Below are 121,901 nucleotides of genomic sequence, written 5' to 3' on the forward strand. Positions count from 1 at the left end.
TGTACAAGGTGGGAGAGAAGAATCAATGTCTGCTTGCCACAAATATTTTGATATGATTATGCCAACTCTTTGTACAGTATCATGTGTGATAGACATGTGTGCTGGTGAGTATTCGAACCAAATTTCGGGGGTGGGGGGGGAGAAAAAAGGTAGATCACTAATGGCTTGGGATGTTGCCAGATCAAATAACTAAGCACCTCAGAATCCAGGAGAAACACAGATGGAGACAACCGTGTAAGCATTTTTAATGTAAATAATAATTATCCTCAGCAGCTCAGAAAAAGCTGCCCCCATGGACCGTAACGCTCTGCTGATCCATTATAAATTGCTACAGCACAGACCCTTGTGTAAGTAGTTCCCAAGATAACCACCACTCCTTTCTGAAGGGGGGAAAAAAAAGCACTCCTAGGCAAAAAGTTCAACAGCCAGCTGCGGTACAGATGTGGAAATATCTGTAGCACTTCGTCTTAAGGGTGCCAGGGGACTCAAACTTTGTCCTGTTGCATCAGACCGACATGGCTACCCACCTGAATCTATTGTGATTTATGTGTGTTTTACAGTTCAGACAGGATATTTCAGTTTTCAAGCAAGTCGGTTTATCAAAGCATCTCACTTTAAGCTACTAACCCATCTGACAATAACTTATAAAGGTCAATTTAACCTAGAGTGCTATAAACATACACATTGTAGTTTATACAACTCCTGTAATTTTCACAGATGTACACATGAGGGTAGTGTTGCGTTATCTTTCTTATTTCAAATTATGCTCAGAATCAGCAGCCAAGTTTCTTTACTGGGAATAGCCAAAGCATCAGAAAGCTGTACGCACCCATGGCTCAATGTACAGTGGTGGGGCTCCAACCAACCTTGAAAGAAACCTCCTTCAACTTTCTGCGATGGAAGAAACACTTAAGTTTAAGGAAGACACCGTAAGTTTGAGGGAAGCTTCCCATTTTGCTCCGTGGAGAAGTAGGATAAGGGTATGATCCAAACCAGTTGAGGTTTCGTCTCCCTTCCCAATAGTTTAATATTAGTTTTAATAGTTTAATACCTTAGTGCTTCTGGAGGGGCTAGAACTAGGTCTGTATGAATTTCAACAGTAAAACAGATTGAAAGCACTATTGATTCCAGATGTACAGCCACCCAGTCCACAGGGGCCCCAAACATTTTTAACTGACATCAGTCATCTTTACACGCAACAGTCCTAACACCTTATCCAATCCACTCTGCCTAGCCCAAGCTCTAAGCTGACCAACACCCCCTTCCAAGAGCCTAACATTCTTTGCTCTCTCTTAGCCTAACCTGAATCACAGGGTTGTTATGAGAAGAAAATGAAGGTTCAGGAAGCCCACATGTCATCCCGAGCTCCATGGAGGAAGGGCAGGCTACAAATACACTAAATAAATCTTCAAAACCAATATTAGCCATCCCAGTCCAAAATGATACTTACTTATCTACTATTAGCTTAGGTTTTTTTTTTTTTTTAACAACTTCTTGTTTTCATTTCCCTCCCACCCTCAGATATTATCCTTGTCGACATCTACTGTTCATTCCTTGCGCCTGGGATAGTTTCACTTCCTTAGTAGTTAACTATATAATTGAAGCAGATGAAGCAATCCTTGGGGATTTTGAAATATAATAGTTATAAAATTGTCTGGATAGTTCTCGATTTAAGTGAAATAATCTTGTCATGAGGAAATTCCCTACTGCATACTATCTACTGAATGCCTATAAAACTGTTTTCTGGGTAATCATCACACTGAAGGGAGTGCATATTCATTAGAAGGCCCACTGAAGTCTGTCCCAATAGGCCTGGCAGGTTTGCCATATGCTGGGAAACAATTGCCTAGAAGATATATATGAATTTGAAAAATAACATTCAGATTTCCAGGGACACAACTAAAACTTTTCCTCCAGTGACCACAATTGTCACATCTCAGAATGGTTTTAGACTCTTCCTTAGGATCTTCAAGTCAAGAAACGATGGGTACAATCCTAAGAATACTTTCCTAGGAGTAAACCCCATTGAATAATATTGGATTTACTTATAAGTTGATCTCCTTAGGGTTGCTCTTTACGTCTGACAATGAGAAGACAGAAGTAAAAGGATAAACAATTTCCCACAAGTCTTATCTAGGGTTTCTAACTCTAGGATAGGGAATTCATGGAGTTTTAGGGGTAGATCCTAGGGATGGCGGCACTTGAGACGGATAGGGACCTCCGCAAGTAATGATGCCATAGAATCCATCTTTCAAAGCAGTCATTTTCTCCAGGGGAACTGCTCTCTGGAGAGCAGCTGCAATCCTGGGGGATCTTCAAACTCTGCCTGGAGGTAGGCAATCCTAGGTCCATCTGTGCTTTCCCCCCATTCCAAAGATTAAACCATGCCTTGTCCCAGAAGAAGAAGATGAAGAAGATATTGGATTTATATCCCGCCCTCCACTCTGAAGAGTCTCAGAGCGGCTCACAATCTCCTTTACCTTCCTCCCCACAACAGACACCCTGTGAGGTAGATGAAGACATTGGATTTATATCCCGCCCTCCACTCCAAAGAGTCTCAGAGCGGCTCACAATCTCTTTTACCTTCCCCCCCCCCACAACAGACACCCTGTGAGGTAGATGAAGATATTGGATTTATATCCCGCCCTCCACTCCGAAGAGTCTCAGAGCGGCTCACAATCTCCTTTACCTTCCCCCCCCACAACAGACATCCTGTGAGGTAGATGAAGATATTGGATTTATATCCCGCCCTCCACTCCGAAGAGTCTCAGAGCGGCTCACAATCTCCTTTACCTTCCCCCCCCACAACAGACACCCTGTGAGGTAGATGAAGATATTGGATTTATATCCCGCCCTCCACTCCAAAGAGTCTCAGAGCGGCTCACAATCTCCTTTACCTTCCCCCCCCCCCACAACAGACATCCTGTGAGGTAGATGAAGATATTGGATTTATATCCCGCCCTCCACTCCGAAGAGTCTCAGAGCGGCTCACAATCTCCTTTACCTTCCCCCCCCCCCACACACAACAGACACCCTGTGAGGTAGATGAAGATATTGGATTTATATCCCGCCCTCCACTCCGAAGAGTCTCAGAGCGGCTCACAATCTCCTTTACCTTCCTCCCCCACAACAGACACCCTGTGAGGTGGGTGGGGCTGGAGAGGGCTCTCACAGCAGCTGCCCTTTCAAGGACAGAGTCTCAGAATGGCCTACAATCTCCTTTACCTTCCTCCCCCACAACAGACACCCTGTGAGGTAGATGAAGATATTGGATTTATATCCCACCCTCCACTCCGAAGAGTCTCAGAGCGGCTCACAATCTCCTTCACCTTCCTCCCCCACAACAGACACCCTGTGAGGTAGATGAAGATATTGGATTTATATCCCGCCCTCCACTTCGAAGAGTCTCAGAGCAGCTCACAATCTCCTTTACCTTCCTCCCCCACAACAGACACCCTGTGAGGTAGATGAAGATATTGGATTTATATCCCGCCCTCCGCTCCAAAGAGTCTCAGAGCGGCTCACAATCTCCTTCACCTTCCTCCCCCACAACAGACACCCTGTGAGGTAGATGAAGATATTGGATTTATATCCCGCCCTCCACTCCGAAGAGTCTCAGAGCGGCTCACAATCTCCTTTACCTTCCTCCCCCACAACAGACACCCTGTGAGGTGGGTGGGGCTGGAGAGGGCTCTCACAGCAGCTGCCCTTTCAAGGACAACCTCTGCCAGAGCTATGGCTGACCCAAGGCCATGCCAGCAGGTGCAAGTGGAGGAGTGGGGAATCAAACCCGGTTCTCCCAGATAAGAGTCCGCACACTTAACCACTATACCAAACTTGCTCTCCAGGATATTCCCAGGATATTCTTCCAGTGTTAGTATTCTCAAGTGTGTGTGTGTGAGGGGGAGGGCTTGTGTGTGTGATAGAGAGTACTGTGGCTTTCTTCAGATGTATCATGAAATGTTGATTTATTGAAATCTGTTCCTGAAATCAGTGCCTGGAAAAGGGAGGGGGGAATAACACTTTCATGCTTCTTTAAGCAATGTTCTTTAAGCATATGTGTGTATAAAGTGCCATATGACAACCCCGGCAAGGGACTTTCAAGGCAAGTGAGAAGCAGCGGAGATTTCCCATTGCCTTTATCTGCAGAGCCTTTCCTTGGTGGTTGCCCTTCCAAGTATCACTCCTGCTTAGCTTCTGAGATCTGACAAGATTGGCTAGCTACAATGCCATCTTCCTTCACCTTAAGCCATGTTAAGTAAAGGTAAAGGTAGTCCCCTGTGCAAGCACCAGTTGTTTCCAACTCTGAGGTGACATCATATTGCGATGTTTTCATAACAGATTTTTTAATGGGGTGGTTTGCCATTGCCTTCCCCAGTCATCTACACTTCCCCCCTCCCCCAAGCTAGGTACTCATTTTACCGACCTTGGAAGGATGAGTCAATCTTTAGCCTCCCATCCCACTCTCATACTCATCCCATCACCCAGCATCTCTGAGGTGGCTCAAAAATCCTTCTGCCATACGCCATCCACCTTCCTGGGCACACAGGAGCGTGCAAGCAAGGTGGATTGGTGGTGCGCACCCACCAGGCAGCTTTTAAAAACAGAGCCACCAAGCACATAAGCGCATATGTGGCCGGGGTGGGGGGGAAGAAACCCAAGGGGATAGTGCACAACAGTTGTCTGACCACACCAAAGTGCCCCACTGGTGGGATACGGGCAACTCATGTGGGAGCATCTGACCGGAATAATCCACTCCATTTTGAACTGGCCTGATTTGTGATGCACCCAAACGGGGCTGGTGTGTGGGAGTAGGTGAACTAGGTGACCGCCTAGGCCACCATCTTGCAGCAGGGCCAGGCATCCCATCCCCACCCCTGCTCACACCATCCCTGAGCCTTTCTCAGCTCCGAGGGGTTGGATGAGAAAGAACAGGGCTTCCCCTGCCCAGCACGCTCTGAACTCAGTGTGCTGGGCAGTGGACTCGTGGAGAGCCAGTTTGGTGTAGTGGTGAAGTGTGCGGACTCTTATCTGGGAGAACCGGGTTTGATTCCCCACTCCTCCACTTGCACCTGCTAGCATGGCCTTGGGTCAGCCATAGCTCTGGCAGAGGTTGTCCTTGAAAGGGCAGCTGCAGTGAGAGCCCTCTCCAGCCCCACCCACCTCACAGGGTGTCTGTTGTGGGGGAGGAAGGGAAAGGAGATTGTGAGCCGCTCTGAGACTCTTCGGAGTGGAGGGCGGGATATAAATCCAATATCTTCATCTACCTCACAGGGTGTCTGTTGTGGGGGAGGAAGGTAAAGGAGATTGTGAGCCGCTCTGAGACTCTTCGGAGTGGAGGGCAGGATATAAATCCAATATCTTCTTCTTCTTCTTCTTCTTCTTCTTCTTCTTCTTCTTCTTCTTCCTTGACTTTAAGGGATTGGAGGAGCTCCCCCGATCCCTCAAAGCCAAGAAAGAACCAGGCTTCCCCAGCCCAGCATGCTCCAAACTCAGAGTGCACTGGGCAGGGCACACGCCAAGTGTTCTTTCTCGGCTTTGAGGGATCAGAGGAGCTCACCCAATCCCTCAAAGACAAGAGAGAACTTGGCTTCCCCTGCCCAGAGTGCTCCAAACTTGCAATGCGCCGGGCAGGGGACGTGCCGCGTACCTGGTGCAACGATGATGTCATCCTACCACGTGCATGCTTTGCGCGTTCACACACACAATAAGTTTTCTTCTGGGGGTGGGGAGGTGGGCGCACATTGGGGTTCTGCCTCAGGTGCCAGAACCCCACGCAATGGAGCTGCGCCCAAAGCTGCCGGTCTGGATCCAGCCGAAAAAACCTGCTTTTTCCACCAAGAGGGTATGTGAGTGTGTATACATGCGTTAGAGAGCAACCTGATTAGTACAAGGATACAAGAGGCTTTTTTAGATGGCCCATGCTAGCCTGATCTCATCAGAACTCAAAAACTGAGCAGCGTTGGCCTTGTTGAGTACATGTAAGGGAGACAACCAAGGAAATCAAGGTTTGTTACATGGAACCAGGCAATGGCTGCAACATTCACTTGCTGCAACATTCCACCTTTCTAAGAGGGTTCTGCCATGGGCCCATCAAAGCCTGGTCTGCCTTATATAAATATAGATTTCTGTTGTTATATTGTACATAGGTCAGGAAATAACGTAAATTGTGTTACTATTATATACTCTTCCTATGAACCTGGCACACAGAAACGAAACTAGGGTTGCCAATCCCCAAGTGGGGGCAGGGGATCCCCTGGTTTGGAGACCCTCCCCCCACTTCAGGGTCGTCAGAAAGCGGGGGGAGGGGAGGGAGATGTCTGCTGGGCACTCCGTTATTCCCTATGAAGATTTATTCCCATAGAAAATCATGGAGAATTGATCTGCGGGTATCTGGGGCTCTGGGGGGGCTGTTTGTTGGGGTAGATGCACCAAATTTTCAGTATAGCATCTAGTGCCCCTCCCCAAAATACCCCCCAAGTTTCAAAAAGATTGGACCAGGGGGTCCAATTCTATGAGCCTCAAAAGAAGGTGCCCCATCCTTCATTATTTCCTATGGAAGGAAGGTATTGAAAAGGTGGGCCGTCCCTTTAAATGTGATGGCCAGAACTCCCTTCAGAGTTCAATGATGCTTGTCACAGCCTTGATCTTGGCTCCATCCCTAATGTCTCCTGGCTCCAACCCCAAAGTCTCCCGGCTCCACCCCCAAAGTCCCCAGATATTTCTTGAATTGGACTTGGCAACCCTAAACGAAACAAGTGAAATGCTCTTTAACGTGGAATAATGAGTCAAAAAGGCCTAATCTGCAAAGTTACTGAATGTCATTCAGGGCAACTGCTGTTAAGGGACACAAGCGGGGTAACTGCTCAAGAGGGAAAATGCTGCGGGAGAACAAAGTATCTCCTGGGAGTGCAAGCAGAGAACTGAAACCATGAACACATGCAGTGACTTTCCAATATATGCTGGATGACATAGCCAGAAACAAAACAAAAAACCCACCAACTGCATTTCTTCAGATGGCATCAGATATTTACAACCTCACCTAGAGAAAATGGCTGCTTTGGAAGTAGGGTTGCCAAGTCCAATTTAAGAAATATCTGGGGACTTTGGGGGTGGAGCCAGGAGACTTCGGGGGTGGAGCCAGGAGACATTAGGGGTGGAGCCAAGAGCAAGGCTGTGGCAAGCATCATTGAACTCCAAAGGGAGTTCTGGCCATCACATTGAAAGGGACACCTCTTCAATGCCTTCCTTCCATAGGAAATAATGAAGGACAGGGGCACCTTCTTTTGGGGCTCATAGAATTGGACCCCCTGGTCCAATCGTTTTGAAACTTGGGGGGTATTTTGGGGAGAGGCACTAGATGCTGTACTGAAAATTTGGTGCCTCAAAAAACAGCCCCCCAGAGCCCCAGATACCCGCAGATCAAATCTCCATGATTTTCTATGGGAATAAATCTCCATAGGGAATAACAGAGTTCCCAGCAGACATTTCCCTCCCCTCCCCCCGCTTTATGATGACCCTGAAGCGGAAGGAGGGCCTCCAAACCGGGGGATCCCCTGCCCTCACCTGGGGATTGGCAACCCTATTTGGAAGGTGGATTCTCCCCTCCCCAGATCTCCAGGTATTTCTCAACTTGGGCCTAGCAACTCTAGTATCCACCTAAGATAAGAGATAATATTACTAGTATATCTGCTTCAACACATCTGAAACTGGAGAGAGAACAGGAGACATCTATGTTATATAAGTCTCCTGGCAGACAGTAGGCCCTGCATTTAGTGCTGAGTTATAAAAATAGAAGGGGGTAAGTGCAAGCAGGTGGTTTCCCCTGGGAGGGGGGCTTTCCCAGCTGTTAAGACGCTGAGTATTTGCATCTGTTTATGAAAATTTTGCAACCTGAAATGCATAAATTAAGCAGGCAATAGAAGGTGGGGCAGAAGAGACTTTTAACCGTTTCAGCTCTGTATTCAGCTGCTGGTATGGGGAATGGTGCGTGGACCGCAAAAGGAACGGCAACCTGAATTAGAATCAAACATCAGTTTTCATTCATTTACATTATTATTCATATGATTTATAGTCTGCCTTACTCACCAACACTCAGAGAGCAGTGTAGGATTGCCAGCTTCCAGGTGGGGCTTGGCGATCTCCTGCTTTTACAGCTGATCTCCAACTGGCAGAGATCAGCTCCCCTGGAGAAAATGGCTGCTTTGAAAGGTGGAGTCTATGACATTGTACCATGCTGAGGCTCCTCTCCTCCCCAAACTCCACCCTCTCCAGGATCCATCCTCAAAGTCTCCAGGTATTTTCCAACAGAGATCTGGCAACCCTATTGTAGCAAGAAAGATGCAATCATGTGCTAGGATGGAGGGCCTAATTATTAGCATTTTTAATTAAGTAGGCCCATGTTCAATGCAACTTTTTGACATAAACCTGGCATTCCCTCTGCCCCCCCCCCACACACGGTGCCTGTTACCACATGCTATGTTAGGAAGAAACAAACGGCTGCCTTCTATTAAGCTTTCTTGACATATTTGTGTTTCGGTGTTATACTATTCAGGGCTTCCAAATGTCAAAAGAAGAAAGAACCCCAGAGCAAAAATACCCTTAATTGTCAGTATGCCTTATAGCTCCCGGATGTGCTGAAATCAGCAGGCAAAGCTTTTTGCATTGAGAAGATTAGCATTATAAACCTGCTAATGTCTGCACGTCACCCATCTGTGAAAAGTGTGGTTACATAACTAGGCTTCCCAAATCCCCCGCCTAGCCGGGGGATCCCCGATTTGGAGCCTTCTCCCCCCGCTCGCCAAAAATCTGGAAAGCAGGGGGGGGAATGGCGGCCCTTCCCATCCAGCCCCGATCCCATCAGCTTCTCCTTGCCCTTCTCTTCCCACCCAGCCCCGATCGCAGCAGCCTTTCTTCAGTTTTCCCAGGCTGCTTCCCGCCCCCAATCAGCTGGCTGGCAGAGGGGGGGAGAGGGAGCCCCTCCCGCAAAGGACCATGTGCCTTTGCACCTCCAGAGGCTTGACTTGAAAGGCTTCAATTTAGGATGGTGTGTCTGTATTTCTGTGAAGAAGCTGGCAGCAAATGGTGGGTAGAGAAGCCGATCCGCTGCTTCAGACTCACCAGAAAGGGTGGGGGGGAGGGAAACGTCTTCATTAAGGAACCCTATACATAACCCAGTTGGAAACTGACAGTCCTAAAATGGGGTGGTTTTTCAGTCTTCCATGTTGATTAATGCACAACAAACCTTCTGGGTTCGTATAGGACTACAAGGACAGATACGACACCATTTTCCAGCTTGGCTCTTGTGCTTTCACCAGATAGAGAAACCTTTTTTCAAATATTGCAGTCATTCATATTGGGAGCTACCAAATGTGCAGAGTGGGACCGCATGCTATCTGATACAAGCAACTATTACGTTGTGTGAACAGGTACAACACATGTATTTAAAATGAGTGAATATTAAACCTGAAAACTCCAGTTGTGAGTTTGTTGTATACATACGATAAACACATGTTGAGGTCACCTGAGTGGCCCCATGTAGCCTGGGAATTTTCTGAGTTTTCCTGGCAACCCAGCCATACAGTACGCTTGGGTGCCGGTGGGAGGGCAGGGCTTGCTTCAGCCAATCATGGCTTCCAAAAATGTCTGTGGCCCAAGAGAAAGAGGCCACCTGTGGACAAGGTGGTGAGTTAGTTGCAGAAGGGTGAGAGGGGAGGATGCCGGACTAGAGGAAGACTGTAGGGAGAGCCAGTTTGGTGTAGTGGTTAAGTGCGCGGACTCTTATCTGGGAGAACCGGGTTTGATTCCCCACTCCTCCACTTGCACCTGCTAGCATGGCCTTGGGTCAGCCATAGCTCTGGCAGAGGTTGTCCTTGAAAGGGCAGCTGCTGTGAGAGCCCTCTCCAGCCCCACCCACCTCACAGGGTGTCTGTTGTGGGGGAGGAAGGTAAAGGAGATTGTGAGCCGCTCTGAGACTCTTCGGAGTGGAGGGCGGGATATAAATCCAATATCTTCATCTACCTCACAGGGTGTCTGTTGTGGGGGAGGAAGGTAAAGGAGATTGTGAGCCGCTCTGAGACTCTTCGGAGTGGAGGGCGGGATATAAATCCAATATCTTCATCTACCTCACAGGGTGTCTGTTGTGGGGGAGGAAGGTAAAGGAGATTGTGAGCCTCTCTGAGACTCTTCAGAGTGGAGGGCGGGATATAAATCCAATATCTTCATCTACCTCACAGGGTGTCTGTTGTGGGGGAGGAAGGGAAAGGAGATTGTGAGCCGCTCTGAGACTCTTCGGAGTGGAGGGCGGGATATAAATCCAATATCTTCCTCTACCTCACAGGGTGTCTGTTGTGGGGGAGGAAGGTAAAGGAGATTGTGAGCCGCTCTGAGACTCTTCGGAGTGGAGGGCGGGATATAAATCCAATATCTTCTTCTTCTTCTTCTGTATCAGGCAAGGCAGGGGAAGCATGGCTGGCCAAACCCCCATTGATGGGTTGTGGGCTCAGAGAAGGCCACAGGAGCTGAAAAAGTTTGGGAAGCACTGTGAAGTAGCGCTGAGGCGATCTAAGAAGAAAGCAGGACTGGAGCACTCACTGAGAGAAAGCCAGATGGCAGAGCTCAGTCACAGATAAGGAGGCAGGACAGGGAAAGGCCTGAAGGCAGCCCATTGGCTGATAGTAATAGGGGCAGGATGGAGAAGCAGTGAGCACAGAGGTGTGAGGCGAGCACCAGTGGGAAGGCAGTTCTGGGTGGAATGGCAGCATCATGTTAGTATTGCACCCAGAGGCCGAGGAGGATCCCCAGAGGGACTTACAGCGAAGCGGCCAGGCATCCAGTCTGAAGACACAGGTGAGGGTGACATGCATTGCCACTTTCCACATACCACGTGGCAACTGTATCTATCGCGACACTTGCAGGTATCTTCCACCCTCCTGTTGAGCACGGTTGATATCTGAAAATTACTAGATTAAAAAAAAAAAAATCCCCGCGCCATGCAGCAGTTAGGGTTCAGCTGAATGCTGTCCAGCACCAAGACAACATTCTGTCTACCTCTGCCGCCTGGCTGTACTGTTCACGTGGCTGGCTGTAGAAGGTTCCATTTGCATTTGTGGAAGGCCTCTCCGCTAGAGACCTATTGCCAGAATAGACAAGATTGACTGTGAAAGATCAATGGTCTGAGTCAGTGTCAGGCAGGAATCCAGAGATGCACAAGCCCCCTGGAAATGATTGCCTCTGGGGACCCCCTCATATCACTCAAATGCCATTCAAAAGAGCACCTAAAGCAAAGTTCATATTTCTTACCAGGGCCCCTGGAATTTTGACCCTCCCCCATCATGCCAGCTTTGTGGGAACCTAGCCACCAATTTGAGCATAGGGCCATACAGTACTACGGCAGAGAGGAAATGTACACTTTTACCCTTTGGTTGCATTAAAAAGGGGGATAGTAAATTAAAAGCTAGCAAAAATACTTTTAATGATATAAAGGGTAGGGAGCAGTTTGTACGGTGACGGTAACGTTAATTGCACGTAAATAAGTGATTGCAATTCAATTAGCTAAGTAAACTACCTTTGAGGATTGAGATTAGTGATTCTTCGTTATGAGCTATAGGTTAGTATTCCCCCCAGTGCTTCAACTGTTGTAAAAATGGGAGGAGTTTGCTTTTAATAATTTATTCATGTTCAAAAGTAGCAATACAACAGCAAAAATCGGGGATTTTTCCTTCCAGCAAGATAAACAAAGAAAAATTCAAGGCAGGTACAAGTGGAGGTCTTTGGAAAGGAATTTCCTGTTCTATTAAAGGGTGTAAACGACTTTAAGTTTTTTAAAACAAACTTTTTTATTTCTCTAGATTAGGGAGTTTCCTGATGAAACTACAGGTATACCTTGTGTAGATGGGGGATTTTTTTTCCTACTAAAAAGTGTCCGACTTTTTTTTTAAGTGGAAATTTCTCTTCAACTCTTGCGGGAAAAATCTGGGAAATCACATGTGGGCACAGTGAATGATCTGATCTGAACATTGATTCCACATTTGATTTGCAATTTTTTTTATTGAGAAAACACTACTAGGGAAATATGACAGCAGATTATATTCACTTAAGAAGAAGAAGAATCTTAACCAATTTGGAGAAGCCACCATAATCAAGCAGCTGGCCACAGTAAAAGGAAGGAAGGAAGGATGAGCAAGGCAGCAGGGACTGAAGAAATAGGCAGTCTTGGGGAGGGTGTTCTTGCAGAGATGTACCTCTCAAGAGCAGTTTCTGTCAGAGCTCTTTCAGCTCCACCTACCTCACAGGGTGTCCGTTGTGGAGAAGGGAAAAGAGATTGTAAACTCTGAGACTCCTTTGCGTAGTGAAGGGTGGGGTATATAGCCAATCTCTTCTCTTCTTCTTCTTTTAAAAGTCCCTTACCCACTTTTTTGTTGTTGTTGTTCAGTCGCACAGTCGAGTCCGACTCTTTGCAACCCCATGGACAAAGTCACGCCAGGCCCTCCTTTCTTCCACCATCCTCCAAAGTCTGCTCAAATTCGTGTTAGTTACATCAATAACACTGTCCAGCCATCTTATCTTTTGCATCCCCTTCTTCTTTTGCCTTCTGTCTTTCCCAGCATCAGGATCTTTTCCAATGAGTGCTCCCTTCTCAGTATTTGAGCTTCAGCTTCAGCATCTGACTCCTTTTAATCTCCCCCATAAACTTGGGGTTTCCTCCAACTTCGTAGAAAGTGTTCCCTTTTCTCTATGTGGATCTAATCTTCAGATCTATTGACACATATTGAAGGACTGTGTTGAGAATTAGACATAACAAATGGGGAACTCACAAGGAATTGCAGAAATAACTTCATTTCTACCTGTATCCACTTTCCCACACCATTTCCTCTTTGTCTACTCCTGGCAGCCCCCCTAGCATCTCTACTCTCTGCTTCCTTTTCTCCCCCTCTTCCACCACCCACCCACTTTCTTTTATCTGTCCACCCATTCTTCAGCTTAATTTATTTAGACCGTTTTTGCACACAGCTTACCTCGCAGTCACAATCCTGTTCCCTCCGCAGCGTCTGGTTGGATTTCCCACCATCTGCGCCGAAGTTACAGGAAGTGCCGCAGCTTTTGCGTAGCAAACGTAAACTGCTAAAACCCAGTTTACATTTGCTACGCAAAAGCCGTGACACTTCCTGTAACTCCGGCGCAGATGGTGGGAAATCCGACAGACGCTGCGGAGGGAACAGGATTGTGACTGCGAGGTAAGCTGTGTGCGAAAACGGTATTACTTAATGTTTACCCTGCTTTTCTCTCCAATGGAAACCCAAAACAGTTTACATCATTTTCTCCAGCTCTGTTATATTCTCACAAGAACCCTGTAAGGTGGATTAGGCTGAAGTATGTGACTGGCCTAAGGTCACCCAGTAAACTTCCACGGTGCAGAGGGCAAGAGGGTTTGAACCTGAGTCTGAGTCCAACTACTGCACCATACTAGCTCAGCTTTCCATTCTTCCTTTCCCCTGGCAGCCTGTCCCTTGGAAAAAGTCTGGTTAAGTTGCAAAATTCATGCAACAGGACATTTCTTAGGTGAACTGTATGATAGCCAATGCTGGACCTGGCCAAACTGTGCAAATTGTGTGTAGGCTGCTGGTGAGCCTAGGCAAGTTGTGTGACATAAAGTCATTTGGTAAACACCCAGGGCTGGACCTAGGGTACATGGCACCCCAGGCAGTCTTGCTGCTTGCCGTCCCCACCCGCACCACGCCCGCTCTGGTAAAGCCACGAGGCTTTTTTTTTCCCCCATGAAACTTCAGCCCAAAACAAAAAAAAATCACATTTAACCATTCAGTTTGAGGGGGGAAGGGGTGAAAATTAGAAACATGCATCTATCTACTAGAGCTTTAGAATGCAGCTCCCAAACATAAGGCAAAAAGAATCCCCTGAGATGTACATCTCCATCCTTGAAACCTGACCATCAGATTAATCATTTGATGTGTTATTTCCAGGTGTCCAGAATAATTGCTCATTAGAATCTCCCAGTATCTCAGCTCTTACAATAAGTAGCCAAAATCTGTTGTTAAAATTAATGATTGTTCGTAAATGATTTGGAGTTGGGAGTAAGCAGTGATGTGGCCAAGTTTGCAGATGACACTAAATTGTTCAGGGTGGTGAGAACCAGAGAGGATTGTGAGGCACTCCAAAGGGATCTGTTGAGGCTGGGTGAGTGGGTGTCAACGTGGCAGATGAGGTTCAATGTGGCCAAGTGCAAAGTAATGCACATTGGGGCCAAAAATCCCAGCTACAAATACAAGTTGATGGGGTGTGAACTGGCAGAGACTGACCAAGAGAGAGATCTTGGGGGTCATGGTAGATAACTCACTGAAAATGTCAAGACAGTGTGCGATTGCAATAAAAAAGGCCAACGCCATGCTGGGAATTATTAGGAAAAAAATTGAAAACAAATCAGCCAGTATCATAATGCCCCTGTATAAATCGATGGTGCGGTCTCATTTGGAATACTGTGTACAATTCTGGTCACCGCACCTCAAAAAGGTTATTATAGCATTGGGTAAAGTCCAGAAAGGGGGCAACTAGAATTATTAAAGGGTTGGAACACTTTCCCTATGAAGAAAGATTGAAACGCTTGGGGCTCTTTAGCTTGGAGAAACGTTGACTGCGGAGTGACATGATAGAGGTTTACAAGATTATGCTTGGGATGGAAAAAGTAGAGAAAGAAGTACTTTTCTCCCTTTCTCACACTACAAGAACTCGTGGGCATTCGATGAAATTGCTGAGCAGTCAGGTTAAAATAGATAAAAGGAAGTACTTCTTCACCCAAAGGGTGATTAACATGTGGAATTCACTGCCACAGGAGGTGGTGGCGGCTACAAGCATAGTCAGCTTCAAGAGGGGGTTAGATAAAAATATGGAGCAGAGGTCCATCAGTGGCTATTACCTTTCCCCCTGTAAATCCAGTCCTGGAGGTTGGCAGAGTACCTTTTCGCCTGACAGTCCAGTCCTGGAGGTTGGCAAAGTACATTTTCCCCTGTCAATCCAGTCCTGGAGATTGGTAGAGTACATTTTCCCCTGTCAATCCAGTCCTGGAGGTTGGCAAAGTACATTTTCCCCTGTCAATCCAGAACTGGAGTGTGACAAAGTACATTTTCACCTGTCAATCCAGTCCTGGAGGTTGGCAGACCAGCTTTCCTCCTGTTAATCCAATCCTGGTCGTTGGCAAAGTACATTTTCGCCTGTCAAGCCAGTCGTGGAGGTTGACAGAGTACCTTTTCCCCTGTCAATCCAGTCCTGGAGGTTGGCAGACTACCTTTTCGCCTGTCAATCCAGTCCTGGAGGTTGGCAAAGTACATTTTCACCTGCCAATCCAGTCCTGGAAGATGGCAGACTACCTTTTCACCTGTCAATCCAGTCCTGGAGGTTGGCAAAGTACATTTTCACCTGCCAATCCAGTCCTGGAAGTTGACAAACTACCTTTTCTCCTGTAAATCCAGTCCTGGAGGTTGGCAAGGAACATTTTCCCCTGTCAATCCAGTCCTGGCAGACTTTTTTTTCCCCCGTCTATCCAGTCCTGGAGGTTGGCAAAGCACATTTTTGTCTGTCAATCCAGTCCTGGAGGTTGGCAAAGTACATTTTCCCCTGTCAATTCGGTCCTGGAGGTTGGCAGATGATTGTCCATAGGAAACAATAGCAGAGCTTGGATGGGAGCCTGCATGGTCCATAGGATATAATGGGAGAGAAGATTGTCCATTCCAGGTTTTTTTTTTTGCAGCCGTTTCTGTACTTCAATGTATTTCAATGAAGCCCATGCAAGTCAATGGACCATATTCTCTCCCATTATATCCTATGGACCATCCAGGATCTGCTATTGTTTCCTATGGACCATCTTGTTATTCGTTTTAGTACGTCCCCAAAAATGTAACGGGGGTTGGGAGCGAGACAAGCAAATGCTGCTAGCCTAACACCATCTTGCCTGCTCCCAGATCCTGCAGATCTGATGTGTTATTTCCCAATGCATATAAGAAATGGATTTAGATCAGGGGTGTCAAATTCATATGTTATGAGGGCTGGATCTGACATAAATGAGACTTTGAGGGGCCAGGCCATGTTGGGTTGGGCCAAACCATGTTGGGCCGGGCCATGTGTGTACCTAGTTTTAGGTAGCAGAGAGATATATGTTATAAAGAACACACACACACACACATATATATATATATTTAAACTTAAAACATGCTTAAAATGGTAGCACTCATTGGACTTAAAGATGCTTTCTTTGTATTTCTCCCATGGGATCCAGGGAACTGGGCAAAGGCAGCTCTGGTTCTTTCCTTCCTCCCCAGGAACTGGGGTCGGTGGGAAGCATCAGTCAATAGAAGGAAGAGAGGTTTGTCTCAGTAGTTCTGCTGTGCGATTGAGAGAGCCTGGCAAAGCAAGCTCTTCCTCCCCCCCTTGGGGGAGGAACCTCAGCCAATGGAGAAAATAGAGCTTTTGCTTTGTAGCTCCTGTGCAATTGAGCAAGCCTGGCAAAGCAAGCTGTTATGCAGAAGGAAGCGAGAGAGAGGCAGAAGGAAGCAGATGACAGCCAGTTGCTCAGGGGCCTGATGGGAGCCATCCAGGGGGCCTGATTCAGCCCCCAAACTGCATGTTTGACACCCCTGATTTATATGTTAGGTGGCAAGTGATGACATGTTGATTAGAGGGAGCTAGTTATGTCCTGTGCAAGAGTATTTCCAATGAAAAATGTCCATCTGCCAGTCCACCCAGGGAGCGACATCTCTTTAAGAGATCCAAGTCTCACTGACAAGCCCTCTTCTTCCAGTTACCAGTTGCCATGTCTGAGGCATGCAGCCATCGTTCCTGGATTCAGGCTGCTTCCTTGGCACATTTTATTATATTCTGTTTAAACCTGGGTTTTAAATTTCTGGAAACCTTTTTGGGAACCGATTGTTGTTTAAAAGTGAGACAAATATCTCAGAAGTAAATTAATTTTAAAAAACAAAATTTTCCCTGCCTACTTTGAAGCCATTCAGATCAGATGGTCAAGACATTGTCACACCAAATGTTAGAAATGATGTTGTATAAAGGGATTTTGTGGCATGCTGTTATTTCATGATTTGTTTGATGAAACTGGAATGCCAGCTCACTTCTGTGTAAAATAAAACTTGGTATTGCTGGGGGATATATTGTTTGATCAAAACAAACCTTGGAAGAAGAAGAAGAAGAAGAAGAAGAAGAAGAAGAAGAAGAAGAAGAAGAAGAAGAAGAAGAAGAAGAAGAAGAAGAAGAAGAAGAAGAAGAAGAAGAAGATGATGATGATATTGGATTTATATCCCGCCCTCCACTCCGAAGAGTCTCAGAGTGGCTCACAATCTCCTTTACCTTCCTCTCCCACAACAGACACCCTGTGAGGTAGATGAAGATATTGGATTTATAATCCCGCCCTCCACTCTGAAGAGTCTCAGGGAGGCTCACAATCTCCTTTACCTTCCTCCCCCACAACAGACACCCTGTGAGGTGGGTGGGGCTGGAGAGGGCTCTCACAGCAGCTGCCCTTTCAAGGACAACCTCTGCCAGAGCTATGGCTGACCCAAGGCCATGCTAGCAGGTGCAAGTGGAGGAGTGGGGAATCAAACCCGGTTCTCCCAGATAAGAGTCCGCACACTTAACCGCTACACCAAACTGTTTGGAAATATACTGCAATCCAATTATGTCATTATTTATTTTATGAAGGTGTGTGTTTGATTGTTTGGTTGTTTCGAAATTTATGCCCTGCTTTTATCCCAAATGGGGACCAAATCATAGTCCTGTGTTCTAACAGCTATACGATACTGGTTTTTAAACAGCATAAACTGAAAACTGTAATGAAAGTAGTTCTTAATTTCTCATGCATACAACATGCATACCCCAAAGAAAGCCCTATTTGCTTCAAATTACATGGATTTATAATGATGTGGACTTTCTAGGTTCAAAAGCAAGATATTTGCACTCTTTGGGATAGCTTGATATTTGTATTCACGCCTTTCCTTTCGAGGCACTGACAGTTCCAGAAAAGTACATGTACATTTATGTCACCCACCTGTGTTATGGTTCCTTGTATTACTTAGATGATGAAAGACTGAAAATAATCTTGGCATTCTGTGGGTAGCTGCCAAACTGAAAAAAGAGAATCTGAGAGCATCAACGGTGGCTCAGTGGTAGAGCATCTGCTTGGGAAGCAGAAGGTCCCAGGTTCAATCCCTGGCATCTCCAAAAAAGGGTCCAGGCAAATAGGTGTGAAAAACCTCCGCTTGAGACCCTGGAGAGCCGCTGCCAGTCTGAGAAGACAATACTGACTTTGATGGACCAAAGGTCTGATTCAGTAGAAGGCAGCTTCATATGTTCAACAGCATGAGTAAGTCCAGCATCAATACCTGAGCAAATGCTGCCCTTGCCAGTCATCTGCCGTGTGGATGTATAGGAGTTGGTTAACTCTTCGTAGTTGGTTAAGAACTGTTTCTCTCAGAATCCCTGGCCATGCTGGGAAGAAAAGGCCTTTGACAGATTGTCACAAAATACTAAACGCACCGTTGCTTTTGTCTGTGGTTTGCTATCCCTGCCCTTATCAAATGAGCTTGCCTTATTCATAAACACTCCGGAGGATTATATGAGATATGATTTCTTTTTTAAAAAACCTTGCTTTGTGGAAGTAAGGACTGTAAACAATAAAGGGCGATGAATGCGACTGTTGCACAAGCATGGGTCCTCAGCTGATGTGAATGTCAGCAGGCTAGGCAAAGCATGTATGCTGAGTGTATAAGCCCAGGGGCAGGCACATATCTTGAAGTAAGCAAGCTGGTCTGCTTTTCTTTAGAGTTAAAAAGTGTGTGCTTTCTCTGCCAGTGGCTCTGATGGGACACTAGCGTCAAACTAATGCTAACCGTATTGGCATACAGCTACAATTAGAGACGTTAGGACTTTAACACAAACAGAATTGCCTGGTGAATTTATCTAGATTAAACTTTCTTGGTTACATATCAACTGTACCCCTGACTGGCTTGCCTTGATTGTTTTGCTGTTGTTGTTGTTGAAGTTCATCTTGAGTAGCTTTGTATCAGTGCAACAGCCACTTATGCTATACAATAATGTTCCACCTTGATAATGTAACAAATAACAAATGTGGATCGATTGAATATTAGTGAGTCTGTCTCACAGTGCTATTGTGAAATAAAATGTATTCTGTCCAGTTCCACTAGACCAGGGGTGGCCAAATTTGCTTCATGCACGAGTCACATAGACTTAAATGTCAGGTGCTCAAGAGCCGCAAAGTAAGAGGTAGGTTTGGGGGAGTGGCCTGAAAGTGACATCAAGGGGTTGGGTTTGGCGATAAATGTGACATCATCAGAAGGAGTGGAACTTAGTAAGTGCCGTCACCTGACCTTTGGCCTGGAAGTGACATCACTGGACATGACATCAAAAAGTGATGTCAGATCCTTGCTAGATGCCACCCCAGAGCAAGGGTTGCTAGCTATTTTTCAGCTGCCACAGCCTTCTAAACTTCAAAATAGTGGACTTGCAGCTGGCATTTACTTTTGGCTATTGAGCAATGGAGGAAATGGGGGGGGGGGCGGGGAGAACTCTACTTTTACCAGGTTGTTGTTCAACTTGCCTCCCACTGTCAAGGGCCTTGCCATGAATTCCTATGCAATGTTGTTCTGATATTTCCTTGCCCTTTCGCTTCGCTCGCAACTATCTCTGAGAGGGGATGGGCCAGGGGGCTTCCCACGTATATTTCCCGCTTAAGCTTCCCACTTAAGCTTCCCTCTTTCCCTTTGAAACTATAACAGTTATACTGAACGTATTTCAGGGAGTCAAAGACTGGCCCCGCCAGTCTTTGCAAGACCTGCCGTGCCTAATACAGTTACCGAGGTTCAATAAACTGCTATTGTATCGATGGTCTGTTTGATGTGCCTGAGAGACTGAGGACTTGACACCCACCTCACTAGAAGGAACAAGTGGAAGGGGGGGAAAGAATCTGAAATACGCCTGCAGGAAGCAGAGCCAGCACTCGGGAAGCGGCACAAGGCTGGTGCCCCAGGCCAGACACCACCACCCCCCACCGTCCCTTGCTTCCTCAGCAAGGGTGAGCTCAGCCGCCGTGGGGCTCCTGGCATCAGCATGCACCCACCCATGCACACTCTTTCTCCACCCCTTGCATCTGTGCTTGGAAGCACAGGCACAAGGGACGGAGCAACAGCGAGTGAGCGGCGTGTGCATGCTCAAGTTGAGGCTGGAAGCCCCGTGGCCGCTGCTGAGCTCGCATTTTCCCTCACCGAGGAAGCAAGAGCAGGTGGGAGTACTGAAATTGGTACCCAGAGCCGCGCTCCAGACAGCTGCCTCATGCTGCCTAATGGAAGCACTGGCTCTTGCAGGAGGAGTCTTCTTTTCACTTGCGCGCCCAGTTTTCCATTTCTCTTTTCCCTACTTATGAAGTGTGCAGAAACACCTAAGCTTATACCCAGAATTAAACTTTGTTAGTCTTAAAGGTGCTACCAGACTTTGTCCCCCTGATTCAAGACATTTTACAAAGCTAGGAATGCCCAGTGCACCTCTGGGTTACTAACTGGTACTCCAGAAGTCATCACTGCAACATACTGGGGGTTTCTTCCACCAAGTGTATCCACCTTATTACATTAATTTACATGCATCACAAAAAAGCTACAAAGGAGACAGATGCTGATGATACGGTGCTTTGCCCATTAAAGTGTTACATAAATGATGACTAATGTCAAGAACAGGATTTCATTGACAACAGCTACTTCATTAGGGTTTGTAGAATCTTTCGGGCTCAAGTGCCGTGTTCTACTGGAGAAAGTTTTTCTTCCAGACGTTTCATTCTCAGCTGCGGAGAACATCCTCAGTGGCGTTGCAGCTGGAGCAGGCGCTCTGACCTTCTTGGCTGCTGTGCATTGAGTGAGGCCAGGGCTGCTGGAGAGCTGCTATTTCAGCCCTGGCCTCACTCAATGCACAGCAGCCAAGAAGGTCAGAGCGCCTGCTCCGGCTGCAACGCCACTGAGGATGTTCTCCGCAGCTGAGAACGAAACGTCTGGAAGAAAAACTTTCTCCAGTAGAACACGGCACTTGAGCCCGAAAGATTCTACAAACCCTAATGATGATGCCAGCCGTGAAAACCTGAAATCTTTGATAACAGCTACTTCCTATGTTCATCTTTGGCTGCCAAATCAGTGTTTTTAAAAACAAAAAAACAACCATGGGCCCACAATTGGTGATTCCTGAAATGAGATCTTCATTACATTTTAAAGCAATATTCAGGAACATCTCACAGTGTCAGAACTTGTAACTTTCTGTGCTTTGCTTGACTAAACTGACTCCATGTTATAACTTAGAGTGCCTGACAGCGGTCATTGACCCAGGCCCCTTTGCTATGCAAAATATTTAGGGCAGCAAGACAGGCGGCAGAAAGTCTCTGCTCAATATCCACAGGTGCCCTTTGAAGCCAGGCCGTTTGGCCTTCGCAATAGGGGGGCATCCTCCTTTGCTGATAACGAAGGCTGGGAAGAAGAGACAATCGCTTGAGCCCGTGTGAATTGTTTTATTATGCTTTGCTGTGGGCATAAAATGTAACCAACTGCCCAGACTCGCCATTACTGTTATTTCGTTACTATAGTACTGTTGTTCTTCAATAAAGATCCTAACTTGCAACAAGTATTGGACTCGCTTGAAGTTCCTCCAAGTTCTGACACACAGGAATCCCCCTAGCTATATCAACAACAGTATGACTATTGCCAGGACAATACCCGAAACTGGAAGCAAGATCTGACAGAAAACAAGAACCTATGGAAATAAAAATCCATCCTGGTTGGATCAATAAATGAATAAGGGTTGGATCAAAAAATGAGCAATCACTACAATGGCATACTTAGCACACAAGAAACAAGGAATCTTAAAATATTAAAATATAATGACTAGCTACAGGAAACTGTAAAGAATGTAAGAGAACTTTTTTCAAAGTTCTGACTGCTTCAGAACGCTCTTAAAGTGCTTTTCACCACTGCCTGCATTTGGGTGAACTTTCCAGATCCAGCATGCTAATTCTTATAATTCAGGCAATAGAAAGTAAAAGTTTCCTCCATTAGGCATTTCCATTATAAGAAGAAGAAATGCAGATTTATACCCCGTCCTTCTCTCTGAATCAGAGACTCAGAGCAGCTTACAATCTCCTTTATCTTCTCCCCCCACAACAAACACCCTGTGAGGTGGTGGGGCTCCGTACTCTTGGTCCCATGAAAGGGCAATAACGAGGGGGAGAGAGAGCGATGGTATGAGAGAGAGAGCAGAAGAGAGAGTGAGAGAGCAACAGTGAGAAAAAGAGCAGGAGAGAGAGCTGGGGCCGGGTGGTTGGGCAGGCTGTTTGAGGGAAGAAGCAGCCAAGCCCCACAGCCCCCCCCCACCACCACCACCAAATTTTTAATCTCTCAGACCCCTCCACCCAAAGTTTTCTGGCTACCGGCCTGTCGGGCCACATGTTCGACACCCCTGTCTTAGATAGTGTGTGTGTTTTCCGCATGTGCTATGTATGTATGTTTTCACTCTTTGTTCTTTTTCTTAATAAAATACCTCTCTGGTTATCGGCCTGGTTTATTTGAGCATTCTCAGGGAATAATCCCTGTAAAACATTGTTGGAGATCTCCTAGTTACCTCCCATCTTACCGGTCTCCAATTATGCTAATTCCCCCAATTAATTAGGAGACATCCCATTTGGATAAAGTTTTATCCTTATGAAACGCAAATTTCAAAAAAAAAAAATTCACCTAGTCAATATGGCTTTTGATATTCTTATATGTAATAAATGGTGCATTTTTCTTCTTGGCCATATTGATCTCCTGTGCCCCTGAATTAGTTGTACAGGTTAATTACACAAAAGCCAATATTTCCTCCTTTGGGTTCCGTCTACAATTTTCCATGAGATGTCACGATCTGGGGCCTAGAGGGTAAGGAAAGGCTTGCCTAGTGAGGCCTAGAGGGCCTGGCGAAGCCTACCTCAAGTTGGTTAATGGGGCTACATCTCCCAGGATCCCTTCTCTCCCTCTGATTGGGTGAAAGCAATTTTGGGGGGAAACTGAGTCAGAGGAGGATGGGGCCTGGGAGAAGAGGATAAATAGGCCTAACTAGAGAGGGAGGCTGGTCCTTTCTATAACGCCTTTCTATAATGCTGAGCTGGAGTTCACTGGAGTGAACTCATACAATGTTAATAGAAGTAGGGAATGCTAAGATAGTTGTGGTAGAGCTGCTTATTTGATTTCCACCACCTGTACTGTTTATCACCTTTTACCATCACACCTAGGGTTGCCAATCCCCAGGTGGGAGCAGGGGATCCCCTGGTTTGGAGGCCCTCCCCCCGCTTCAGGGTCATCAGAAAGCGGGGGGAGGGGAGGGAAATGTCTGCTGGGAACTGTATTATTCCCTATGGAGATTTATTCTCATAGAAAATAATGGAGAATTGATCCGCGGGTATCTGGGGCTCTGGGGGGGCTGTTTTTTGAGGTAGAGGCACCAAATTTTCAGTACAGCATCTAGTGCCTCTCCCCAAAATATCCTCCATGTTTCAAAAAGATTGGACCAGGGGGTCCAATTCTATGAGCCTCAAAAGAAGGTGCCCCTATCCTTCATTATTTCCTATGGAAGGAAGGCATTGAAAAGGTGTGCCGTCCCTTTGAATGTGATGGCCAGAACTCCCTTCGGAGTTCAATTATGCTTGTCACAGCCTTGATCTTGGCTCCGCCCCTAATGTCTCCTGGCTCCACCCCCAAAGTCCCCAGATATTTCTTAAATTGGACTTGGCAACCCTAATCACACCAGAATAATTGTTTATAACCTGCTATTTGTTTGATCACTAAGAATAAAACTGTTGTTGAACTGCCTGAGTCCTCACATCAATTTGGTCACAAATAAAAGATTTTGCTGATAAGGAAGGCACAAGGGTTGGATAGGTGCTGTCGACCCTCCCAGACAGACCTTTACCAGACTGGTGGCAGCCAGTAGGAAAAAAAAACTTGTAAGCCAAAATGCCCTCAAAACGAGGTTGGGGAATTAGTTAGATGGACATCTGGCTTAATAGGAATCTTTTTACCAATGTCTACCAGGCTCAACCATCCAGAGTGAAATGCTCAATAAAAGGACTCTAATTTAATAATACCAATTGTAATTTATTGTGAAAAATACAGTTCTTTCATACAAGGTAAAATTCAATACAATCTCACATTCACACAGGTCTAAGAAACATAGATAGATTGATAGAGGAACATATACGGGTAGACAAACAGGGTGATATTTACCTCTCTTGTAGACTTCAAGGAAGGCTCCTATAGTGACAGTTGAAGGAATGGGGAAGGACCCGAAACTGATCAGGAATCGGGGATGGATCTATACAGCGGAAAGGGGGTTGCTGAATAGAAGCACACCTGTGGGTAGCTAGTCCACAGGTTATAAGGACTCACCTAAGCCCTCGGGGGATGGGTGGTCTTGGGGAGGAGCAGGGGGAGGCTCTGTGATGACCACGAAGGCTGGACATCAGCAGAGCCAATGGCGAATTCCTTGGTGTCACCTAATTGGGTGCCTGCTTTGACCAATGAACTTCACCTTAGTCCTGTCAACCTGGAAATTTCCAGGTTGCAACGTGGCTTGGGGCGGCTACAAGGTGTCAGACTAGGGTGAGAATGGGACTGGCTGGGTACTTAAGATTAAATGGGATTATCTGGGAAGGTGACAATATGGAATCAGATATGGACCTAGGTATCCCCGGTATAGACAAAAGAGTTGGCAAAGACAGGAGATGAACTTCCTCTTATCCTATCATCTTCTGAGCAGAAACCATTGTTTGAGGTTTTGCCAGACATTCAGGACCAACAGTTGAGCTATTAATCCATTCATGGGGCAACTGGGTTGCTTATAGGCTCAGGGTGACTCAGAGTGTATACGTGACATTCCTACTATGAAGGAATGAAGTTCAGCTTGGCAGGAAGATGGCTACGAGTGGCGTAAGCGAGACACAGTGGTTTCCATGCCTAACGCTTCAACACCGGTCGCCTGGACAGCTCCATGGCGGCGCAGCTTCTCCCCCACCAAAGCGGTTTCCGTGCAGTGACGGGAAAACGTCCATGCACGTTGGCAAACACTCTGTACCGGCTTAGAATGCCTGCGGACTTAGTGGATTGGTACACATGAGTCCCCTTCGCGTCCCTGGATGGCTTGGCCCACACCCTCTGGCCAAAGGTGTGTGAGCTCACTTCTCCAGGCGCCCTGGCAACCATGTCGGTGACTATGATGTCCGGAAAAGAGGGGCTATCTCTCACAAACTCTCCGTGGTTCCTGCTGGGGTGTGACATGAGGTCACACAGAAGTCCAAAAGTCAAATGCCAAAACAACAGAGACTAGCCTAAATGAGCATAACTTTGAGGGATACTGCCAGGGCAAAAGCATCAAGTGTAAAATTGCAACAAATGTAACATTTGTAGCATTTTCCTGTCATGTGTACTAAAAATTCTGGCATCCAACAGACTTAATGACAAAGCATATGATAACCTTTATGAACTTTATAAATTCATCTGCACACTATCAGTTACTCAAATCCAATGTGAGAGGACATTTTCAAAGCTAACGATCATAAAGACAAGGCTAAGAAATTCACTGTCTGAGGAGAACTTGGAATCATACATGTTGGTATCCATTGAAAAGGAATTGTTAGATGAATTAGATGCAGAAGCAATTATGGACAGATTTGCACAATCATCTAGTGAATTCCAACGATTGCTCTTAATATAGTGCACTGCATGAAATATGCTTTTGAAATAGATGTGTAAAATGTTCAGTACAAGCAAACTATTGAAAATATCCACCATTTATTTAAAAAAAATTAAAAATTAAAATTCAATTATAACCATCTGCATTTACATTTAGTATCTACTGAATACTGCCAGTAATATGCACAATATATGCACACTGCAATTACTAAAAATATATACATTTATTTCACAAAAGTTTTCATTGTATCTTTTTTCCACTTATGTATTTTTTGAAATTTTTATTTCTTATAAAAATTAAATGATAGCCTTATAGTTGTGGGTGGGCCCCCTTTGTCTCCTGGCAACCAATATTTTTAGATCCAGTCCGCCACTATGTATTTGTCATTTTGTTAATTGTTTTAATGTATTGTCATATTGGTTTGGTGTATGTTAAAAATAAAGATTAATTTTTTAAAAAAAAAAAAGATGGTTACATTTGATCACTTATTATTCAGCTCTTATGAGCAGGAAGACAGAAAGTCACAGGGCGTTTTCCCACAGAGCTTACCACGGAGCGACGTCCCTCTTCACCATGCAGCATCTGCGCGGATTTCCCACCAACTGCTCCGCAGAACCAGGAAGAGCCGTGGCTTTTGCGTCGCTAACGTAAACTGGTTTTTAGCGGTTTACATTTGTGACGCGAAAGGCCCGGCACTTCCTAGTTCTGCGGAGCAGTTGGTGGGAAATCCTCGCAGACGCTGCGCAGTGAAGAGGGACGTCGCTCCGCGGTAAGCTCTGTGGGAAAACGCCCATAGTTTCAAAAGAAAAGGCAGGTACTAGGACTATCTAACATGTAATGAGAACCTTATACTGTGCAAATGGTGCAGTGCTGTATAGACAGTAACCTTCCCCTCCCCCTTCCCCTGTGCTACCCTATTCCCCCCGAATTGTTCCCCTAAAGGTCAATGTACCCACAGGGACATCATGGGGTCAAGGCAGAGGAGGACTGCAGTAAGAAAGGAAATGGGCAAAAAGTGCTATCTTCCACAAACAGCCGTGTCTGCTGAAAGCAGAAAAGGAACTTAGAATGCAAGACTGTGTCCACACAGATGAACATATGAGCTGCCATTCTGAATCAGTCCATTGGTTCCCCTCTGACAGCAGCTTTCCAATGGAGATTTTCACATAGATACTTTAAAGATGTTGGGGATTGAGCCTAGGACTTTTTTGCATACCAAGCAGATGCTCTCCCACTGAGCCATGGCCCATCCCAGTAGATTATGGCTCATCACCCCAACAGACTTAAACTTTCTCCAGGTGATCACAGCTGTGTAAATTCACCACAATTTTAGTGATCCAACTATGCTTAATCCTTTTTATAAGTGTGGATATAATTGTGTAAATACACATATTTTTCCAATCTTTGCAGTCAGAAACACGGGGTTTTAAAGGACATGTTTTCACATGTAAGAGTCCCGTGGCTCAGAGTGTTAAAGCTGCAGTACTGCAGTCCTAAGCTCTGCTCACAACCTGAGTTCGATCCCCAGTGGAAGCTGGGTTTTCAGGTAGCCAGCTCGAGATTGACTCAGCCTTCCATCCTTCCGAGGTTGGTAAAATGAGTACCCAGCTTGCTGGGGGGAAAGCATAGATGACTGGGGAAGGCAATGGCAATCCACCCTGTAAAAAGTCTGCCGTGAAAACGTTGTGAAAGCAACATCACTCCAGAGTCGGAAACGACTGGTGCTTGTACACGGGCCCTTTCCTTTTTCCTTTCACATGTACCAGCAGCCTGTTTGACCTAAGCTCATTAGGGCTTGGCAGCTAAGCTGGGTTGACAATGACCATCAAGAAAAACATAGGTTGCTATGGGGAAGAAAGCAATGGCAAATCATCTCTGTTCATCTCATGCCTGGAACACCTTGCGGAAGGATCCACCATGAGTCAGTTGTGACTCAATGGTACTTTTTTCTTCATATGAACCAAAGCTGGAAAATGCATGCATCCTAATCACACAAACTTTGTGACTGTGTATACCAGTAGGGTCATGGGTAGCAAACTCTCCCATATCATGAGGTTAGAGCGACAAAATCCAGCAGGATTCCTCTATCTCTGCTCAAAATGTCTGCTCACACATGTAAGGCAGTCCCAAAAGCGGCTTAGAAGGAAGAATTTCACTGGAACGCAACAATAACAAGAAAATGCTTTTTTCTCTCCATTTTTGTCACCTATGCTGCTATTTTAAAAGTCATAGAAGGTGAGAATCTTTCAAGAATCTTTCGGTCTGTTCTGAAGAAAGTGGCTAGAAGATTGTCCGTCAAACATTTCACACCACAGTGGTCAGTGGCAATGTGGTTACTCTGCCTCATTGTTAAACATTCCAGGTTGATTCTAAGAGGACTCTTCTAGACCTTTGTTGTCAGAAAGCAGCTAGTCATTCCAGTTGAAAGAGCAAAGGGTGATTCAGTCAAACCAAACAGTGATTTGCATGAATTCAGGAAATAATTATCCTGTGTCAGAGTGAACTAATGCCATTGCACATTTCTTTTTGAAAAATGACTCAGCCAACCCAAAGGCCAAAGACCGCCTATTGCATTTACATTAAGCAAGCAATCTCTGTCTGTCTGTGCGTGTGTGTGTGTGTGCAGAGCTCACAAAGATCATTATAGTTACATGTAAAGCAAACAGAACATGGGACTAAAACAGAGTCACGAGATTGTCCTAGCTGTATAAAGAATTTCAAAAAAGAAAAAAGAAAAAACTTCCCACTTCCTTCTTCCAAGAATAAAAGTTGTACAATCCATAGGGTCATTTGGGGCTTAGAAAAGTATGACATACTGGCTTATACTTCGAATACATTTGCAGTCAAGAAAAAAACCACCTCTGTTCACTGCAATGGGTCACCTTCCTTTCCTCTGGAATTGCTTTTCTTTTTGGAACTCAATAATCATGGGGCCTCCTTATATTTAGCCACTGTTCCCTGCCACTGCTTCACAGGCCAGCAGTGAAAAATTTTGGTGGGGGGCTCACCAGTGTTCCACTGATGCATGATGTCACTTCCGACGCAAAATCCAAAGCGACATCACAGCATCAGAACAAGTCTCCAGAATCCATCCAAAATGCTATGATGAAACCATATGGTTTTGGGTAAGTCATACAGCATCATCATGGAACTATGACATCACTACTGGTTTTACACCAGATGTGACATAACACATCAGCTAATGCTGGGGCAACTGTACCCACCCCCCTCCCAGCACTTCCTGGCAGGTTGCCAGCTGTGTATGACAACCATATCAACAATCTATTTCTTTTCCTCTTCTGAGGAATTTGGAGACAAGTTCAAATCTTATTTTTTTTGCCCTGTAGAGCACCAAGGTAAAAAAATTATCTCCTAAGGTAGCAGTACTACAGTTGCCCAAGACAGTGAGACCTCAATGCTGGAAAAATAATTCAATTTTTTGCTTCTATCGAAGGCATAAATTAAACAAAAGGAAACCAGAGAACTGAGGATTTAGGTGAAGGAAATAGCAACAACCAGCTAAACTCCTACAAATATATACACAATTTCTTTCTTTCTTCACAATCTGGATTTTGGTGGGGGGGGAGCAGATAAAAGGCACAATGATCCATAGAATGTGCTTTACAATGATGCATAAGCAGGAAGCCAATCCTAACCGTTGCTCAACAAACTACCACTTCATGTTTTCTGTTAATGGAAAAAGAAAGCAAAGACTTTGTGAGGAAGGTACAATTCAGAAAAAGGAAGTCCATCCCGCACCATTCCACTATTTCACAAACATGATTACCAGGCAACTGTTCCTCTGATAGGATGACGTCAATGTTTTCTGTTGAAAGTCGTCTTGAGCACCAAACCGGACACCCTTCTGCCATTTTGTGGCAGAATGGTCTCATCCCATGGTATTATGGGGGCCTTGGGAGGGGTGGCAGGGCATGGCACTTGGAGAGCAAAGGCCCACAAAAAGCTGAGCATGGGTCTATACTCAGTGATGAGACTCAATGTCAGTAGCATAAACTCCACATTCTATTGCCAATGAGTTCCACTACAATCCATATTGAGGTCACCCAGAATTCTCATACTCCATCCACAGGGTAGTTACCTCTACTCCCTGCTGCCACAGTCTGCTCTTGCCTTCTCTCTCTCTCTGTCTAGGGCCCATGACTAATCAGGACTGCTTCCTTAAGATCCTAGCCTAATGATAAGGACTGTCCATTGTTTTCATAGATGCACTTTCCAGGTCTGCAGCCCCATCCTGCCTGAGCCTTCACCCTGTACCACTGCCATGTGTGCAAGCTACCTTCATCCAGCCATTGGAACTCAGCATAGTGTGAAGCTCTGCTAACTCCAATAACATCTACTGACAGTGAGCACCCAGATGGAGGCTTCCCCACTTCCCAGAATACATATGAACATATGAAGCTGCCTTATACTGAATCAGACCCTTGGTCCATCAAAGTCGGTATTGTCTTCTCAGACTGGCAGCGGCTCTCCAGGGTCTCAAGCTGAGGTTTTTCACACCTGTTTGCCTGGACCCTTTTTTGGAGATGCCGGGGATTGAACCTGGGACCTTCTGCTTCCCAAGCAGATGCTCTACCACTGAGCCACCGTCCCTCCCCATGGGAGAATGGGAGAGGAGGGGCTGCTTCTCATCGTTCCTACTCCTCCCTGTTGAATTGAACACTTGGGATTCCGCCATGTTAGCCAACAACTTCCTCCCAGGCCTCTTCCTTGAGCCCACTTGCAGGGAGGGCAGGATATAAATCCAAAGATAAAGCAATAAAACAATTTTTTAAAATAACATTGGTTATCCTGTCTCCTCCATGTTTGCTCGGGATGCCAGTCCCCTGGTGGCAGTGGGGTTTCCCCTGATTTTTAGGGCTCCCCCTTAGTGCCAGTCAGCTGTCAGGCAGGGGGAAGCCCCACCCCTAACAGTCGACTGGGGCTTCGCTTGAAAAGAGCGGGTGCCGCTGACTGCCGCCGTGCAGGAGCACACAGTGCCCACTCTTTCCAAGCTGGGGCTGCCGGCTCCTGCCATGCAAGAGGTGATTTTCACCCCTTGCATGGCGGGAGCATAAGGCACCCATTCCTTCCAAGTGGGGCCACCTACTCCCACTTTGCACAAGGTGATTTTGCCTCTTGCAAGGCAGGGCCTAGCCACCCCCACTTTCCCCCCAACCATTTAAGGGGTGGGGGGAAGTGGGAGTTGTGTTGGGGATGTGATGATGTCACTCTGAGTGATGCCATCACATTGGGGGTGGCCATGCCCCCTCCTGGAACACCCTCCCAAATCCCCCCACCAGGGACAAGATTTGCCCACCCAGGGGGCCAGCTCGCCCACTAGGCAAACTATGCAATTGCCTAGGCTGCCAGCAGGGCGGGTGCACCAAATTCAGCCTTCCCCCCAGCCCCACCCCCTAGGCCAGGGGTCCTCAAACTACGGCCCGCGGGCCAGATGCGGCCCGCTGAGGACGTTTATGCGGCCCGCCGGGTTATGGCAAAATTAGACCGGAAGTGACGTTCGACCTAAACTCGCGTTAGCAACGCACACTTCCGGCACTGGGCTGAGGCGGCGGAGACTAGAGTGTGAGGTGATACCGAGGTAAGGTGAGTTCCCAGACCGGGGTGTGTGGTGTGGGGAAGGGAGAGAGATGCAGAAGGCGGAGAACTGACGGCCCGCGGCCTTGTACAGTAACGGCAGCCACCACAACAGTCCGGCCCTCCAACAGTCTGAGGGACAGTGAACTGGCCCCCTATTTAAAAAGTTTGAGGACCCCTGCCCTAGGCAAACGCCTATTTGCCTCCCCAGCCTCCTCCTCCCTCCCTTCCTTCCTCTTGATTTTAATGCCCGAGAGCCGGCAGCAAAGTGCTACATTCCCAGGGCTCTTTAAAGGCCACCCCCCCCCACCGATCAGCTGATCAGTGGGGGGCGGCCTTTAAAGAGCCCCAGGAACACGGTGCTTCACGGTGCAGTGGAGGGGCAGCCAGTGTGGTGTAGTGGCGCAGGGAGATGGCAAGACTGAACATCGACATCTTGGGAATCAGTGAACTAAAATGGACAGGAATGGGTGAATTTAACTCAGAGGATCACTACATCTATTACTGTGGGCAAGAATCTCATAGAAGGAGTGGTGTAGCCTTTATAGTTAACAGGAGAGCGAGGAAGGCAGTAATGGGATACAATCTCAGAAATGACAGAATGATCTCGGTCCGTATCCAAGGCAAACCATTCAGTATCACAGTACTCCAAGTCTATGCTCCAACCACTGATGCAGAAGAGGCTGAAGTGGACCAGTTTTATGAAGATCTACAACACCTCCTAGAATGAACACACAAAAAAAGATGTCCTCTCATCATAGGGGACTGGAATGCCAAAGTAGGAAGTCAAAAGGCAACCGGAACAACATACAAATTTGGCCTTGGAGAACCAAATGAAGCTGGGCAAAGGCTAGTCGAGTTTTGTCAAGAGAACAAGCTGGTCGTAGCATGCTCTAGGAGTAAAGAATGCATCTACTGGCTGCTGGCCAGGGACCAAAAGGGCAGGCAACATCTTCCTTCCTTTCCCCTATGGCATGGGGGAGTCAAGGACGGTGGATGCTCTGCTGCTGGGTCATGCCCTGCTGCTGGAGGTGAAGAGGATGGGCAGCATCTTCCCACCACCCTCATCTCCCCATGACACAGGGAGGTGAGGAGGGCAAGTCCTATCTTCTTGCCTCTCCATGGAGGGGCAGGGGACAAGTCGGTTACCATGGGCACCCTTGGTTAGGACACCTCAGATCCTTGGGCTGGCTCTGACTAGGCTCCAGAGAGCATTCTGCCACTGAGGCACTGCCACTTAGAAGGCCCTATATTTCATCGCCACTTGCCTTATATTAGATACTAAAGATACACAAAACAGGGCCTCTACTGGGGATGTTAGTTGATGGGCTGGTTCGTATGGAGGCAGCAGGCCCTGTATTACCTGACCATTTTGGACTTTAAGATGAAGGAAAAAAAATACTTTGATTTGTACCTAGAAATAAAGTACTAGTCAGGGAGGCTCTTTTGAAATAGAGTAAATGCATTTCGTCTGTCTTATTCCAAAGCCAATAATCATAGCTTTGGTTTGGAACATGGATAGCCAGGGCAAGATCTTGCATTAAAAAAAAAAACCCCACACACACAGCCCTTCAAAGAAAATCCTTGGTGGAGAATTATTATTCAATTAAAAGCTCATCAGTCGTCAGCATGACAAGGGTTTGGCAGAGAAAAGAATTAACTTTTGTCATTCTTTTGCCATCCATGTCAGATCATGGGGAGCTGAGCAGTCACAATGAAATATGTTGCCTTAGGGTGAATTTCAGGGAAGTTGCGTCATATATACAAATGAGTTACAGAATTTCTTAGAAACCGTTCAGGATACATGTTTCAAGCTGGCAAACACTACACAGTGATGATGCAAGCATACTGGAATCATGTTTCAAATGGTTATGAAACATGGGCCTATCACACATGGGTATTTTGCTTCACTTTCACTGTATGTCTGTTGGGTTTTCTTTTTCATTCTACTTTGTTTTTTTTTTCTCCTTCAGTGCTCAGTTCACTTTCTGTTCACTGTTTCCCCAGGTTTTTTGAGAGTGCCTTTGTGCTAATTATTCCCTTGCTTTGCTTCCAAGCCAAAGGTAATTCAAAAGCATAAAGATTCCCTCAAATTTCCACCCCCCACTCCCCGCCTTTTATCCACCCCTCAGAGGCCATTCCCACATTGACATCCAGGTCATTCTGCCCGCTCTGTACCTTCTGCCATTCATTGATATGTCCCTCATTGTTTTACATTTTAATACTTTTGTACAAGCAGCATGAGTCTAGTGATATGAGACTAGTGCTAGTCTCAGAAAGAAAGAAAGAAAGAAAGAAAGAAAGAAAGAAAGAAAGAAAGAAAGAAAGAAAGAAAGAAAGAAAGAAAGAAAGAAAGAAAGAAAGAAAGAAAGAAAGAAAGAAATTTCTTTTTCTTTAGTTCTCTTTCCTTTAAAATCAAATAAAATCTTTGGAGGGGAAAAGAGGTATGCTGTCTACTGGGTGCACATATCTGGGATGTGACAGAAAAGGTAGGAAGACTCATCAAACCCATGGATTATCATCCTTTCTTAATGACCCAAGTGGGAACAAATGATACTGCCCGGCACAGCCTGGAAAATACTAAGAGACTATGTGGCTCTGGGTCAGAAGATGAAGAAGCTGGGAACACAGGTTGTGTTTTTGTCATTTCTTCCTGTCAAAGGCTGCAGCTTAGGATGGGAAAGAAGAACACTGCAAATAAATGACTGGCTGTGTAGATGGTATCATCAGAGAAAGGTTTGGCTTTTTGGACCATGGCTTACACTTTCGAGATGAAACTCTTCTATCAGGAGATGGTTTGCACCTCATAAAAGGAAAAAGCTGTTTGGTTAGAGTTTTGCTAACCTATTAAGGATGGCTTCAAACTAAATGGTATGGGGAAGAGGCTCAATAACTAGGATAGGTCACAAATACAGTAGAAGATAGAGTCAGGATACAGGATAATCTTGAAAAGCTGGAAAACTCTTCCAACTCTATGATTCTATGACTATGATTCTATGATTGGTAGATCATCTGTTTTCCTTCAGAAGATCCCAGATGCAGTCCTTGGTATCTCCATTTAAAAGGATCAGGTAGCAGGTGATGTAAAAGACCTCTACCTGAGACCCTAGAGAACCACAACCAGTCAAAGTAGACAGTATTGACTTTGATATACCAAAGGTCTGATTCAGTATAAGGCAGCTTCATATATATCAGGTATATTCTTGTGTTATCAGGTGTAATTCAAGATGCTGGTTTTGACCTTTAAGGCCCTTTGTGGTCAGGGATTCACATACTACATGTATTACAACTGGAAGTCCTAATACAGGAAGGAGATTATGACATAATAGGCCTTACTGAAAGTTGGTTGGATGACACTCATAACTGGAATATTAAGATTCAGGGGTACAACTTATTTAAAAGGGACAGACAAATGAGAAAGGGCAGGGACCTAGCAGTATATATGAGGGAGGTATATACGTGAGAAAATATGCGAATCTGAGCATGGCAGCTCAGTTGAGAGTCTCTGGGTAAAAATAAAAGGAGTAAGAAATAACAGTGATATTATGGTGGGGGTCTGCTATAGACTACCAAGCCAGGCAGAGGACTTGGATGAGATACTCCTACAACAGATTGCAAAGTTCTCCAAGAGAAGGGACACAGTGATCATGGGAGATTTCAATTACCCGGACATCTGTTGGAAGTCCAACTCTGCTAAAAATGAAAGGTCATTCTGTCATTCTGCCAGGACCTCCTGGCCACAATTGAAACAGTAAGAGAACTGGAGACCCCTTGTCTGTCTTTTTGTCCTTCTTTGGATCATTTCACCCAACTCTCTGTGGAGGATGTTGACAGAGTCCTGGCAGCTGTAAGGCTTACCACGTGCCTTCTGCACCCATGTCCATCCTGGCTGATGAAGGCCTGCAGGGATGGTGCTCGGGGCCCTTGGAAGAGATTGCCAGTTTGTCCCTTTTATCTGGGACCTTTCCAGTGGGACTGAAGGAGGCAGTGGAAAGACCCCTCCTAAAGAAACTATCTTTGGTGAACAGCACCTCCTGGTTATCCCTGGCCCAAAGTATGTCCACTTAGCCTCAACTAGGCCTTTTCTGGCCTGGCCCCTCCCTGGTGGAACAGGCTCCCACTGGAGATCTGGGCCCTGCAGAACCTGTTGCAGTTCTGCAGGGCCTGCAAAATCGAGCTGTTCTGCCAGGCCTTTAGTTGAGGTGGTGGACATCACTGAATATAATATGGCCTCCCTGCCACATGTTGGTTCACCCATGAACCCTATTTGGAGCTCTGATAGATTTTGTTGCCACCATCTGTCTCCCTCTGCTCATCCAGGGACTAGGTTTTGAAATATGAAATCTGAACTATCTGACTAGGTCACTATCTGAACTTTTTAATTAGTATTATTTGATTGTATGTTTTAGTTAGTTGTTTTAGAACCTATGTAATTGTTTTTTTATTATTGATGTGACCCACCCTGAGCTCATTTGGGGACGGGCGTGATAGAAATGTGAAATAATAAAGAAATAATAAATAATAATTGTTCCTCCTTCTGACGCCTCTCTACCACTTTGTCCTATTTCTACGCTGATTTGCTCTCTTTTCCATTATTGACTCATCCCATGGTCAAGAGGTGCAGCTTTTCAACAAGGCAATGGGCCAAACAACATAACCCATCTTCTCTTCAGTTCAAGAGGTCTGATTCTCCACAAAGCTACTACGTGTATTTGAGAGCAAACTTTGTTTTGGATGTAATAAAATATCATACGTAGGCAGCACTAATATAATAGCTAGCCCTTATCCCATGCTTGGAGATACTGAACAATGCAGCAGCTCCTGAGTCTCCTGTCTCTGTTGGTCCACTGGTCCTCCCTCCCCCCCATTTTTCTTTCTTCTGTCCCCACCAACTAGGGTTGCTAAGTCCAATTCAAGAAATATCTGGGGACTTTGGGGGTGAAGCCAGGAGACTTTGGGGTGGAGCCAAGATCAAGGCTGTGACAAGCATCATTGAACTCCAAAGGGAGTTCTGGCCATCACATTTAAAGGGACAGCACACCTTTTCAATTCCTTCCTTCCACAGGAAATAATGAAGGATAGGGGCACCTTCTTTTGGGGAACATAGAATTGGACCCCCTGGTCCAATCTTTTTGAAACTTGGGGGGTATTTTGGGGAGAGGCACTAGATGCTATACTGAAAATTTGGTGCCTCTACCCCAAAAAAACAGCCCCCCCCAGAGCCCCAGATACCCACAGATCAATTCTCCATGATTTTCTATGGGAATAAATCTCCATAGGGAATAACAGAGTTCCCAGCAGACATTTCCCTCCCCTCCCCTTGCTTTCTGATGACCCTGAAGCGGGGGGGGGAGGTCTCTAAACCGGGGGATCCCCTGCCCCCACCTGGGGACTGGCAACCCTACCAACAAAAAGCAGGGCCGACTTTGCCACTAGTCAAACTAGGCGATTGCCCAGGTGTGTTGGCCTTCTGGGGGCACCAAACTGGGTGCCCCCCGTGTGACTCGGGTACATTATCAGTGCAGTGGTGGGGGGGAGGCACCAGAAATTAGCCTTGCCTAGGATGCCACACAGTCTAGGGCCAGCCCTGACAAAAGGAATCTCATGTTGCTGACTGAGGTGAGCGAGGGGAACCAGTGGAGCGGGGGGGAAGAGGTCCGGAGCTCCAGCAGCAATGCATCGCACCATTTCCCGGCACGTGAAGATGTAGATGTCAAACAACTTTTAAAAAATGCTAGGAAATTTATCACGGACCATCACAGCCTCCGGAGCCATAAAAGGCTCCTGCTGTTTCTGTGGGTTAGAATTAATATCCTATCTCTGAATAGGTTGGATTTTGGATTTATATCCCGCCCTCCACTCTAGAGTCTCACAGCGGCTCACAATCTCCTTTATCTTCCTCCCCCACAACAGGCACCTTGTGAGGTGGGTGGGGCTGAGAGGACTCTCACAGCAACTGCCCTTTCGAGGACAACTCCTATGAGAGCTACGGCTGACCCAAGGCCATTCCAGCAGCTGCAAGTGGAGGAGTGGGGAATCAAACCCGGTTCTCCCAGATAAGAGTCCGCACACTTAACCACTACGCCAAACTGGCTCTCAGAATATGCGTACTCAGAAGTAAGCTCCACAGACTTCAATTGCTCATTTCTTAGTAATCATGCTTCAGATTGCAAGCATCGAAATAATGAATCCCATCTTTGGCTATACAAGTCCATCTCTCTAGCAGACCTGAGAATTATCTAAGGGTTGGGTTTCATCTTCTGGCAAGACTTCCTTAGCAATAAAAACTCACAGGAAACAAAATACAACAAGCAAACCAACATTACAAAATAAATTTATAAAAACTCTTCAATAACTCCCGGAAAGATGTATTTGAAATTTATGTAAATACATATTATGAATGACATGATTTTCGAAGAGCAGGACTTGACACAACAAACAGATCTACACTGTTGGATTCTTTAAGCACCCTTTACACATTTCGCAACTGTGTTTATTCCACAGCACTAATGTAATATCAAAATGTACACCACGACCAGGTTGGCAGGAATGTTGGGTCTCTGGAATTAGCAACTACCACCTGAGGGGAGGCTGTTCATTCTAAACTATTGGCCCGCTCATGTGAACCTTTAAATGTGTCAGCAGCACTGAGGGATGAATCCAACAAAAATATCCCACAACGGCACTACTGTAGTGCCTGAAGGTCACCTTAGTTGGTTTAGAATAAAATTAAATTTCAGGATGGCATTCAGCTGAACATTAGGAGAAATGGCACGAACAGTAAGTCCAGTAGATTTCCTGCCTTAAACAAGGGGTAGAACGAGATAGCCTATAATTCACCTTCTAACTATGATTCTATGAAACTGCCTACTAAGATATCGGGACATTGTGTAAAACTTTTGTTCTGCAAAAACTTGACCCCGCGAATAGTTTTGTTGAAGTTACTCCATGAGGATGACTGGCATGGGGTGACCAATCATTTAAGTTACAATTAGCAGTACAGAAGCAATCCTGTTTCTGGGAAGGATGCAAAACACCTCAAAATGTTCTGCTACGTTCGTTACTTCTATTCATCGATGCAAAGAATGGGTACTCTTCATTCTGGAGGATGAAGAAAAAGAGATATGAGACTTGTGAACTTTTTTTTGTTTGAAAAGGCAATCATGCAGTTCCTGCATTATCAGAAACTAGAGTTGCCAACACTTTTACCGGAAACCAGCTTCTGCGCTTGTTAACATCTTAGCATAAGAAGTTGCAGGACTTCAATTACTTTTCAGAATTGCTGCTTACAAAAATAGTGATTAACCATTTGAAGAATTAGGATTCCCATTTGTCCTATCTTAACAAGAGACCTTCATGCAATTATAGCACTTGCCCATTGACGGAAACTGTGGCCTGGGGGGTACAATTGTCCCGAGGAGAAATATAAGGCTACTTACAGAAAATTCTAATCATAGAGTTCCAGAAGTGACAAGGGTAGCTCTACAATTCACCAGAAACCCTATGGTAAAATTAACCGTATCTTAATTTTTTTCCCATGGATTTTCTGATGATTGTTAGAACTACCCTTGTCACTTCCAGGGAGTTCAAAGAATCACAAAGAACTCTATGGTCAAAACTTCCTGTAAGTAGGAGAGGGCTTACTTTTCTTATTAATTTTTCTCCTGGGATGCTGCTACCACAACCCTCCCACTGGAAGAATCCATTAGGATAAGCGAAGAAGTTTTTAGCAAACACCCACAGAAGAAATAGCCTGGAAATCAATTTTCTAGTGATTTGACCCATGGGAAAGCGATATAAGGAAGTGTTCCAGATATTGATTAGGCTATATACACGATATCTGTGTGCAGTGAACATGCTTTGTTAGTGTTGGCATCTCTTGACAACTTAGCAAAGTTAAGAACATAAGAGAAGCCATGTTAAATCAGGCCAATGGCCCATCCAGTCCAACACTCTGTGTCACAGAAGAACATAAGAGAAGCCATGTTAAATCAGGCCAATGGCCCATCCAGTCCAACACTCTGTGTCACAGAAGAACATAAGAGAAGCCATGTTAGATCAGGCCAATGGCCCATTCAGTCCAACACTCTGTTCACACAGTGGCCAAAAAAATTATACACACACACACACTGTGGCTAATAGCCACTGATGGACCTCTGCTCCATATTTTTCTCTAAACCCCTCTTGAAGGTGGCTATGCTTGTGGCTGCCACCACCTCCTGTGGCAGTGAATTCCACATGTTAATCACCCTTTGGGTGAAGAAGTACTTCCTTTTATCCGTTTTAACCTGTCTGCTCAGCAATTTCATCGAATGCCCACGAGTTCTTGTATTGTGAGAAAGGGAGAAAAGTACCTCTTTCTCTACTTTCTCCATCCCATGCATTACCTTGTAAACCTCTATCATGTCACCCTGCAGTCGACGTTTCTCCAAGCTAAAGAGTCCCAAGCGTTTCAACCTTTCTTCATAGGGAAAGTGTTCCAGCCCTTTAATCATTCTAGTTGCCCTTTTCTGGACTTTCTCCAATGCTCAAACATCACTGTTGCATTGACCTCTAAATCAGTGTGCCTCTCTCCATCTTTGGTATTATGAGCCCTACATATTGTAAAGGTTGTCTTGATATAGAACGCATGCCTACCTCTGTGTTGTGATATGCGCTGTGCCTTTTCTTTCTTTTCTCTTTCTGTGAAGAACTACAAAACAGATATTATCACTGAATGTCCTCTTTCAAATTCGTTCATATAACTTCCTGTCTGATACCTTAAAAGCCCTGTTAGAAATAATCTACTGACAATCTTTGGGAGACTTGACTAAATGGGTCCTGAAGAGTCAGCAGGCTGACGTGCAGATAATGAACATGACTTGGTGTTTAACAGCGCAAAAGGTCCTTTGTATTTTAAAAGGTATCAATTCATCCATGAACATTCCCTGACGACAGCACCATCGGATTTGCATGTATGAAGCAGTCATCCCACAATGCCACTGAGTAGAAGAGATGAGCAATTTCAGCCGTAAGACAAATGATACATCACTGAGTGCCTAGGTAATGTCTGTATGAATCACCCCACATTTTCTACTTCTGAATGGATATATTTTAAGCCCCTGACTCTTAAATGCAAGGATCTAACAGAATGTCCAGAATGTTATTTTCAGGGCCGACTTAAGGAGTTTTTTTTCCCACTCCTAAATTTTATTTCTTTATTTCGATAGTTGGTGGAGTGACGGAAGGGCCCATCAGTTGACAGCTGACTTATGGGGACCCCGTAAAGTTTTCAAGGCAAGAGATGAACCGAGGTGGTTTGCCATGGTCTGTCTCAGCATAGCAATCCTGGAATTTCTTGGTGGTCTCCCATCCGAGCACTAACCAAGGCCAACCCTGCTTAGCATCCGAAATCTGACAAGATTGGGCTAGCCTGGGCCATCCATGTCAGGGATTCGTTATACCTCATTTTTTCCCCAGATCCAAAGTAGCTTACAATATCATTCTCCCCTATAAAAGGAGGTACAAACGACTCCTGCATCACTTTTCTGAGGTTCCACAGTAACGTATGAAGTGTATTTGCATGACTTCCTTCCAAAGCAATGAGGTCACACCTTGCACATCTCCTTCCCAGAAATGCAAACCAGAAGATTGTGCACTTCCTTTAGCAAGTGAAGCTGTTCTGAGGGAAGGCACCTCTCTTAGCCCAGAGGATACCTGTAATTCTTGGATTCCTTCTCTGTTTAACAGGAAATCTCTAATAGAGGACTATTTATCATTTTGCACCTACAATCCTTGCCCTCTGCTTCCTCTTATTGAATATGCAGCTGCTTTTACTATTGTTGCTGGAACAATAACAATAGTGTATATGGGCAGCACACAATAGTGGTTTTAGGTCCTCAGCAGCAAAAGAATAAATCAAATGCAGGCCAATAAATGGGACTTTCCACAAATAGAATGTCCAGACTCTATGAAGTGGATGAGTAATTGCTTTGTGTTTTCACTGTAATGTCCAAAGGAGAACTTGGATGGTGGAAGTGGTTGAGCTTCAAATTTCCAAAAAGACTGAGCATACTTCCTTTTCAACTCCACTTTTGGACATTTTTTGGACATTTCAGAGGATGCACCAATGGCAGAATCATGATACCATTGCCCACCCACCTGCTATCACGTTTAAAAACAAGCCAATCTCACCCTTATCCTACCACCCTAGTAAGCAAAGTTTGAAGCCTTCCTCCAATCTAAGGAGCCATCCTCCAATTTAAGTGGCTCTTTGAGAAAGTCCTTTCTGCTATAAAACAGCTCCACACGCCCCCAGTCATAGAATCATAAAATCATAGAGTTGAAAGGGGCCATACAGGCCATCTAGTCCAACTCCCTGTCCAGTGCAGGATCAACCTAAAGAAGAAGAAGATATTGGATTTATATCCCGCCCTCCACTCCGAAGAGTCTCAGAGCGGCTCACAATCTCCTTTACCTTCCTCCCCCACAACAGTCACCCTGTGAGGTAGTTGAAGATATTGGATTTATATCCCGCCCTCCACTCCGAAGAGTCTCAGAGTGGCTCACAATCTCCTTTACCTTCCTCCCCCACAACAGACACCCTGTGAGGTAGATGAAGATATTGGATTTATATCCCGCCCTCCACTCCAAAGAGTCTCAGAGCGGCTCACCATCTCCTTTCCCTTCCTCCCCCACAACAGACACCCTGTGAGGTAGATGAAGATATTGGATTTATATCCCGCCCTCCACTCCGAAGAGTCTCAGAGCGGCTCACAATCTCCTTTACCTTCCTCCCCCACAACAGACACCCTGTGAGGTAGATGAAGATATTGGATTTATATCCCGTCCTCCACTCTGAAGAGTCTCAGAGCGGCTCACAATCTCCTTTCCCTTCCTCCCCCACAACAGACACCCTGTGAGGTAGATGAAGATATTGGATTTATATCCCGCCCTCCACTCCGAAGAGTCTCAGAGCGGCTCACAATCTCCTTTCCCTTCCTCCCCCACAACAGACACCCTGTGAGGTAGATGAAGATATTGGATTTATATCCCGCCCTCCACTCCGAAGAGTCTCAGAGCGGCTCACAATCTCCTTTACCTTCCTCCCCCACAACAGACACCCTGTGAGGTGGGTGGGGCTGGAGAGGGCTCTCCCAGCAGCTGCCCTTTCAAGGACAACCTCTGCCAGAGCTACGGCTGACCCAAGGCCATTCCAGCAGGTGCAAGTGGAGGAGTGGGGAATCAAACCCGGTTCTCCCAGATAAGAGTCCGCACACTTAACCACTACACCAAACTAGCTCTCCTTGACAAGTGTTTGTTCGGCCAATGCTTAAAGACTGCCAGTGAGGGGAGCTTAGCACCTCTCCACCAGTGAATAAACCTCTTTTTTTGTCATCCTCTCTCTTGCTCTTTCAGAATGCAGGCGCCATGTTTTCTATCCCCAAATTAGTACCTGATAAAAACTGATGTCCCAGGAGAGCTGTCATAATGACAAGAACAGCAAGCATTGCCACTGCAGAGAGGACGTTGAAAGAAGTCTCATAATGTTGTGGACTCTGAGATGAAAAGGCTGCAATATTTTCAAAAAAAAAATCCTTCTTTGTTAGTCAAGATGTATAAATTGGCTTTTTAATTACTAGGAAAATTTCCATTCGGCTGATGTCATGCAGGGACACGGAAAGTCAGGAACAAACCAAGTCGAGCCCTGTTGTTATTGGCAGCCCCACCCCACCGTTGACCCAACAGACAGTCCCAATGACAGGGGTAGACACCTGATCGCCTCATTCTTTGCTACTATCAAGTAGACCTGGGCCAACACCACTCTGCTCAGACCTGGCTCTTGACAGGACAGGATGACGTAATGGATTAAAATATGTCCATTAGCATTTTCATCTTGCTGTTCCTCTAGGGTTGCCAGGTCTGTGTTGGAAAATACCTGGAGAATTTGGGGGGTGGATCCAGGAGGGGGTGGAGTCTGAGGAAGGGAGTGGCCTCTGCTTGGTACAATCCCGTAGAGTCCACCCTCCAAAACAGCCATTTTCTCCAGGGGTAGATATCAGACCTATTTAAGTTCCTCCAAGGAAATTAGGGTGGCATACAACAACCTTCCCTCTGCCCTTTTACCCTCACAACAGCCCTGTGAGGTAGGTTAGGCCGGACAAGGTCATTTGGTGAGTTTCATGGAAGAGTGGAGGTTTCAACCTAGATCCTCCAGGTCCTAGTACGGTACTCTACCACCACATCATGCTATACTTCTTGCTGCTTGCTTGAGTCGAGTGGCCCTAGCTGGGGGTCACTCAGTTCAAATTGCTGTTATGCTGTTTTTAAAAGCTATCTGCCCAAGTTTAATAAGCAGACCCTTGATATCAAAATTCTCTTCATTAGAATATTTAGAATACTGGCTAACTCATTTACTAATGACCCCAAAGATGTTATTGACAATGAATTATTGGTGGTCTCTACTAATACCATTAAAGATTATGAAGTCATTCCTTTCCTATCTCCATCCCACTTTCCTACTAAGAAACCGGTACTATGGGACATGTCGATTAATCCGGATCATAGCGGCCTCGTATAAATCTGCAAAGCAGGACTGCAACCCCGTGCTGGTCTCCAGAACCAATCGATGATTCTGCTGTAGACAAAATGTTTTGCCTGTTTTTAAGCAGCGGCTCTGTTGTTGCCAATACTTACCGCAGGGCAAACCGCAGACATATGTAGGAACAGAATAATCCACATCTGTCCTCCATCCCTTGTAAAAGAAAGGAGGAAAAACTCATTTCCATCTCAAGTAAACATTACTGCACAGTTAATGAAGGCTTATTTTAAACACAGATCTGCACTTTCCCCCCCCCCTTCCAACCACTGCATAATGTTAGGGACATAATCAGTTTAATTAACAACATGTGGCGAATTACAGTGAGATTTATATGGGTCATGAGCAATCGTCTGCTTGCCTTTCAGCCCAGTTATTTTATTTTCCCTTTATCTAGTCTATATATTTCAGCTCAGGTTTTCTCAGGAAGTTTTATCAACTTCAAACCAAGGAGAAGAGAGCTGGGATGAGCAAAGGTAAGCAGAGCAATGAACTGTGCACAGTTTAATTTTGGTTGTGACATTGGAATGCAGTCACAATGTCAGGAGGCAGTAGGAGGGCAGGGCTGCTGAATCTGGGCCTGGAAATTCCTGGAGGTTTGAGGATGGTGCCTGGAGAAATTGGTTTTTGGGGAAGGGAAGGAGCTCAGTGGGGTGGGAATGTGATGCTACTTTAGGACTTCCATTTCTCCTAGTCTGTATGGGATACCTTTGCAATGGTCTGGAAAAATGGGAGGAAATTAAAAGAAAAACCAAGAAAGCAGCAACTAGCAAATGGAGCTGTGTGTAAGGGAGAGGAAAGCAGATGCTAAGCTACAGCAAAAACTTTGTGCAAAGAAAAGCCCTAACATCTCAAAAAAACAACATAATGAATAATTCTGAAATTGCAGCAGAAGTTTTCTTCTTAGGGTAAGGAAAGACCATTAGAACGTTCAAAAGTCATAGGTTTGGGACTGCCATTTAAGAAAGCAGAAATTTAACTATTAAAACTAGTATTGTGAATAGAATGAAAGTAGTAGCTACACCAATTCTGTCTTTTCAATATCATTCTGATGCTTGCAGACTGCAGCGTAGGGGTTTAGGGCACTATGCGACTAGAGGAGGACTGTGAAGCATCCCCCTTTTGGGGAATTTGGGGTCTGGCATGATCAGCCTTCGGGTTTGAAGACCCGGGTTTGGAGAATGCAGACTGTTCTGGAGGCTCGGCTAGAGGGTGCCTTTCTGGCGAGACGTGCGTCTGGGTTTGGGCCCTCTGGTGCTTGCCTCCCTGCTGGGCCTGCCTGGAGGGAGCTGAGTAAAACTCAGCTCCGGCTGGGGGGCTGGGTCTCTCGCCTGTTAATGGCAGGGGAGCAGTCGCGGTGACCCCTAGCCCTGGCCAGGCCGCTGGTGGGGTACCCTTGCTGTTTATTAGAATATTGAATAAAGTGGCCCAATTTTATACCAATACTCTGTGTCTGACTCTTTATTCCGTCCTGGGGGAGCAATACTCAAATAGATTAAGCGGCATGACCATAATGCACTTAATCATTGTTCAGTCTTGAAGAGTTACCATATAGCTGGCTTTGAACTGCAGCCAATTGTTTAGAATGCAGACCGCATCCTCTATTGTGGTCTGTTAACTAGTTTTGGGTCCTAACAAGTTTAACCGCTAGTCCTACATCTATGGATCCTGTGTTTGAGATCCATTTTGCTCAACTTTTACCCACTAAAGGATATCAACTATTTGTTACTGTACTCATCTTTTTGATGCTACAATTATGAGAGCCGATTAGGCCAATGGTTTTTCATCTTCACAGGTGGTGTGCCAGCTGGAAATTCTTTTTAGGGGGGAAATGTATTAATTAAATAATTCATAAAAGCACTGATTGGGTGAGTGGCAGTATATTTAGGTGATTAATAATGCTCTTTGCAAACTTCAGATGTATCATAGACAGAGCCAGCATGGAAGAAGTAGACATGGCATTTCCCCCTGCTGATTGTTATTTCCACGCAGCTACAAAATGAACTTTAAAGGAAGAATTTGTACCTGAATGCAGGTATTCAAACCACATGTTTTTCCTGAAATGTTGACATATGTTGACATTGAACCACCCTGGAAAAAAAGAAAAAACAGCAGAGAAGTCCATAAACCTCAAGGCAATGTAGATGAATTATCAGTGCCTCATTTCCCTATTCAATGCTCCTTATCCTTAAAAAAAAATAAAACTACAATGGTTTGCATTATGCTACTTATTCATTGTGTGGAGGAGCTGACTACCGCTCTAGTTCCTTTTAGCCTTGTTGATTGTCTCTGGTGAATCAGGAAGCTACCTTATACCCAATCAGACCATTGGTCTATCAAGGTCAGTGTTGCCTACTTAGAAGAAGAAGAATTGCAGATTTATATCCCGCCCTTCCCTCTGAATCAGAGACTCAGAGCGGCTTACAATCTCCTATGTCTTCTCCCCTCACAACAGACACCCTGTGAGGTAGGTGGGGCTGGAGAAACAATTAGGGCATTAAGTTCAACTTGTGCCATTTTGAGAAACAAAAATTGCACAAACCACTGAGATTGACTGGTGTATTCCAGCAGAGTCACATGAAGACATCTCAGATATATTACAAACAAGGACTGAAAACTGTGCCTCAGTATTTGATGTGAAGGAAACTTGTATCTGTTCTTCCATTGTAGAGATATTCATTGTCCAAGCTGAACAAAAAGAAACCATAGATCAAAAGGTGAAAAAGAGTGCCACCACCTGAATCTTCCTCTTTTTTTATACACATCCTGTACCAAGACTGCAGCTGGATGCCTTTTCATCAATTGCTATCCTGACAATTTTACAGAATCATAGAGTTGGAAGGGAGCTCCAGGATCATCTAGTCAAACCTGCACAATGAAGGAACCTCACAAATACCTCCCCCCACACACCCTTTCTGCCCTCCTTCTCATGATCCGCCTAATTCACAGAAAGAGCAACCAGTATTATCCCTCAGGGAGTCCAAGTTCTCATGAGAACTTCTTCTATGACTCTGTCCCACTACCTTCTTTTACTGCCACTCAGCTAATAGGCTGGGGGCCTGCAGGGGGGAATACAAATAGCCCCCCCCTTTTATTAGCAGAAGCTCATGTAAATCTCAGGACCTCAGAAATCAACTTTCCCAGGTTTGGATGGATCTGCTGGGAGGAAATAAAACGAGAGAAATACCCATGAACTTCAACGCCTTCTATTGGCAGATTGAGGGATCCAACTAATGGCTTTGACCTACACCTACACCCAACTTCATTGCTGAGATTCAGAGCTGATAACAAAACATCCATTTCTTCTCACACCCTGTGATACTGAATATTATTTATGGACTTTTTACAAACATGATTGTGGCCAATTAGTCATTCAACTCTATCCCATGCTTCAGTATCTGAGCTTTAAGCACAGCCTGAAAGGTTCCCAATCCAGTGCAATTCTATGAACCTAATTTCTGAATATTTGTTTTATTTATTTATTTATTTATTTTTATTTTATTTTTTTTAGCTCGCCCTTCCTGTAGAACAGGCTCAGGGCAGGTTACATCATAAAAACAGCCACAGTAAAAACAGTAAAAGACTAGTTTAAAATATATAAATCTAAAATCAGACAGACTAAGATGGCAGATTCTGCCTCACGGATGTGACCCATTGTCCAGGTCCAGCAGATTTTGTACTGTTGGGATGGAATGAAGGGGGGAGGCCGATAACAATTGACGCCCACTGCCTCAGCTGAAAGGCTGGCGAAAGAGCTCTGTTTTACAGGCCCTGCGAAACTGAAGCAGATCCCACAGGGCCCGGATCTCCAGGGGGAGCTCATTCCACCAGGTAGGGGCCAGGGCTGAAAAGGCCCTGGCCCTGATCGAGGCCAGATGGACATCTCTGGGGCAGGGTATTACCAAAAGTTGTTGGTTTGCTTCACTGCAGCATTTGGGGGGGGGGGGGCGGATCTGTCCTGGACTTCCTACAACAGGCCCTTAGGAGAGGCAGTAGTGTTCAGAAAGCCCCCAAGAGAACCTGTCAGCAGAGAACTGTCTCCTTCAAAGGTCAGTGGTCTTCTGGTGGGGTTCTTGCCTGATGGGGCTGGTGGGGGGGGGGGGAGCAGAGTAGCCAATGGCATGCCAGAGACAGAGTGGAAGCCAATCCTGCATAGGCCACATCCAACCAGTGAAAATTCTCAGATTTGCCACCACAGTTGAGCTTTTAGTCATTACTGATGATGATTATAAACTTGAAGATTATGACAATAGGCTTGATGAAAACAGCTCCAAGTAACAGGACTATTTCAAAGGTATGTGGTTGTTTCTTTGTTTCCCTTTTCTCTAGCCCTCTCAGCATTACAGTAACGGTCCTAGTGCATGCAAAAACACAGCAGTCACAAAGCAAATTTCTTGCTTGACTCAGATTTATAACAAGGAACAGAAAAGCTTTAAACTTTTAACTGGTTTTGACATTAACAGTGCCTAAATCCTAATTACCTTTGAAATACGTAGAGTACCTAATTTTTTGCTTAACCAGCAGACCTCCTAACCCTTCTCCCACCAAAATCCAACAACCCCTGTCAGTTGCCCAGCAATTAAACGGCCAAACTCCACCATTAAAACAAAACAAAACATTCCAATACACTATTTGAAAGTGATTGAACATAAAACCATCCATCACAGCTAGGCAGTTTATTATGCTAAGGTTACTGTAAATCCAATCAATCCATCATTCATATAGAGAGATATTTTAGAACCATAATAAATGTTTTACCTTGAGCATTTCCTTGAGCAAATGGGCATCGAACCCAAGAGCCATGCTTCGTTGTAAACTGAAACGTTTTTAAAAAGTGGTTAATTACATAAATTTTACACAGTCTGGATCTATAATTTCAGAAGAATGGTACAAAAAACTGAATCAATTAAATCATTCAAATCTGGGTCTCTTTTATCATGATATATTCTGGTATCATCAGGATTTTTTTGGAGCAGGAGCACACAAGAATGCCCCTATCCTTCATTATTCCAAATGGAGGGAAGGCATTTAAAAGGAGTGTGGTCCCTTTAAATGTGATGACCAGAACTCCCTTTGGAGTTCAGTTCTGCTTGCCACACCCTTGCTCCTGGCTCCACCCCAAAGTCTCCTGGCTCCGCCTCCAAAGTTCCCACATATTTCTTGAGTCAGACTTGGCAACACTAGCACTCACCCAGAGCCTTTTTCTAGAGCCCACTGTATTTTTCCTCACAACAGGCCTTATTCCTAGTTATTTATACTCAGCTGAATATTCACACTCTTCCACAAACTGCATTGAAAGAGAAACTGCAATTTTTCTTAGTTTTGCAATATTTCCTTCCTGGGATCTTTGCTGTTGTTCTATTCCTTTACTACAAATGGAATACGTTTTAAAGAATTAATTTTTTAATTTGGCATCTCAGTGCCCCTCCAAGATTTTTATTGCTATAACTTCTTTGCGATGACTTCTATTCAACTCCCTTACCAAATTAATAAAATATACTTTTCTTTGGGCAAGGGTTGAATGATTGATGACTGTATTATTACTCATACAAATTCCCGACTGAAGAATCACAACAGAACTAAATAGGGAGTGATCCACAGTATTTTGAGCTGAGCGCAAACTGGCATTGGGAGGTTCTTCCTGACAACCTAAATAATTCAAATAGAATAATGAATTATTGTCAATATTGATGCAAATGTCTCTCAGCGCCTTCTTAATGGTGATTGTCCTAGTGGTTCATCGGAGCCACAGAGATGACAAAGAATGTGAGGAGGATTCCTCTAGCTTGCCTTGTAATGGGACCAGGACCAAATCAGGGGGGTAGGGTTGTTATACGTCACTGAAGTCTGGGGTTTTTAGACAGGGGTGGAATTCCAGCAGGAGTTCCTTTGCATATTAGGCCACACACCCCTGATGTAGCCAATCCTCCAAGAGCTTACAAGGCTCTTTTTTGTAAACTCTTGGAGGATTGGCTATATCAGGGGGTGTGGCCTGATATGCCAAGGTGCTCCTGCTAGAATTCCACCCCTAGTTTTAGAAGGGTAGCCCATGCTGCAGATCCATTAGGGCATTAAGTTCAACTTGTGCCATCTGATATATCTAATAGAACATTTCCACCACAATTTATGTCATTTATTTAGTCCCTAGAAGGGACTAGGGTTGCCAAGTCCAATTCAAGAAATATCTGGGGACTTTGGGGGTGGGGCCAGGAGACTTTGGGGATGGAGCCAGGAGACATTGGGGGTGGAGCCGAGATCAAGGCTGTGACAAGCATAATTGAACTCCAAAGGGAGTTCTGGCCATCACATTTAAAGGGACGGCACACCTTTTCAATGCCTTCCTTCCATAGGAAATAATGAAGGATAGGGGCACCTTCTTTTGGGGCTCATAGAATTGGACCTCCTGGTCCAATCTTTTTGAAACTTGGGGGTTATTTTGGGGGCAGGCACTAGATGCTATCCTGAAAATTTGGTGCCTCTACCCCAAAAAACAGCCCCCCCCCGAGCCCCAGATACCCGCAGATCAATTCTCCATGATTTTCTATGGGAATAAATCTCCATAGGGAATAACAGAGTTCCCAGCAGACATTTCCTCCCCCCCCCCCCACTTTCTGATGACCCTGAAGCGGGGGGAGGGCCTCCAAACTGGGGGGGTCCCCTGCCCCCACCTGGGGATTGGCAACCCTAGAAGGGACTAGGGAGAGAGGACCCATGTTATAAGTCTCTACCAGACAAAATAAATTATGCTTCAGTCTTGCAAAGAGACAGAATTGTTTTTTCTTCACTTCCATTCCCAGTAGTACAGCAAATAAGTAGTGGTAAGAAAGAAAAGAGATGAAGAGAGAAGTGCCTTTTGTCCATCAATGTACACCAAACCCTGCATAATCCATTAACCAGGACATAATATTTTCATAAGCCTGAAACTGCAGTGCAATCCAATGTAATGGACAGAAATTCAGAAGTAATGTACCTTCATGCAAAGTCTTGGATGTGGATCAACACGAGAATATTTTACCTGAATGAAAACAAAATGATTGGCTAGTCAGCTGTCAGCAGCCTCTGAAAAGACAAACATCCATCCCGCAAGTTTTTAAAGGCCTAAAAAGATTATTCATTGATTTTAATTTGTATAAATTCATTCACTGAACTGAAAATAGAACTTAACGGTGCATACCAAGAATAGACACTATGGAACAATTCTGTGTATAAATATTGTGTGAGATTTTCTGTATGAAAATTGCATAATTCTATGGAAGTATTTTGTTATCAAAATATGGGAACTATGAGGACTCACAAGTGAGATCATATTTCCCTCAGTCCTCCTCCCCACACTACCTCCACTTCTCCTTCCCAGGGCAGCCCCTGCAGCATCTCTTCTCTGTCCACATCCTGGATTTTCAGTTCTCCCTTACATCCCTCCTTTTCCCAGCTCCTGCAACATCCCCTTTTCTTCCTGCTTCCCCCTCCCTTCTTTCCATTTTTTTTTTTGCTGTTTTCAGTCTCTCTGTCTACACAGAGAGAGAGAGAGAGAGACTGACATTAATTAAGGCATAAAAATCTCAGCAGTGCTGCTTGGGGTTGCCTGGCAACTTTCAAAATGGCTGCTGCTATCTCGCAACATTTTGCAAGACCCCAGTTAGCATTCTGCATTTTTAATTGCCATGTCTACAGCAGGATGGAACCATAAAAATGACAGCAGTGACAATGGCAAAAACAGAACCTCAACCCTAGCCTCACTTGCCGTGAATGATGAGGCCAAGCACAAAGAGTACCCATCTGTCCACAGATATACTCATCTGTACTTACTTTCTCTGGAACTGTTTTTGAAGAGTTCAGCAGATCAACACATTGATCGCTTGTCTTCATCAGCCTACAAAGGCTGACGTTGACCTGAACAGGACAGGCAGCTTCCCAAGATAGAGTTTGGGTGACAGAATTATAAATAATGCCATCCCACAGAGCCTTGGTATCTAAAAGCAACACACAAAGGAAATGAGGAAAATATAAAACGCAACAAATTCCTCCTACACTAAAGTTAGTGACACGAATTCATTTTTTCTCAGATATTAATTATCTATTCATGAATTGGTGAAGGAAAGGTAGGGTTCTCAACACTGCCTCTGCTGGGGGCAGGGGGTTGAGGAGGGGGTTACTGAGAGGGTGGAACTATAGGAGAATGTGATGTCATGGTTGGCGATGCTCTTGGCTGCCTACAGAAGTCCCATGTGGAAGCCATTCACTCCTTGATTCCTTGGGGGTGAAAAGCAGAAGCTGAGGGTGGGTGGGTAGATAAGAGGCCTGGGGAAAACCCACTGTCCCCAGCTGCGAGAAAAGAAAGGTAGTTCTATACACTCATGCATTATGAGAAAACACCAGTTCTTCTGTGTCCTATGATGATGGCAACCTGAGATCCCATAAGATCGGAAACAGTGGCACATCTGTTCCATGTGGCCCTGAGAATTTTTTAAAATGACTTCCATACACAGGGGTTCATTGGCTGTCTTTGGATCACATGATGCTGTTACCATGTAACACTCCCTACAAGGTACACAACCCCAAAAATATGGCATGACCAAAGTTCAGCAGTTCTTCAGATCTTTGCTGAAGTTCACACATAATGACACCCAGCTATATCCATTGATGGGTGGCCAGTCAGACACCACCCCAGCAAACCTGGCTGAGAGTTTGGAGGCTGTGGTGGGATGGTTGAAGCATTGCACTCAGTTGATAAGAACCTGCTAGTGGTCCCTAGCCCAATAGACACCTGGCTGTTCTCAGCCAGGGCATGGGCATTCTTGGCCCTGGCCCCAACTCTGCTGAAGAACATCCATGCCCTGTGAGACCTAATGCAGTTTCACAGGGCATGCAAAGCAGAGATGTCTCAATAGGCATTTGGTTGAGGACAGCGACAGCTTTCCAGCTGGCTGGCACTCCTGTTTCTCTCGCCTTCCGCCACCCCAAGGCAGTGGCATATTCTGACAGCCTTATCACCATCTTATTGGTCATATGTCCACTACTGATGTATTAACATATTATGGATTTTAAAATAACATTTGTATTGTGTAAAAGTTTTTATTGATGTACACCACCCTGAGCTTTGTTTTACAGGGGAGGGTGGTTTTAACATTTTTTTATTTTATAAATAAAATAAGCAACTTTTGTAGACAAATTTGACCATCACAACAATACAAAGAAAATATTTTTCTGGCCGCTCTCCTAAATGCTTTGTTTAGGAATTTATAATATCGAGAATGTTTCCTTACTGCCAATTAAGAACAACAAATGAGTTTCAAGAAGATGAAAGCACTGAAGGTTGACTGAAAGAGATAGAGTCGCCATTTTGATGACAGAGTCAGAGATAACTCATGGAGCAGTTGCTACCAGCTTCTGCCACCAAGCATCACTGAAAGGGAAAGTGAACAGAGCACTTTATTGGAGGGTATCAGAAGGTGGCATCAAGGTTGCTGTATAGCAGCATGATGAAACCCTGCAGCTACTGAGCAGTTATCAGTACTTAAAACAGTCCAGTGATAATATTATCTATCTGCTGCGTCCATGGGAGAAAGTCTTTCCTATCAGGGATAGTGAAGCTATAAGAACTTCCAGCTGGAGAAAGGATAGAGAAAGATCTAGCCTGTCTGAAATGTGGCACCTTGGAGAAATTTTTATTGTCGTTGTTTCTGTGGTATTATACTGTTGAGTGACTTACAACATAACCTACCTTGGCAGTTGGAGTAGAAGCATTTTCAAATAAGACAAAGTAAAATAAGTAAAAAAAAGCTGTGTCAGCCACGGCAGCCAGACACCTGCAAGGTGCTGCAATAGTTGTTCCAATGCCTATGGTACCACTCTGGTAGACTACTCTATCCCAACCCTTCATTAATAATACTTAGTGGTAATAGCTGGTAGTTCTTCAGAAAAAAACTGTTATCTGAGCCACCCCTGGGCAAGCAGTGTGGAGAATACTGAACACACTGTTACGAGATGTTCTGTGTTCTGAAGGTCTGACAAATGAATGCCAAAAAACTTCCATGGTGCTGTTTAAATAGGTAATAGACTGTGAAGGGTTAATTCCTTGCAGAGCCAGAGACCCTTCAGTCACAGGCTGCTCCAAGGAATCCAATTGGTTAGCATGGTTTGGTAAGGTACCCTAACTAAAATGTTCAGAACTGCTCCTCTATGACAAGCCGTTATCTGACATTCTTATTTTGCTACTTTATTTTAAACATTTTAATGCTGACTTTCCGTCTGATCAGGGTCCCCAAGATGACTCACATTAAAAACATTAGAACAATTAAAAACAACATCAAAATTATAAAACAAGTTAAAAATACATCAAAACCCGGCAGGAGAGCAAATACCCACTACTGGGGATATGCCAAATGAAACAAATTCTGCAAGTATAACTCCCAATACATAATTAATATATAACATTTTAATGCCAGCAAAGAGATAGTTATCAGCCTTGGTAAACATCTTCAGTGTAAGCATAATTTATGTACCCACAACAAAGCAAGATGATTATTTAATTTGGAGCTTCCGCATTGCTCACATACACTAATCCAAACTGAGTTCCCTCCAAACAAGGTATGTTGTCCTCCCTTTATAAGCATGAAGGAACCACAGCACTCAGATAAAGCGCCTGTTTTACTCAAAATTAATTTAGACAACCACCTTCTGAAAGTACTTGATAGATATCAAAAAAGCTGAAAAGAATATCCCACAAAAGGCAATTGTTTCTAATTATTCTACTCTTTGTGAAAATATATACCAAATGCATTCTGCCAGTTGGGTGCAATTGCAAGTAATCTAAAATTACATATCTAGAGTTCTAGTTGTGGAAGTTGGCCCTTAAGCACACAAGGGTAGTGCTGAAAAGCCCACTTCTGAAGCCCTGGGACTTGCACTGGGGTAAATATGTCTCCTCTAATTGACTAGTCAGCCTGCAACTTAGCTACATTCAAAAAGCATATATTCAAAAACACAGGAAATACAATTTACTTACTATTTTTAAAAGGACACATCTGTATTCGTCGTGCATCTGGAATCGCTGGCCAGGCCTGCAATCCAATTATTTTCCCCCCATTAGTTAAAAAATCCATTTCAAATCTTTTTTATGCCATCTTCATTAATGCTGTCTATGCTCACTCATCACTCACAGTCCAATCCAAAATAGAGTTACACTGTGATGGGCTGTACTTTAAAACTTCAGAAGTGCTGTTTGAATAGGTAATAGACTGTGAAGGGTTAATTCCTCACAGAGCCAGAGAGCCTTCAGTCACAGGCTGCTCCAAGGAATCCAATTGGTTAGCATCAGCTGAGCAGAGAAAAACTTGAAAGCTAAATGCTGAGGAGAGATTCGGTCTGAATTCAGCCCTGACTGAGAGCAATTTTGGCAAGGATAGTTAGGTGAACTCTCATTCAGGCCAAGAAAAGGGGTTAGATGTTCTAGAGAGAGAAGGATTTCCATACCCAGTTAAAACAGGATGAGAGCTCTGGAGATATCCCTGGACCGATGTGATTACAGGCTGCCTTTTGAAACCAGAAAATTCAATAAAGCTCATGAAGACTACTAGTGTATTTAGCAAAGGAGTCTGGGTACAGGACAGAGTATCTCAAGCCTTCTGGAAACCAAAAGAGACAATTACACATTCAAAGAAAGTGTACAGGAATGCTTGGGAAACACTAAAACAAAAGCCTCTCACCTTAAAGATTCTAAGGCCCATTATGCAAACACATCTTACTTCAGATTTTCAGAGCAGTAAGCCTATAATCTTGACTTTGGATTCTTTGCCCACCTTATGCACCATTCTTTTACCTTCAGTGCGTTTGTTCTGCAGCTACAGTTTTTAAAACTCCCTTTTCTGAATTGGGGTGGAACGTCACTTGTGACGTGGGGGGTGGTGTCTAAAGTTTTTTCCTGATTTACACAATTGCCAAATTGCAGCTACATACTAGAGTCCAGCAAGCACCTTCCATTTAAATCTATGTGATTCGGGTTTTGTACAGGCATTTTAGCATTAGTTTGTTGAATGAAAGGGAACAGAAAGGAATGCAGGCAAAAGATGGGAAACCCAATGTTGAAATTAACGAGACTTTTTTTAAAACTGACAACAGCTGTGAAGTCTCATTTTCCATATTGCCATATTGCATAGGAAAAAGAAGAAGAATTGGACTAATACCCTGCCCTTCACTCAGAGTGGCTTGCGATCTCCTTTCCTTCCTCTCCTCACAGTAGACACCCATTGAGGTACATAAGGCTGAGAGAGCTCTGAGAGAACTGCTATTGAGAGAACAGCTCTGAGATAACTGTGACCAACCTAAGGTCACCCAGCTGCTTGCATATGGAGGAGTGGGGAATCAAACCCAGATCTCCAGATTAGAGTCCGTCGCTCTCAAGCACTACGCCACACTGGCTAGAGGATACTCTGCTGTGTTATCAGCCACTGAAAAAAATGGGGGGGGAATCACATAATCTCACACTCATGTTGAGTGTACGGAATGCATGGTAGAATGATAAAACACTGACATTGCAAGCTGTGATTGTCAGCAACATGTGTGTGTGTGCGTCTCTGTGTGAGAGTACACATCTGTGCAAAGTTGGCTGCAACTCCACCACACTTTGCACAAGGCTGCAATTTGTACAGGGGAGGAGTCCTCTGGCCAGCCCTGTAGCTAAGAGTCACAGGGCAAGGGGGCCACAGGGAGTCTGTAGGAGAGAGCCATGGGGGTAAGAGCAAGAAGCTGGAGAGGCTGGGGGCCACCCCTTTCCCTCCCCCCTCCAGTGTGATTTAAATTGCATGGAAACTCTGATTACCCTTCTACCTTTCCTAGAGCTCAGCCTGCAATGATCAACTTCCAATTCCGAAGTTCAAAAGAAGGCTGATTTGTATCTCTGTGCTCCCTCCCCATTTCCTTGCTTTCCTATGCCCTTCCCCAACTGGGAGCATCAGGGAACACACGTGGCTTATACACGCTTGCTGGGGGACACATGTCCTCCTCCCTCCCTCCCCACCCCAAAAGGACTCTAGCTGCCCTTGCAGCCTGTGCAAACTAGGGGCCTCTCCTCTCATCCACCCAAGAACTTACCATTCAGGATCATGGCGGTAGAAAACAGGACAGCACACGGAGCCCCCAGCTCTTCATGGCTGGACTAAGGGCTGCTGGGAGCAGGGGGTGAGGCTGGCTGCCCAACTACCCACCCAACTTTCAGAATCTGCCTGCCGACCCACCCAACTCTGCTCAGAGTGCTTCAGGGGAGAGTTTGCTGGTGCCGTCTGTCTTGCCTCGATCAGGGCAGGGCTTTTTTGGCCCTGGCCCCAGTCTGGTGGAATAAGCTCCTCATGGAGATCCAGGCCCTACCAGACCTGTTGCCATTCTGTAGGGCCTATAGGACGGAGCTGTTCCACTGGGCCTTCGGTTGAGGCAAGCGGGTGTCCTCTCCTCTCCTCTTCTTTATTATTCAACCATCTACTGCCTACCCTCACAATGACTTACCATCTGAATAATTATATTCGAGCCGATAACTGTGCTTAATCTGCAATGTGCCCATCCTGCCTGTGTTACGTTTTATTGAGTTATGTGGTGGTGTTTAGTTGCATAGTATTAATTTTATTGTTCTATTTTAATTGTTTGTATGCTTGTAATCTGCCCTGAGCCCATATGGGGGAGGGCGGAATATAAATCTCCTAAATAAATAAAATAAAATAAATACTGCTCATGGTCTTGGCAGTTTTTTAAAGCCTGTCTTGTGCAGATTGTACCCTTCCTCCAAATGGAACAATCCCAAGCAATTCTTAAGTTCAGCAGTTCACAGAAAGTCCACGTGGTTCAGCCGCCATTTTAATATTAGGCTTCCAGAGACTGCCAAAATGGTTCCCCAAAAAAACTTGTTCACTAAAGCATTAAAGGGAACAATGTTTTCAAAGCTTTAGGCTTTCCATCCCAGTATCTCTCTCTGCCTCTTTACATCTCATATCAATTTCACTCTGTGCTGAGGATTCCCCCTCCCCTTATTTTGTTTGCATACAGAACTGAAATCCTTTTTTCTTTGGGAATACTGCCATTTGCCTCCTATCCTTTCAAGTCAATACCAGCAGGGAACTAAACCTCATGCAGCTCCTTTTTAACTTTCCCTCATTGTTTTAATTTTTTTTTCCACCATTGCAAAACTAGGGATAGTCTTATATTGTGAGACTCACGCTGCTTGTCAAATAATTAAAAAAAATTAAAACAAGGGGAAATGGAGCTTGTTCGCCGATGAAGGAGGGAGGATGGCAGAAGGTGCAGAGTGGGTGGAACTACCTGGATGTGGGTGAGGAGTAACTTCAAAAGGCAGCAAAAGGCAGGGGGAAATCTGAGGGCATCTGTACACTTTTGAATTGCTTTTGGCTTAGAAGCGAAACAAGGAGGGAAATGGCACAAAAGCACTCTCAGAAACTCAGGGGAAACAGAGACCAGAAAGCAAACTGAGTGCTGAGGGGAAGAAAATCAATGCAGAATGACAAAATAAAACCTGACAGACATGCATGGTGAAAGCGAGGGGGAACACCCCTGCATAATAGGCCTAAGTCACTGGGAAAAACTTAAGAAAATCTCAATTGTTTAAAATGTATGAACTGAAGTCTATGCATGTACTGATTTATCTCAGAGTTCTTTATTGAGTTACCTCAGAATTTTTACCCCTGATTTCACCTGACCTTTTGCCCTCTATGTTGAATAAAATGCTTTGGTATTTTTGAATTTCAAACAGCTTCGAGTGCCATTTCAGTTATTTAAGTGGAAGGGCAATCTTGACCCTTTCCTCAGATTCCTGGGCTGAGTCAGCAGCAAAATATCAGACTGTAATAGGACTGGACAACCATAGTTTCTTCAAGGAAGAATAAAACAAATAGCTAGGGTGTCTCAGTCAGACAGTGAAAGATAAAAGGAAGGAAAATCTTGCCTCTGAGGGAGGGAAGTGAAAGATGTGTGCCATATATACAATTCTGAAGTTCACTGAAGTAACTCTACTCAGGATACTGTAAAGCACTGCTTGAGGCATTCTCTATGGGGTACATTTCTTGTAGAGGAAAGAGGGCAAGATAGATTTAAATGCTTGAATTATACTCTGTTCATTTATAAAATGAACAGGGTGGATGGATGCTTTAAAAATGTGGAAAAGTCAATACCCAGACTGGTTTAGAAAAATCTTACTCCTCATGACCAGTCCATTTCAGACCCAGCTCTCTCCCAGGGAAAAGTGCCCCCCTGCCTCCTTTTCTTGCCTATTGATTCCATGGGAGGAAAGCGAATTTCAGTCTCTCTCTGCCCTACAAACAGATTAAAAAGTATATTCCAAGGAAGCTTTCAACAAAAGCAGCCATTTATCTTTCTTGAGTTTTTAAGTAGTGTAAAGACACCTATACTTCTTAAATAATCATTAAATAAACTATTCCCTCAAAAAATATCCATGATCTATCATTAACTTCCTAAAAACTTAAAGGGAGACCCATCACTTCACTTTGAATAATGGACACCATGGGCCTGATCTTGGGTTGTTTCTTTCTGGCATTCAAGTATTTCTAGTGGATGAAGTGGAGGGATTATTTTTACCAATTCCCCACTCCCATCTCCCATCACACCCTCAATTGTTTCTGGGGATCTCTTGAACTCCAAGGACAGTGGTATGGGGGGGTAGGGCTGCTGATTCTATTCATACATAACTGAATTAAACCCAATCATTTTAATATTATTGTTTTCCTCACTCCATGGGCACATTGAAAACATTTGCAAAATTACTTTTAGAAATAAGATTATGTTTATGTAAGCCAAGGTTTAATTTCTAAAATGGAGACGCTGGGCACTGGAAAGTGTTACCTCTGATCTCAGCTAGATTCAAATCCAGTAAGACCATAGAGACCAACAAGATGTTGAGGTTGTGAGCTTTGGAGCGTCAAAGCTGCCTTCATCAGAAACCTCTGATCTCAGAAACACTTTCTAAATCCTAGCTCTATGGGATTCCATGAGGAATTCTCCTCACACAATGTAGGACAAACTGCTGGCAAAATAGAACTGGGGTTTCTCATGATTCTGGAAAGATTTCTGCCAGCATGCTTGTTTGGTTTCTATTTAGGGATTTTGTTCTTAGATAAATAATGCACTTTTAGGGAGGAACTCCTTTTTAAATCCCAATTACACATAATAACAAACATGCCAAAAACAGTTACCTCGATGCACAGGCAAGGAAACAGCTGGGTAAATGGCAAAGAAATTGATTTTGTCAAGTCACTCCTTTGAATCTGAAATTGTAAAACAGCAGCAGCAAGTTAAGTATTTCTGTTTGTTTGTTTTATGGAAATGATTGGTTTATGGAAATGATTTTAAGTACATAGTAAGCACTTACCAAGGAAACCAATCCAACATCCTCACACACATACCACTGGTGGCACAAACGGACATAATAATCGACACTTCGGTCCACATTGGAGATGTTCAGCAATATGGCGTCTCTTGCTCTGTCCACTTCATAAGACAATTTTCCAGCTGAAATGTTTTTTTCAAAATGAACCCATTACAATCATAAAGATTCCCGCTTGAGCTTTTGTTAATGTTGTCCAATATAATTAAAAGCCTGAAATTCCACACACAATGGGAATATAAATCCCATTTTATTTCTATCACGATTAACATCGCAAACTGAATTGACATACAATGTCCATAAAGTCATGGCTGATGCCTTGCCCTGATTCATGAACCTTTATTAATACAAAATCAGAAAAATCGTGAAACTATGAGATTCCTCTTTTTAATATAATTTGCTGGTCCTCATGGGAGCTGGGTTGTGAAATGACAACAGGATGGAAATACTGGCTTCTTCACACCCCAGTGGGTTGGAACCCATGGATTTGTTCAGCTTTCCTTCAGCACAAGGAGTCAAGAAAGTGTAAAGGGAAGAGGGAAACAACAGATTTGTGGGATCTACACAATATACCTCTACATGGTTTCTAGTTCTTGTATAAGTGCCCCTCCTTATCTATTTGTCACCCATGTTCACATAACAGTTGTCCCTTCTATGTAATTCCCAGTCAAATCCCTACAAATCCTAGAACCAAAAACTATCCATATTGCAATACATATTGGCCTGGATTTATATAATGTAAGTTAATTTTTTTGAATTTTATGGCTGATAGTAAGGCTATAATACAGGTACCCCTGATCTTAAACCATATATTTAGGATTGTGTACAATGGCTGTCATGATTAGCTGTCTAATTCTGGCCACGCAGGTGAAGCTATCTGTCCTTGGCCAGCAGGTGAAGCACCCACCTATTTCTATCCCCTCCCCATTCATGCAGTGGAGACTTATTAGTGTTGAATCTGCTAAACTGAGACTTTGCTCTTCTTGTTGCCTCCATATGGTCCTTCTCACAGTCCTCTTATAGCAAGCTGTTGTTCCCAGTGACCCAACTCTTGCCTATTTCATAGCATCATAGGGTCAAAAGAGACCCCCTCCCCGACTCATTCTTCTACTCCAAGGCAAGATCTACCATAAATATACCACGTACACATTAATCCACAAAATCAAAAAGGTGAAGGACACCAAAGGTCTCTACTGAGATGTCTCTGGGTATTTAAAATCTTCTTCTAATCTGTGCTTCACTGGCAGAAGAAAAGAGTAAGTGATTTTAGGAAAACCTACCATTCTCATGCACAAAGATTATCCAGGGTAATCGTGGGATGCTTTGGGTGGGACCATGGGTTAGTGGTAGAGCATCTGCTTTGCATAAAGATTGCAGAAGTTACCAGGTTTAACACTAGCATCTCTAATTAGTGAAAGACCGCTGTCTTAAACTCTGGGGTGACTCTAGCAGTAAGAGTTGACAATACTGATACTGCTAGACCGATGGTCTGACTTAGTAGAGGCCCGCTTCATGGGTTCATGAGGCTCTGCCTGATTAGTAACATGACCAAAAGGTGGCAAAGAAAACTAAGAATATATTTAGCTTTCAATTATTAGCATCCAAGAGGAAGCTGGGATAGGACCAATGTTTCCTCTAAGCTTCACAGTGTTGTGAGCAAAAATTCTCCTTCATGAGTGAAAAAAGCTAGTAGCGTTAAAGTTGCGAGCGAATCTACATTTGACTATTGCATAAATTAGTTTTTTAGAAGATTATTTCCATATCCTTGAAAAAAATCTCAGAATGAATTCTTTTAAACTATGGGCGTTTTCGCACTTACCTTACGCCGGAGCGACGTCCCTCTTCACCGCGCAGCGTCTGCGCGGATTTCGCACTAATTGCTCCGCAGCACCCGGAAGAGCCGCAAAGTCCCGCGGCTTTTGCGTCGCAAATGTAAACCGCCAAAAACCAGTTTACATTTGCAACGCAAAAGCCGCGGGACTTTGCGGCTCTTCCGGGTTCTGCGGAGCAATTAGTGCGAAATCCACGCAGACGCTGCGCGGTGAAGAGGGACGTCGCTCCGGCGTAAGGTAAGTGCGAAAATGCCCTATATTTGAACTATATTTTAAGAATAATTTAAATATTATATGATAAAACAGAATCAAGTCAAATTTCATTGCAAAAAATGTTGTCCTCCAGGCCTCCAGAGAACAGGTCTACCTTCCTCTTTGCACTATATTGGTAGACCTGGCCTCCGGAGTACAGGTCTATATTGGTAGATGTGTATTGGTAGATGTGACTTCTAGAGGCCTAATGTGGCCTACCACTATATTGGTAGGCCTGGTCTTCAGAGAACAGGTCTACTTACCCCTTGCCACTATGTTGGTAGACCTGGCCTCTGGAAAAGATGTCTACCTTCCCAAGTCCACTATATTGGTAGACCTGGCCTCAGATCGTTGCCCTGTGCTGATCCTTAGAAAACATACCAGCATTTGGGGAAGGGACTCTTTCAGTCTACTTTGGTGAGGGAGTTAGTGAAATATGACAAATATACAGGTCAAATATAACAGAGGTGGAACAATCACTGTCAGAACCCTGCCTAATCCAACGAACAGGAAGTTGCTTAAATGTTATTAACCTGCCCAAACTACTTATTTATTCAAATATTTATATTCTATTTTTACTGTGACTTAAGGCAGCTTACAAATCATACTGAAAAGCATAATAGGGGTGTGCAAAAAAAAGAGGGGTTTTTTTCCTGCTCCATTATAGCCTATGGGGACCGTTATAGGCTATAATGGAGAATCAATCCAGAGGTATCTGGGGCTCAGAGGGGGCCTGGTTTTTGAGGAAGATGCACCAAATTTGCAGGATAGCTGCTGGTGCCTCTTCTAACCCTCCCCCCCCCCCAACTTTCAAAAAGATTGGCTCAGGGGGCCCAGTTCTATGGGCCCCAGGAGGAGGTGCCCCCATCCATTGTTTCCAATGGAGGGGGAAATGCTTGTAAGCTGGAAGCTAAAATCCCTGAGCAGCCAGCTAAAATTTTCTGTGCCAGCACTTTCGAGTGCAGCCCAGAAGGAACACTAAATAGGACAGTTACTGTATTGGCCCAAGAGCTGAATGAAAGGCAACATCTAGCTGTGAAGATCTCAATATGGCAGGAAATACTAAGGGGACAAGAAGAGTAAGGGTTGTGCAGGCCACAGAGGCAACTCCGTTCATGGAAGGAGTGACCACAGTGACTCTTTCCGTTCTTCAGAGAAGCAGCAGCACCACACAGGAAGCTGGCTACCTTGTATTCCCACCTTAAGGAGAGCCAGTTTGGTGTAGTGGTTAAGTGTGTGGACTCTTATCTGGGAGAACCGGGTTTGATTCCCCACTCCTCCACTTGCACCTGCTGGAATGGCCTTGGGTCAGCCATAGCTCTGGCAGGGGTTGTCCTTGAAAGGGCAGCTGCTGTGAGAGCCCTCTCAGCCCCACCCACTTCACAGGGTGTCTGTTGTGGGGGAGGAAGGTAAAGGAGATTCTGAGACTCTTTGGAGTGGAAGACAGGATATAAATCCAATATCATCTTCTTCTTACAGTCCATAGGAGAACAATGTTGCATGCCTGTGCGAGACAGAGCCAACCATTGGAATGCAACTTCTAGCATAGCCTGGGCCAAAAGATACTCCATTTGAGGAATTATTGTTCCGCATCTCATAAAGGTCTTTATGCCCCCCTGTTTTTGTGATGCAAAAAAAAAAGTCTGGAATGCTGTCATTTGGCATGTGCTGGGGCTTGCCTAGCCTGATCTAGACAGCTGTTCACAGATCCCAGATGTTTCAGACAGAAACCACTGGGAACTCCACCTTATTAAAGTTCTTAAACTTGAATTTATTACTATTGTATTTTATGCCTGATTGAATTGTAAACTGGTCTCAAGACCGTAGTAACTACTACTAGTACTACTATTACCAGCCCGAGGCACACTGCTCTCTCACCTAAGTGGCGGAAACAATCATCCGGTAGATTAAAAAAAATTTTAATCTTTCCTTGAAACAGAATGTTATTTTTTATTTATTTTACCATTTACGTAAAATTTATATCCCATCTTTCTGCTTTCACAAGGGCCGCGAAGGTGGCTAGCTATTTAAAACATACTAGACACAAACACATTTTAAAACTATTAAAATCAGTCCTGCCAAAACACACATATCATTAAAACAGAGTTAAAATATGTAAAAAAAAAAAGACATAAAGCAGCAATTAAAATATTGTTCGGGAAGGAAGGATAACTGAGGGAATGCCAAAGGAAATGTTGGCGACTTGGCCAAAAATGCCCTCTCCTGGGTTGCCACCCATCTGACCTCAAAAGGCCAGATGGGTTCATAAGGGAGTTAGGTGAGGTGTTCCTTCAGGTACGTTGCTTCCAAACCTTATAGCACTTTGAGGACCAAGATTAGCACCTTGAATTGTGCCCAGAAACAAAATGGAAGCCAGTGTAGATGGACCAAGACTGGAGTTATATGGTCCCTATGACTCACTTCAGTCGTCATCCAGGTTGCAGCATTTTGTTCCTATTAACATTTCCAAACACTGCTTGAGAGCTACCCACATCGAGCACATTGCAGTAATCTAATCTAGATGTCAGAAGCGGCCCTTGTACTATGATTCTAAACAGTCTTTCCCATTGATTTCCATAGAAAATATGTCAATATGTTAAAAAAAAAATGAGGAGGCAGGTTTGCAGCCCACAGTCCATTCCTTGGACTGTGGGCTGAATAGTAAAACCGGTATGCAGAACGAGTACTCTCTGTGTGAGGGAGTTATTCCTTTGTAATACACATCAAGCACAACGTTGGCCGGATTCCTAGAGCTGGAAGGAGGATTCCAGGCTATCTAGTCTAACCCCTGATCAACGCATGAGCAACCAGCAGAAGTCCAGGATGTGGGGATATAATGCAAAAGCTGTCTCGTAAAAGGTTTTGTTTTGTTTTTAGTTTTGTTTTGCCTCCTGCCATCCACCAGAATGCGGGTGCGTAATGGGAACGAGGCCAGTAGCTCTCCTACCCCCAGTGGACAAACGGCAAGCCACAGTGCAGGACATCCAAAGTTAAAACATTCCTGGCAAAATAGTCATCCAGCCTCCGCTTGAATCCCTCCAGCCATTTAGCCGATGTCCATCGTTTCTGATTTACCAAAGCATGCGTCTACCACAGAACTAGCTGAGTTCATGAACAATTGTCACGGTATTGCCGGGACCACGGAGGAACTGCTAAACCACAACAAAGATAAAGCTCTCCATGTTAAAACACAATCCTGACTATGTAATGAGTAATAGTGTCAAAATACAAAGAGTATCATCAATACAAAACATATCAGTAATACAGAAAGTTAACACCTCATTAGTTCCACAATGCTACTTGTTGTGTCCTAGGTTCAAATGGAGAACTGTTACTTTTGGAGGGAAGCTGAACAAGCCAAGCTTGTACTCCACACCAAGGTTCCAGAGAAGGCCTAAGCGTGCCCAATCAGGGGAAGGATTGAAACATAAGTAGCCAATCAACATCTAGGCTCATACTGTACCCTGATAGGCCCTTAGGCCTCTGTAAATAGCCAATCCATGTACATAGTTAAGGTCCAATCAGAAGGGGGCAAGAATTGTATAAAAGGAGCGGGAGGTTTGAATAGAGCTCAGTCTGTGTTGGTGTTCCTGAAGTAAAGCTTGCTGAAATCACTCTCCGACTCTGGTCTCTTACTGCGCCGACCCCAGTACTTTACACTACTACTGTCCTTATATGGCATAAAGTCTCTATATTATATTCCAGTGCTATATTGGAAAAAGGTCCAACGGAGAACCAGTCTCCTTAACAAACCATTTCAGATCTCAAATCCTTCTCTTTTTTTGGACCAATCTTGGACATGTGCAATTTTCTAGGTCCAGTAGTGCCAGAAATTATACAATCATCATCTGTGCCGATCCAGAATTCCTAGCTTTCTCTAATGTTCATGCATAATAATGGGAACACCATAGTTAACACATTCCTTGTCAGCAAAACAGGCGTGGACAATGACAGTATTCTAAAATTATTACATGTAATTTATACCTTCTGGATCTCAGCTTACCAAAGCAGCTTGGGATATTTTTTCCCACATCACTATTTCTGCAATCTGCAAAATAAAAAAAAACAGATATTTCTGAGAGAACAGAAACTTTTCAGATAACCAATCTGTTCTCTATCCTCTTGAGGCCTAGCTTGCACCAGTAGATGCCCTTCAGCAGTATATAAAGAAGACAGCATTCTGGTCACAGGTTAAGATGCAAATGTGGATAGAACTTAAGATGCAACAGAAACCTCTTCAGACTATGGCCTATTATGCACAGATGTCTTGCCTCATTTTCACCGTTTACGTCCATCAGGTTTTCTTTTCCATTCTGAGTTGTTTTTCCTCCCCTCAGCACTCCGTTCAATTTCTGTTCACTGATTTCCCAGGTTTTTTAGAATGCTTTTGTGTCCATTTTTCTGTTGTTTCACTTCCAAGCCAAAGGTAATTCAAAAGTATACAGATCCCTTGGTTTTTCTCTCCTGCCCTTTTCCCATCCCTTGAGGGTCAAATCACTGCCCACATTGATATTGAGCGTTTTCGCACTGACCTTACTCGGGAGCGACGTCCCTCTTCACCGCGCAGCGTCTGCACGGATTTCGCACTAATTGCTCCGCAGAACCCGGAAGAGCCGCAAAGTCCCGCGGCTTTTGCGTCGCAAATGTAAACTGGCCAAAAAAACAGTTTACATTTGCGACGCAAAAGCCGCAGGACTTTGCGGCTCTTCCGGGTTCTGCGGAGCAATTAGTGCGAAATCCGTGCAGACGCTGCGCGGCGAAGAGGGACGTCGCCCCCGAGTAAGGTCAGTGCGAAAACGCTGGTTGTTTCACCTACTCTGTCCCTTCTGCCTTCCTCACCTCTTCATTGGTGTACAAGCTCAATTTCCCCCTCATTGTTTTAAATTTTTATTTTTTAAAAAATAAGCAGCATGAGTCCAGTGATATGAGAGTTGTTAGTCTCAGATCACTGAATAAAAAATTGATGAGGATAAATTTAAAAGGAACTGCACAAGATTTTGGCATTGATTTAAAAGAAGACTCAAAGATGAGGCACACAAGTGTCCCCAGTGCAAAAAGGGGGTTTCAGTGCTGCATGCAAGCAAAATAATTGGGGAGGGGGGAATCATCAACACAGAATGAAATTAACATGAGATGTAAAGAGAAAGACACTGGCATGGGAAGCCTAAACCTTTGAAAACATTTTTCCTTCAACGCTTTAGTGAACAGAAGTTTTTTGGGGGAGCCATTTTGTTTTTTGTTTTTTTTGTTTTTTAAGTTTTACCATTTTATTTTCGTTTATACAAAAACATCATACATCAATATCTTATACAGATTGGGGTTGCTTGTGGCATATACAAACATAAGCATTTCTTATTTAATTATCTGATATTATTGTTATTTCCACTAGCTTTATTATCTTAAATTAATAAATCTTCCCTCCGTTATCTCACTTATTAAGCCAAACATAGAATTTTCTCCATTTTTCAGTTGCATCTACTTTATTTAGACCTCTTATCATATTGGACAGAATATCCATTTCTGCGACGTTGAAAATTTTTTGTACTAAGTCATCCCTTTGAGGTGTATCTTTCTGTCTCCAGACCTTTGCAAATAAAATTCTGGCAGCTGTTAAAATATAGACAGTGATATATTCATCTTTTCGTGGTACATTATCTTTAACCAAAGATAAAAGCATTAACTCTGCTTTGAAGTGTATATTCACCTTTAAGATTTCCTTCAATAAATTATAAACCATCACCCAGTATTTTTGTGCTAAGTCACATGTCCACCAACAATGAAAAAATGTACCCGTCTTCACTTCACATTTCCAACACTTCGGTGATATCTTAGAGTTAAATTTACTTAACCGTGATGGCGTAAGATACCATCTGTGGAACATTTTGAAATAATTCTCTCTAAAACTCACCGGTTTGATTGTTTTATAGTTATTTTTCCATAGGGTTTCCCATTGATCTATCATAATATTTTTCTCCAAGTTTTTCGCCCACCATGTCATGGTCTCTTTAACCGCTTCGTCTTCTAACTCCATTTGTAAGATATAGTTATATACCCTCTTAATTGATTTATATGGACCAGAGAGCATTAGCTTATCGAAGTCAAAATTCTGCCTTGTAAACCCTGCAATTTTATCTTTGTTATACTTTGCCAGGATCAGCACCATTGTCCACCACTCTATCCTTATTCCCCGAGTATCTAACTCCTGCTTGTTTTTTAATTTATCCGTTTCGTCAAGTAAATCGCTGTATCTAATTGGATTAGTAGACTCCCATAATTGAGGCTGCACAGAGGCTTCCTCCGGTGAGATCCATCTGGGAGTCTTTTCTTGGGGGAGCCATTTTGGCAGTCTCTGAGCCTAATAATAAAATGGCAGCTAAGCCACATGGACCTTCTGCAAACCACTGAACTCTGGTTTGCATCCCAATCTGCTAAATATCTTTCCTTTGTGCTTTCCCAAGCTGATAAGCCAAAGCTAGAGGGAAGGGAAAGGCAAGGAAGAGAGAGGGATCAACCCAGCTTGACCACTTTTCAGGAAAGTATTCCAGAAAGTTAGCCCTGCAAGACTGGCGTACAGTTCTGAGTTTCCAAACGAAAACATTAACCATAGGTGAGCAGTCCCAGATTTCTGGATTTAGCTTTTGAGGTGATGGGAGACAAAATTCACGCCAGGATTGAAAAAAATAAAGGTTTATTTAAACAAGCGAAAAAATGTAAAAGACATGACATGTGAAGGAACACAAATAATAAAGCGAGCTTGTCCAGCTTAGTTTAAACTTAATAGCAGATAGTTACCACAATATCCCAATCAGACATCAGGTTCCGCATCCATCTCTACAACTCAAAGAACAGGCAAGGCCTTAGCTACAGAACTGGCAAGAGAGCTGGTTGGCCACAGATATGTCGGCTTGCCAAGTGGTTCCCCCAGCTAGCACCTAGGCAAAAGACTAGCTAACTTATAGGGCGTTTTCGCACTTACCTTACGCCGGAGCGACGTCCCTCTTCACCGCGCAGCGTCTGCGCGGATTTCGCACTAATTGCTCCGCAGAACCCGGAAGAGCCACAAAGTCCCACGGCTTTTGCATCGCAAATGTAAACTGGTTTTTGGCGGTTTACATTTGCGATGCAAAAGCCCCGGGACTTTGCGGCTCTTCCAGGTTCTGCGGAGCAATTAGTGTGAAATCCGCACAGACGCTGCGCGGTGAAGAGGGACGTCGCTCCGGCATAAGGTAAGTGCGAAAATGCCCATAGAAAAAGTTTCTGATTGCTCCTGGGCCCTAGAGCCAATCACAATCCAGGAGGTGATGTAACCTCTTTCCCTTCATTGCTAGGGAATGAGACTATGTGCTGCAGATGGTGGCCTTGTTTCTGAGGCTGTTGTTCTCAGCTGTATGGAATTTGCCAATTAAGAGGCCTTGTTAAGGACGGTACCAGGCTCCACCCAGGTGCCTTTTAGGTGTTCCTTCAAACATGCTGGCTGTTTGGCCTAACACTTAAGAGAAATTGCTAAGAGGGTTATTGCAGCTTGAAGAGGCTCACTGCAGCTTGAAGAAGCTCACGCGAAACAAGGGTTCAGTACGACCTTGTCCTTGGAAACTTGGATTATTGGCTGCATTTGTGGACAGACATTAAACATCTGGAGTACTACACCAGGATTTCATGGAATGAGATGGGAAGTTTTACCATAGGATGAAAAGGAGTACTCTTGGTGCTAATGCTTCCTTTTCTATTAAGGACTAAAAGTTATGGTTGTTTTGTAATTTATGACGGTGGAATTTGTATATGAGTGTGTTTAATTTTGTTGACCTTGTATAATTTAATAATAGAAGCTGGTTTTCACGGTGGGTTATGTACCTTTGATTTTTTTTGTCCACCCAGGTGCAAGCAGTTTGCTTTTAAGGTCACTTACAAGTTATCTCTGTGAGAAAGTTTCGGCCCCTTCCCAGCCAAGCCGACAACGCCGGCGTTCAGGCTGGGGGCCGTTATTGCCCGCGCGGATGGAGGAAGAGGATGATTGACAGCCTCGGTTCATCTGGGGCTTCTTCTGGGCGCGGCGTCAGGGCTATATAAGCCCTGACCCCACCCAGAACTACGCAGTTTGCTTCTGGCTCTCCATGCTTCTGTGAGAAAGTGTTTGTGCAGCCAAGGAAGACCTAGTCAAAATTTCTCTGCACATGCCTTGCTTGACCAGAGTCTTTTAAAGAACCAAAAATCCATTACAAACACAAAAAGCAATTATTACCAGTATCATCCAAGTTGTCATCAAGTTCAACATCAAAACTCTGTTTCTCAGAGACAGGTCAGGGCATCGGTCCATAGAAACAGTAATCAAGATGGATTCCTCCAGGCAAAACTGAGCTGGATTCCCACTGGCATGCTTTCTTGCCAAGTGATCACCAAACTAGCACTAGACAAAAGGCTGGCTAACTTATAGCAAGGACTCTGACTGACTCTGAGGCCCAAAGAGCCAATCAGAATTCAAAAGGTGATGTAAACTTCTTCCTTTGTTACTGAGACACGTGACCATGTACTGCAGATTAGCAGTCCAGTTTCCCAGCTCCAAGGCCATTTCTTCTGCTGTAAAGAATTGGCCAATTAAGAAGCCCATTAAAGGACGGCACTGGCTTCACCCAGATGCAGGCAGTTTGCTTAAAAGTCACACAACGCTATCTCTTTAAGAATGTACGTTTGAAGCCAAGAGACCTAGTCAAGGTTTTTACACAGGCGGCTCTTGACCAAAGTTTTGCAGAGAACCATATTTCTTTACAGTTACATAATTACCAATTTTATCAATCAATTTTGTCATCTGATTTGAGTCCTGTGTTGGAGAAAAGTGGGATAAGCCATTTTAAAAAGAAATGTAATTAAAAGCAACTGTCTAGTGTCTTACGTTTTGCTGAAGCCCTTCTTTTGTTTCCACGTCTCCTGGAGTTAACTACAAAAATGTTTATTTTAAAATAACTGCGCTTTCTTAAAAGCCTGCTTATGATTTATTTGTTTGTATTTCTCATTCAGTGAAGTGTAAGACATCAGCTGAAGAGCTTCTTGAATATATCTGTGGTTTACATTTAAGGCAGAGTATTTCAGTATAAGGCAGCTTCATATGTTCAGAGTATACAACTGTCATGACAGCCATAAAGAGCTCCTTTGCATTCATAAATACCATTGACCAGGAAAAACTGAGCAGAAAATTCATTGAAGTGAGCTCATAACTGGGAGCACTGATCAATACCCTTTACTGACCAGACACCATGCTGAATGGCACTACTGTTAGTCTTTAATGATTGTATTTATTTATTTATTTATTTGCCACTCTCCCCTGACCTAGATGTCCCAGGTTAGACCAGTCTCCTTATATCTCAGAACGTAAGCAGGGTCAGGGAAGTCCAGGGTCACTGTGCAGAGGCAGGCAACGGTAAAACACCTCTGAACATCTCTTGCCTTGAAAACCCAACAGAGTTTTCATAAGAAGTCAGCTGTTGGGAGGTTGGAATTCATTGTTACGGGTCTAGGGGAAGGAGGGTGGGAGAAATGTTGGGATTGGTGGCGAATGTCATTTGGTACTGCCTAAAGGGAGTGATTCCTCCTCATCTCAGTGATGTCTGGTATTCCCAATTGTGGTTATTCCTGAATGTGGAAGCTGTGAGGAGAATTTTTCATATATATTTTTCATATATGAATATGCAGATAAAAGTAAATTTGTAATCCCAAGAAGTTATCTGTGAGGTACTTGGAAAGGGAGCGCCATTATGATGTCAAGGGGGGGGGGGGGGGTATTGATTTTCTGTTTCATTCAAACTGCCTAGATAATGATAACGGGGAGAGAGCATTATATGTCTTCTGTTTTGTATTTGTTTTGCCCTCACATATATTTTGTGTCTGTATTGTTTTTGTGTACTTGTATTGTGTTTTTTTTCTGATTAAACAGGGTTTTGTTTTGTTTTTAAAGTTAGCTGTGGCTTTATGGCACTTTCTGCCGTTTTATTTCTCCAGAGTACTGCTTGAGGTAGTTTTTTTGAGAAAATCATCAAGATCATCAAACAAAACAAGAGAACTTCAGGGTTTTATTATTTTTCTAGTTTTTACTGAGAAAGATAAAAGAACAAAATACGTAAAACAGGAGACTTCCAGTTTTCTCTACAAGAAATACAAGATTAATTACAAAGTCTTTCCTGCTGTATATATAGAATGAAGAACTCTCTCTTTTTTTATCTTAATATCTCAATCATCAAAACCATAAATTATCAAGTCATTATTGTCTTTGTCCTACAAAAAGTCTATAAGGGATTTCCAACCTGTAATAAACAAACCAATTGTCTTTTCCCTAGCCAATGCAGTAAGTTTAGTCAGAAGCGTCCAACAATACTTACAACAGAAGAATGGTTGGAGAAGGTGTTGGACCTTGCAGTAATGACTAAACAAAACAAGAGACTTTCGAAGGCTGATCCCTTCTCTTTCCAGAAATCTCAACATCTCCAAACAAAATTGCAGGCAAAAATTTTCTTGCCCTTTCCCAGCTTTATTATTGTTAGATCCCAATAGTCTTTAAGTATCGAAGCTCCTAAATTACTAAAAATAATCAGTGAAGGCACAGAAGATCACCACACTAGAAATATTTAAACTGTCTATCAAGAGACCAATAATATAATTTTAGCAATAATGAGAGCATTGCATGGACTGGAGATGTATGCATGTTAGGCTTGCAGCCATAGAGAGAACACTGAGAAGCTTGTATAGCCGGTGTTGTTATTAAATTACAAGATGTTCTACACGCTCCCAGAGGAGTTGAGGTAATACAGGGGAATATTCTTTTCTTACCATAATTACCACAAGGATTGGAACAACTAACTAACAAAGTTAAAATAACAGCGTGTTGGAACTGATCCCTTATAAAGAATCATTTTACTATTTTGGGGTCCACAAATACAGGCTAGCAATGTGAGGAACAATTTAAAACAACTTTTATAGGAAGAGGAATGAAAACATCACTTACAAGTGAATAGCTCTGGATTGTAAATTCTATAATTAAAACCATAAGAACATAAGAGAAGCCATGTTGGATCAGGCCACTGGCCCATCTAGTCCAACACTCTGTGTCACACAGTGGCCAAAAATTTTATATATATAAAGGAAGGGGGGTGGGGTTGAAAACTGGAGGAAGCTGCTCTTTGTTAATAATGATTCGGGCATGCCTAAACTGTGGAACTGTGTGAAAAGGTAACAGCATTCCAGTAGCAGCCAGTTACCGAATCAGGTCTGTCTGAAATGACAGCAGAAACCTGTTACTGATCAGCAACTGGCCAGCTGCCATACCGGAATACTTAGGCTATGTGAGACCTATATCTCTGCAACCAGGCATTACATATTATGATACACATGGCCTGGCCCAACTCCAGCCTTCATGAGTTCCACATCCCTGACTTAAGTGCTTGATATAGGAGCAAGCAAGTTCTGAAACTCTTCTTTAACAGATGCGAAAGCCTTCTGAATATTGCTGGCAGCAATATTCTAGGTTCAGAACAGGCTTCCTCCATATAAATTTAAACAATTCAAAATTTTTGGATGGAGCCCCCCCCCCCCCTCTGGCAGCCCCAACTCTCTCCGCCACCACTTTTCTCTGGCGGCTCTGGCAGCCCCCCTCCGCGTGGCACCTCCCCTCCCTCCTTTCCATTCACCCATGGGGAGAATAATAATAATAATAATAATAATAATAACTTTTTATTTCTATCCCGCCCTCCCCGCCAAGGCAGGCTCAGGGCGGCTGTAAAGAGAAACTGTAAAGAGTGGGCTCCAGGGGCTCTTGCAAGGCGCCCCCTCACCCCCCCCCCCCCCCGCCAATCACAGCAGCTCTAAAGCCGGCGGTTCCTACGCCGGCTTTCCTGCACAATTGGCAAGTTCAGCGCTGGCCGCCCCAGTGCTGAAGTTTCTGATCATGCTGGAAAGCCAGAGTAGATACTGCCGGCTTCAGAGCTGCTTTTTCAGCCAATCACGTGATCAGTGGGGGCAGGGGGCGCCATGTAAGAGCCCCAGGAGCCCGCTCTTTACAGTTTCTCCCTGTGGGAGAGTGGGAGAGAGGGGAGGTGCCATGCGGAAGGGGGGGCCACCAGAGCCGCGAGGAGAAAAGTGTCAGCGGAGAGAGTGGGGGCCACCAGAGGGGGTCCCCTCCATCCAAAAACATTTTCTGGCTACGGGCCTGACAAGTGGCACTGAGAGAATGCTAATTTTGGAGGGGGGAAAAGAGGTTGCAGAGAGCATTTTGCCAGCCAAATGCAGGAGGCTTTTGCATCTGTTTACAGAAGACGCTAAGGACTGGTTTGCTCCCATACACATACAGAAATGTACAAGAGGCTGATAACTTTGAAATATATAGGAATACTCCTGAGGAAGATTTTGACAAAATGAGCCTATATCTGGGTACTCATTGGGGTGGACTTTTCTTTGTAATATTGTAGGAAAATAAATAAATTACACAAATGGAGGAGAAGAGAATTCATTTTTGCATGACCAACTCAAGACGATCACTCTTCTCGATATAGATTCCTACCTTCGACATAATATTCTTGATTCAGTTGGACTCCACAGTAATTTGGAATTGTTCTCAGGGTCACGTAGACGTGCTGCCCTGCACTGACTTCAAAGCAATTAAACTGCAATTTCACCTGTTTGGAGTACATACATAAAAATTAGGTGAATTCCAGACCATTCTGGACGATTACCAAAAAGCTAACAAGAGAAGACAATTCTGAGTTCTCAATGGCTGCTTTGTTCAAAGCTGTGGAGAAGCTCTCTGCTTCATTGCACGTTGCAATTCTGAATCATCAAAGATACACGAAGATAAAAGCTCCCTGGCAGATTTTTCCAGGGGGAGGTTACTAACCCTAAAAGCATATTATGTAGATCTTTATGCAAAATATTGGTTGGCTGCTCTCTCCATAACAATGCTCGGTGGTTTTTAAGTGCTTTGTCTTTCAAGAACAACGGAGGCATAACTCTAAGAGACAAATTATTGGGGAACGTCTTGCCAGCTGCATGTCTCAGCTGGGCTTCTGTCTCCTTCCTGTCTACATATACAAAGCTCAGGCAAGGCCACAGCTCTTCAGTCTTGGCTCTCAGCCTATTGCCCCTGAATGAACAAGCCACTGGATTCAAGTTATGATTTTTATGGGGAGGGGTCGTTTGTTTTGTTTATTAATTGGCTTTTGCTTGTTTAAATTGTTGGCCATTTCAATCGGGTACTTTCGTGAGGCACGTTAGGCCCTTCTCGGGGAGAAACAGGGGGTAATAAGATGAATAAATAAATAACTTGATAAGTCAGTTCACTGCTCCAGCAATTCCCTATGGGAGCCAGCGTTTCTATGCACACGTACAGTGCTCCTCCGCCCACAAGCGCGTCAACGTTTCAGGCAGAAGCTCTGTTTAACAGGATGCCTTTAAAAATTAACATGCACAGTAACGCAGGGAAGACCCTTGCGCTGTGGCACAGTTGTTTCTAAAGCAACTATTTAAAGATCTGTACAGCCAACAGGAGTTCCAATCAGAAGTCCTAGCGCACCAAAGCCCCACCTGCTTTCTAACACTAATTTGGTAGGCACCAGGAAACGTGCATCCAACTGGGGAGACTTGCTCTGATGAGACCACTCACGTGAGCATCAATTCTAAATCCATGGAATACATATCACGATGACAGAGGACTAGATAATGCTACATGAGCACCAGTCACTGAAGCCATCTACAAATCTCCTATTTATTTTAATAGGTCTGGACTGCAGTCATTGAGCTCTAATGAGCACTGTTGCTGATTCAATCCCAGTCACAATTAATTGGTTGCATACAGCAACCCCTGTATAGATGGGCTAACTTTTGATTGTTGTGGCACAACCCCATGTGCTTTCCCAAAGATGAAAAAAAACTGAAAACTGATGAGTGTGAACTTATAACGGACTTTAAGAACATAAGAGAAGCCATGTTGGATCAGGCCAATGGCCCATCCAGTCCAACACTCTGTGTCACATAAGAACATAAGAGAAGCCATGTTGGATCAGGCCAATGGCCCATCCAGTCCAACACTCTGTCACACAGTGGCAAAAAATTTTATACATACACACACACTGTGGCTAATAGCCACTGATGGACCTCTGCTCCATATTTTTATCTAACCCCCTCTTGAAGCTGGCTATGCTTGTGGCCGCCACCACCTCCTGTGGCAGTGAATTCCACATGTTAATCTCCCTTTGCGTGAAGAAGTACTTCCTTCTATCCGTTTTAACCTGGCTGCTCAGCAATTTCATCGAATGCCCACGACTTTGTGAATTAATTTCTTTTTTCATTGGACTCCATGCGCTCTGCTTGTCACTTTAATGCTCCATGTTAAGTGGTGATAATATTGTGTACAGTATAATTAGATTCTGCTATCATTAATGAAAATTGTTCTTTATTTATATTCTTCTTGTGTGCTATTACAGCTAATGGTGTGTTGGGTAATTTTGGCTCCCAAAGATGCAGCCGGCCAATTCGCTGGGACCCAGATGAGCAATGCAACGCATATGTGCGTTTAGATGTGCATCTACTTATGTTAAATCACCAATCACCATGCTATGTTTTCAAATACCTAGCCAGAAATCAGCATAACTCTAAAAAGAAATGTAAACATATCAATAAGAAGCTTTTCATAAATATAAAATGCAGTCCAAAGCAGTTATTCCCTTCTAAGGCCACTGAAGCCAATTGGCCTATATAGGACTGCACTCATACTCAGTCAAAATAAGAACAATAGCAATTAATTATCTTGTCGGATCAAACATTTTTGAGTCATCAAAGATTTCAGGTTTTCACGGCTGGTAACCTCATTAGGGTTTGTAGAATCTTTCAGGATCAAGTGCCGCGTTCTACTGGAGAAAGTTTTCCTTCCAGACGTTTCGTTCTCAGCTGCGGAGAACATCCTCAGTGGCGTTGCAGCCGGAGCAGGCGCTCAGACCTTCTTGGCTGCTTTGCATTGAGTGGGGCCAGGGCTGCTGGAGAGCTGCTATTTCTAGGCTGGAGAGGGTGTGATGAAAGGGCAATTGGTTTGTGGATGTGCCCATTGTTTGGTGGGGCTTCCTGGAAGGGTAGTGATAAGGAAACTGGCTGTTGAATGTGACCATTGTTCCGTGTTAATTGCTGGGAGGGTTGGAAGGGGTTTGAAGATAAGGAAGATGGTTGTTGACTGTGCTGATTAATAATAATAATAATTTTTGAGTCATTTTGGCCGGAAGGGATTTCATCACTTTCTCATGGATTAGCATATTTCAAAGATTTTTTTTAATGAAGGCATATGGGGACATTGGCACAAAACAGCCTCAGCCCACACACACAGAGAGAGTCATGATTGTGCTTTCATAATATAAATGTAAATACAAGCTGTGTCATCTTTCAACAGGCCAACAGAATGATTAAAACCAAATGCCTTGCCTTCTTTGATATCAGTGCTAAGGATCATACTTCAATACTTTCAGTCTCACTTTCTGTGTGCGATCAGGCACACGCTCAGGGATTACCACTCAGTGATCTATGACAAACAGCCAAAAATTCAGAAACTGCCTGATGTAGCCAAATAAGAGGTTATTTCAGGAATGCACTGGGAAGCGAATGAAAACAGCTCTGGAGCAAGTTTAACTGAGCAGTGCCTGAGGCACTACAAGACAGTGCCTCAACTCAGAATCACCAACCATGTGCATTGCCTCTCCCTTGGCTTCCTCCTGCAAACTGGCAGCAGTGCAGGGTGGGATAACTGGTGGGCTTTTACAGACATCACAGAGATCAATGAGAACTCAGAGGCAAGCTCTGAGCTGTCAGGCTTGCTTTTAGCCACCAGTGGCCCTCAAAGACAGTAGCCCACCAGGAAATTTCCTGGTAGGTTAGGTTGCCAGTCCATCCCTAAGTTACTTCCTGGCAAACCTTCAGCCTGTGAGTTTCCCCTTCCTTTATGCTAGGGTAATACTAATAGCTGGTGGGGGGGACTGGATCCAGCTCTGAGGAAACAGAAGACCTGCTGGGGGAGAGGTTGTGAGGAAGAATGTGTGAATGAGAAGGGTTAATCCTCCCTTCCCTCTAATTCTGCCTTCCCTGTATCCATGTAAACATTATGAGTCCAGGGCAGGTTCAAAATACGTTGTCACCCAAGAAAAATACACCCATTGTGGAGAGCCAGTTTGGTGTAGTGGTTAAGTGAGCGGACTTTTATCTGAGAGGACCGGGTTTGATTCCCCACTCCTCCACTTGCACCTGTTAGCATGGCCTTGGGTCAGCCATAGCTCTGGCAGAGGTTGTCCTTGAAAGGGCAGCTGCTGTGAGAGCCCTCTCCAGCCCCACCCACCTCACAGGGTGTCTGTTGTGGGGGAGGAAGGGAAAGGAGATTGTGAGCCGCTCTGAGATTCTTCAGAGTGGAGGGCGGGATATAAATCCAATATCTTCTTCTACCTCATAGGGTGTCTGTTGTGAGGGGGGGGAGGTAAAGGAGATTATGAGCCGCTCTGGGACTCTTCGGAGTGGAGGGATATAAATCTAATATCTTCATCTACCTCACAGGGTGTCTGTTGTGGGGGAGGAAGGGAAAGGAGATTGTGAGCCGCTCTGAGATTCTTCGGAGTGGAGGGCGGGATATAAATCCAATATCTTCTTCTACCTCATAGGGTGTCTGTTGTGAGGGGGGGGGTAAAGGAGATTATGAGCCGCTCTGGGACTCTTCGGAGTGGAGGGATATAAATCCAATATCTTCATCTACCTCACATGGTGTCTGTTGTCGGGGAGGAAGGAAAAGGAGATTGTGAGCTGCTCTGAGACTCTTCGGAGTGGAAGGCGGGATATAAATCCAATATCTTCTTCTATCTTCTTCCTCGCATATCATCAGCAGCTGTGTCTGGACTAGCTGGTCCTCCTTGGAACTGTCCAACAACTGTATGGATTCAGTAGATGATGTCTATTCCCTTCCAAGACAGGGAAATCCTTGAGAACACTTCTTGCCAATGTATGTAAAATCTGGACTAAGCTTCTTGTTCCTTTTCTGTTACATGTATTTAAACCCAGTTATGGCCAAAGGTGCCCAATCTCATTAACTCTTGGAAGCCAAGCAGGGTCAACCCTGGTTAGCACTTGGATGGGAGACAAATGAAGAGGCAGGCAATGTCAAACCACGTCTGTTCATCTCTTGCCTTGAAATATCTACAGGGTCATCATATGTCAGCTACAACTGAATGGCACATTCCACCACTTCCACTATTGCCAGAGGTGCAAGCCATTTGGTGCAACCTGAAGAGCAAGAGCTAAAGATGACTTTTAGTGACCTGGCCCAGTAGATCCAGGTTACACAGCACACTAATTTAATCTTAGCTTTTCCCTAAAATCTCAAAAGTGGAACAGTTTGACAATGCCAAAAACAAGCTGTTACCTTCTTTCCAGTAAGTTTTACATGTGTGTTTCTAGAAACCTTCAGGTTCACACACTGAGATTTCTGAGTGTTCACTGAGAGAAAGCATATTTCCATTCCACGCACATTTCCTGAAAGTAATTAAGAAAAATTAGTCTTGTGCTGTGTTATAATTTTCAAAGAAAAAGCACACTTGTACATGGGAAAACACATTAGCCGTATCTGACAGCACATGGCTTTTCTCATAAGAAATAAGGATCATTCTGAGATAAAAGGCACACACACCAGGTGACCTTTTCTGTGCTATTTTTGTTAGAAAACTCAGTGGATAACAAGCACCATAATAACTCCTTTTGTGTTGTAGTGCACCAAATCAGGAGACAAGTGAAGTTTAATTGAAATTTTGTAAAAGGATACATATGCTATGTCACAATATGCTCATCAGATGATTTCATCATAACTGACTCAGAAGAAGAAGAAGAAGGTATTGGATTTATATTCCGCCCTCCACTCCGAAGAGTCTCAGAGCGGCTCACAATCTCCTTTACCTTCCTCCCCCACAACAGACACCCTGTGAGGTGGGTGGGGCTGGAGAGGGCTCTCACAGCAGCTGCCCTTTCAAGGACAACCTCTGCCAGGGCTATGGCTGACCCAAGGCCATGCTAGCAGGTGCAAGTGGAGGAGTGGGGAATCAAACCCGGTTCTCCCAGATAAGAGTCCGCACACTTAACCACTACACCAAACTGACTCAGCAATTTCTTCTGGAGAAGATTTGCTCACCCCCACATTAGGGAAAGCTGCTTTGTTCCTTTTCAGGCAGCTCCTGAATCCCAGGCTCCTCCCACCAAAATAATGGCAACAGTGGCGTTTGCCATGATCCAGACTGAAGTCGCGATGCTTTCAAGTACTGAGTCAGACCGTTAAGAACACAAGAAGATATTTCTGGGGTTTTTTTAAAAAAAAAGAAAAGAAATGGGTGTATTTTATATGCTGTTAGCAGCCCCAAGTCGGGGGAGAGGGGGTGGGATATAAATGAGGGAGGGAGAGAAGGAAGGAAGGAAGGAAGGAAGGAAGAAAGGAAGAAAGAAAGAAAGAAAGAAAGAAAGAAAGAAAGAAAGAAAGAAAGAAAGAAAGAAAGAAAGAAAGAAAGAAAGAAAGAAAGAAAGAAAGAAAGAAAGAAAGAAAGAAAGAAAGAAAGAAAGAAAGAAAGAAAGAATTCTGCTGGATCAGAGTAATAGTCCATCTAATCCAGCATCCCATCTTGCACATTGGCCAACCAGTGGCCAACTATTGGTCTATCAATTATTGTCTACATAGGACTTTCAATGGCTCTCCAAGTTCTCAGGTCAAAGTCTTTCACATCAACTATTTCCTTTTAAAACAAATTTTAGTTAGTAGCATATGGTGACAATATCTTATTTCTGCATCATTAATAACTTCTTCTTATCTATCCCATATATTACTTTCTAATCACCCCTCCCCCCGTTACTTGACCCCCGCTGGTGTTATTACTTGTAATCCTAATATTAAAAGGTACCCTTAACTAATAAAAACAAAAATTTACATTCTTCTTCCTTCTAAGACTTAATCATTATCAAAGATTGTCCAATGTCCTTTTATTTTCCACTCTTTCTCTACATATTTTCTGAACTTTTTCCACTCCATCTTAAAAACTTCTAAGTCATAGTCTCTTAAAATTCTTGTTAATTTGTCCATTCCACTGCATGTCATAACACATCAACTATTTCCTGATCATTTAAACAGCGCATGTAGGAATTTGATCCAGAGCCTGCAAAGCAGACCGTCTGCCTCTAAGCCACATCCCCTTCCCTTCCCAGTCAATCTTCTGACTCACCATGAAGATGCAGGGTCCCCTTAATGCTTAAGTGAAGAGAACATTGATGTCCAGCTGCGCATTTCATTGCAGTCCAAAGTTTCATGTTTCTCAGCATGACATGAGAAAGAAGGGCAGGAGCCGGATGGCAGAAACTGTTAAAAATACCAGCTGTGAATATTAAAAAAGTATAGACACATAAATGTGAAAATGTAGTGCACTGTAGAAACATAGTATTTTGAAGAAACATCCTAAAAGCTTGATTTCACAGAAACACAAAACAGTGATTACGTGTGATTTTCACCCTCAGCTGGAAGTAGTTTCATGTTTGTATCAGCCGAGGCATAATTTAAATGTGATTGTAATGTGGAAAAGCTCTCACCTTTGCATTTGCACAGTATCTCAATTAAACTCAGGGCTTTTATTGCAGAAAAATCCCAGCCAGGAACTCATTTGCATATTAGGTCAAACCCGCTGATGCCAAGCATCCAAAACTTAATTCCTGCTCAAAAAAAGCCGCGTAAACTGGTGTACTACCCATTCAGAGTAGCTGATATAAATGCTGCCCTCACCCCATGTAACATCAGAGGTAGGTTGTGAGTTCTCCTCGGTTCCCACATGTACAGTGCCCAATTCAAACTGAGACTGTGGTGTGCATGGGGAGGGGACTTGAGCTTTCCTCCAGGCAATTTTCATGACCTGAAATGCTATGGCAGTACCATTTGGGGTTTGAGCCAAAAAAAAACTCCCCAGGATTGTTACTTGTTGGGATAATGGCAGAGGGAGGCTAAAACGCTTTTCCATGCACACCACTCACACCTCATCTGAATTGGGCACCACTTGAATGGTAATTGTCACATCTGACAGTTACACAGGTCTTCGTGTCATATGAATACTAGAGATGCACAGCCTTGCAGACATTACTCTGGCATGTTACCTAAAGTGGCTTTGCATGGGTGGCAACTTAGATTAATTGAGATTATGTGCATATGGAAAACCCTACAGGAACATGCTTTTTTTCTCAGCCAATGTCTTGTTTAAATTAGGTCTGACTTTTGGAGGAGGCCAGCTTCTGTATTCTTAAGAATCTCTGCTTTCAGATAGTCAGTTGGAAACCAGAAATGTATTTGATTCTACAACCTAACCTTTTTCCAGGTGTTCAGGCTCTATAATAAAGTTGGTGCTGCTTAGTCAGAAAAGCTGCATCCTTACGGAACATGTAGGACCCGGCAGCATGGGGTTATTTGAGGGTAGGTGAACCTGTTTTGAAATCTGGTTAGTCATTTGGCTGTTTTGTTTGCTAGAAGTTAAGAACAATGGAAAAGTTATACTCACTGGAAATTTGTGTTTTGCAAAGAAATCCCTGGAGGGGGAAATTAATAATAAAAAAAATATTAATAAAATCAAAGCCCATGGTCATAATTCAACACACATTTAGGAATACTTTAACCCATTGTTTTCAGAGGTCTTATGCGCATCTCACTCTGTTTGGGGGTTGTGTATATACCAAAGATACATGTTTTCTTAAAATCTTTTAAGAGTTAGTTTTCTGGCAGGTCAACTCCAAGCTAGCCCTTTATTCAATAATAGATTCGTTTTATTTTTTAAATCATGGTAAATTGAAATCAAATAGAAGCCAAAACATTCCAAGGCAGCTCAGCCCAAGCATGCTTGTTCATTACTTCAAGACTGGAAAAGACTATGTTACAGATCAAAAACAGAGGCAGTGAGGCCATTGGGTGGTTTAGATGCTGAGGCCAGCTGTGTGAACCAAGTACACGGAACTGTTCACCATCCCCAGAATCTCTTGCTACTTGCATGTTCTAAGTCATATGTGCGTGCGGTTCTGTGCATAAAAGCAAATGTGGAAAGGATCTGTGAAGAATAATGCATTTTTTTGGGGGGGGGGGAATGGCGATATATTTAGGAATTGGAGGTGTGAATAAATGCCTGATAATTCCCACGAAGAATTCACTGTGGGGATGAGAAAGTCAGAGAGGCCCCAGATGGTAACATATATGACAAATGCAAAGCACAGGTGGACATCTGACAAGCTTCTCACATCCCATCCTATCATCTTCACGTATTAACCTACCATGTATATCTATGCATATTGGCTCAGAATAAATTCCACAGTACTCAGAGTGTCTAAATACACTAAATGTCTGCTTTCAGCACCCACCCACCCCGCCCTGTGCAGCTGATGATCTGGGGCTTCCATTCCAACACTGGACAGAGAGTTGGATCCAGCAAATCCATTCAGCTAGTGGAAGTGCTTTCCTTTGGTGAAAACAGCCCTCCCCTCAAGATGTAGTTTTTTGCAACAGGGGAAAATTCCTCCCACCAGAGGAAATAACCTCTGCTAGTGGAACAGATCTATGGAATCCAACTCACAAATTTTATATCATCTTGCATCATTTCTGACTCAATACTCTCCAATAGTCACTTCACATATTCAGCTAAGAATCATCCAGTGATACATCACTGATTGATTTGATACTGAATTATTTATCTATTTATTATTTGTTTGTTTGTTTTATCACTCATATATGCGTGTGTGTGTGTGTGTGTGTGTGTCCCGCTGTCCTCTAACTGGCTCAGGGTGGCTAACAACAGTTAAAAGCAACATATAAGGATAAAAGACAGAATATATAGTATAACCATTTTATATAAATTTATAATTACCAAAATCCCAAGATGTGCGCCAATGTTGCTTATGGTTGTTTGACTCTGCATTCATTGACGTTACTAGATGTTATTTAGCACTCTACGATTACAATTATATTGGTATCGGTTAGATCGTCAGTGCTGAGGAATGATTGCCACCTCCCCTTAGCTGTTGAAAGCGAGTATGAACTGTTCAGTTTTACAGGCCTGATGTTTTCGGGGGGGGGGGATTCCACAAAGCAGGGGCTACTACTGAAATGTGAAAATCACTTTAAAAGTGGAGGGCTATGGCTTAGTAACAGAGCATCTGCTTTGCATGCAGAAGGTCCTGGCTCAGTCCTTGCAACCTCTAGTTAAGCAGATCTGGCAGTGGTTCCCTTGAGACCTTGGACTAGGGATGGGCACCGATTGGGAAAATGGTGGCTCATTTTGGTTCGTGGTTCATTTGATTTCCCAAACCGTTTCGTGGTTTGTCAGTTCATCTAGTTTGTCCCCATCTCCGGTGATCTCTGAAGGCATTTAAATGCCTTCACAGCTCACGTCCCCTTGGGCATTGTCAGTTTTAGTGGACTGAGTTAGTCATAACTTTTCCAGATCTGTTCTGCTCAAAAGCAGTTCTCCAAGGTTGACTTCCGGCTTTGAGACATGGAGGATAGAGGTGCTTCTCAATAGAGGAGCAGACCAGAGCCTCTGTTCTGGGCAGAGAAGGTGATTCTAATGCCTGCTGCCTACATCTTCTAGGCAAGAAGATGGCCAAGACATTCTTATTAAATTCTGAGGGGATTTTGGCTGATGAGGTATCTCAGTGGGGTTCCTTTTTGGCTTTGAAGAGTCCCCGGAGAAGAATTGCATTCCAACATCTACAGAGGACTTCTGGGGTCGTTAAATCGACTTAAATTCATCATGATCCAAAGCTTCTTTGGGACTAATGAATATCTACTAATTAATAAGAGAACAGTGCTCGAAAGGATCACGATTTTTAAAGGCAAAGATCTTTATCTATCACTCTGGGACTAAAATAAGACTTATTTGGAGAAAAACAAAGGTTTTTCATCTATGTTATTTTAAAGTAAAGAAGACAAAGGAGGGGGTAAATTTGGGACTAAGAAAATTAGAGAAACAAGGTTAAAAGAGGAAGAATAAATATGGTTATGCATTCCTGTGGTCAGTTGAACAACTCCCACCGAAACAGAACTGCTGATCAACAGGACGTCACAGGAAGTGGTGTCATAGAAGTAACGCGAGACTTCTTAACTATAGAAAACGGGACTTCGTGGCAAGAAAGGAAGGAAGCAGCCATTAAGAGAAGGGAAAACTTCTAGCCTACTAGCCCTCTCTAGGACTATAATCATAGCGAAATATTGGCGGCCATTGAAAGAAGGTCAAAAGTTTAAAAATTTGTAAAAAGACAATGGGACTTTAAAAACTAGCAGAGCCGGTAAATATTATCTCTAGAAGCTTAAATTTATTGGACTATATAATTTGAACTAATTTTGGAGCACTCTAGAAGAAAAAGAATTTTTAAAAAACAAAAGGGGGGGCAGAAAAGCTGCGGGTGCCATTTTAGAGAAAATAAAATTTTAAAAAATTAATATCTCAATTTAGGAGCTTCTGGGAACAGCGATTTTGGGCTCATCTGAAAGGGCATGCCCCAATCTATAAGACTGTATAATTAAAAATTGATTTGGTGAGGTCAACTTTGAAGCCTATTTTTACAATGGGAAGGCAGTGATGTCTATCCACAAATCGGAAGCAAAGCAGATTCATACAAGGACTAGGACACTTGAGGAAACAAAAATGTCTAGAATGCAAGATCAAATGGATGCCATGGAGGCAAGATTGGTTAAAGTGATAAAAGAGTCTACAACTGAATGTAAGAAGGAATTGAAAAAAGATATAGAAGTTCTCAGAAAAGATTCCCAAGCAGTGTTAAAGAAAATGCAGGAGGATGAAGAAAAGGTGAAAGACCATGATGTAAGAATCAACACAGTGGATTCCACTATTAAAAAAATGCAAAAGAAAGCAGTACTACAAGACTGCAAATTAATGGAAAATCAGATACGTTTGAGAGGGGTGCCTGAATCCAATGAGACTGATTTAAGGACATATCTAATAAAAAATCATTTTTGGGAGATGACACTGATGAAACCAGCTATTTTTTATGACTATATTTACAGGGTTAATTCAGACTATGCAAGGAGAAATAAACTACCAAGGGATGTGGTAGTAAGATTTGTGACAAGAGATTTGGTGGGTAGGATTCTAAGTAAACAATTTTAGAATAAACTGGAGGTGGATGGCAGTAGTGTAAGAATCATGAAAGAATTGCCAAGGGAAGTTATAAATGACAGAAGATTGTATAAAAAACTGACTGACAAGCTGAGAGAAAGTGAAATGAGATACAGATGGATACTTCCAGAGGGTCTAAGTTTTGAATACAAAGGAAAGAGATTTACCATCACAAGTACTCAAGACATGACAAAGTTTTTGGAGTATCATAAAGAATTTGGGGGTACAGATTAAAAATAGAAAACCATGATGGATTACAAATTAATATCTTGGAATGTAAATGGACAATTCACCACAAAAAAGAAGGGCAACTTTTAATTGGATTGGGAAGCAAAAATGTAATATAACTTGCCTACAAAAAGTACACATTAAACAAATGGATTATAAATTTTTATGGAATAAGCAACTTGGTGTGGAATGTTGTTCATTGGCTAAGGAGAAAAAAAAGGGGTGTGGTTTTTTATGTGAAGCAAAAACTAGACCCAAAGCTGATTTTAAAGATGATGATGGTAGATTTATTGTGGTGAAAATGATATTGAACCATAAAAGAAATTTGTTATTGGGAATGTATGCCCCAAATGGAGAAAAAGACTCTTTCTTTAAGGACATTATGCAACAATTAGATCAAGTGACATATGAGCAAATTATGTTAATGGGCGATTTTAATGGAATGGTTAAAAAATATTTTGGACAGATCAGGGGAAAAAAATAACAAAGGAAAACTACCAAAGTCATTTTCTGAACTAGTTAAACAAGAAAGTCTGGAGGACGTATGGAGGGAATTTAACCCCAAAGAACGTGACTACACTTTCTTTTCAGCAAGACATAATTCTTTCTCAAGAATTGAAGTTATGGATTACAAAAAATCTGGGACTTATAATGGAAAAAATAGAGATTCTTCCTAAAATAGGGGCAGACCATAAACTATTAATGTGGTCTGCAAAACCTATAAAAAAAGACTTTAAGATGGCGGATAAATGAAGATTTGCTGCAGAAAAAGGTAGTAGTAGAGTCTCTGGAAAAGGAGACTAAATCTTTCTTTCAAATAAATGAAAATGAGGACATTCAATTTCAAACCATGTGGGATGCATATAAAGCGGTAATGGGGGGCATCCTAATTACATTGAACAATAAAGATAAAAAAGCCAAAAACAAACAAATGATAGACTTACAAAAAGAGATTGGAAAGAAGGAGAAATAGGTCTTATCTATTATTGTACTACTTAATTAAAACATTTCACCTTTGGCACAAAGCAGCTTGTAATACATACTCAAAATATGAAACAATAAAACCTTGGAGTCTACCCAAAGTAATGAATTGTAATAAACAGTAAATAAAATAACAATAAAATGCCTGCCAGTTAACCGGTGAACAAAATAGCCCCACACCACCTTCTGGAAGTTTCCAAGGATGACACTCCTCTCCTCTCCTTGGGGATATCCATCAATAAAGTGGGAACAACCCCTGACAAAGCATAGGTTCTCATCTAGTACAGAGCATGATATTCAGTTTTCTAGAGAAAATCCAATTTTCCAGCCTTGTTTGGTGAGTAAATTCTGGTATCAATACAAAACCTGAACAAAGCTTCTTTACCTCTTACCAACTCATTAAGAATCCTGAATACATTTCAAAAACATTACCTCAAAAGAATAAAACAGTTGCATTCTCCTGGCACTCAGGCAATACTCGTTCTTTTCTACCCCTAATATAGGGGCATCAAACTCATTTGTTATGAGGGCCAGATCTGACATAAGTGAGACCTTGTTGGGCCGGGCCATGTAAGGTTGGGTCAGGCCATGTCAGACTGGGCCATGTCAGGCTGGGCCATATGTGTATATATTTAAGTTTAGGTAGCAGAGATATCAACTTTATAAAGGACATGGACAAACACAATTAAATATTTTTTTTAAAAAAAACTTGAAATATGCTTAAAATGTTAGCACTTGTTGGTCTTAAAGATGCTTTCTTTGTATTTCTCCCATGGGATCCAGGGAACTGGGCACACAAAGCTGTGGCTCCTTCCTTCCTTCCCCAGGGGACAGGGAAGGGAAGAGCCTCAGCCAATAGAAGGGAGAGAGGCTTGACTCAGTAACTCTGCTGTGCAATTGAGAGAGCCTGGAAAAACAAGCTCTACCTTTCCTTCCCCGCTCCTTCCTCCACAAGGGAGGAACCTGGTATAATGGACTCAAGCAAAAAGCCTGGACGCTGGAGACAGCTTGCAATGATTGGCTGTGTCATAACCAAGGTTATGACAATATATCAAAATGCAAGAGGCTGACAGCAGGAAAAAACGCCTCAGAGTTGAGCTTGGGTTTTGGAACAGTTCAATTCAGTCTGAGAACTGTGGAGTTTAGTCAGAGATCTGAAGCTGGTCAGTTGTGAAAGCAACTGGAAAGGAGCAGAGACAGCCTGTGGGCTGAGTTCCTTTGGAGACAGAACAGAGTTCTGTGTTCTGTCTGTGAGAGAGTTATTGGGCAAAAGGGGGCAAAACCAGGCACCTTCTGTGAGGAGAAACTCTGAGAACTGTCAGCACATCAGGGCAGACTCCTGGTCTAAATTAGAACACTCTAACACACAAATACTGTTCAATGTTTTTAATATATTCTTAAACCTGCCTGTTTGTATTTTTGACCTACTTCAGCCTGACAAATCTCTGGAGTTTAGAGATTGTTTATTTTGAATTGCCTGCCAATTGATTTGCCTTTAAATAGCCTAATTAATATTATTTTACCCCCTCCCTTGCCTTTTGTGATCCAATAAATATTCTTTGTGGTTTTTGAAAACGTTTGGTGCCTATTTTATACTTCTGACTGGATTTCAGTCTGTCTGCCTGAGGTACTGGGGAGAAGGTGACAAGAAAATTTTATAGTGGTCACCCTCCCAAGCTGACCCTGACTGGTTCTTCAAACCTGGCAAAGCAAGCTGTGATGCAGAAGGAAGCAAGAGATAGGGAGAAGGAAGCAGATGGCAGCCAGTTGCTCAGGAGCCCGATAGGAGCCCTCCAGGCCTGATTCAGTCCCCGGGATGGATGTCTGACATTCCTGTCCTAATAGTTCCTTTAATTTGATTGGAACATTCATTCCTCAAGCTGTATTGACTGTTGCTTTTTGGTCAGAAAAAAATGAAGGCATTTGAATACAGTCCTGCACAGACTACTTAACAGTACAATCCTATGCAATCTTTTCAAAGGGGGGGTGGTGGTCTGGAAAAACAGGTGGCAGAACTCTCAAGAGGGAAATGAAGGAGAAACACATGGGTGCCCTCTCATGAATTCTTAAACATTTTTTGAGAATTTTGTTTCCACCAAGAGGTTCCAGAACTATGTTCCACTGTGTTCCCCCAGAAAAAAAAAGCCCTGAGACTTTTTCTAGTCAATACTCTTTTCCCCCCAGTAGATTTAAACTGGAGTCATTCTGCAGCAGATTGCCTGCAGATCTCATGGCTTTTGATGTGCAGGAGACTTGAATGGGTAGACTGAGAACAGTCAGCAATTTCTCTAGCTATAATGCAGGAGAAGAGCACTGTTCTTCCATCAGGAGTATTGGTTTATAAAACCTCAGTCCTTTTTATTGCAAATTCTGTTTTGGCAGAATGGTTCTTAGGAAAGCTACTGTGCAAGAAGGAAGTAATGGTGAGGGAACATCGCACCTGGGAAATCGTTGTGTGACCTCCTGTCCTTCATTCAAAAGGAGCCTTATTCTAAACATGAATCAGAGCTTTTAAGATCCAGGAAGTATTTTCTCCCATCATTTATACTAAAACCTAAACATAGCCAGCAATAATGAAGTATACACCAAAATACCCTATAAAGCAAAGGTCCCCATTGTGGTGCCCATATTGCCTGACAACACCTTTCCTTGTCCCCACAAAGTGTTTTTAGAAAGTAAATGGAGCTACATGGAGCTTTTGGCCAATTGGATGTCTTATTGGAAAGTGGAGATATCAGCTATGTGAATTTTTCAATATGTTTCAACGGCAACTGCCACCACCGTGTTGGTTTCATTCTCTTGCTTGTCTTTCTCATAGTATTTTTTATAAATTACCCTTTTTCCTCCCTGTGTTTGGACTTCCTCTGTGAATTTGTGTGTGTGCATGCCCATGGGCATGTGTGACTCCACCTCCGGCAGCACCCATTCTGTGCTTGTCTCTGTGTCTTATGGCAGCCCACCACACCGGGTCAGAATTCCAGATGTGCTCATGAGCTCAAAAGGGTCAGGGACCCCTGTCCTGGAATAACAATTCTTGTCATATGTATAACATTCTACCCCACCACTGTTCTCTCAACAACCTAGGAAGATAAGTCTATCAGGGTACCCAACAAGCTTTGTCACAAGCAGGGATATGAATCTGGGTCTCCCTAATTCAACCCCAAACCATTATTCCAGAATAGTTTGATAAAAAACCAAGATGTACAATCAAATATAGACTATGGGCATACAAATAGCCACAAGTATAGCCACCTTCAAGAGGGGTTTAGATAAAAATATGGAGCACAGGTCCATCAGTGGCTATTAGCCACAGTGTATGTGTGTATATAACATTTTTTGCCACTGTGTGACACAGAGTGTTGGACTTGATGGGCCGTTGGCCTGATCCAACATGGCTTCTCTTATGTTCTTATGTTCTCTTATGTTCTTATGTTAAATATAGGCAGTGCAGAGCTCAGTTATAATTCTACAGAAACTCCAGATAGAGTTGCCACCTGGGAGCGTTTGGAGTAGGATCATCAACCTCCAAATGGTGGATGGTGGTCTTCTGGAATTACAATGGATCTCCAGACCACATAAATCAGTTTTCATGGATAAAATGGCTGCTTTGGAGGGAGAATAGAGCCCCGTGGCGCAGAGTGGTAAAGCAGCAGTACTGCAGTACTGTGGTCTGAACTCTCTGCTCACGACCTGAGTTTGATTCCGGCGGAAGCTGGATTCAGGTAGCCAGCCCAAGGTTGACTCAGCCTTCCATTCTTCCGAGGTTGGTAAAATGAGTACCCAGCTTGCTGAGGGGAAAGTGTAAAAGACTGGGGAAGGCAATGGCAAACCACCCCGTAAAAAGTCTGCTGTGAAAACGTTGTGAAAGCAACGTCACCCCAGAGTTGGAAATGACTGGTGCTTGCACAGGGGACCTTTCCTTTCCTTGGAGGGTGAATTCTATGGCATTATACCCTGTTGAGGTCCCTCCCCTCCCCAAACCTTGATCTTCCCAGGCTCCACTCCCAAACCTTCAGGAATGTCTCAATCCGAAGCTGGAAAACCTGATTTGGAGGACAGAAGCGCTTGGAGGCAGGGACTGAGGAAACAATATCACGGCATCATTAGTACTCTCGATTAAGTAGATTAAGTGTTCCTACTGCTCTTCTAAACCACTGTGTAGGCCAGAATGTGGGGGCTGTGGTAGGCAACCTAGAAATGGAGTGGGTGATGGAGGGTAAGGTGACCAGATCCACATTGAGAAATTCCCGGAGATTTAGGGATGGAGCCTGGGAAGGAAGGAATCTCAGTGAGTACCATAGAGTCCACGCTCCAAAATATCCATCCAGTACTGGCTGAGTAGCTCCAGGGTTTTTTGGAGAACACACTGGCCACAGATCCATTCCAGTCCGGCTTCTGCTCTGGCCAAAGGACAGGGATGGTGCCGGTCACCCTCATGGACAATCTCTACAGGCAGCTAGATTGAGGCAGCTGTTGCTGTTAGATCTAACAGCAAGCTCTCACTCTTTCCCTCCCTCCCCACTTTTCTTCCCCTAGGGAGGAAGAGGGGAAGGAGCCTCAGCCAATGGAGGGAAGAGAGGCTTTGCTCTGTAGCTCTTGTGCAATTGAGAGAGCCTGCCAAAGCAAGCTGTGACACAGAAGGAAGCAGGAGAGAGGGAAAAGGAAGCAGAAGAGAGTCGGTTGTTTATGGGATGGATACAAGCCCTGTGGGGGCCAGGTCCATCTGCAGGCTGCACGTTTAATACCCCTGGTTTAATTAATTAGGCACTCTTAGCTGTGGACCTGCAGCCAGATCCTCAGTGAAACTCTATTCATTTCAGGCAATGCCATGCCAATTTGTAAGATCTCAAATTTCTGGGCCAAATAGTGCTCTCTATACCTTTACAGTTACATGACAGATTGGAATATTGCAGCTACACTCACACATACGCTCTCTCTCTCTCTCTCTCTCTCTCTCTCTCTCTCTCACACACACACACACACACACACACACACAGAGTTATTTGCATTGACAGAAATCACCTATGAGTTACTAAGATGAACCTGTAGCAAAGGTTAAGAGGCCACAACCACATCAGATAAGGAGAGAACTCCCTCTTGGTTTGTTGGCTGTTCTTTAGGACAGGGAAATCCCAGCTTTCGTTTCCTCCTCTACTCTTTGCAGTTCTTCAACTATAAGCAAAGGGGGGGGGGGGGGATGAAATGGTTTGTATTTCTTTAGTTTCCATTTACTATAGCCCAGAATATGATGACAAATACCCATTATTTCTTGGACAAATCTACAGCCATATGAGTTACATGAGGATGTAATTAAAATCAGGGAATTCCCCTGCTTGTTTCACTTCTGAAGAACATTAGGTAATGAACCTTCACTGTCAAACACCCGGAAGTAACCCATTTTCTTCACTGTAGCACCTCAAAGGCTGGCTGGCCTTGCTAGTTTTTGCAGGTATTTAATTTAGAAGGGAACGGCAAAAGATGAGATGGCTGGACAGCGTTACTGATGTAACTAACACGAATTTGAGCAGATTTCAGAGGATGGTGGAAGACAGGAGGGCCTGGCATGACTTTGTCCATGAGGTCGCAAAGAGTCAGACTTGACTGTATGACTGAACAACAAACCATTTTAAATATGTTTGTTACAGAATCAAAGCAAAAAGCATAGCATTCTGTTTCAAACTAAAACATACTGCCTAAAAAGGGATCTACAAAACACAGAGAATAATCTGAGCACATGCTTGGCATAAAATTCTTTCTTCACTATTTACTTCTTAAGTTTTTGTACATGACCATTGCTTAAGTACAAAACTTGTGCTTAATTGATTGTACTTAACCACTGGGCGACTGAAGGCATTTCGGCTGTTCTACCCCCTGCACTCCCCCCCTCCCCCAAAACCTGTGCAAACAACATAATCCCGTCTGTGAAGATACACATGGCATCCATTTACAGGTATGTGGTTGGTGTTATGCGTTCCATTCTAATTGTTGCCATACAAAAACGCTTTGTAGGGGGGAATTTTCAATTATCATTTTTAGACATGTAGGTGATTTTTTTTTAATTGGGTGGTAAAAATATAATATATCTATCAGCAAACAAAAAAGGGGGGGCAGAGTCAAAGACTGCACTTGGCCAGCTGCACTGGATTGCCTTGGACCCAGTTAATGGCCTTGTGGGTCTGGGAGGGTGTAACAGGCATAAGTCATGCCCATAGACTTCCCCTTCACCACTGGCCCAAGTGGCACTGCCAGCAAGGCAGGGGCTCATCTCAGTAGCTTTGGCAGAAAACCTTTTTCTGTGTGCCAAGAAAAATGCTCTGGGGCACTACTGTTCTGCATGTACACTTAAGGTTGCCTACCTCATTCTAGGTCTGTTTCACATGGAAGCCTTCCACATGCACAACTGCAGCATTCTTTTCTCCAAGTTTTGTCACAATGACATTTTCAATTTATTGTCCTTCCGTTACTTTCTTGTTATTTGTTGGTGCTTTTTCAAACCACCGTTTATCAGATTGAAAAAAAAAACATAGAGGAATCACACAAAAGCCTTTGAAAGATAACCTTAAAAACAACAAGATGAGGAATCCCAGAGAAAAAAATTACTGTGACTAAGCATCCAAACCATTGCAACATGTGAAAAGACACAAGCAATATCTCAGAAAGTCCATTTCCATGTGCATCACTTGACATACATGTGTGAAAAAGATTTCTTACCATGGATATTACAACATAGTACATGGTATCACCCAAACACGACAATAAAAGTAAAACATTCAGCCGAGAAGCAGAGTAGTAAGTATAATTGTGAATTATTAGCCCAAATACATCATTCTTTAAAGTTGTACCTTTTACATAGCCATCTATCTGTCTGTCTGTCTGTCTGTCTGTCTATCTATCTATCTATCTATCTATCTATCTATCTATCTATCTATCTATCTATCTATCTATCTATCTATCTATCATCATCTCCATTTTCCAGACAGAAATAAACTTCTCCCAAGCCATTACTATCTCTTCACATATCTTCTATAACGGTAACAAAACAGACTGGCTTTTATGCTGAAAACTGCTATCAAACTCATATGTTATGAGGGCCGGATCTGACATAAATGAGACTTTGAGGGGCCAGGCCATGTTGGGTTGGGCCGAGCCATGTCGGGCCGGGCCTTGTGTGTACCTAGTTTTAGGTAGCAGAGAGAGATATTTTATAAAGAACACAAACACAAATATATATTTTAAAACTTAAAACATGCTTAAAACGGTAGCACTCATTGGACTTAAAGGTGCTTTCTTTGTATTTCTCCCATGGGATCCAGGGAACTGGGCAAAGGCAGCTCTGGTTCTTTCCTTCCTTCCCCAGGAACTGGGGTGGGTGGGAAGCCTCAGTCAATAGAAGGAAGAGAGGTTTGTCTCAGTAGCTCTGCTGTGAAATTGAGAGAACATGGCAAAGCAAGCTCTTCCTCCCCCCCTTCCTCCCCAAGGGAGGAGCTCAGTCAATGGAGAAAATAAAGGTTTTGCTCTGTAGCTCCTGTGCAATTGAGCAAGCCTGGCAAAGCAAGCTGTTATGCAGAAAGAAGCAAGAGAGAGGGAGAAGGAAGCAGATGACAGCCAATTGCTCGGGGGCCTGATAGGAGCCCTCCAGGGGCCTGATTCAGCCCCCAAACTGCATGTTTGACACCCCTGCAGTAGGGTTTTTAAGGCAAGAGATGAATAGTGGTTTGTCATTGCCAGCTTCTGTATAACAACCCTAGATTTCCTTGTTAGCTCTCTTCCAAGCATCAACCAGGGCCAACCATGCTTTTTTTGCAATAACTAGATAAGAAACTTCAAAGTCTTGTTTTATGAGTAACCAAATTATAGCATTGCAACAGCCATCAGAATTACTAACTCTGAAGTATTTCAAAATGTTTGTTGGGTTAGATGCAATGAAATTCTTCTACTAAGTCTGTCAGCAACATAGGAAAATAAAATTAAAAAAACTAAAAAAAACACCAACATAATCCACACAATACATTTTATCAGGACCAACCGAATGACCCATAACCATGTGATGGTCTCAACAAAGCTATAATGTGAACTGTGTTCTGCATTTGAGGGTTTTTTTCTTTTGGACCAGTATGGCTGCCAGCTTCTTCCAACAGGGAAAGCTTACTTGGACAGAACAAACTTATTTCCAGAGAAGCAAGCATCCTTCCACAAGCCCACAGTTCCTTGCTTAGCAGAAGAAAGTCATTGAATCAGGGATGGATTGGCCCTTTACCTTATTATATACTTATGTTCCTAGTAGGCCACTGCCGTGGAGGCCCTTTGGAGACCAGGCATAAGCTAAGGGCTGCAAGGCTGGCAGTGCTACAGCGTCCATACCACTTGGACTCAGGCCATGGTGAATGATCGTTATGAGTGGAAGCTCTCCTGAAACCGAGCCTACACCCATAATCATCACAGCCCAGGTCCAAATGATGTGGAACCTGTGACACTGCCGGCACCACAGGATTTGCTTAGCGCATATTGGATCCAACTATATATGAATTTAGTTTCTCTATCACACAGCCAGCTGCTGAGTTAGAAACGAGTAAGCTAGAACCTGATTATGGGATGGAGGAAAATTCCACCTCCTAGGCTGCTCTCCTTTCCTGTTCCTGTCTGAAGAAGCTCATTGAAATACAGCAGATTTTTACATTCAGCAACTCTTGTGAGTGAACTACCCCCGTGAGATAACAAAAGTGTGAGCTTGCAAACTCTGTTTATTTTAGCTGTGTGTGTGTCCCTTAAAAAGCCATGCTTGGAAATGCTTCCAAAGCCTGACAAAGGGACTTGTGGGGGTATGACAAATTTCACTTTCATTTAGTGGAAGTGCACCTGCCAAGGTAGGCAAAAAAAGAGGATAAGGAAATGAAGACTGTATTCAAAGGAACTGTGTTGCTGTATATTTATTTATTTAGAGAATTGGATAGTCTCCTGGCTCCACCCCCCAAAGTCCCCAGATATTTCCTGAGTCAGTTCTGGTAACCCTAAAGCTGCACAGAATGTTCGACATAAGACTGGAGGACTGGAAAAAGAGCAAGTGGGTGGAGGGAGAATAGATGCTTTGGTAATGGGGAAGGAGAATTCAGGCAGATGGACAGGGGAGTGGGGGGCCCCCTGGAACTCTCTACCCAGGACCCAATGGACCCTGAAACCAGCCCAGCTAGATCCTAAAGTCCTAGATCTGCAATGGTAAATCCTACGTATTTGAAAAGAAAATTGCCATCATTTCAGATGCAAAGTCCAGAAACAGAGCATGGTTTCAATTATTTGTTCTTTGAGGCCTTCTCTCGTTCTGTTAGCAATCTAGGGTTGCCAAGTCCAATTCAAGAAATATCTGGGGACTTTGGGGGTGGAGCCAGGAGACTTTGGGGGTGCAGCCAGGAGACATTAGGGGTGGAGCCAAGATCAAGGCTGTGACAAGCATAATTGAACTCCAAATGGAGTTCTGGGCATCACATTTAAAGGGACGGCACACCTTTTCAATTCCTTCCTTCCATAGGAAATAATGAAGGATAGGGGCACCTTCTTTTGGGGCTCATAGAATTGGACCCCCTGATCCAATCATTTTGAAACTTGGAGGGTATTTTGGGGAGAGGCACTAGATGCTATACTGAAAATTTGGTGCCTCTATCCCAAAAAACAGCCCCCTCCAGAGCCCCAGATACCCACAGATCAATTCTCCATGGTTTTCTATGGGGATAAATCTCCATAGGGAATAACAGAGTTCCCAGCAGACATTTCCCTCCCCTCCCCCCGCTTTCTGATGACCCTGAAGCGGGGGGGAGGGTCTCCAAACCGGGGATCCCCTGCCCCCACCTCTGGGGATTGGCAACCCTATAGCAATCACATTTACCTTAATAACGGAACTGAAAACTTTACTATCATAAAGCAGTCAGCAGTGTTTGGTCACCATGGAGTCGCATTTGAAATCAGTACATCTACAATGCTGCCACCAAGTGGGGCTATCTAAAAACACAATTTAAGCCAATGTTCTGAAAGCATTTATAATGTTCTGACAGCACAACAGTGCTATCCAGTTCAGGCACAGTTCTGGTGAAGTACATCCAAATTAATTTAAACAGCTTTAATAGCTTAATTATTGATGATCAAATTTTATTGCATTCATTTGGCATTTATCACACACATTCTCTAAGGATCTCAAGGTGGCACGCTTGATTTTCTCTTCACACTGACTCTGAAAAGTAGTTCAGGCTGTGTGAGAGTGACTGAAGGTCATTCGGTAAGTTTTATGTCTGAGTAGACATCTGAACGCAAGCTTCCCCATTCCTAGTCTCTCACGCTAACTGCTACCTCAGCCAGGGCTCCGTAAAAGCATTCCGCTATGATGCTTTCAGATCCAAAGGCTTAGACTAACAACAGTTAAAGAAATGACTGAAAATAGTGCACGATAGATAGATAGATGATAGATAGATAGATAGATAGATAGATAGATAGATAGATAGATAGATAGATAGATAGATAGATAGATAGATAGATAGATAGATAGATAGATTTATTGTCATTGTTCTCAAAAAAGAAAATGAGAGCAACGAAATGAGGTGCTCTTCCACAAACATACCAACACATCAACACCCCCCTCCAAAAAGGACATATACATAGACCATTTAAATGCATCTAAAAACAAATACCCATTCATAACCCTGCATTTAGCCTAACCACGGCACTTGGATAGAAGCTGCCCTTGAATCTATTTGTCTTAGCCTTCAACACTCTGTATCGCCTACCTGACGGTAAGATCTCAAATAGCAAGTGGCCTGGATGTGAAGGGTCCCTTAAGATCATTTGTATCTTCCTTTTACATCCCCTATTATACAGATCCTCCAATGAGGGGAGAGAACATCCACAAATCTTCTGTGCTCTTACCAAAGTAAGCTAATAAACACTTCACTTGAATCCAGATCACAGATGAAACTATTAAAACATTATACTCTGTGTAAAGTTACCATGAACTTTACACAATAATTTCATAAATGCATATATTTTTAATTTCTACAAGGGTGACCAATGCCCTACCCAAAAACAGATGTTTGCCATCATTCTTTCTGATAACATTTCTAAGTCTCCTCCACGTGTCTTTAATGTTAGGAAATGACTGATCTGGTCGAGCAGTTCTTTCACAAGATTGAAGTTGTCCATTCCTGAAAACTTTTGCTAAATTTACTATCACAAATAACTAAGTTCAGCACTCTTAATTACTAATATCAATATTCAAGAACAGCAACAAAAATAAAAATAACCTCTGTAGCCATGGAAATATTTCTGGTTGACTTTTTTTTTTTTTTTTTTTACAGTTGGGGGTTGGGGAGGGGGTCTATTGAGGCACATCAGATTGCTTTTAAGCCTCTTTTCAACATGATGTCTAATCTGGGGCAAAAACGGTGATGTAAAAGAGTTGCACATTAGAAAATCAGGTGCATCTATTTGCTGCTATAGCAGTTATTCATCCATAAAAGGCAGACACAGACCGAAATTTAACATACCTGAGAACATGTGAGTCCACATTCCTCTATCCTGGGAATGAGCTGATAACCGTATGTTCCCCAAAGCATTGCAAAAATCTGAAGCTTAACTATCATTTTTTTTTAAAGAACCCTTTTATCTTGTAAGGAAAAAGGTCCCCCTTTCCAAATTTCAAAATAAACCACTCTTTGAGTCCCCCCCCCCTTGTAGAAAAAGCTTTTCCACTCTGACAACTCATTCACTTGTGCCAAATCTTTAAATACTGCAGGAGAAAGTCCCACCTCTAGTTTCTCCAGCTGGGCTCCTCCTCCTGCTTAGAAATCAAGATTAATTTCTAGTGTTTAAAGACCAAGACTTGTTTAACAGACCAGATGAGTCATAATTTTTTTTTTAAGTTCTTACTGGAAGCTGGTAAAATGTACTCCCAAGTGGGGAAGGAATCTCTTTCTTGGGGATTTTAAGAGCTTAGGGAATTTGAATTAAACTTGCTTAGTCAGGGAAAAAAATATTGTTTGGTTGTAGAGTGTGTAAATATTTTCATTCTGATGAAATGTACAATAATGATCTTCAGCTAAACAGGAGGGAGCACAGCCGTTGAATTGTGCAAGGCTTCTAACACATAACAGATTTCTAACAATGAGCAAGCTAATGAGTTCCATTTGAAGCATTTTGATTAATAGGGCTGTTACATGATACATTCAATGGCATGTATGTTCCAGACTTCCATAGGAACATGCTGCAACTCACACATTCTTTTCTCCTCCTGCCCTTCCCCATCTTTCATAAGGATTCCTTCTTCCATTTCTCAAAATAACCATTCCAAGTAGTCTCCAGAACAGAAGCATAATTTCTCTGCCAACTTGTAACAAGGTCCCACAATATTTATGCCAATATTTACAGATAATCTTGTGAGTCAAAAAAAGAGAAAAAAAATCAACTTTATAAATGGATCACAGGATAACTGGCTTGCAGCCCTGCTAGATCCCAAGTCACAGAAAAGTGTCCCTATCCTCTGACATGCTTGGGCCTTAACGATCTCAGAAAGGATAAGGAACATACCAGTTCTGGGGCTCACACGCCATTCAGGAGTCTGGTGTGTAGTATTCTTTAAAGACCAAGGGCGTTTTCGCACTGACCTTACTCGGGAGCGACGTCCCTCTTCACCGCACAGCGTCTGCACGGATTTCGCACTAATTGCTCCGCAGAACCCGGAAGAGCCGCAAAGTCCCGCGGCTTTTGCATCGCAAATGTAAACCGCCAAAACCCAGTTTACATTTGCGACGCAAAAGCCACGGGACTTTGCTGCTCTTCCGGGTTCTGCGGAGCAATTAGTGCGAAATCCGCACAGACGCTGCACGGTGAAGAGGGACGTCGCTCCCAAGTAAGGTCAGTGCGAAAACGCTCCAAGTCTCCTATCTCTTTTCTTTGTGCCATTTTTACTGAAAATAGAAGAAGAGATAAAGGAAAATAAAAGAAGAGATAAAGACTGATAAACAAAAATAAATTTTCTCACAGGGCTGAGGGGAAACTGTCTCCAGAAATGTGGAAACAACATAGTAAGAGTCTGATTTTCAGAACAGAAGTGACTGGCTTGAAACAGGTTACGTGTCCTGTCTTCCCCATCCCTTCAAAACTGCAGTTTCCAAAGCTGTTTTTCTTTATTTAATATCAGGGTTTTATTCTTTACTCAAATTTGCATGTAACACATGGTTTGTCAAAGACACAACCTGGCACTGAATCACTGCATAAATATTGTGCCAGAGGATTCAATGTTATTTTACTTTAAATTATCCACTTGGCTAATGGGAACATGAACTGTCTCTGAGTGATGCAAATACTGTACTTAAAAAAAAAGCATATTGTTTTATGCACCTTAATAAACTTAAGGGGAAATCCCATATTCATAGTATTCTCTGGGTTACCAAAATATCATGCCAAAATATCAGGTGGAAACAGAATAATTATGAAGCAAGCAAGTGGCCAAATCTCCCAGAAAGAGAATTTGGACCTACAGGCCCTCAGTTACTAACTGTGGCTTTCACCTTTGAGGCCAGAAGTGAAGCCTGTGTCTACACAGGAGGCAGCAAGGAGGAGGGTGGAAGAGAGGTGGGACATAATATAGACTTGGGACATAATATAGACTTAGAAGCCTGAGAGAAAGTGTGGAAATGTAATAGAAAAATGCCTAGATCGATGAACTTAAAAGAAAATATTTATCTCAACTTGTCAGAGTATCAAAGAGAACTGTTTTAAGATGATGTACAGGTGGTATATGACTCTGAAAAAGTTGGCTAGGATGAGTAAGAAAATGTCGGATAGTTGTTGGAAATGTAAAAAACATGAAGTTTTTTTTTCACATGGGGTGGACTTGTGAAAAAGCGAAAGAATTCTGGAAGATGATACAACAAGAAATCTCCAAAATTTTGGGTTATGACTTTAAAAAAACTGCAGAGACTTTCCTGCTTGGATTACAATTAGAAAAATTTCCAAAGGAAGACAGGACTTTAATTTGGTACTTGCTCTCAGCTGCTAGGACATTGTATGCACAGCTGTGGAAACAAGAAAAAATACCAGAGAAATGGGACTGGATTGTGCAAGTTTTATCATGGAGTGAGATGGATAAACTAACTAGAACTCTAAGAGACTATGATTTAGATATATTCAAAAAGGAGTGGAAGAAATTTAAAGGATATATGGAGAAAGAGTGGAATGTAAAAAGACATTGGACAATTTTTTATTATTAATGAGAAAAAAAATATTGAACTTTGATTGCTTAGTGGTACCTTTAGTATTGAACTTAATCTATAACTTCGGGGAAGTCAACATTGGAGGGAGGGGGGGTTGAAATATCATATGGGTTAGTACAGAAAATTTATAATTAAGTTTTGTAACCATATGTTATCAATAAATTGTTAAACACAAAAAAGAAAATATTTACAAAATGTTTTATAGATGGCACTTAACCCCAGATAAGTTAGCAAAAATGTACCAAAATATGTCAAATATGTATTGGAAATGTACGAATACAACTGGAACTTTTTACCATGTGTGGTGGTTATGTGACAAAACCAAATCTTATTGGAAGATGGTACACGATCTACAAATGATCCTGAAAATGCAAGTTAGATTTCAACCAGGTTTTTTTATGAAACATATGACCAGAAGATCATTCCAGACAGGCCAAAGTGTTTTTAATACACACAGTGACTGCAGCCAGAATAATTTTTGCCAAATACTGGAAGCTACACAAAATACCAAGAAAAGAGGAATTATTATCTAAGCTTTTAGACTTCGCAGAAATAGGCATACTATCAGCCAGACTGAGAGATGCCAATCTCTGTGAAGCTAAGAAAACATGAGAGCCATTATATAACTGGTTACATTATAATATATGAACTTTCAAAATAAGATAACAATGTAATTTATGATAACCATTGCCGTGTAAAAATATATTCTTGTCATAGTAGGAGCCTTCAGAGATATTAATGATGATTGAATTACTGAATTATAAGATGTACTTGTAGAGAATGTTATAAGATTACCTATATTGATGACGATATGACATTAACAATGTATAAGCAGAAATACTATAAAAAATTTAATTCATGTACCCTACCCTTTTCCCTTTTCTTCTATTTTCCTTTTCACCTAGAAATCTAATAAATCTATATCAATCTCAGAAGAGAGTTGGGCAGCAAGGGCTAGCACAGCAGTGGCATGGAAGGGGCACCGGGGGCAGTAGGAAAATTATCTGTGGCATGGAAGGGGCACCGAGGCAGTAGGGCATATGTGGGTAGGGAGCGCCCACTGGCCACCCTTGTGGACAGGTGACACCCTAGGCAGCCACCTATATTTTTTTTTAAGTTTCGTAAACTTTATTTTAACTTTAAAGTTTGGTTACAATATTCAAAGCTGATAATCATGTAAGTAATAGTTACAATTATAGTTACATATCCGTTTCAGAGATAAAAACAAAATAAGAAGAAATATAGAATAATTATTACTGTCAATAATTAAAACTTAAGCACAATGGGTATTTCCGTTTTTATTGCCGATACTATTTTTGTTTTAACCTTTCCAGAATAGCTGAAATAAAAGAGTTTTACACAATAGCACCAAAAAATACAACATCTTACTATACAGTATTCTGCGTGGCAAAATATTTTGTTCAGATAAGTAGCTTATCACAGGGTACCATGCAGCAATAAAAAAAAGTTTCATGTTTTTCCATCAATAGGATTTGAGTCTGAGCTAAAATTTTGGCCATTATGAAATATTAACAGTCTTTGTTAATATGACCCTTGGCCTTTAACCTTTCAGTTTCTGCTGTCTTTCCTGAGGAATAGCAGACCATACATACAGACCATTTGTTTATGTGTTGCAGGCTTTACGTTTTGAGAACAGGACTTGAAAGAGGTTGTCAACATAGGTGAAGGAATTTTCACAATATCCTTCTCTGGGCCTGGATTTTTCCATTTCCAGGATCAGAAAATGGTTGTTTCGTTAGCCTTTCAGCACAGCCAAAATGTCTGCCAAGCCTGTGAACCAGACTTGATATCATTGCCATCCTGCCTAGGGGCCTAGAAATTGGACTGAGTTTTGCCTATCTTCTGTGGAAAAGAGACCATCCCAGTTCAGATGGGCATTGCTGTGTCATATTCATATTCCAGGGTTACATTGCAATATCACATTCCAGGGATGCATTGTTTGGATATCAGTCCAGGGGTGTCTCTCTGGATATCAACTCAGCCAATGTGAAGGCCGTCCCATTGTCTGAGACCAATGTTTCAGGCAGGCCATGGGTGCTGAAAACCCTGTGCGGGGCACCCAAGGCGGCCCGGGTTGATGTGGATGCTATGGGGCAACCTCTAACCACTTAGTATAGGAATCAACAATAAGGAAGAATGTTTGCCCCTGGAAGGGCCCCGCAAAATCCAGGTGCAGGTGGGACCAGGGGCTTTTGAGGGGGGGCCTGGCTGTGTTTCTTGACATGGCTGGCACCGAGCTACCCAGACTTCAATGGCCTTGTCCAGCCCCAGCCACCATACATTACCACACACTTCTCCCTCTTAACCTTGAGGCTCGTCCCATCGAAGCGCTGAAACACAGCCTGGATGTGAAAGACAAACTCTTCCTCTGTGGTGGCGGTGATTAACACATAATCAAAGAATGGTTGAACCCCAGGGATACCTTTGAGAAGAGATTCCATTAAGTTCTGGAAGATTCCCGGGGCCACGTTAACCCTAAACTGCAGCTGCTTGACCCAGAAGGCCCCCCTGTGAGTAACTATGGGTTTGGCCTCCATTGCTACAGCGTCCACAAAGAGTTGCTGGTAGGCCTGTGCCAAGTCCAGCTTTCCAAAAATTTTAGCTCCCACAAGTAATGCCAAGACATAACTAACCGCAGGGATTGGATACGCATGGTCCTGCAGCGCCTTATTAATTGTGCATTTGTAATCCGCACAAATGTGGATTCCTCTGGCCGCAATACTGTCATGTGAGCTGTAGCCTGGAGCGTGGTTCCATTTAAGTTGTGGCCCAAAGAAGATTTCACAATGGAAACATGCACTAAAACCTAGGGAGCATTGTTGCCACAAATTCCTGCCCATGAAGTCATATATTGCTGGTAGCAAAGAACTGACTATCTCTGGTTTCAACACCTGCATCTTTCAAAAGAAAGACAGTGTGGCTGCTATCAACAATCAGAAGTAAGCAGGTTGGTGACTGGAGTGATGCATCAAGGACTGAAGGACCATATATTTAAGAAGAATGAATAATCACATCCAGAGCTTTTTTTGAACTGGAACTCACTGGAACAGAATTCCTGCTACCTTCCAGAGCATTCCAGCTGGCTTGCAGAGCTTTCTGGCAGGCTTAGAGGGAAGGCAAGCACTTAGAGGACTGTCTCTTGAAGTGCCTGCCCTCTCCAAGCCTGCTTTCTCCAATCGTTTAGCTTAGAAAGAACAGGCACTTAGGAAGACTGCTAAGTGCCTGACTCCTAGGCTTGCCAGGACTCCGGGACCCAGTTTTGCAGGCTTCTCCCCCTCCCCCCAGCCAGTTGGCTGGCAGAGGGAAGCCCCAGCTCCAACAGCCACCATGTGCAGCCTTTCCAAGGTAAGGCTAGAAGCAACTTGGGAATGGCTTCCTTCTTTGGCTTCCCTGTATTGGTCTGGATAACTTGGTTAAAACTTGATTACACTGAACAACTCTCCTGTGTGTGTGTCTTAATTCCTTGAGCTATTCTCAGAAATTTCTCATATGTGTGTATGTACAGTATTATTATTGCCTTCCCTCTTCAGAGCTCTTTCCACAGACCTTTGTGCTACTCTGCTTTAAATGGTTCTTTCTGAACCAGGGTGACTTCTTTCTGAATTAAATGTGGTTATTATTTCCAACTTTGTCATAATCATTACTCTATGTTTCTTCCTTTTGCTTTGGGGAGGGGGGAGTTGAACAACTATTTGGATGATTTGTAGTCTGCTTCTGAATGCTCTCTCTTTTTAAATGTTATACAGTATTTGAATATCTCCTTCAGGTAGCCCTTTACTTACTGAGCTTCCTATTGGTATTCCGACTTTGAAATGATTTCATATATTCAGTGTGATAATATATTCAATGGATCATCCTCCAAAGAAGGAGAGGCAAAGGGAAAAAGAAGAGAAAGAAAGAAAGAAAGAAAGAAAGAAAGAAAGAAAGAAAGAAAGAAAGAAAGAAAGAAAGAAAGAAAGAAAGAAAGAAAGAAAGAAAGAAAGAAAGAAAGAAAGAGTTTAAAATAATCTCAGCAACTCTTAATGGATTAAACTCCCCATTTAAACTATCAAAAATCTTCAACCAATTGAAAAAATTCAATGCAGGCATCCTATGAATACAAGAAACTCACATAAAAAAGAACACCTTTTAAATTGCAAAAGATTGGGTAAAGTTTATACAGCCTCTGCTCAGGCCAAGAAAAAAGGCGTGGCAATCAAAGTTTAGAAATCCTTGAAGAATTAAAAAATCAGAATAGAAGATATCTTATTATGAAGATTAGGCTACCAGAAGGACAAATCTGGATGGTGATATCAATATATGCATCAATTGACAACAAAAGTAAATTCTATGAAAACTTTTATCAAACATTGTAAGATTTCGATGAAGGAGAAATTTTGATATTTGGAGATAAGGATGGCATCCTTGATACAAAAAAAGACATATCAAAAAATGTAGGTGGAAAATTACCAAAGGATGTATTTAAATATATGAAGATGTTAGAACTGGAGGATATTTGGTGAATTTTACTCAGACAGACATCAATCGGATTCAAGAATAGACATGTTCTGGATATCCAAGACATTAATTCCGAAGGTAGGAAAAGCAGAAATTTTACCTAGCAGACCACAATCTAGTACAACTTATTTGGAAGAGTGGAAATAGAAAAGAAAAGAGATGGAGACTAAATGATAACCTCTTACTACAAGATGAAGTTAAACAAAAATGTAAGGAAGATCTAATAGAATATTTTAAATGTAACGATATTAATGACACAACACCATCGGTAACATGGGAAGCCAGCAAGGCTTGTATCAGGGGAACCTTCCTGGCAATAGCTGCAAGAAAGAAAAACAAGATTCTATGAAAAATATAACAGATAAAATAAGGAGATTGAAACAAGAACATAAAAGTACTGGCAATAAAAACAAGTTGAAAGAGATCAAACTTTTTAAAAAAAATCTGGATCTGCTAGAAGTTGAAGAAATGCAGAAAAAAAATAAAATATTTAAGATAAAGGCATTCCAGATCCCCTTAACATAAACACTCAAAGAGACAGTTCCCCGTTAACAGAAACATTCCAAGAGACAGCCCAGGGAGATCAGTCTTACCTAGGGTGGCCAGACCGTCCCGGGCACCCGGGAATGTCCCGGTTCTGGCCCCCTATTCCCGCCTCCCGGGCTGGCTATACCGGGACCATTAGAGGTCCTTCCTTCCTTCCTTCCTTCCTTCCTTCCTTCCTTCCTTCCTTCCTTCCTTCCTTCCTTCCTTCCTTCCTTCCTTCCTTCCTTCCTTCCTTCCTTCCTTCCTTCCCTCCCTCCTTCCTTCCTTCCTTCCTTCCTTCCCTCCCTCCCTCCCTCCCTCCCTCCCTCCTCCCTTCCTTCCTTTCTTCCTTCCTTCCTTCCCTCCCTTCCTTCCTTCCCTCCTTCCTTCCCTCCCTCCCTCCTTCCTTCCTTCCTTCCTTCCCTCCTTCCCTCCCTCCCTCCCTCCTCCCTTCCTTCCCTCCCTCCTTCCTCCCTCCCTCCTTCCTTCCTTCCTTCCTTTCTTCCTCCCTTCCTTCCCTCCCTCCCTCCCTCCTTCCTCCCTCCCTCCCTCCCTCTGGCCACCCCTGGAGTAGACAATACTGACTTTGGTGGACCCAAGCACTGATTCAGTGTAAGGGAGCTTTGTGTTTGTGACTGGACTAGACAATACTGACTTTGGTGGACCCAAGCACTGATTCAGTGTAAGGGAGCTTTGTGTTTGTGACTGGACTAGACAATACTGACTTTGGTGGACCCAAGCACTGATTCAGTGTAAGGGAGCTTTGTGTTTGTGACTGGACTAGACAATACTGACTTTCGTGGACTCAAGCACTGATTCAGTGTAAGGGAGCTTTGTGTTTGTAACTGGACTAGACGATACTGACTTTCGTGGACCCAAGCACTGATTCAGTGTAAGGGAGCTTTGTGTTTGTGACTGGACTAGACAATACTGACTTTCGTGGACCCAAACACTGATTCAGTGTAAGGGAGCTTTGTGTTTGTGACTGGACTAGACAATACTGACTTTCGTGGACCCAAGCACTGATTCAGTGTAAGGGAGCTTTGTGTTTGTGTGTTTGTGCAATTTTGTTCTCAGATCCTGTATTTACTTCATCAGTATATGGGATAAGGCACTTTCTCAACTGTGCTGCATAATGCAGCCTATTTATTTTGTCCTGTTTGCTCTGTTGGCTCTATCTGCGCCACCTTCATCACTTTCGGGGTGTGGATCCCCCAGTGGGGTGGTCTCCCGACTCCCTCCGCCAGCTGTTTCTGATAGCCCTGCGCCCCCTCTTTCATTTGATATGTGTCCCGTGCGGGTGCCACCCTCCCGCCGGGAGATGCCGCAAAATGAGCCTCCTTGAGGCTTATGGCGGCAGGGCTCGGGGGAAGCGAGCTAGACTGCTGTTCTTTTGAGGGGTTATAGAGTGTTTCGAGCCCGTCCCTGTGGCATCGGTTCCATCATTGTGGGGCCCAGGGGGCCGGCGCAGCGGCACGCTGAAGCAGCCTGTCGGTCACTTCCGGGTTCCTGTCCTGCATCTCGACCTGTGTTATTAGTGACAGGCTGCTTCGGCGTGCCGCTGCGCCGGCCCCCTGGGTCCCACAATGATGGGACCGATGCCACAGGGACGGGCTCGAAACACTCTATAACCCCTCAAAAGAACAGCAGTCTAGCTCGCTTCCCCCGAGCCCTGCCGCCATAAGCCTCAAGGGGGCTCATTTTGCGGCATCTCCCGGCGGGAGGGTGGCACCCGCACAGGACACATATCAAATGAAAGAGGGGGCGCAAGGCTATCAGAAACAGCCGGCGGAGGGAGTCGGGAGACCACCCCACTGGGGGATCCACACCCCGAAAGTGATGAAGGTGGCGCAGATAGAGCCAACAGAGCAAACAGGACAAAATAAATAGGCTGCATTATGCAGCACAGTCTCACTGGAATCTGACTGGCTTCTCAGCATGGAACCCGTTCTCCCTAGTCTTCTCACTTTGAAAAAAGTAAAAAAAGAGTTTCATTTAACTTTACTTCCCCCTTTCCCTCTCTATAAATAATCTTGGTGTTTCCGGCGGTGATATTTGGGGGATTTTTGGGGACGTCACAGGAAGTGCTGTGAAGTCACTTCCTGTTTCCGGCAGTGGCATTTGGGGGAAATGATGTCATTTGGGGGAAATGATGTCACAGGAAGTGATGTCACTTCCTGCTTCCGGCAGGTGGCACGGGGGGAATGATGTCACAGGAAGTGATGTCACTTTCTGTTTCCAGCAGGTGGTGTGGGGAAAATGATGTCACAGGAAGTGATGTCACTTCCTGTTTCCGGAGCTGGCATGCCGTCACCGGAAGTGACGTCACCGGAAGTGACGTCACTTCCTGTTTTTGGCGGTGGCATGACGTCACCGGCACCCCTACCTTCCCCCCCCAAAAGGTGTCCCTGGCTGGCCTTCAGACATTATGGCCACCCTAGTCTTACCTCTAAGGTTGCTTCCCTCCTTCAGGTCCAGATGGAGTTAGGGGGAGGAGAACTTTCACAGGAGAGTATTCACAGGCCTCTCAACAGACAGTCCAAGGACGTTACATGTAATACAATATGGCCCAGCCCCTCCCCAAAGTCCAGTCACGTTAGCAACAGAAGAAAAATATGGCAGGGGACATAACATTTCGCCTGACAGGCAGATAGGTCTGTGAGAATTTGTGGGGATTATAAAGTCACTGTCAACAAGGTTGCTAGGCTGGAACCCTATCCATTACCTTGAATTGAAGATTTATTTGCATATTTGGATGGGAGGGATTGTGTTTTCCAAACTTGATCTCAGTCATGCTTATCAGCAGTTGCTATTTGATGAGGGGTATCTAGGTACTCATTGAGGTTTATTTAGGTACACCTGTCTCCTGTTCAGCATGAACTCTGCTCCTGGGATTTTTAAAAGGGTGTGTTATGGGGGATTCACAATGTCTTGGTTTATTTAGATAATATTCTGATGATTGAGGTAGATCAGGAAACTCATTTAGATACACTGCAAGCGGTATTGCAAAGGCTCCAAAAAGTGGGGCTTAAACAACAAAGAAGAAGAAGAAGAAGAAGAAGAAGAAGAAGAAGAAGAAGAAGAAGAAGAAGAAGAATTGCAGATTTATATCCCGCCCTTCTCCCTGAATCAGAGACTCAGAGAGGCTTACAATCTCCTATGTCTTCTCCCCTCACAACAGACACCCTGTGAGGTGGGTGGAGCTGAGAGGGCTCTCACAGCAGCTGCCCTTTCAAGGACAACCTCTGCCAGAGCTATGGCTGACCCAAGGCCATTCCAGCAGGTGCAAGTGGAGGAGTGGGGAATCAAACCTGCTTCTCCCAGATAAGAGTCCGCACACTTAACCACTACACCAAACATAGAAGTAAGTGTTCGTTTATTGCCTCTTTAGAACAGTGTTTGGGGCATGTTATTGATGCAGCAGGCCTCCACACAGTAAATGATAAGGTAAGGGCCATTGCAGGGGCCCCAGCACTAACATCTATTTCAGATGAAAGCATTTTTAGACTGTTTAAACTATCATCATAGGGTTTTTTAATGCAATTTGTTATTATTATAGTCATATAATTACAACAATAGTCAAGATTACCATATAATACAAGATTAATCATTTTAAAATAATACAGTTCAAAAGTAAATTAATTCATTGAATACAGAGTTGTTCGGTGTAACATTATGTTCTAATAAGTACGCTGTTACAGGATACCATAACGCAATAACTTTCTTTTCATACACAGCAGATGAAACAAAATACGTTGAATAAGCTAGTTTACATAGTATAAAATAATCCCAAATCTTCTTTCTCCAATATTTTAAGGGTGGTATTGTAGCAGATTTCCAATTATATGCTAAAAGCAATTTTGCAATTGATAAAAGAATTGTAATAATTTCCCTTTTTCTGCGTTCTATTCCAGACCGTGACCAGTTCTCTAGCAAAATTACTTCCAGATCTAAAGGTAAGTTTGCCTTCCCAATGACGGAATAACGAGTCAGACACAGAGTGTTGGAATAAAATTGGGCCACTTTATTAAATAACCTCATACACAGCAAGGGTACCCCAGCAGCGGCCTGGCCAGGGCTAGGGGTCACCATGACCGCTCCCCTGCCATAACGGGCGAGAGACCCAGCCCCCCAGCCAGAGCTGAGCGCCTCAGCTCCCTCTGGGCAGGCCCAGCAGGGAGGCCCGCACCAGAGGGCCCAAACCCAGATGCACGTCTCGCCAGAAAGCACCCTCTAGCCGAGTCTCCCGGCAGTCTGCATTCTCCACCCAGGTCTTCAAACCCCAGGGTTGATCATGCCAGACCCCAAATTCCCCAAAAGGGGGATGCTTCACAGTCCTCCCCCGGCCACATAGTGCCCTAAACCCCAAAAAACTGCCACTAAAGTGACCGCCTATTTAACAGCACCTCCCAAAAGCCAGTTCCTCAATCCACTGCAATGCTATGTGGGGTTGGCGAAAAACGCACCCGGCAACCGCCAATCAGCCAAGGTGTAAAAAATTCCTACCCGGCTCCTTCAAAGAGGAAACCAGCAAAATGCCCACATAACATACAGGGCAGGTGGGAGGGCCGATCGTCTGACAGATGCCGCAGTCTGGGGAGAGCACAGATCTGGCCGTTCCTGGCCAGACCACGTCTCCCAGTCTGCGCGCCCAAACAGGCGCCCTCTGACTCTTCCCATCAAGGGAAACAAACTCGTGCCTTTGCAGCCTAGCAGTTACACTGCAGTTACACTAGCAGTTACACTGCAGGCTGCAAGCACATGATTGTATTCAGTATTGGTTTATCTGGTGTATAATGAGTTTCCAGTAAGAAGATATTGGATTTGTATCCCGCCCTCCACTCCGAAGAGTCTCAGAGCAGCTCACAATCTCCTTTACCTTCCTCCCCCACAACAGACACCCTGTGAGGTGGGTGGGGCTGGAGAGGGCTCTCACAGCAGCTGCCCTTTCCAGGACAACCTCTGCCAGAGCTGTGGCTGACCCAAGGCCATGCTAGCAGGTGCAAGTGGAGGAGTGGGGAATCAAACCCGGTTCTCCCAGATAAGAGTCCGCACACTTAACCACTACACCAAACTGGCTCTCCAGGTTGGCTCTCCAGTAAGTCTGAATATGTGGACATGACCACCATGAATGAATATATGAGGCTGTATGTCCACATTGTTTAGTACAGTTTGGTGACTGTACCGCTTTGAATCTATATAAAATTGAAGGAGGTAAGTACCATCCGGTGATTAACTTAAAAGACTGAAATTTAACAGCGAAGATGTTAGAACTTATACCTGAGGTAGACCATATTTCTGACCAGTCCTCTTGTGTTATTAATTTTCCTAAGTCCATAGACCATTGTTTTTGATAAATTGTTGTTTCCTCTTCATCAATTACAAGTAAGATTCTATATAATAGAATGGTTAATTTTGGTAAATGTGTTCTATGTTTATATAAAATTAATTCAAATGGGGTCGTGTCTCTATTCATAGCTCGCTTCACTGGTTTGGATTCTAAACAATGTCGGAACTGGAGGTAATAGAACTAAGGTACTCTCTGTTTTAGTTTCTTTTCTAATGTAGTCTTATCTATAAGAGAACCTTTTCCCCAAAAATGACATATATATACAAATCCAGCTTCTTTCCAAGTCTGAAAGGATGAAGGCTCTATTCCTGGGACAAATCATTTTTGATTGGTGTAAGAAGTTATTGGAGAAAACTGAGAAGCTAGTTTTCCCCTTCTTTTGGACCGTATAGCAAGTGAGTTTTCTAAAAAGTTTGTAGGCCTATTTTTTTTTTATAAGGTCTAAGTTCCATAACATACCATTTAGCATGCCAGGGGGAAGTGGATATACCTCAATCAGCATCCAATCAGGTGGATTCTTATCAATGACTGCTGTTGTTAAAGTTCCAATGTTGATTGCCTCATAGTATAGTTTTAAATTTTGTATGTCCAGACCTCTTTTTTTTTTTTGAAGTCTAGATAAAGTTTTAAAGCTAATTCTAGGTTTTTTCTGTGCCCATAGAAATTTTGTAAAGAGTTTCTGCCAGGAAGAAAAGGCATCTTTCTGAATTTTGATTAGCAATGTGCAAAACAAAAAGAGAAATTTAGGTAAAATGAAAGATTTTAGAATACTAATTCTATCAGTCCAAGTCAGTATTTTTGCAGTTTTTCAATTCAACGTGTGTTCTATTTCTTTCTGTAACCTGTTAAAATTGGCTGAATAAAGGTCTGAAAGATTTTTTGGGATAAATATCTTTAGATATTTCCAGAGTTTGGTTGGGAGGTCATATTGATAATTAATTTTTATAGCTTCCAAGTCTCTTTGTGGGTGTATTATAGATTTCTTTTCATTGAAAAACAAATGTGAGATTTTACTAAAGCTTTGGACTACCTTATGGAAGGCTGGTAATAACTGCAAAGGTTATATAGAGTATAACATCATCTGCATATAATGCAATCTTGTGAGTTCTGTTACTAATATCAATTCCATGTATGTGTTCATTTGCTCTAATCATGTTTGCCAGTGGTTCCAAGGCCATAATAAATAAAAGTGGGGCAAGAGGACATCCTTGTCTGGTTCCTCTTTGTAAAGGAATAGAGTCTGTTGTTGAACTATTAACTCTTAATTTTGCAGATGGGTTGACATATAATGCATTAATTGAATTCTGAAAGTTAGAACCAAAGCCCATTTTTTTGATGAGGAGTTTTAAATAGGTAATGTTGACACTATCAAAGGCCTTATCTACATCTAGTGCTATTATTAAAGCTTGAGTTTTTGTTTGTTGGATGTATGACATTAAACTAAGAGTTCTTCTAATATTGTGAGCAATATTATGGGTTGATCACTATGTATATAATGAGGTAAAAAAAATTTAAGACGATTGGCCATAATTCTGGTAAATATTTTTGGATCAGTGTTTAGTGCTATTGGTCTATATGAGGATGGTTGCAGTAAATCTTTGGGCATTTTCGCACAGGGCTTACCCCGGAGCGACGTCCCTCTTCACCGTGCAGCGTCTGCGCGGATTTCGCACCAACTGCTCCGCAGAACCCGGAAGAGCCGCAAAGTTCCATAGCTTTTGCATCGCAAATGTAAACTGGGTTTTGGCGGTTTACATTTGCGACACAAAAGCCGCAGGACTTTGCGGCTCTTCCAAGTTCTGCGGAGCAGTTGGTGCGAAATCCACGCAGACGCTGCACGGTGAAGAGGGACGTCGCTCCAAGGTAAGCCCTGTGCAAAAATGCCCTTTGTCTGGTTTAGAAATTAAAACGATTTCAGAATGTGTCGATGAAGTAGGTGTCTTACCAGATGTAAATATTTCTTTGCATAAAGTTTCAAAAGGTTCTATTAGTTCTGTTTTAAAAGCTTTAAAAAAATCTGAGGGAAAACCATCTGGCCCCAGTGCAGGGTTGTTTTTTAATTGTGTTATAGCTTCCTCTGCTTCATATTTAGATATGGGTTTGTCTAATTCATCTATGTGCGTCTGTGCGAGTGTTGGTATAGCATTTTCCCTTTCCAGATATTCTGAAATGCTGTCATGAGAAATATCTTGTCGTTTGTATACATTAGTATAATATTCTTTTAGCTCTTGTTTGATGAATTCTGAGCTTGTCAGGATTTTGCCTTCTTTGTTTTTTAATGAATAAGTCATCTTAGCAGAGTTTTTTTCTTTAACTTTCCAAGCTAATAGTTTGATTTTCCTTGGAGATTTGTCCAGTATGCTTGTTTGGTGTAAAGAAGGCCTTTTCGTATTTTTTAAAAAAATAAGCGACTCTAATAAAGCTCTTTGGACTAGAAGTTTGGAGGAAATTTTTTATTGCCTGTTTTTATGTGCTACTTCCAATTTATTAATTTGAGTGTGCAATGAATTAATTTGGGAATCTCTCTCTTTTTTTTAGAGCCAAAGCAATCGAGATCAATTGTCTTCTAAGCATTGCTTTCATGGCGTCCCATGTGATAGCGGATGTGGTGTCCTTAATTTTGTTTTCTTTGAAATAAAAAATTATTATTATTATTATTATTTATCTTTTATGTCTTGTTTCAATAAAAGAGAAGTATCCAAAGTCCATTTAGTGTCTTTTTTAATGGGTTCAAAGCCCTTTAAGTTTGCACAAAATAGGTGAATGGTCTAACCCAATTTTAAGTTCTATATCTGCTATTTCTACAAAATCGACCAGCGCTGAAGAGGTCAATAGCATATCAATGCATGTTAAGTATTAAATTGGGAAGAGTAATACATATAATCCAGTTCCCCAGATGTCATGTAGGCCAAGGTTTTTTTTATAATGTGATAAAAATTTGTTACCGTGTTGAGGTGAGCTTGGGGTTTTGCAGTTTTTGACCTGTCCCGGTGTTTGTCTGAGAAGAAATTAAAATCACCTCCAAGCAAGATTTCTCCTTCTTGGAAGGTTTTTAATTGTTTTAACATGTCATTGATAAATTTAAGTTGATTTTTTATTAGGAGCATATATGGAGCTTATGATTAGCATCTTTCCCTCCAGCTTTCCTTTAATGAAATTAAATCTGCCTTGTGTGTCTTTCAGTTCATCTTGAAACTCAAATATCAATGTTTTAGCAATTAGTATTGCTGTCTTTCTAGACTTTGATGACCCTGGGGAGGAATATTGGTTTGAATACCAAGTAGTAGATAGTAGTAGCATCGATTCTTTCCTGTGATGTGTCTCCTGAAGAAGAATAATTTGGGGTTTTGCTTTGAGAATATGGTTTGTCACCCTCTTTTATATATATATATATATGGTTATTCAGACCTCAGACATTCCATGACCAAATTTAATATGGCATTCTGATCGTATTTTAAAACAACCTACTGTTGTGTGGCTTAATGTATAAAATAACTTTTATCGGATCCAACAACAGCTAACAAAGAGCATCAATATTTCTTTGTTAAATATTGTGTTCCCAGAATACAATTTTCAAACAAACTAAACAGAAAGAAAACTTAATAACAGTCTAAGTTAACAATCAGTTATAAACCCACAACTGTAAACAAAAGTCTGTTTCTTAGTTTTCAACAATACCTAGTATTAACTAGCTGGTCTTTCTTATACCGCTTTCAGAGCTTGGTTTGTATTTGCCAAGCACGGTCCCCCTAAAGTGCCCCAAACCTTGCCCTCCCTCCCTTAGTAGTTTACATAATGTTTATAAAAACTCTCCCTTTTAATATGAATGAAATTAAAACAAAACAGTGCTTATAATTGTGGTGCTAGGCATTTCTATTACTTTCTGTGATATTTTGCTGAGTCTTTCATTTTTCCAGTCCCTAAAATAATGATAAATCCAGGTCACTGTCTATCTGCATGGCTTAAAGTCTAAATTCTTTATCAAAGATTTCAGGTTTTCACGGCTGGTATCATCTTTAGGGTTTGTAGAATCTTCCGGGCTCAAGTGCCGTGTTCTAATGGAGAAAGTTTTCCTTCCAGATGTTTCATTCTCAGCTGCGGAGAACATCCTCAGTGGCGTTGCAGCCGGAGCAGGTGCTCTGACCTTCTTGGCTGCTGTGCATTGAGTGGGGCCAGGGCTGCTGGAGAGCTGCTATTTCTAGGCTGGAGGGGGTGTGATGAAAGGGCAATTGGTTTGTGGTTTGTGGATGTGCCCATTGTTTGGATGTGCCCATTGTTTGAGTGATAAGGAAACTGGCTGTTGAATGTGACCATTGTTCTGTGTTAATTGCTGGGAGGGTTGGAAGGGGTGTGAAGATAAGGAAGATGGTTGTTGACTGTGCTGATTGTTCTAAATTCTTTATTGTCCATCCTTCATTCCTCTTCTTCTTTCCTTTCTTGTTGTTTGTCAGGTGTATCCAATAGGGATCATTTCCTTTTGGCTGATTTCCATGTTGAGTCTCTTGTTAAATCCAATCCCAAAGCCTGTAGTAGTCGTAATTCACTGTCTTCGTCTGTGGCATAAAGAGTCAGTCCTTTTTTTTTTACCATTATTTTTCCCAGTATGATCCATTTGTAAAGTATTTTTTCTTCTCTGAGCTTCATAGTAATTGTATTTAGTTTTTGTCATGCTACGAGGGCCTCTGGTGGTAGATCAGGGAACACCAAAATTCTTTGATCCTGATATATTAAATAACCTAGTTCCTTTGCTCTATTTATTATCATTTTAGTTTGTCTAATGTCCGCAAAAGAAACTAAGATGTCTCTTGATTGTTTCCTGTTAATTTTATTCGGATTCCCAATCCAATGAGCTTTTAATAAAACCGGATAAAGGCCTTCTTTGAACTAGAGGATCGTTGCTAGCCAAGTGCTCATATCTTGGAATAAGGTAGGAGTTTCAGTGGGGTCCTCATTAAACCCACGAAATTTGAGATTTTGATTTCTGACTTGTGTCCCTAAAAATAATACTTTGTCTTCCAGGGATTGGGAATCCATTTGCAGTTTAGTTTGTTCTGCTTGTAAAGTATTGCCTTTTTTTAAAGCTGCTTCTGCCCAGATTGCCCGGAGGTATGGGCTGGGTTGCCACCAGTATGCTGATGACACCCAGCTCTATCTATTGATGGGCGGCCGGACTGATGATGTCCCTATAAATCTGGACCGGGCACTACAAGCCGTGGTGGGTTGACTCAGGCTGAGTGGGATGAAGCTGAATCCAGTGAAGGCAGAGGTCCTTTGCGTAGGTCGCGGCGGGCCAGGAGGGGAGATCTCCCTACCAACCTTTGACGGTGTGTCACTGATACCAATGCGCAGGGTCAAGAGCTTGGGAGTGCTACTGGAGCCTTCCTTGACAATGGAGGCCCAGATAGCTGCCACTGCTAAATCCGCCTTTTTCCATCTTAGGAGGGCAAGGCAGTTGGCCCCCTTCCTGGAACGTAGCGACCTGGCAACTGTGATCCATGCAACGGTCACCTCGAGGCTGGAAACTGTAATGCCCTCTACATGGGGCTGCCCTTATACCGAATGCGGAAACTGCAGCTAGTGCAGAATGCAGTGGCCAGGCTGTTAGTGGGACTACCTCGGTGGGAACATGTACAGCCTAGGCTGCGGGAACTGCACTGGCTGCCAATTGTGTACCGAGTTCGTTACAAGGTGCTGGTTATTACCTTTAAAGCCCTATATGGCCGAGGACCTGCCTACCTTAGGGACTGCCTCTCTCCATATGTTTCTCAGAGAGCACTGAGATCTAGTTCTCAAAATCTTTTTTAAATCCCTGGACCAAGGGAGGCCAGACTGAAAAAATGAGGGAGCAGGCCTTCTCAACAATGGCTCCCCAATGGTGGAATCAGCTACCAGAGGAGGTGCGAGCCCTGCGAGACCTAAATCAGTTTCACAGGGCTTGCAAAACCGTCCTCTTTCAACTTGCTTTTAAGATGGAACCCGGGTAATGACATCTAGCCATCCTATACATATATCGAACTGTAGCACCTTAATCTGTAATCTATAATGGTTTTAACTGTTTTATTTAACTTAATTTATGAATGTAACTTAACTATATTTTAACTGTCTTTTATAGTAATGATTGTATTTTATTGTAATCATGGTATGTACCATGTCCTGTGAGCCGCCCTGAGCCTGCCTTGGTGGGGGAGGGTGCGATATAAAAATAAATTTATTATTATTATTATTATTATTATTATTATTATATTCCATTTTTTTTAGGGCTGTGGAAATTTCTGTTATCTAATCCAATAGGGGCTGAATAACTTCTTTGATTTTCAGTTCCAATTTATTTAATAATGTTTGTTCTGCATCTTGAAGGGCAGATTTAAGCAAGTTCTGAAGAGTTGCAGCAATAATGGGCTCAGAGCTGCTGTCTTTCTGTTTCGCTGCCAAATCGGCTGCCCTTTTTTTTCTTGCTTGTTGCCACGTGTGTTTCGCCAGCAATTGCTTTTTTCCACCCAAATAAGCTTTTACCGAAGCCTGCACCCTTAATTTTCATGGGGAATGCTTCCCCGAGAGTTTTTTCATTTGTTTTGTATACCTTTGTCATCGGAGAGCTGAGTAGTTTGAAAGGGTCGGGGTTTATGGGCTGGAGCCACAGGATCAAACGTCCACCATTTTAGGCTCTGACACACACACACACACCAAAATCATCATAGTTTTTGCCCAACGTCTACAGTATTAGCCCTTTTACATGAGTTGTTAAAGAAGAATGTTCCATGGAAGTGAGAGAGGACTCAAGACTAGGGTTCCCAATCCCCCCGCTTTAGCGGGAGACTTCTGGGTTCCCAGCTTAATCTCCCGGTCTTCAAAAATGGAGAAGCGGGGGGGGGTGGAGGGGGGGAGAACATACCTATAGAGCTCCTGTTGTAGAGCTCCTGAGCAGTTTGTAAAATCCCTGTCCCTTTAAGGCTGGGCAGGAAGGAGGAAACAGGAAGGGCTTCGGAGAACGGCCCCTCCCTTCTTTGCTTTCGTTTTCTCAGCAGGCACAGTTCTCCGGAAGAAGACCAAGTAAGTATTTGTGTGTGTGAGAGAGAGGGAGGGGGATTCCCTGGTATGGAGGCCCTCCCTCCCTTTAGAAAGTGTGGGGGGGGAGGGAAATGTCTACTGGGCACTCTATTATTCCCTATGGAGAATGATTCCCATAGGGAATAATAGGGAATTGATCCGTGGGTATTGGGGGCCCTGGGGGGGCTATTTTTTGAGGTAGAGGCACCAGATTTTTAGTATAGCATCTAGTGCCTCTCCCCAAAATACCCCCCAAGTTTCAAAACGATTGGACCAGAGGGTCCAATTCTATGAGCCCCAAAAGATGGTGCCCCTATCCTTAATTATTTCCTACGGAAGAAAGGCATTTGAAAAGGTGTGCTGCCCCTTTAAATGTGATGGCCAGAACTCCCTTGGAGTTCAATTATGCTTGTCACACCCTTGTTCCTGGCTCCACCCCCAGTGTCTCCTGGCTCCACCCCCAAAGTCTCCTGGCTCCGCCCCCAAAGTCCCCAGATTTTTCTTTAATTGGACTTGGCAACCCTACTCAAGACATAGCATTTTAAACTTCAAAGACTTTGCTACAATCCTCCAAGGTGGTGACACATTTTGACCCTAGATTACCCATGGTGTTGGTTTGTGATGCCTCCCAGACAGGCCTCGGATCCAGCGGGAGCTCACAGGAACACAGCTCCTGAACCTTTCTGACGGTTCCACCTCCTTCTTCCCAGTTTGTCCATTGAATAGTAGGTGCAGCTGCATTACAATCCCTGGATGAGCTCCACCACCTATTTTTCTACAAAACGACCCCTGCTCTCAGATGAACGGGGGCAGTTTTGTCACATGTATGCCCAGATGGCACAGAGAGGCCAATGGAATTTGCATTCCACACCATGTCTCCAGCAGAAAAGAATTATTCTCAACTTGGAAAGCCAGTTTGGTGTGGAAAGCCAGTTTGGTGTTGGAAAGCCAGTTTGGTGTTGGAAAGCCAGTTTGGTGTGGAAAGCCAGTTTGGTGTTGGAAAGCCAGTTTGGTGTTGGAAAGCCAGTTTGGTGTAGTGGTTAAGTGTGCGGACTCTTATCTGGGAGAACCGGGTTTGATTCCTCACTCCTCCACTTGCACCTGCTGGAATGGCCTTGGGTCAGCCATAGCTTTGGCAGAGGTTGTCCTTGAAAGGGCAGCTGTTGTGAGAGCCCTCTCCAGCCCCACCCACCTCACAGGGTGTCTGTTGTGGGGGAGGAAGGGAAAGGAGATTGTGAGCCGCTCTGAGACTCTTCGGAGTGGAGGGCGGGATATAAATCCAATATCATCTTCTTCTTCTTGAAAAAGAGGCCTTAGAAATTGTTTTTGGAGCCAAGAAGTTTCATCACTATTTGTATGGTCAGTCATTCACCATCCTTATGGAGCATAAACCATTACTCATGCTTTTGGGGGAACCCAAACCAGTCCCTACAATGATTTCCAGTAGGATGCGGTGGTGGGCCCTGACATTATCAGCCTACCAATATGAGATTCAATTCTGGCAGGATGGACTACATTCTGATGTTGATGCATGCAGTAGGCTTCCATTACCTGATTTCCCAGCAGGAGTACCAGACCAGGCAATAAGATCCTACTTGTAGATTTGCTTCGTGGGATGTCCGTGACAGCAGAGTGTATCAGCTGTGAAACCCATAGAGATGTGCAGTAGACATATGTGAATTGGGTGCAGCATTAGTAGATTTGCCAGGTCCAACAAGAAATATTTGGGGACTTTTGGGGTGGAAGTGGGAAACTTTGGGGGGTCAAGTCAGGAGATTTTCCTATTCCAAATAAAATAAAAATACAGCAGTGCAGTTTCCCTGAATAGTCTTAGTTTCCTCCTCCTCTTTTTTTGTTCCCCAGCAGCTGCTAAATGAAAATGAACACACACAGACACTCACAAAGCAGCTAAAATAAACGGTTTGCATGCCCACATTTTTGAGATCTCCCGGGGCAATGGTGTAGATAGCTTTACTCACTGGACTTGCTGAATATAACAATTTGCTGTATTTCAACCAACTTAAGGAGAAAGAGGTCTAGGGGTGGCGTTTTCCTCTACCCCGTAATCAGGTTCTAGTTAACTCTTTGCTATCCCTTTTTTTTAACTATCTCTTTACTATCCCAACAGCCTCTGAAAGGAATGCAAATGAAACAGAGGGACTGGGCTCTCTCGCTTCCTCTCTCACACGTGGTTCTGCCTCTTTGTCCCACCCCACTGCAGCTTCAGTCTTGCTGAGATTTAATGGCACACTCACACCTTCCAAAACTGACACAGATTACACGCTTCAAACCCTGCCTAAGATCTAAAGACACATTGTGGCTGTTGGGGCAGGGCTTCCCCCCCTCCCCAATCAACCAGCCAGCTGGGGGTA

General features: G+C 43.5%; 1 protein-coding gene across 1 annotated transcript; it reads right to left on the reverse strand.

Annotated features, from left to right (window-relative positions):
* Nucleotides 1-37,698: 37,698 nt before the first annotated feature.
* IL17REL (interleukin 17 receptor E like) lies at nucleotides 37,699-99,573 on the reverse strand. The gene is made up of 18 exons (XM_060244543.1): nucleotides 99,363-99,573; nucleotides 83,008-83,035; nucleotides 81,694-81,843; nucleotides 79,860-79,969; nucleotides 74,982-75,096; nucleotides 66,444-66,488; nucleotides 60,342-60,481; nucleotides 60,166-60,237; nucleotides 54,963-55,017; nucleotides 51,764-51,927; nucleotides 50,928-50,972; nucleotides 48,716-48,773; nucleotides 46,500-46,645; nucleotides 45,983-46,048; nucleotides 44,056-44,113; nucleotides 42,815-42,931; nucleotides 40,018-40,072; nucleotides 37,699-38,481 (listed from the first exon to the last, which is right to left on the reverse strand). Exons 1-18 carry the CDS (start codon nucleotides 99,456-99,458, stop codon nucleotides 38,451-38,453), a joined length of 1,551 nt encoding a protein of 516 aa, XP_060100526.1. The 5' UTR covers nucleotides 99,459-99,573; the 3' UTR covers nucleotides 37,699-38,450.
* Nucleotides 99,574-121,901: the final 22,328 nt, after the last annotated feature.

Source organism: Heteronotia binoei, chromosome 8 (genome assembly GCF_032191835.1).
Source record: "Heteronotia binoei isolate CCM8104 ecotype False Entrance Well chromosome 8, APGP_CSIRO_Hbin_v1, whole genome shotgun sequence".
Taxonomy (NCBI): Eukaryota; Metazoa; Chordata; class Lepidosauria; order Squamata; family Gekkonidae; genus Heteronotia; species Heteronotia binoei.

Coding starts and splice junctions, on each gene's coding strand:
- IL17REL (XM_060244543.1), bottom strand. CDS start 99,458: ATGATAGTTAAGCTTCAGATTTTTGCAATGCTTTGGGGAACATACGGT. Junction 79,970..81,693: donor GGGGACCCTGCATCTTCATG/GTGAGTCAGAAG, acceptor AATTACTTTCAG/GAAATGTGCGTGGAATGGAA. Junction 40,073..42,814: donor GGGACATCAGTTTTTATCAG/GTACTAATTTGG, acceptor TCTGTTTTGTAG/TTCTTCACAGAAAGAGAAAA.